This window comes from Pungitius pungitius, chromosome 3 (assembly GCF_949316345.1).
Source record: "Pungitius pungitius chromosome 3, fPunPun2.1, whole genome shotgun sequence".
NCBI lineage: Eukaryota > Metazoa > Chordata > Actinopteri > Perciformes > Gasterosteidae > Pungitius > Pungitius pungitius.
In genome coordinates this window covers 21,618,633-21,759,046 of record NC_084902.1, presented here as the reverse complement: position 1 = coordinate 21,759,046, position 140,414 = coordinate 21,618,633, and the positions used below count along the sequence as shown (strand labels likewise).

The 140,414-nt window shown below is 43.5% G+C and overlaps 9 protein-coding genes and 1 long non-coding RNA gene across 24 annotated transcripts in view; 7 read left to right on the top strand and 3 right to left on the bottom strand.

Annotated features, from left to right (window-relative positions):
* Window positions 1–4,957, top strand: part of atp1b1b (ATPase Na+/K+ transporting subunit beta 1b) — a 6,670-nt gene extending 1,713 nt beyond the window's left edge. Inside the window, exons 2-6 of the mRNA XM_037465421.2 lie at window positions 411–539; window positions 1,803–1,958; window positions 2,389–2,573; window positions 2,994–3,077; window positions 3,176–4,957. Of these exons, the coding sequence (XP_037321318.1) occupies window positions 411–539; window positions 1,803–1,958; window positions 2,389–2,573; window positions 2,994–3,077; window positions 3,176–3,436 (815 nt within the window). The 3' untranslated portion in view covers window positions 3,437–4,957. The remainder of the gene's footprint in view (window positions 1–410; window positions 540–1,802; window positions 1,959–2,388; window positions 2,574–2,993; window positions 3,078–3,175) is intronic.
* Window positions 4,958–13,646: 8,689 nt separating this feature from the next.
* Window positions 13,647–19,701, top strand: LOC119196492 (cyclic nucleotide-gated channel cone photoreceptor subunit alpha-like). Its single transcript, XM_037452661.2, has 7 exons — window positions 13,647–13,961; window positions 15,935–16,027; window positions 16,551–16,607; window positions 17,062–17,124; window positions 17,451–17,552; window positions 17,635–17,741; window positions 17,818–19,701. Exons 2-7 carry the CDS (start codon window positions 15,948–15,950, stop codon window positions 19,173–19,175), a joined length of 1,767 nt encoding a protein of 588 aa, XP_037308558.1. The 5' UTR covers window positions 13,647–13,961; window positions 15,935–15,947; the 3' UTR covers window positions 19,176–19,701.
* Window positions 19,702–20,777: 1,076 nt separating this feature from the next.
* On the bottom strand, window positions 20,778–31,512 carry LOC119211187 (ubiquitin-protein ligase E3A). 2 transcript variants are annotated; one of them, XM_037461902.2, is made up of 11 exons: window positions 31,189–31,512; window positions 30,614–30,658; window positions 29,616–29,920; window positions 28,250–29,502; window positions 28,020–28,164; window positions 27,100–27,305; window positions 26,840–27,004; window positions 25,054–25,209; window positions 24,894–24,967; window positions 24,533–24,676; window positions 20,778–23,280 (listed from the first exon to the last, which is right to left on the bottom strand). In XM_037461902.2, exons 1-11 carry the CDS (start codon window positions 31,263–31,265, stop codon window positions 23,160–23,162), a joined length of 2,691 nt encoding a protein of 896 aa, XP_037317799.2. In that variant the 5' UTR covers window positions 31,266–31,512; the 3' UTR covers window positions 20,778–23,159. The 2 variants fall into 2 exon arrangements, with proteins under 2 accessions (XP_037317799.2, XP_037317807.2); XM_037461910.2 differs by having other exon boundaries at window positions 31,241–31,512.
* Window positions 31,513–36,346: 4,834 nt separating this feature from the next.
* Window positions 36,347–43,464, top strand: ddx4 (DEAD (Asp-Glu-Ala-Asp) box polypeptide 4). Of its 5 annotated transcripts, none has more exons than XM_037477921.2 (22): window positions 36,347–36,515; window positions 37,505–37,535; window positions 37,615–37,651; window positions 37,801–37,842; window positions 38,259–38,279; window positions 38,359–38,412; window positions 38,819–38,851; window positions 38,950–38,973; window positions 39,100–39,153; window positions 39,230–39,265; window positions 39,351–39,386; window positions 39,784–39,828; window positions 39,902–40,044; window positions 40,187–40,339; window positions 40,476–40,630; window positions 41,225–41,354; window positions 41,427–41,593; window positions 41,665–41,810; window positions 42,384–42,483; window positions 42,557–42,827; window positions 42,912–43,019; window positions 43,094–43,463. In XM_037477921.2, exons 2-22 carry the CDS (start codon window positions 37,515–37,517, stop codon window positions 43,172–43,174), a joined length of 1,857 nt encoding a protein of 618 aa, XP_037333818.2. In that variant the 5' UTR covers window positions 36,347–36,515; window positions 37,505–37,514; the 3' UTR covers window positions 43,175–43,463. The 5 variants fall into 5 exon arrangements, with proteins under 5 accessions (XP_037333818.2, XP_062417302.1, XP_062417305.1 ...); XM_062561318.1 differs by having other exon boundaries at window positions 39,100–39,159; XM_062561321.1 differs by lacking the exon at window positions 37,801–37,842 and having other exon boundaries at window positions 39,100–39,159; window positions 43,094–43,464.
* Window positions 43,465–46,425: 2,961 nt separating this feature from the next.
* On the top strand, window positions 46,426–50,958 carry ccdc14 (coiled-coil domain containing 14). Of its 2 annotated transcripts, XM_037479646.2 has the most exons (11): window positions 46,428–46,686; window positions 47,103–47,158; window positions 47,244–47,325; window positions 47,822–47,894; window positions 48,099–48,173; window positions 48,558–49,277; window positions 49,484–49,616; window positions 49,751–49,836; window positions 49,907–50,050; window positions 50,246–50,348; window positions 50,474–50,958. In XM_037479646.2, the coding sequence occupies exons 1-11, from the start codon at window positions 46,663–46,665 to the stop codon at window positions 50,898–50,900; spliced, it is 1,923 nt and encodes a 640-aa protein (XP_037335543.1). In that variant the 5' UTR covers window positions 46,428–46,662; the 3' UTR covers window positions 50,901–50,958. The 2 variants fall into 2 exon arrangements, with proteins under 2 accessions (XP_037335552.1, XP_037335543.1); XM_037479655.2 differs by lacking the exons at window positions 49,484–49,616; window positions 49,751–49,836 and having other exon boundaries at window positions 46,426–46,686.
* Window positions 50,959–51,329: 371 nt separating this feature from the next.
* Window positions 51,330–56,989, bottom strand: ankrd10a (ankyrin repeat domain 10a). Its single transcript, XM_037479244.2, has 6 exons — window positions 56,801–56,989; window positions 55,047–55,199; window positions 54,644–54,735; window positions 52,991–53,208; window positions 52,540–52,596; window positions 51,330–52,445 (listed from the first exon to the last, which is right to left on the bottom strand). Exons 1-6 carry the CDS (start codon window positions 56,987–56,989, stop codon window positions 52,132–52,134), a joined length of 1,023 nt encoding a protein of 340 aa, XP_037335141.1. The 3' UTR covers window positions 51,330–52,131.
* Window positions 56,990–57,112: 123 nt separating this feature from the next.
* Window positions 57,113–62,867, top strand: hsf2bp (heat shock transcription factor 2 binding protein). Its single transcript, XM_037479231.2, has 9 exons — window positions 57,113–57,239; window positions 57,365–57,467; window positions 58,951–59,086; window positions 59,427–59,530; window positions 59,855–60,004; window positions 60,087–60,228; window positions 60,420–60,537; window positions 61,278–61,381; window positions 61,566–62,867. The coding sequence occupies exons 2-9, from the start codon at window positions 57,405–57,407 to the stop codon at window positions 61,799–61,801; spliced, it is 1,053 nt and encodes a 350-aa protein (XP_037335128.2). The 5' UTR covers window positions 57,113–57,239; window positions 57,365–57,404; the 3' UTR covers window positions 61,802–62,867.
* A 614-nt stretch (window positions 62,868–63,481) lies between these two features.
* cryaa (crystallin, alpha A) lies at window positions 63,482–64,455 on the bottom strand. The gene is made up of 3 exons (XM_037468792.2): window positions 64,257–64,455; window positions 63,915–64,037; window positions 63,482–63,691 (listed from the first exon to the last, which is right to left on the bottom strand). The coding sequence occupies exons 1-3, from the start codon at window positions 64,452–64,454 to the stop codon at window positions 63,482–63,484; spliced, it is 531 nt and encodes a 176-aa protein (XP_037324689.1). The 5' UTR covers window position 64,455.
* A 5,936-nt stretch (window positions 64,456–70,391) lies between these two features.
* Window positions 70,392–128,467, top strand: LOC119197117 (diacylglycerol kinase zeta). Of its 7 annotated transcripts, XM_037453601.2 has the most exons (38): window positions 70,392–70,607; window positions 70,707–70,799; window positions 70,926–71,032; window positions 85,989–86,097; window positions 86,230–86,325; window positions 86,464–86,541; window positions 86,838–86,900; window positions 88,010–88,066; window positions 88,216–88,284; window positions 88,373–88,444; window positions 88,526–88,642; window positions 90,421–90,492; window positions 90,718–90,816; window positions 91,267–91,349; window positions 91,463–91,523; window positions 91,611–91,724; window positions 91,796–91,933; window positions 92,111–92,189; window positions 92,331–92,386; window positions 92,742–92,804; window positions 93,044–93,117; window positions 94,012–94,123; window positions 94,582–94,668; window positions 94,753–94,865; window positions 94,940–95,040; window positions 101,375–101,454; window positions 101,761–101,805; window positions 108,194–108,260; window positions 110,667–110,707; window positions 111,412–111,554; window positions 116,419–116,502; window positions 116,722–116,778; window positions 117,938–117,987; window positions 123,229–123,269; window positions 123,557–123,677; window positions 124,727–124,763; window positions 125,109–125,208; window positions 127,158–128,467. In XM_037453601.2, exons 1-38 carry the CDS (start codon window positions 70,545–70,547, stop codon window positions 127,272–127,274), a joined length of 3,159 nt encoding a protein of 1,052 aa, XP_037309498.2. In that variant the 5' UTR covers window positions 70,392–70,544; the 3' UTR covers window positions 127,275–128,467. The 7 variants fall into 7 exon arrangements, with proteins under 7 accessions (XP_037309498.2, XP_037309664.2, XP_037309835.2 ...); XM_037453767.2 differs by lacking the exon at window positions 101,761–101,805 and having other exon boundaries at window positions 70,914–71,032; XM_037453938.2 differs by lacking the exons at window positions 70,392–70,607; window positions 70,707–70,799; window positions 70,926–71,032 and adding exons at window positions 75,704–76,704; window positions 76,825–76,900.
* Window positions 128,468–139,058: 10,591 nt separating this feature from the next.
* LOC119210328 (uncharacterized) overlaps window positions 139,059–140,414 on the top strand; it is a 10,200-nt gene continuing 8,844 nt past the window's right edge. The window contains exons 1-2 of one of the 3 annotated variants that reach the window (XR_009955931.1): window positions 139,059–139,279; window positions 139,479–140,250. This is a non-coding gene — a long non-coding RNA (uncharacterized LOC119210328). Of the gene's footprint in view, window positions 139,280–139,478; window positions 140,251–140,414 lie in introns of those variants that run through there. The other 2 variants (XR_005119654.2, XR_009955932.1) reach the window with 2 other exon arrangements.

Here is a 140,414-nt window from a genome sequence, read left to right as displayed (position 1 = left end):
CATGTCTTCTGTCCAAGTAGAAGCACATAGAACAGGACGTCTCCCAATAGAATCCTGCTTTGGTCCTTCGCACTGCTCACTTGTATAGCATGCTGAACGAGTGAACCTCTCGGGGCGCTCAAGCCAATCAATTACAAGACCCAGGATCGCCTTGCTGTAGTTGACCTCTGTGACCTGTGTTTGCATGAATACACTCAGCCCATTGTGGGATCTCCATGGAGGAAAGGTATGACTCTGATGAGCCCTGTGTTGTCCCAGCTGTGACATAGACATAGAGACAAAAGATTAATATTCAGCTCTTAGCAAATCCCCCCCATACATCGTTCCCTTGGTTCTAATGCTCTGAGTTAGGGGAACACGCTGCTGCTTCACCTTCTTGCTCTGAACTCACTTTCTTTTTTCCTCAACAGTCAAAATTATAGGCTTCTACGTCATTTTCTATGGCTGCCTGGCTGGAATCTTCGTCGGAACCATCCAAGCTTTGCTGCTCACCTTGAGCAACTACAAGCCCACCTGGCAGGACCGGGTCGCACCCCCTGGTAAGAAGAATCAGCCACTTCCTGTTTGTGAGGATGTTTGCACACACAGTCTAAGTCTATAAAATATTCAAAAAGGCTCATGGTGTCTGTATCAGGAGGATCTGGGGCCAATATGTCCCATAACACAGCAGCTAAGCCCCTGAGTTGGTTTGATCTCTAACGTGCTGGTGCTTCAGAGGGATCCTTCTCTGTGAAGAGACAGCCTTGTGAACGCACGCGTAGACTTCTTAACAAGACAAGGTGACAGATGTCCCATCTGATGACAGCTTCCAGTTCACTCCAGTGTTGGAGGGTGGAGTTTCTCTCGCAGTGATTAGAGCATTCAAATGGAATGTTGGAGAAGTCATCAAAAGCTAATGGCCAGATCCAAGGTCACAAATAAAAACAAGATGGCCCATGATTAAATTACACTGCTCCCAGTATCTCTAACTCATTGGGGGCCTCTGGCCACTAATGAAAGTACTGTGGCCTTTCTATTTTTGCAATGGTATAAACTGTCTCTGGAAAAGGTGCTCAAATATTAATTGTTTAAAGATTCCAAGATGTGACGTTGGGAGGAGGGCATCTGAATCTGTATGCAGGTCAACATGTCGGTTGGTTCATGTGCTCATCTACCTCAGGAAACAAGGGAATATTGTTTTGGAAATTAACTTCGTGTATGCCCTCAGTGAGTCTGTGTACACCCCACAGACTGGTTTCCATGGAGGGGGAGGTCACATGGGATTTAAAAGGCCAGACTGAGCATGTGCACACTATAGCCCACAGTTCGAGAGCACAAGGAGGTAGGCAGTCAGCTACTGCAGCATTGAGCGCCTGTGAACGCCGATGTGTCACCAGGCTCTTACTGTCGATGACCTGATCTCTGGTCAGCTCCTTCAGGTCCACCCAGCTGTAAGGCTAACGGTAAGTCAATGCAGATAGAGTAAAATGAACTCCTTGATGTGTGGCAACACTGAGCTAAAGCACAGAGTCACATGGCCTCCATCTGTCATTTGAGTCGAGACCAGAGCCACTGCAGTTCTGGAAACAGTATCCTATCAGTATCCTGAAAGCAGAGACATGGCAGGAATATCCATTACATCATATGAACCTCTTAGAGAAAGAAGGGTTTGAAGTGCGACTATTTTTTCATGTTCTCTTTGATCAGGGTTCTTCTGACTGGATATGTCGAGATTTAACGTCCTGTATCACGGCCAAAGGCTCAAGACGCATAAAATGTGCACTTAAGTAATGAATAATGTAGCGTCACTGTTGTCCTTGCAGGCCTTAGTCACACCCCCCGATCAGACAAATCTGAAGTGTCCTTTAACCTCAATGACGTGGAGACCTACCTGCCTTACACCAAGGCCTTGAAGGACTTTATGGCTAAGTACAACGAGGACCTTCAAAAGGACCAGATGAAGTTCGAGGACTGTGGAAGTAAGTTCATTCCCAATTCCCGCCAGCTACGACTGGCTTTATGAAGCCACAGTATCAAGTCTGTGAGCCTCAGTTGACTGCAGATGTTCTAGGAGTCCTGTGCTCTTCTTCTCAAGTACAGGAAGGACACAAGAATACTGCTCTTCTTTAACGGCTCAGAGATTCATATCTTCTCCTATTCTAAAACATTTCTCAAGTTCCAAAAAACTGAATTTATTTTAATGCTTTTTATACAACAAGCTTGTTATTCTAGAAGTCATTTATTATACGACTCCATTGTCGAGCCTTGATCTACCAGCCTGACTGGAGACGGTCCTTAAGGCAGACCATATCATTACATAACAAAAGAGTGTTAGAGAAGTTTCCAGATTAGAGAGGCACGACTGTCGAACATTATTCTGATGTAACCCATGGCCTCCGCCCACTCCAGACGAGCCTGCAGATTACAAGAACCGGGGTGACTTGGAGAGCGACGTGGGCATCAGGAAGGCCTGTCGTTTCTCCAGGCAGGTGCTGGGACCCTGCTCCGGCCTTGAGGATCCCGATTTTGGTTTCAAGGAGGGAAAGCCCTGCATAATAGTGAAGCTCAACAGGATTGTCAACTTCCGTCCAAAGGTAATTTTAAATTTGCAATTTGTTCAACTGTTTGTTTGTTTCCTCTTCAGTACTTCTATAATGTTGGTAAAGTACTCTGATTATATGGCTTGTCATGTGGATACCTCTGGCTTGTGCTCCAATCTCAATATGCCCATATCATGGTGTGACACAGGGGCCCCCCTCAAGGCATGGGCCACCTACATGGCTCTAAGAAGGTTACTGTGTGTGTTGGCTCAGTGACACCCATCGGTCAGAAGAAACTCTCACTGTACATGGCAGTTCTCTCTTTAGAGACTTAAACATTTCTACTAGTTAACTGACACCGGTAACCGTTCAGCTGCAGATAACATGTGGCTTCCAGGTGGAAGTTGGCTCTGAATGAAATGGTTAATTTATTGGCTATAAGAGTCATCCTTCTAACTTGTCTCTGTCGTTCAGCCTCCCACCTCTAATGAAAGCATCCCTGAAGAGGCTCAACCCAAGGTGCAGCCCTTTGTCGTCCCCATCTACTGCACCAACAAGGTACCCCCCTGTTCCCTTCCTCCAGTTCAGGTGTATGTTGGCACTTCCTTCGTGTTCGTTCTATTCATTCCACACGCTGTGTCTCCTCGTCCTTCCAGAGAGAGGAGGATGCTGGTAAAATCGGTGAGATCAAGTACCACGGTATCGGCGACGGATTCCCCCTGCAGTATTACCCGTACTACGGCAAGCTGCTGCACCCCCACTACTTGCAGCCACTGTTGGCTCTGCAGTTCACCAACCTCACCTTGAATACTGAACTGCGCATTGAGTGCAAAGTGTTCGGAGACAACATTGGGTACAGCGAAAAGGACCGCTACCAGGGACGCTTTGAAATCAAGTTATCTATTAACAATTTATGACCGACATTAGGAACATAGCACTTCCCGTGGCCCCCTTTGACCTTAACTAAATACAGATCTGATGGCGGAGATTATGAGTGGAGGAGGGCTGTAGCGCTTCAGTCAATCACAAATAGTCTTCAATAAATAAATAAAATTAAAAACCTGATAGGGGACCGATGTGTAATCTTGTCTGCTTTCATCCCTAGCTTCTACACTTCTAGCTAGTGTTATAATGTAATTTAGAGGAAAAGTAGCAATATGCCTAAATATATTTATTCAGCTGTAAGTGAGACTTTTCCACAAGCCATGGGACATAGTTCATTGATGCCTGTAAAGATAAATCTCATCTCTAATGTGTAGCGAGCTGTGTCTGTCCCCTCTGCATATTGCTGCCTTCTTCGGTTTCACTATTAGTGGAGTTTGCATTAGTCGCAAAAACTGGTCCTTCCATACCACGTTGTTCCTCATTTCCTTGTGTGTGTGTGTGTGTGTGTGTGTGTGTGTGTGTGTGTGTGTGTGTGTGTGTGTGTGTGTGTGTGTGTGTGTGTGTGTGTGTGTGTGTGTGTGTGTGTGTGTGTGTGTGTGTGTGTGTGTGTGTGTGTGTGTGTGTGTGTGTGTGTGTGTGTGTGTGTGTGTGTGTGTGTGTGTGTGTGTGTGTGTGTGTGTGTATGTGTCAACATGAGCGCACACACACACACTCCCATTCAATGCACTCTTCTTATCTGTGTGAGGAAAAGGCTGCACTCCAGGGAACTTCTTTCCTCTTTTTATTTGTCTTTTACATCTGATTACTTTTTACTTTGCCTTTTTCTTAGTTGCTTTGTGAAATCATTTCGATGGGAAGGGTAAAGGGTTTTATCACTTGGTTTCATGCCTTACTTTTGATTATTTTTACCTGCGATGTAGAGTTGTGAGTGAGGCCTCCTACACTCTGGCATGCTGTCTGGCCCTCGGTGCTGGCTCAAGTTTTTGAAATTTATTTGCTGGGTTCGTCACAGCATTGTGTTGTAACTCTCTGAATGTTTCAACCATTAAACGTGAAGGAACAATTTTATATTTATGCAATTGTACATGTTATTTCTTTGCAGAACATTGTAATGTATAAATGCAATACCAAAGTGACAAGTTGAAAAGCCCATCAGAAACAATGCAGTACTTGTTTTAAGAACCTCATCAGGAACAATGCAGTACTTGTTTTAAGAACTTCATGTTAAGTGCTAGCGTCATTGTGTTGCCTAGAGACCCCAGTGGTTAACTCTTAATTTGTGCTTAGGCCGTGTATGTAGTTAGCTGTAGAATGAACAGGTAGCAAACACATTTATTACACAATGACCTGACTCTGCATTTTTAAAAAGACCAGAGTTCAGACAGAGCTCAGTGGCTTTAGGTGATTAACAATGTTGGCTGTAATATTCCTTAGGATTTCATGTTGATGTAAAACACTCTACTTGGACTTTAATATCGGTCAACTCTACACCATTTCATCCAGCTGTGTCATTTAATCAAAGATCGAAACAAATAAAGTCATAATGGACCTTTCTCCTGTCTTGTCTTTTTCAGTTGTATTGGGAAACGTTTACTAATGTACCTTCTGAACCATAGCATCGGGTCATGATGTCTTTTCCCAGCATGCATTGGTTGTGGCATACAGGGTGTGTCTGCAATGCATCACTGTATATGGCATTGTGCACTATTTACTGTTTTATGTCTGAACTACATTTGACATGTAGCCACTGAATAGATCAAATGTCTTTGTTGAAGAAAAACTGCTTCTCTCGCCTAACTATCCCAGAATGCAATCCTGTGGTTTAGAGTTACTGTAGTGCAAAACTTGACCTGTGGGTAAACCCAACTTGCTGCTCAACTCTTGCTGAGCCTTAATCTTTCAGGAGCCATTTGTGTTATAAAGGACTGTTTCAGTCAAAGCAAAGATGGAGTTTAACGAGAGCAAGTCATCTAAGATCTAAACCTTCATACACAAATCTCAACACAATTATACTGAGTCCATTAGCGTCCAACCCAACTGATTACTCAAAAAACAACTGAACGACTCCTAATACAAAGACTTTATGATTGAGAAAGAACAATTCCCAGTTTGTTGGGTATTGTGTATCTTTTAAAGTTAATATAATTAAAACTCATAAAAATGTTCTTGTGTTCTGTCAGTCTGACAAACCTTAGTCCCTTATCCTCTTCTTCTTTGGCCTCAGGAGGAGCCGAGTGACTGGACATTTTCTGTTACCACTCACTCAGTTGGCAGAGTGCAGGCAGCAAGAGGCTGCTGTATCGGTTTCAGACACATGGCTCTGTAATTACAGAAGGCAACTACTTTGTAGACTCTAACAGAGGGATGCTGTCTCAGACCCCACCAGAGGGCAAAAGTAGTAAGTAGCCAGGAGTGATAAGAGCCAACAGGAACAGGCAAGCAATCAGCAGGTGCTTCATAAACCAGATTCTTTCGAATACCTCCACCCAAAAGATGGTGTACCTCTTGTGTCATTTAATTACTCTGTTCATTTGCGGGATACTTCAGTAACTAAATAACTAATACTTAAATCAATGTCCACTTTTTGTGGTCTAAATCACGGATCACTCTCCTGATCTTAAGTTGATCTTATTTCTGGGACACTGGGAAACTTCACAAACTGACTCTGAGCTCGGCCAAAGCTCCTATGACCACTGCACTACGACCACTACTATGGCCAGATGATCTGAGATGAGATGACTGACTGGAGAACCGGGTAAAAACAGAGCCTGATGGCAGAGATAATGTGCTGGTAGCTCAATAAGCGACACCTAGAAGAAATCCCCCCACCCACTGGGAGACAGACAAAACATGAAACATGACGAGGGAAAGGAAAGACTGTACTGTAAGGTAGAACCGTGGCTGTGACTGACTCGCCTGAATACGCTGCAGGAATGCTCTGTATACCTGAAATATCAATGTTTCCTCAAGAAAACTCAAGGCACTTGAAGTTGTGCCTGTGGTGGTGTAGATTTCTGGTGTTTGGAAAAGGACTTGATGTCTGGGGCCTGTGGAAGCAAAGCCACAGCTGAGGACATGTTGGTAGAAATCTCCCCTGTAGAGACAGTGAGCAGGTGCAGGTGAGTCTCAGATCTGCCAACAGTTGTAAAATGCCGCCATAGTGACAGACAAGTTAACCAATAGAAACAAAGACTTGCCGCGGTGTGGACAAGATACTAGCTATTGGACAGTACCCCTGGGATGAAGGTCTTACAGGAGGAAGAGCCTTTACACAGACCTCTTCATCCTCTTTATGTCTTTACCTGCTGACTGCTTAGGAAACAAGGAAGCAGAATTATAGTTGCACAACTGTAATTTGCATTGCAAGTGTAGACACAAGAGTGTCCCTTGCAGAGCACCAGGGCAAAATACCCATTATTTCCTTTCATATCAGCTGGTCTCATTCATCCAATAGCAGAGCGTTACACCTACATTTTTAGCATATCACCTTGCTGCTGTATCCTTTTATAATAGATTCTCTCTGGGAATTTTGCTACACACAACAATCATCAGCTCAGTGTCCATATGTCTCAGCTTCTCCTACTGTTAACCTATTCTGTCAACTTCATGGTCCCTCAATGCGTCTAACAACCTGACTAACACCATGCATCAGTGCTCCTCAGCGCCTCCCTGCCTCCCTACTGTAGCAGCCTCTGTTCTTCACATTCATTTAACCTTAAGCCGCTCAACACTCAGCAGGTCACTCTACTACAGCATCTTGCAGTGGCAGATTGGCCTAACCTCTTCTCACGATGTCTAGCTTCTTGAAAATAGTGTCGTAAGTACATCTGTCAATTCATACACACTGTCCAGTTTGTGACAAAGCTTTGGTGGAAATACATTTTGTGTTGCAAACTTTGTATCTAATAATTAAAAAACATTATTTGGTCATCACTCATGAAATTAAATACTATTTGACATTGTCCACCCCAGCTGGCCTCTCAGACACACATGTATACTGCGTATTTGTAGTACTTCCGAACCAAACACAAGAGGGCAGCATCGCTGCATTGTCCATGTAGAATGTCATTCACCTGGTCAGGCTGATGATAGTGCTACAGCAGCTTCTTAATAAAGAAGATCTACAGAAGAATTTTCAAACGGAATGATTAGTATGATTTTGGGCTCCCTGTTGTGTGTAACCCAGTGAAAAGTGACAATTTGTCAACGTGATAGTTTTGAATGACCTTCATGAAACAATGACGGTGGTTTAGGTTGAGGGCCACGACCAAGTGTTTTTTTTTAATTTTATCTCTGTTGATAGTAAAGGAACATCCTCTGTTGGAGGGGTTATCCATCTTTTGAGTTGCAAGAACATACTGTATCTTTGTAGTGACCACTGCTGCTCTTATTTGAAGACATATTAACTATGAACACATTATGGTAACTCTAAAAAGTCAGGTCCCAACAACTGTTAGTGATTACTTGGCTCTTGTAAATGTACAAAGACACTGATATTGAGCAACCAATGTACAGTTTTTGTTTCTGTCTGTCTGTGGCCCCCTCAGGGGTGTAAGAAAAAGGGAGGAGGAGGAGGAGGAGGGAGAGGGAAAGGTAGATGATGCACCATGCCACTCCGGTCCTGTGGGGAGGTTGATCCAGCTGCCACTGAGGCTGGGATTCATTTAATTGGTGAGTTGCATCCATGCTCTCAGTCAGTAGCTTGTTAACACGTAAGCTGCTTCAGGAATGAATTACAACAGTGATGTCCCTGGTTTATTTGCTGATATTAACTGACACAATCTAGTGTTTATCTGAATCTTATATGACTGTTGATTCATTGAGTATAGTCACTTAATTTGCCACTTTCAAAATACAATATTTAATTAAGATGAACAACATCTCCGGTTACGTATGTAACCGTAGTTCCCTGAAGGAAACGAGACGCTGCGTAAAAACGCTGTGGGAACGCCTCTGCGTGACCGCGTCATGAAGCACGTGTGAAATCTAACCAATGGCGAGCTGGTACGTCAAAGGGCGACGCCAGGACCAGGACGCTATAAAGGGACCCGAAAGGCAGGGCCATTCATCTCTGAAAGGCCGAATCAAGTGCCATGGGCAAGCCGGGAGTATGGCAAAGTTCCCAAAGTACGCAGCGTAGCGCCATGCGTAGAGTTAAGGTCTAGGCGGTAAAATCTCATGAACGTGTGGGGAGAGGACCAGCCTGCCGCCATGCAAACGTCGCGTAGCGATACTTTTCTCGACAAAAGGGCTTTAGAAGCCGCCATACCCCCTAGTAGAATGGGCCCGGACAGCCATAAGCAAGTGTGATGGCCTCAACCACCCACTTGCTCATCCTCTGCTTAGACACCGGGCCCCCAGTATTGGGAGGCCCGAAGCACACGAACAACTGTTCGGAGAGCCTACACAGCGCGGTCCTGCTGACGTAGAGGTCTAGGGCTCTGACTGGGCAGAGGAGGTTGAGCCTCGCCTGGTCCGACATCAGGAACGGTGGAGGACAGAAAGCCTGCAGCACAATAGGCCCGACCGTAGCGGACGGGACCTTAGGAATATAGCCGGGGGAAGGTAGTAAGAACGCCTTCACCATACCGGGTGCAAATTCCAAGCACGATGGGGCCACCGAGAGGGCTTGTATATCTCCAACTCTTTTAAGGGAAGAAGTAGCAAGCAGGAAGAGGGTCTTAAGAGCCACATACTTCACTGCGACCTCTGCCATGGGCTCGAAGGGAGCACCGGAGAGACCCTCTAGTACGATGGCCAAGTCCCAGGACGGAATGGACGGAAAAGTGCTGGCTGCTGGCCTTAGCCTCAGGGTGCCACGAAGGAAGCGGGATACCAGTGGGTGTCTCCCCAGAGAACGCCCATCTAGTGAGGCATGGGTTGCCGACAGGGCCACCACATATACCTTGATAGTCGACGGGGATAAACCTGTGGCAAAATGTTCCTGCAGGAACTCCAGGACTGAACCGATTGGGCAGTTAACTGGGTCCAGCTGTCATTCCCCACACCAAGTGGCAAAAAGCCTCCATCTACCAGCATACGCCTTCCTCGTAGCGGGGGTTCTGGAGTGGAGGATGGTCTCCACGACCTCGGTCGAGAGACCGGATCCTAAGAGGCGGGTCCCCTCGAGGGCCACGCCCATGGTTTCCATAGCTCGAGGAGAGGGTGAATGATGGACCCCGACGCCTGAGACAGCAGGTCCACCCTGATGGGGCTCAACAAAAGGTCCGCGAACCATACTAGGGCCGGCCAGAGCGGGGCTACTAGCAGTAGGCCATCGTCCTGACGGACCCTCTCAAGAACCCCTGGGAGCAGAGCAACCAGGGAGAACCACAGAGGACAAAGAGAAATCTCTCTGGAGGTAAAAAAGTCCAAAGGTCTGTCTCGACAGGGTGTCTGCCCCCTGGGCCAGAGCCCGCAGGCAACGCCGAGTGACCTCGATCAGACGGCGCTTGACCGGCCGCGAGAGGGCCCCGCCTGAGCGTGCCGCGCTACGGCCCAGCCTCAACGAGGGGGTGCACGCAGCACGAGGCTCTCCTGCTCAGAGATGGGGACTCGAGTTTGAGACTCGGACTCGAGTGCGACTCGAGTCGCACACACGCGTGACTTCCGACTCGACTCGGACTCGAGCTTTGGGACTCGTGAACAATGTTTCATTTTAGGAAAAATCTGATGAGCTCGCTATACCGCTCCCTCCGTTACCTGCCTACGTAACACGTACATCGACATCTATTGCTGGCTGCGCGCGCGCGGCCACACACGAGAAAGACAGCAGCCGCTGCTGGGTGGCGCTGACGGGGGGGGGGGGCTGGGGCTGGGGCTGAGGGTCCGACCGACGGTTCGCTGACGTCGGGACGTATGCGTTTACTCTGCGATCTCCTTAAACTGTCTCTGCTCTGCTCACTGAAGCAAAACAATACGTGGACAAGAGCAGCGAGTGTTGTCACCTACTGCTGCTAACACATCCTGTCAGACCAGGCTTATTTATTTATATCCGTTCATGAACTTTTCTCCTCTTGTTACCCTGGTAACCGCTGTCATTAGAAGGTTGCGTCGATTCTTACTGTGAAAATCTATGTACTTCCGGTTTAGCGGCTACGCTTCGTATTTTCATTTTATGGGAAAAACCACAAAAAAACATTAAGTAAAGAGTAAAGGAGGAGTAAAACGTTGTTGGTATGTTTTTTTTTACGGTAAAAGGGACGTTGATAAGAGATGGGGACTCGAGTTTGAGACTCGGACTCGAGTGCGACTCGAGTCGCACACACGCGTGACTTCAGACTCGACTCGGACTCGAGCTTTGGGACTCGTGAGCATCTCTGCTCCTGCTGTGCCAGGTGGTGCAGGCTTGTCGACGGCCGGGGCTGCCCTCGAGCAGCCCCGCAGACGTGGCGTCGTCGGGGAAGGAAGGGGTCGAGTGCCTCCGCCTCCCGCCTCTCCGTGTGGAGCTTGTCCGCGATGGCCCCAATGGCGCCTCCGAAGAGGGTTGCCGGGGAAAGAGGTGCGTCAAGTAGGAGGGATTTGTTCTTCTCCTTGAGGCTAGAGTGACTCAGCCACAGGTGCCGCTCCGCAGCGCCTCAACGTCAGCCTCCGCTGCCTCCACGTTCACCACGAGGATTGTGAGAGCGGCGTCTCGTCCGGGGTGAAGGAAGCCATTCGGTGAAGAGGGCTCGGCGAAAGAGACAGGAGCGCCACGACAGCCTCGAGGGCTAGCCGAGCGTGCTCCACGCCCAAGCAGACGACGCATAGGGCGTGTGAGTCCCTGCCCGTAATAAAACGGGTGCAAGGGGGGGCGTACTGTACATACCGCTCAGCCATTACTACTAGTAAAACTTCACACGCACTAGATGAAGGCACAGAGATGAATGGTCCTGCCTTTCGGGTCCCTTTATAGCGTCCTCGTCCTGGCGTCGCCCGCCTATGACGTACCAGCTCGCCATTGGTTAGATTTCACACGTGCTTCATGACGCGGTCACGCAGAGGCGTTCCCACAGTGTTTTTACGCAGCTTGAGTTCCCTGAGAGGGAACAGTCTATTCTCCCCCAGGTCTCGTCCTACCTTAGTTTTTGAAGCACTTGAGTATAATTTTTCATATTCAAAGAATGCAGTCACCACCATTCTCATGTCTACTCGAAGATCACAACAGAGGACCCTTTATCTGTTGGAAACCACACCAGAGGGAAATTATTTATTTTATCTACTGAAAAGCTAAAGATACTACTTGGTACAGTTATACACATACACACATTCTATAAGAACAATCATAGGCTTTGGATATCATAGATGAAACTAGTAAATCATCATTTTAAAACACCCACTGGTAAGACAGGAGGAGATTTAGTGAGAAGTGCATCCTGGGAGACACTGGAGCTAACAAGCTGCATCCACACTGCTTAGCAATTATCAATACACACGGGGCCAGGGATTATATCATGATGTCCTTCAGTGTCATTAAACAAGCGTTGCAGCTTGGAGACCAACTTGACAAGATCTGATCCCCGAAGGAGGTACTAGATAAGGCTCCAGATGGATCAGTGTACAGCACTGATCACAGACCAAATGCCTCATTTTCATCTGTGCATTAATTTGTAAATCAAAGGCTAACGACATCACTTTTTGGTTTCAAACATAATATATTCAATCAGTCTGTGATGCGGTCTCCAAGTTATTTCAGTGTTCTTTGTTACGTATATTTGACATACAATGTAAAATACCCCAAATTACACCTCTTATATTCACACCTCAAGATATTACAGTAATGCAGTAACCAGAGTATAGCTGTGTGTCAGGGTTCCATTCATATTTTAATTTGTGAAATTAAAACAGGGATCTGAGCTGCTCTAAGAACAAGTGAAAACACAATGAATCAAAATGTACAATTTTCAGATACATCTTATACATTATGCTTACATAAAAAAAATAATTCTGATTTGTATTTATATATTTAGTTATTGTTTGGCGACAATCTTAAATCCAGACAGAGTTCTCGATGTACGCTGTAGTTTTCATTAAAACTACAGCCCCCCCCCGACAGCCCACCATGTGGTTATATGTGTGAATTTTGATCCATCACTTCTCCCCTGCTCACCAAGAAGCATCAGCAGATTAACTGTAATCCGATTTACAGCAGTTGCAGTCCACCAGCACAAAGAGACAGCTTCCATGCTGCACCCACCGAGCTTGATAGAGTGAGGACACAACAAATGCTTAATTTATTCGTTGGACCAACAGAAAGCCTTTCTTTATGTTACACTCATGCTACAACAACTGTATAACAACTTAGATGGACAGGAGACAAATATGACATGAGGTAGTCGTTGGATACGCATGAGACAGACATGAGACGGACATGAGATGGCTGTGAGATTAACATGCCACAGCTCTATTGAGCAGTGTATTCCTTTGGACCTCAGTAGTAATGACTTTATGAACTTATTTAATGATAATAATAGAATATTAGAGAAAATTGATGGTCTCCTGCCTTCAAACAGTACCCACCCGTCCTCGGCTGTAAGAACCTTGGAAGCAGCTGAAGGCCCTGAAAAATATTTGGATGGTTTCTCTCCTTCTACACAAATTCACCTTATTAATGCACATCACTAATTCAGCTTCTTCTTCAGAGTTTTGCCTCTCATGTTTCCATGAATCAATGGTTATATCTGGTCACTGGTCCTGCCTCCTGCCATAGCCCTGCTGAGTCAGAACCAGGGTCCGCATAAAACTACGATCCACGGAGACCTGCTAGGCGCGAATCTGATGGTGGTTATATCTGTAGGTGGTTGTTCCTGCAGTGGTCCTGTCTTACACCTGTTTCATTACTCTATTTGAATAATTTTTGTCATATGCATTGAGCGTATTGTACATATTTTACATTGTTTATTCTGTGAACATTTTTATTTTGAGCTATACAAAATGAAATAAATTGAATCAAATTGAATTGGGAAAACAAAACACAAGCGCAGATTGACCCATGTAAACACATACTGAGAGAAGATGAAAAGAAGGACCAATTGACTGACTGATGTTTCCCTGATCAGCAGCTCTCACTTTACCAGCTGTCCCACACTGAGCTCAGGGGATTGAGATTAGCTGAGGCTGCTGGAGTCTGATGCCTCCCTTTAGCTGTGCACACACTAAGAGGATTTACTCTTACTGGAAGGGATATAAATAAAGAGGTGGCTCGTTTATCTATTTAGAACATACATCAACATTCACATTCTAACCTACAGTTATTAGAGTATGATTATGTCATTTCCAACATCTTGTTTAGTGTCATAGACTGTTTCACTAAACTCAGTGTCAACTTATTCTCAGTTTACAGCCATAGAAAAGCATTGTCTCCTCCTCCTCTTCTCTACCTCCTCCCTTCATCCTCCGAGGTTGTGCAGAGTGGAAGAACATATCACCTCCTGGTACGTGTGTCACATACTCTGTGACAGCATGTTTGAGTATCTGAACCTGTGAGAATCATGTGAAGAAGGAACAACCAACAAGGAACCATATGGGATACATTCCGAGCTGACTTCTGAACTGCTCATCATCATCACTCACATTCAGGTAAACTACGCTTACGCAGTAGAAGGTGATTGTTTTTAACCCTACGATGTGATTAGAAAAGAGAACGCCTGTGAAGTCCTCAGTTTAACCAGTCACACTGGGTTGAAAACCTATTTTTTTGCCGAGGTAATCTAGGGCAGGAGGATTTAAAGTTAAAGGTGGTAAGTAATCCGCTGAGCTCATGGAATTAAATATCTCTTCATTTATACTTTTACCAATGGGAACCTAGCCGTATCATGTTTGTTAAAGACATGACGATAAAATAAAAAGTGTCTGAGTGAATGAAAAGTCTGGTTCGGGGAATGGAACCACTGAAGCATTTCTCCGTGTAAACAGCCTAAGCATGTAAAATATGACTATCAGTCTCCATTTACACATGTTGGAGGCCCTTATATTCTGTTCTGGTGGTTGTTGGGAGGGATCCACCTGTCAGTTCAATCAAGGTCTGTCTCAACATCCTCATTATCATCTTCATTATCACGTCAACAGTTTTTCTTTATTGATTACATTTATAGGTCAGATGTTCAACAATTGAAACACTGACTTCTTTAATGCTTACCATATTATATGAATTCATAGCACATGATCTTTTATTTTTAGATTTCTCCTATAGAATAATTATAGAAATGTAATTCATTACTGAAAGGAATGTGGAGTAGATAATAACATTTTATTGTTATTATTGTGATTTTTTTTGACTGTCTTCTAAAATTTAAATTGTTGATGCCATAATGGAAGTCAGCTTATTCTTATACAACTTAAATTTCACTTCGACAACACAGTTGTAAATATTTTCAGACTTATTTCTGTGACTTTCCATTCATCTTTATTCTTTACCCAGCTCTACCTCTTGTTGTTTTTTTATCCTATAACTCAAATTGGTTATTTGTTATTGTTATCAATAAATAAAAGTTATTTTTTATTGCATGATAAAGGATATCAACTGTAGTTTTCATAAGTTGGTCAATGCAGGAACAATCTTCAAATGCAACTACAATTATTGTCTTAATTTAACTGATATGAATTTCTAAAGTCAAACTCTCATCACAATGAAAACCATTCTGCACACACAATTATGTATTTATTTCAAAGTCAATATGTTTCAACCTTCTAGAATCGGAAATCATATCGAAAATCATATCGATGTATCGATGCTTTAAAAATGCATCTTTGAGAAGAGTATTGACTGATACTCAGAAGTATATTGAAAAGATATAGTGTGTGGTTATTATCAGTAAATGTTGACTCTTCATATTCTAAGAAAAATAATTTTCCTTTTCAAGAAGTTAATTATTCAGTTGATTCATGACAATCTTCACTCATTGTTTTATGAAATATGGAAAGTGAGTAGCAGTAAGATTAGCAGACTTGTTCTGGTGCCTCATGACCAACACTCAACAAAAAGCTGCTGGAAAGTCTTTTGCTAGATGCTTGATGACGGTACATTTCTCAGCACGCTTTAGTCCAACCCCGTCTATAATCATGTGCTGGCCCTGGTTCTCCATTTCACCTCATAAACACTGTTTAGATTAAACTTTCTTTTTGTGACTCTGTTGGTATACATGAAGCCAAGGGACATTTATCGAAGAGCTTGATGGAACGTATCTTTGAGCAGTCCTCGTCAGATGTTGACACAAGTGAGGCTTGTACGGCTACATAATCATCATTAGTTCTTTTTGAATATATTAATCCAAACATTTGTGCCTCCAAAGGGCATTCAAATGACTCTGCTGGAGTCTGCTGTTTAACATCGGGACCTGCATGAGGCACGATGGACAGATAGGATCAGACATCTTTAGTAGAGTCTACTACTGACCGCTGTACCTAACATGGGGTGTCCACCAGATGATGATTTGGTTTACCAACTGAAATACCCCTGTATTCAACTAGTTATGTACACATGTTACTATGCTATACTGTACTATATTTCCCCAGCCTGTTTTCCTTTGATTGATGTTGATCTGTTTTCAAAGGCCGTCCCACACGATGCCCTTTGGGAAGAGCAGTGTTGGTCCTGTAGAGGCCAGCCTGAGTAGTCGACGGACAGAGGGCAGCATGAGGAGCAGGTGAGCCTTTGTGTTCCATTGTTAGGTCCAGATACTGAACACAACAAGGTGTCACACACAGCCTGTTCTGTGGTCACCATGGCGATGCAGCTCTAGCTGAACAACAGTTGGCTGGATCTAAAACACAAGATGACATGTTTCCCTTGGGTACAAACCTACTCTACATTAACACTGGTTGATATAGGAGACTCCTCTGTCCAACGTCATGTTAAAACCGAAACCACAGAAGAAGAAGACGAAGACGAGAAGAAGATGAAAGGAAGGAGCATCTTAATCAACAACTGCCTGTTTCACGTCATCCATGTTCTGTATTGCTCTTCCAGCAAACATCAGCTACAGTACTTGAACTAAGCACTAGGAAAGGAAATATAGAAGGAACAAAAGTCTCAGTAGAGGGACCCCAGCAGTCCTTTAGTGGGAGCCAAGAGAGGGACATGGGAGACTCTAAAAGAGGAGAAACACTTCTCTTGGGTCTCGTCATTCCTCTGTCTCAAATACATGAAATTATCTGATTGTCTTTCAGTCGTGGTGAAGGGGCCCTTGCTGCTCAGAACATGAACAACTGCAACAATAACGATGGGTAAGAGAGTCCACTCCAGGTGATTTACACATTTACATAAAGAAATAGGTTTCCATTGACTCCCCTACGGTCCAACACGGAGAGATACCAGGAGATTTAACTACTGGTATCAGAAAAGGTGCATTGCTTGAGTACATGTATTACATTTCTATGACACTGGTTGATCAAATATTCTCACTGTCCCTCTATTGTTTATATATAAGGAAAAACATAGCATGTCCAGAATAGTGAGTTGTATATGCCCTGATTGATCCAAGTTCTGGACCAAGCTTCTATCAAACTGTATCATCCCTCACACATCATGCTGATCACACACCTCCCACAACTGGGACTGCTTCTTGTTCCACCACCGGCAAAAGACAGCAGCACCCCCTTCAGGCTCGCGCAAACTATTGAATGTACTAGAATCCACATATCACTTGTGTCACCTGCCTCTGTTGGTGGACATTTACAGTAAAAAAGACGAGAAGAAAGACGATAAAAAGGATGACAAGAAGGATGCTAAAAAAGAAGAACCGTGAGTAACACATACATAACGATATTGTTATTCTATTTCAAAACTTTTCAGTTCGAGTTATTTTGACAAGCAGTGGCAAAAAGCTGAAGTAAAACACACATATCGACAGTCAACATTATTTGTGTGAATATGGTTGAGATTAAGATTGAAATCTGTGTAAGTATCCATGGAAAGATCTCTTGTAAACCTGCAGTTCATCTTCTCTACACTTGAGTAGACAGTAGGTGCCAGTATCAGTAGGGTTAAACCTCTTGAATAATGACACCAATATGTGACAGCTCAGCCTCAGTACCTGTGTTTCTTAACTGAAACCTTTCCTCATTCAGAAAGGAAGTGTGGATCATGGACCCTGCCACAGACACCTACTACTACTGGCTGTGCACCATATCCATTCCAGTGTTCTACAACCTGATTTTCCTGGTGGCCAGGTCTGACTTCATGGTCTTGTGTTGTTCCTCTCCATGTGACTGTTGTTTCTCAGATCTCACTCATGGCTGTGTTTCCCTGCAGGTCTTGTTTTAATGAACTGCAGTCAGGAAATGTAACGATGTTGATGGTTTTTGACTACAGCTCAGATGTCCTCTACTGTATTGACACCTTTGTGAGAGCCAGGACAGGTCAGTGACGGTCCTCTGATGAATGCAAGAACATAAAACTATGATGATGCTAATAATGTTGCTGATGTGTCAACAGGTTTTCTGGAACAAGGTCTTCTTGTAAAGGATGCAAAGATCTTAAAAGAAAAGTACATGAAGACCCGGCAGTTCAAACTAGACATGATATCAGTGATTCCCACAGATCTCATATTCCTAAAAATTGGCATCAACAACCCAGAGTGGAGGTTCAACCGTCTCTTTAGGCTAGCCCGACTTTTTGAGTTCTTTGACCGGACAGAAACTCGAACAAATTTCCCCAACATCTTCCGAATAGCTAATCTTGTGCTTTACATCATCATCATCATCCACTGGAACGGTTGCCTCTATTTTGCCATCTCTAAGGTCCTCGGCTTCGGCACTGATACATGGGTGTATCCAGACGGAAAGAACCCTGAGTTCAATCGCCTGCTAAGGCAGTACATCTACTGCTTCTACTGGTCCACTCTAACCCTGACCACTATCGGGGAAACGCCGCCCCCAGTCCGAGACATTGAATACTTTTTTGTGGTGGCCGACTTCCTCACTGGGGTTCTGATCTTTGCCACGATTGTAGGCAACGTTGGTGCCATGATTTCAAACATGAGTGCAGCACGAGTGGAGTTCCAGGCCAAGATTGACTCTATAAAGCAATACATGCAATTCCGAAAGGTCACAAAAGATCTGGAAATGCGAGTGGTGAAGTGGTTTGACTACTTGTGGACAGAGGAGAAAACGTGTGATGAGAAGCTGGTACTGAAGAACCTGCCAGACAAGCTCAAGGCTGAGATAGCCATCAACGTACATCTGGAGACACTGAGAAAAGTGCGCATCTTTCAAGACTGTGAGGCAGGTTTGCTTGTTGAGCTGGTCCTCAAACTTCAGCCTCAAGTTTTTAGTCCTGGTGACTACATCTGTAAGAAGGGGGACATTGGCAGGGAAATGTACATCATCAAAGGAGGAAAGCTGGCTGTAGTAGCAGATGATGGCGTTACCCAGTTTGTGGTCCTAAGTGATGGGGCATACTTTGGAGAAATCAGCATCCTGGGTATCAAGGGCAGCAAAGCCGGAAACCGAAGAACAGCCAACATCCGGAGTGTGGGCTACTCAGATCTGTTTGCCCTCTCCAAAGACGACCTGATGGAGGCGCTCATTGAGTACCCGGATGCTAAGAACTTGCTGGAGGAGAAGGGAAAAGCCATTCTGATGAAGGATAATCTCATAGATGAGTCACTGGTCGCTGCTACTGATGCCAAAGACTTGGAGGACAAAGTCAACCGTGTGGAAGCCAGTGTGGAGATCATGACAGCTAAATTTAGAAAAATGTCAGCCCAGTATGAATCTTCTCAGCGTAAACTTAAACAACGGCTAAGTAATATGTCTAACCAGGTCAGAACCCTCAGAGTAGATCATGAGTAGAGGCCTCCCACATGACGTCGGTCTACTCTGGGACTCTTTGCTCACACCGATGACATGTAAGCAGCATCTGGACGGTGGCTGGTTCCTGTACAGAATATTATGAGCAAATGTAAAGTTTTCCTTTCTCATAAACACAGATATTCAGACAGCTGAGTAACTCTATACTTAAGAACTATCAGTTGAATTCTGTATTGAATATCCACAAACTGTCTGATACCACAATAGAATATAAATATACTGTATATATATATATTTACACCTGGCCTGATTCTCTCAGACCTGTCTGTCATTTCAACATGTGTTCTCAGATCTTGTACTTTATTTGATATAAGGACCAAAGTTATTGTAATTGTAATAAATTCTAATGCAACCGAAAGATTTCATTGTATATTGAACCCAAAAAAGTTTGTATTGAGTAATGGCAGGTAAGAGAGATCATGGAACCTTTTTTTGCACACGGCTCTGATGTCTGTTCTGAATGTGAGATGGCCACGCCCCCGATTTGCATATTAGAATGTGAAATAAAAGTGGCATTATGAAATAAGTCTCTTGAAATAAATAAAAGTGGACTTATGAAATAAAAGTCTCTTGAAATAAATATGGACTTATGAAATAATTAAAATTATTTAATATTTGTGTTTATTGCCTCATTTATTTATTTCACGATGTATTTCAAATGTATATTTCATGTATTTATTCATTTATTTAATTGTGAATAAAACGGCATTCCATAGAGATAACATTGTGGGATTATTAACTAAGTGGGACCATTTTTGACTATTTGTCTGGACTACCAGAGTTCCCACTCTGGTTTTCAGTGTCGATCTAACACATCACACATGAATATACTGTATACATACAGTATAATACATTTCCCCTGTGCAGAAGTCTGTAGATCAGCGGCTGCAGAAACAGAGCTTCAAAAGTAAAAATAATAAAAAGTACTATTAGATGCCTTGGTGTTTGGGCTATTTTTCCCTGATGCACAATTTCCCACTAAGGGAGAATAGGTGAATGTTGAAATAATTTCCCAGGGACAAGACAACTTGATCTTTTCTCTAATTTTCCATGTCCTTAGTTCAAGGACCCCTGACTACCTCTCAGTATACATCCTTCGTTCTAACCATATATTCCTCGGGGTCTGAAGGAAACAAGGGTCCACCTACTGTGCTTTGTTCAATGTCTTCTGTCCCATTTCCTTTTGCACTACGGTGTATGGTTATGAAAATAAATCCTGATGACTTTTATCTAGTCTCACACATTACTTGTCACAACCAGAATAAAGTGGTTCAAAGGATAAAGCCTACAGACTCACATAGTACAGCCTAAAAGGAGAGCTCTACACTCAGCCATGTTACAGCCACTAACAAGTGAACTGGGGGAGCTTAGTGGGATAAGTATGTTTCTTGTTCCTGAAGTACACTTAGGGTAGGAGCCATTCTGTGCTAAGCTACACAGGCTGGGATCAATAATAAAGACTATCCTTATGGTTGAAATGCACTTATTGTCGCTTTGTATAAAAGACATGTAATGTAATAAAGAGCTTGTCATGGGAACATTCAGGACTTGTAGAATCAAATCAAGAGAGGAAGAAGACACCAGTTGGAAAAAAGCTGTCATCTTTATTTAGCATGTTTTCACAACGCTGAATACTTACAGCCTTTCATCAGTTTGTATCTTTTTGAATGCAATTTCTCAGTCGGACCAGTTGATGAAAACTGCTCTCCTTTCCAGGGTCAGGTTGACCTTTCACCTTTTAGCTCCACGTGGCTGTAAAGCCGTTTCACATGTTCACGTGAGCAGCATCAAAACGAAGACACAGAGTAATGTTAAACAGCTGAGAGTAGACCTGGGCTTAATAAGTAGTCGTCCTTAACCTTTGTCTGAATGGATACTTTTTTGATAATCAAAAACATACAGTAAACTGCAGTAACTCCACATCAGTCCATGCAGAGCCCAAAGGGCCACCTACATCACATACCCAGGTCTGAAACTATGACGATGAGGAAGTAAGAGCAACAGAACAGAGAATGGCTCGGGGATAGTGTGTACTGCACTGTGGGTACCATCAGAATACATAGACCTCCTGCAGACACATTAGTGGGGCAGCAGGAATCCAGTCTCCAAAGATGTTAGAGATTCTTGCCTATCGGAAAGCTAGCTGAGGAGTTAAGAACTTTGGCCTCATGGTAACACACTGTGGCAAGAAACGGTGACCTCTGACGCCTAATCGATGACCTTTGACCTCTTCCCAGTGGATGCTGTGGGTAGCTCTAGACAGCAGGAAGAAGATGAAGACGGGGGTCACCCTCTACCAATGTATGACCCCTTGGTTCCCTCTGATTGAAGATCCATAAATAGTGATGACTCAGGAGCCTGTTTCATGTACTGATTGGGACAATGACATGTGGCTGAAAGGTCTGAGAGATTTCACCATTTAATTAACCTAAAAAGGAGAAGAAAGAGTTCACACAGCAGCGTGCAGGGTTAACAAACCCTTTTCTTCAAGTCCATCTTCGAGTCAACCACTCATTTGGAAGTTAAACTAAAGCTAAGGGTCATAGGGTATGTGCACGTCTCACAGTACTCAACATGTTCTAATTCTTGCTATGCCTCAGGATTTTGGGAAGTATTTCTCACACCGGCTTCCACTCGGTATAACAATTTAGAAGCATTCTAATAAATCACAATGAACGTCAGACAACGTTAAACTGCCATAGTTTGGTAGTGAAGTTTAGGTGAAGCGGCACTAAAAGAACCCAACTCTTGGCTCCGCCCATCAAAACCTGCTGGGTGATCCTCATATGGATACAGATATTCTAAAAAACCAATGTGAGTAATGTAAAAGACTCACTTTCAAAATGAGTGGTTTAAAGGATTGAAGATGTGTGTCACATGATTCAGATGATGCTCTCCACTGACAGTCTGTGTGGACCCTTTCAGTCAAAAGGACAGTGGAAGAAGTTTGTACAGACTCTGGCCCGTTTCCATTCTAATTGGCTCGGATAGATCCCAGTGATGTGTCTACACAGTACGTCTCCTAATGATCACCGTCAGCAGTATCAATACACAGGTCATGTGGAGCCGAGCTTTGTTCGGATTGTGCTTAGATTACTATCATCACTCGGCCCACCGCAGTATCAGGCCTTGTGAACACACACATACTGGATGTAGATGACTACAGACGAGCAGGTACCATCAACATCTGGGGCTTGACCTATCTTAGAGCACATCAGCAGTGATCGGTCCACAGGTGTACATCCTCCCAAAGGTGTCGTAGCGCCAACCGCACAGATATATAAATACTAGTTTTATTTTGAATCGTCAACATAGGAAGACATGGAAATAAAATGCTTCAAAAAAATCACGGCAGCCCGTGGCCAAAAAAGAAAACATTCTGAAAATGTCTAAGTGCACTTAACAGCTTTGAAAAGATTCACTCTAACCTGCGGTGACCCCCTAGCCTCAGGAAAAAAGGCCCAAACACACAACAGCTATTTGAGAATGTGCCATTTTGGACCAGATCACAGTAAGTTAGTGAATGCCTCAGTTGAAGATGGTGCCACTGGCTGTGAGTGGAATGATGGGAACAGATATTAAAAAAAAGGAAAGATTACTCTAAAACTACACTTCCTCTGTGAATGGCATGTGAGCCTGAGCTCAGGGCTACTTGAGGTTTGTATGGAGTGGTTAGAGAATAGTTTAATATTAACCCCTCCTTTCCCCGCTGTCAAAACAGACAGGCATGAAAGAGAAGCCATTTGAGGGGTGAAATAAATAATATGGACGATGATCTGTTCATAGAAAAGACTGGACATGATGTGTGTGTTTGGGTAGGGGGGGGGGGTGTCTCTGTGCTTACACTGACTGTTGTGGCATGATGCGAGCACAGTGTGACTACTGGAGCGCTCTATTGGAACCATTACTCTGATAAAGAAAGGGTCCGACAGGTGTTCTGGGGACAAGTCCGCGTTGAACCGGAGCTCAGAGCATACCAAACCCTTTGGCATAGGTGATGGCTTTCAGCAGTCTCTCCCTCAACTTCTCCACATTGTTGTATTCAGGCAGCAGCAGCACATTAAAGCAAGTGTGAGATGTTGGTAACCTGCCAAGAGAAAAAAACACACAGCTGATCAGACCTACCAATTGGAGACATGGGAGGACAAATATCTGTCCAAACTGAGAAAAGAACACATCAGCAGAGACGTGAGGATGAGCTCTTCTCCCTCTGGGGGCGAAGCCGGATCTGCTGGAGTCTGATCCAAGGGCGTTCTGGTGAACCCGCAGGAGTTCCTCCAAATTCACGAGATTTTGACCCGGTGGTTCCAATGACTATGTAGAACCATAAATTAGTTGATAAACGCGCACACGTGTTGTATGATGCATGTTTGTGATGCTGCTGGAGACTACTCAGGTTTGATTAAATGGCTTCTGCTGTCAGCACTGAAATTAAATGCCCCCTTCTCTTTTAACATATTTACTTGCATCAGCTAGGGAATCACTTACTTACTCCGTGGTTCTATCTGGACCGTAGTCCCACCCCCCTCTTCAGCCCTGCTGTTACTATCAATATCAGTTACATTAGTTTTATTGTCATCATAAACACATTATGATAAAACACATAACTGTGCTCTTCCTCCTCACAGGTGTTAACATCTGGACAGTGTTTTTTCCTGCTGTGGTTCTGCCTGACTTCCATGGCTGCTGTCCTTATTGGCATTATCATTTATAGTCACATCACTATTAGTTATGCTTTCCCGGCGCACAGGTTTCTGTGGACGGTGGTTGTTGCTGCAGTGGTCATTGAATCATTTCAATCGTATAAATTTACCGTATTGTGCCGTATCTTTTACGCTGTTGATTCTGTAAAAAAAATTATAATAATTTGAACTATTGCTGACGCCAGTACTACTTTTGCTATAATTGCTATAAAAGTATACTTAACCCACTACTACCATTATTAGTAGTCATTTTTAATCATTATTACTCAAAATATTTGCATCATATGAATAGAACGTGTTGTACATCTTGTATGTTGTTCATTCTGTAAACATGACTTCTATCAAATACTTCTCCCTGTTGATTTTTTTTTTTATTCGTTTTAGGGGATGTTTCTCCTGTGCAGATGTGAGGATTCCAGAGGATGTTGCACTTGGACAGACGCTAAAGCCCTAAGAGGAAAATTTGGCCTATAGAAAATAAATTTAACTGCAGCGACTTCAAAAAATTGGGGGTGCACAGATGTTAGCTGCAGCTGGATGCCCACCACAGTTACTTCCTCACTGAAGTGAGTGAAGTGATTTAGATACCTCGTCTGCCCAGTGAATGTACATAACAGGCAGATAGTGGCGACCCACCTGTCGGTGTCAGGGCCGTTCTTGGCGATGATCATCTTCAGCTTGCCCAGCCCCCCTACAGGTGCTCTGTCAGTGCCGGTGGTGAACTGCAGGAAGAGGCGCTTCTGCTCCTCACCAAACGAGTGCACCGTCTCCCAGAACTCCCTGAATGACACAAAGAGAAAGAAGTGTCAGAATGTAAAGAGACAAAGGAGAACATGGAATCAAAACTTTGTTAGGGCTTCCCCTGATCCAAACAGGAAGAGGGTTTCTTGTAAACACTACGACCCTGAGCACCTCAGCACGAAGCAGGGAACCTGATCTCCGATTAGCAGAGTAGGCATTCTAACTGTATATGTAGCACCAAGAAAACATTTCTTACTTGATTATTCGAGAATCTCTGTTGTAACCTCCGTCATATTCTGTCGTCTCTTCAAGAGCTAGAAAGTCCAGGTTCTGTAGCATGAGACAAAGACCAGACGTGGATGAAATGAAGGTTTGAACCCCAAGACCCAACTGAAATGTGTGGTAATAAAGCTCACCCTGCTGCCACATATCAGCAGCTCAATCTCCTCTGGTCTGAACAGGTACTTGAGCGGAGACTCGTTGGTGACCATATGGAAGCCTCTTCTGAAAGCTTTGAACTGCTTCTCCACACTCTTGTTCAGCATGTACTCGGCATACTGAGCCACAAACTCCTGCACAGAAAAACACCAGCAGGTACGTTGCTGCCTCATGTTCAATCATTGTCCTATTTAGCTCAGCTTCAGTTAGCCGAGGAGACAGTGTCGCGGATTTCTGCCAGTTAATGCATCCACAACTATAATGATCACTGCCTTGATACAATGGAAGAAAAACTAATCCCTGTGACTGAGGAGCATATGCAGCCCGCAAGCAGGCAAAAGAATACAACTACGGTGTAATCATTGAACAAAATGCTAGGGAGCTTGTTAATTCTACCAACCTTTAAAAAAGGAACAGAGTGCAGCTTTTATGGGGATGAAAATTATACGAATAACAACTTTACACACTGTGTTGTGTTTTGTAAAAGCATGCACAGGGAACTTAAATGTCGTTGAGAAAAAAACTATGCAAAGCTAACTAGCCACTAAACCCTGAATGCAGCTGGTTGGAAACATTCTCTGGCAAATATAGGGCAAACACTAAAACCAGTGGCTTGAGAAGGCTTAATTTTGCATTTAGAAGTGGTCTTTTTTCAGGGAGGGGGAGGGGGATCATAGGGAATACAATTTTATTTTTAATTTAATGAAGGAATAAAGTTCTACACTCAAATGAATTATGTAAAAAATGTAGTTTTTAAAATTTGTATTAGAAATGTTTGCATGCATGTCTGCTTATGACAAAACTATATGTTGTATGACAAAGTGAAAAAATGCTCAGTTTATTATATTAGTATATTCTTGTTAATTTCCATGGAAAGTTTCCAACTTTAATGCCCCACAGCTTACATAACCTGAGCCAGACAAAGCTGTCTGTCACCAGGCAAAAGGACCGATCCTATCCACCAAGCCTATTCTGTGTCTGTGTGTGAATAGCATTAAGTCGTAGCATGTGACAAATTTCCTCCTATCTCCACAGATGTTTGGTCCATACTGTAAAATCCTCACTTTACTGAGTAGCCCACTTCCCATAAGTCTTAATAGTTTCTACAGAAGTCCTCATGGTAACATACAAAAATGCTGCATCTCTGACCTTATTTGAATGGGTACGTACGCTCTACTTCTAGACTTCCCACTTTGAGGGCGTAGTGTATTTTGCAATACATCAATGGCAGGTTATGGGCATTATCAGTCCAGGCTGGAGTTCCTCCTTTAAGACTAGTCTAATCAAACTGAGCCCAATTGACAAATACACCCCTTACCATGGACCTGATTGAAATTCTGATGGCCGTTTTCTTTTTTGCTATTGACCAAACAATAATAAAGCAAATAAAAACCAATGACAAGTTTGGAGAGTGCTTCTTAGCCACAGATTAAAAAAAATACTACATCCATCTGACAGGAGGTTGAGGTACCGGAGGTATCAGGACTAGGACCTCACGCCACACAAACCGTTTCTCCCCGTCGACAGCCGGGCTCATTGATATTATAGCCCTGGTCCCCCACTGACTATTTAAAACCCATTGGACACTTTAAAATAAATAAAGTAAATTTGTTTTTAATCTTTTATATTCTGTTGTTAGTTGTTAGTACTTGTAAATTGTTCTCTTTTGTTCAATGCCATGTATGCACCACCCACTACAACAATTTCTTTGCCCAATATACTTGGCAAATAAATGTTTCTGATTCTTATTCTGGTTTGGCTCACCTTTCTGTTTTCGTTTGTGACTGGAATCTTGTCCCCATTTTCCCTTAAATCATGCATTAGTGGATTCCCAAACAGGTCAGTCTCAGAGATCTGGAAAGTGATCATCATGTCGTCCTCCACGCTGCCCTCGTACTCCAGCAGTTCCTTCAGACTCTGGTACAGAACCTTCATAACACATAATCCATTTAGCTGAACTCATCAAGGGGTCAAATAAGTCTCCTCAAACAAGAGATGTGTTGGAAATGTGTTGATGAGATTACCGGGTTGGCATCAGCCAAGTCTCTGAAAGTTCCCTTCTTGCCCATCAGCTTCCTGTAGACCACCATTGGAAAGTGGACGTCCAGGATGCAGTTATTGTAGATTGCCAGACCAAGAACGATGCCGATCAGAGTGTACTGGCCTTCATTTTCAAGCGATGAAGGGTTGAACCAGAACAACTTGGTGCGCTCGTCGTATGTGAACATGCCTGCAAGAGGACAAAGAGCACACAAAGACAGGCTTAATGCTTTGACGGATCACATCCTCTGTGAGGGACGCTCAAAATTTGTAAAACCTGCATGAAGTGTTCATAATTCGTAGTGATGTGGTTTTTTTATTGGGATCAATTGAACATCATTTAACCCTTTGTCATGTGACAGTAATGCGTGAATACTAAAACGAATGGCACTGTGCGTGCTGCTATCCGGAAGCCCCCTCAATATAATGGTGGGAGAACACTGCAGTGAGATACTCTCTAGTTACGGCCACGCTTTACTTTAGGACCACTGTGGTTGCACTCTTGCAACCGTCCGGAGATTATCTCAGCATTGTCTCTGGTTTTCAGGGGACAACTTTGCAATTTGGGGCCCCCCAGGGAACTATTTCCAGGTTACATTGAAAGATCTAGCTCATGAGAGAGAGGAAAGGCATTAGGATAGCAAGTTAGGTAAACATACAACAAGCATTTACATGATGACTGAAATGTCAAAAATAGACAAGCGGATTCAGGAAGGCGGCTTTTAAAAGGATGACTAAAATGTACTATTACTATTTTGGGGTGAAATTACGAGTGCAGTGTCACCTTGGCAACCGGACCGCTACAGAGCTTAACTACCATATAGCATCATGCATGCTTTGTTCGGAAGCAGGAGGCGGCCGTTACATCTAGTCACATAGCGAATCGAGAATTGTGCTGCCTTACCAATATCCGGATTGAAGATCTCCTCCACGACTAGCTGGAAGAATTCCTTGGAAACACCTCCTTCATCAACGCCTTGCTCTCCTTCAAACTCAACATACAGCTGCTTTTTTAAGTCTGCAGGATTCTCCATAGCGATCATCTCCAGCTGAAGAGACACAAGAGAAGTACATCAGTGCAATGTGCACCAACAGCATCCGATGAGTGGATGTAGAGAAGTGACCCACACATACCCTGACCAGAGCGTCGTCAATGATATGGTCTCGCCTCACTTTGAGCCTCAGGTATGGATTAAGCTGCTGACCCTGCACCAGACTGTAGAGCACAGTAATACGCCGCTCGCTGTACATTCGGATCCGGTTGTCATAGTACAGACCCAGGTTCTTGGTTACAGCATTGAGGATGAAGGGGCAGGTCATAAAAGAGAACTTGTTTTCTGTTTCAACCTTAAAGAAGGTGTAGTCCTTGTCCATCTCCAGCACCTCATTCAAAGGTTCATTGACAAACTCCTCAAAGGCAATGAGCGGCCGCCTGCAATCGTTGGTGCGGATTCCCAACTCCGTCTCCAGCGGGTCCACCCTAGGGGCCTTCTTGTTCCGCCGTTCCTCCCCGAGCAGCTCCTGCAAGGTGAGTTCACTAGACTCCGGGAGGGGCTCCTCGTCCTCATCCTCGTTGTGCTCCATGTCGAGGTCGCCGCCCAGCACATTTGCATAGTAGACGATCTTCAAGCACTTAGTGCTTGCCACCACAGCGTCGTCATCATTGACCAGGTTGCGGCTGTTGAACTCGTTACTGATCACCTTGTAGGTAATGAGCTGCTGAAAGGTCTCCACCATGCGCCGAATCTGCTCCGCGCTGTAGTGTGACCACAAGCGCGCCAGTTTGGCCAGAGCGGCCAGGGGGAGTTTGCTCATGGCTTTGCAGAACTGTGGGAGGGCGATCTCCAGGTACTCTGGGCTGTGGAGGTTGCTGTTTTCCATCACTATAACAAACAGGTTCAGGTAGTTTGGGTCGCGTGAATACACGTTGTGGTACGTCAGATCGCACTCTACATTGGGTGAGAGATAGACAAGCGCATTCAGGAAGGCAGCTTCTATTTTCTCATTGGAAAGTAGGCGCTCGTAGACCCGCCGCACAGCTTCGATGTCCACGGACACCTCATCGGGGCCCAGCTTTTGGACATCATTGTCCCCTGAGGAGCCCTCTCCGAGCCTAGATGATGAAGAGGAGGCGGGGGAGTCCTCCTCCATAGCTGTAGCGGAACAGGCGGCAGATTCCTTCTCATCCTCATCCTTGTCCTCATCCTTGCCTTGGAGGGACTTGAGTTCCTCTTTAGTGTGAGGTTTGGACCTCCGGAAGCTCTGGACCAGGCCCTCGGCACTGGAGAACACCCGACCTAATACCCTGATCAGAGGGGAGTAGTCTTCCTTCTCTCCACAGATGTTCAAGATCTCGTACACTTTCTCCTCTGTCAGGTAATTAACATCTAGGTTTAGGGGCAAACATGACATGGTTAGAATGAATAGCAAAACTGGTTGCGTTATAAACTGGATGACAACAGACCACATCCTCCTTTGTGAAAGTGTGGAGTCTACTTACCTTTAAAATTGTCTCGAACAGAGTGGACATCTTTATGGTTTAACTTCCTGTTGCTACAGGCTGAGTTGCTGTGAGCGCTGCTCTCCTGGTGGGCTGAGGCTGTGACTTTCTTTGAGGGGTGGGGGTCACATAGCTTGGCGTTGAGCTTGTAGAGCTCCAGGGCTTTGACGGCCGCTGCATTGTTATCCATGCGGTTGAAGCCAGCTGACGAGGCACACCATGAGTTAGAGCAGGACTCATTCCCACAGCCCTCGGTTAACTGGTGGTAGTACCGCTCTATTAGATGTTTGGCAGCTGCTCGCTTCCTGTGTTCAGGGGGAAGAACCACAGATTTAGTAGCAGGACGTGAATCTTAAGCAGTGCTTTGTTGTTGGACCAATGGCATAGACAATGATTACCATGTTTACAGCTTAACCCTCAATTTTCATTACACAAGATAGTTTTAGGTCTACAACTTGGTGTTGCACTAAAAATACTGCTCACTGATGAATACATCTCCACCCCATTAAACTTGGCTTTCATTTGTTTTTATTTAATAAAATGAAATGCTGGGTCGTAAATAAAAGGCAAGTGTTTCAACAAAGGCAACATGAACACATTATTTAAGTAAGAAACTAGTAAAATCATAATCTCCCACAGGAGAAGAATACAACTGTCAAAGAATGTATTAACATAAGTGCTTGGTAGATGCATTATTGTTCATTGTTAACATTGTTGAGCGTTCAACCACGTCTACCAATCGTCTTGGTGGCTAATGAAGACCATTTATTTTGCTCTGGGAATGATTTTATTGATCAGCATTAAACAAGGATCAACTTTGAAGAACATATGAGCACTTCTTGATTTTAGAATGCTAGTGTCACCTTTTAAGTTTTAAAGTCCATATCACTATGGGTCTCCGTGAGCATGTAACACGGTAATTACAGTCAATGAAGCATAAGAGAAAAAAAACACTGGTGGCCTATACATACTAATAGGATAGAATGGCTGTAACTTACATTCGGCTTGCTTCTGGGTTTTCTATTTCAGGATCCACGTATTCTCTAGTCGAACAGACAACAACGATCAGAAAGTCAGCAGAGGTCACGCTAATATGAGATGCTGTCGATGGTTCATGTTTTAACGTATTGTCATTTGACGTTAACAGTTACTTAATCACGTTCAGTCATAAGTAACCTCGGGAACGATGCGAAAGGGACTTGCTAGCCGAACACGTTGGAATCGTGTGTGGATAGTCTGCCATAACGTGTAGCCATAGTTAATACACGTGCGCCGTTACAGATTTAATCTAATTCAATTTTACATTGGAGAAGTCAAGTGAGTGAAGAAGAAACACAGATCCTGATTTAGCAAGCTAAGTTAATGTAGCTAAAGGTAGCTAGCGAGTTGGCCTTATTTCAAACATATATTTTGAGCCGCCGCGTCTAAAAACAATTTTACTCCTAAATAAACCAATACCGACTAGACCGTTCCTCATTATACCAATAATAGCATACATAGAGCTAGCAGCACAGTAGTAGTGTGTCTGCTATCATCCCCGGCAGCCCCGACTGTTTCCTGCATATGTCCCCACCTAATAGATCCTCCTGCGGGGCTAGTCTCGGCCTGTGGTGGAGCACACTCACAGTCCTCTTTCTCCTCGGAATTCATACGAGACTTTATCCTCTGTTGTTCGTGTTTTGATGCGCTCTGTGCTTGTATCCAGTCCTCCAATGATTGATTACTACTTTAAAAGTCTAAACTGGCAGCAACGGCGGGTGTTTTATTCAAAACTTCATTTACGGCCTTCCTACTGCAGGCTCTTCGCTCTGCCTGAGGTTCACAGCCATCTTGACTTCAGTGTTAACCTACGTCCCACAATGCACTGCGTTCTAGGGCGCGTAGCGGACGTGCTGGACTGGATCACAGGCTCCCAGGATCTGGACTGACTCTCGTGTGGCTACACCCGTGTGGAACCCTAAAATCTGTCTTGCATTGTATTGGGTCCGTGTACCTTTTGATCGTCCCTTTTACCGTAAAAACCAGAAAACCAAAACACTCGTTTCTCGTTTTTCGTTTCTAATCCAAAACGGTAAAACGGAAGTCGGCGGCCGTTTTCGCGTTTTTAGTTTAGAACCAAAAACGAGAAAACGGAAGTGAGCAGTCGTTTTCTCGTTCTTCGTTTAGAACCAAAAAACGAGACCAACTGACAACTTTTCACTCCGTTTGTCCCTTTTGTGTGTTTTTCCATAAAACGAATATACGAAGCGTAGCCGCTAAACCGGAAGTACGTAGATTTTCACAGTAAAATCCACGCAACTGTCTGCAATGACAGCAGTTACCAGGTTAACATGAGGAGAAAAGTTCATTAACGGATATAAATAAATAATCCGGGTCCGACGGGATGTGTTAGCAGCAGTAGTTGACTCGCTGCTCTTGGTTCTGATATTTATCGTCCCCAGATTGTGTTGCTTCAATGAGACGTGTGAACGTGTTCGCATCTCCAACAGTATGTGGCAGAATACGTGTATTTAAACCATAGATTTATCTAGGTCACATATGTCGAACTCCGCCGCAGGTGTCTGGCTACACGTCCAGTGCGGTCCGCCACCGGAGTGAGTGCGTACGGCCGTACAGTTCGCCCCCCCGTCGTCGGTGGCCCGCGTTCGGTCGAACTGGGCAGTATCTGGCCCGAACCTAAAATGAGTTTGACACCCCTGATCTAGGTTATTACAGGTGTATTTGATGCTGTTTATTTCATGTGATTTTTAGGGTTATTTTACAACCATTGTTGATTTTCATCTTGTTCATCATGTTATATTTATATCATGAAAGAGGGAAAATGTGTTGTTTATTAAGCAATAAATAATGACAGATATGGTCAGAGTTAGACTAGAGAGGTCTGGTTCATATATTCTGGTTTGTTTATTACACTTCCATCCATAATTGAACGGTTAGGCCCAAGAGGTGAAAGGGCCCAGATGATAAGAAATAATGTTGGTCAAATGTGTGATCTAAGGCAGTGTTTCTCAACTGGTGGGTCGCGACCCCCCCCCCCTCCTCCCCCCGTCGACACCACTAGCGAACGCGGAAGCCGCCCCGGCGACACCGCTAGCACCCCCCCCCCCCCTTGACAGATTGAATTGGGTCGCGGCTTGTCATTAAGGGGAAAAGGTGGGTCCCGGAGCCATACAAGTTGAGAACCACTGATCTAAGGAACATGACTTGTGTGGCATTCAGACTCTAGAATATTTTACATTTTCCTCTCTCTAGACAAGAACAATAAAGAGATTAATTCACTTGTACCATGTCACTTAATGTGACCTGTGCAGCTGTGGACAGCACTGTCAGGCTAGAATTGGGTGGGGAACCATTGCAGTGGACTACCTGCTCTTAAGCATGTTTGACACACCACCATGACACTGTTATAAAAAATCTATATCCCGCCAAATAACACTAGTCTGCTGAAGCCTATTTGGGAAGAGGGTTTTACATTTTAAAACTCTTAAACTGGGATCGTGAACTGAGAAAATAAACATGTCCCTCAAAATGTAGATAAGTTTGCAGTGTAGTGACACTGGAATGTCATTTTGTAGAAGAAAGGAATGTTTGGACAGGTTGTCTCCAGTGGCAGAGAGACAACTTTTGAAATGAGTATCCTCTTTAGTCGTAAATTTGAGTAAGCTCCTCTATCATCACCAAAGTCAAAGGTCACATTAATCTTGAGGACACTGTGATGTTCTTGATAAAGCAGCAACCAAGAGTCCCATGGTAACTCCGGAGGTGGACAGAATCTGTGCACGGGACAACAAGTAACCATGTACTCCATAAATCCTGCAAGAGAAAAGCTGCTATTGAAAGAACCATAAGAAATCCTGTTAAGTCTTTTCCACAAGCCACATTAGAGACACAGCAAACATGTGGACGAATGTACGCCGGTCAGATAAGACCAAAACTGAGCTTTTTGGCCTCAATGCCAAACACTGTATGTGGTGGACACCCAACACTGAGCACATGTCAACAGGGAAACATGGTGGTCATGGCATCGTTTCACATTCTATATTTTCCCTTCTTACAAGTAGAAGAAAGACATAAATATAACAAGTGCTGACAATATCTTCTTGTAACACCAATCAGGAATTTGAATCCATAAATTGTGGCAATTTATTGAGAGCACTGTCCACCAGTACACTACCATCTGGGTAAAGCACATTCTATCTCTGCAGCTTCCTGGTCCTGAGCACTTTGTTGGTGCAAAAGTGTGACTCTTGTTAGTGAGTCCACCTCTTTTTGGTACATGCATTCAGCCTCGCTGTAACTGGGGATACTCTTCCTTGAAATAGGAATTTAATGTTTTACAATCATTTTCTCTTGGAAATAAAATGTCTCTGTGCAATCGAGAAGATGTCCTAAAATCAGGCCTTAAGGTGGAACTAACATTTGCGCAATCAGTGATTATTTAAGGCTTAGTTTTTTCAACATAGTAACAAATCTGAGGGCAATAAAACTGAAGTAATATTCTTTGGAACACAGTCCAACATTAGATCTTCTCATCATTTCACCTCTTTGGTTTAAAACATTCCATTCAGGATTGAAGTGTGACAAATAAGTATGTAGGTAAATTATTCTAAATGTTTAATATACAGAAACCAAAAGTCTTCATTAGAGGTATGTTTCGTTTTTAAATAAAACAAGATGTGTACAACAATGTTGGCGAATCAACCCTAAAATCACAATGAATTGTACATTTGAGTAAGCTCCTCTATGAGCTTACTCAAATGTACGTAAAAATATTACGTACTGTAAAAATATTGCATTTATTGTACAAGAGTAGTCAGACTGGTCGCTAAACCCACATAGTTCAGTCATTGTCAAGAATATTTGATTAAATAGCTTTTATTCTGGTTACTTGCTCAATACCGCAATACTGGTTACTTGAGTGGACCGCAGTATATTTTCAGTGTGTTTGGTGTTGCTAATGCGTTAGATTGTTGCTGTACCCATATAATATTATTGCCGTTCCCATTTCATATTGAAAATACACGTTTTTAAAGCAACGCGGCCTAAATAAAGATTGTATGGGCTGAATTCAACAAGTTGTGGTCTGTAAACAAGCTGGCCAAAACATTATAAGTTACTGCATGCTTAAAGCAACATTCTAAAGTATGATATTCTGTAATATATCAGGGAATGTTACTCCAGAAATGTCATAAGTTGCAGATCAATTGTTATCTTGTTCATAATGGTAAAAAGTGAACAATCCATAAATAAGGGTTCTAAAACACCTGCTGCTGTTATCTTTATTATTAATCACTTTAGTCACACTATTACTGTCATTTTAGACCCAAATTACAAACTTTGCCTTTTCCCTATAGTCTTCGTTCTTTCCCTCCTGACAGATTCCATGGTGGTTGTCCCTGCAGTTATCCTGCTTTACACCTGGCATACTACTCAGAATATTTGAATAATTTCTGTCGTAGGAATTGAACGTACTGTATAGCATTAAGTTGTTCTTTCTGTACACACCTAGTCCTCCGCTGTTCTCCCTCAGGTTTTGCCCAGTTGAAGGGAGTTTTACCTGTGCCAATGTGATGGTTTTGGGACAGGATGCTGCATGTTTACAGACTGTAAAGCTCCCTGAGGCTTATTTTTTATTTTGGGTTGGACAAAATAAAATAATTTGAATTGAATAAACACGTTGACCACAGGAATCTGCAATTGAGGCGACTCCCTTAACACAAGAATCATCGAGTGACGATGAGGAGGACGGAGCTGATTTCAGGCCTACTATCCCGATTCAAGTGACAGAGCCAGATCTTGTTACAAAATCGGAAATTGAAGTTGCAATGATTCCAAAAAATGGGCTACAAACACAATTCTAAACTAACTTGTTCATGTTGTTGCTGTATTTATAATTTCATAGTTAATTTCCCCAAATATATTTTATTTTTGTATTCTGTTTTTGTATAGGAAAAGTGTTATTTGTATTGTGTTATATTGATATTAATAAATGAATACAAATTAATCAAATGTGTTGTCCTTGTTAAGGGCTGTTGATATCTGTGACTAAGTTTCCAGCGAGCAATTTATTTATTTAATTTAAAACAGGTTGCAAAATGTTTTAAAAGTGAAAGTTTTTTCAACATCTATTCGTAAATGTAGAAGATACCGTTTAGACCCGTTTAAAACGTGAATTTTGAATATCCGTGTTAAACGTACAAATGTGGACGTCGTTTCTTTTTAAACATATACAATAATGGTATAGCACAAAGTAGAGGACGAGATTTTACCGTATTAAAAATCACGCTGAAATGTGGTCTAAATATAGACGTCTTTTCAACGTCTGGCAAATAGACATTGAAAAAACTTTCACTTTTAAACCATTTTTTGCAACGCCTTTTCCACCACTGGGAGTGAAAATCACGATCGGAAACATTCTGGCATAACAAGATGAGGGGCATGTTAAGTTGCAGAGCATGTGGATATGGGGTGAGACACAGTAAGAGACATGTTGAGGTACATTGTACGACACATGGTGACATTATTAAGTAAGGTTGGAGTCTGAAGCTTGCGGATAAATGCACAAGAAATTAGTAACCTTCACCTCACAAAAAATAAATAAATTGATTTAAAATGTTTTCTGCATAACTGCGAATTTGCTCGCGCGACAGCATATAACTTATTATATTATATTCCGCGCGTATTGATATAAAAGCGGTCTAACAGGTAGTAAATGCGTGGCTGTTTGGGTTACACGAGGGTTCTCGTTTTTGCTCGCGGGTTTTGACATTGATTTAAGGCCATACGGGTTCGCCCGCACTCATTTTGCTCACGAGCCTTTACTAAGCTGCGACCTGACTGAGCGGAGAGAAGCCACGAGGGAGAATTTCACAATTTTCCACTAAAGAAGCATTTTATAGGGTATGTCTGTGAAAGTTAGCTCCAATGTGTTGATTTCATACCGAACAGAGTGGATATGTCGACGTTTTTTTTCTTTATAATTATAAGACTTGGTAAACGTAACGTTAGTCACGAGACTTTGCTAACTTAACCGGACTCGGCCTCTGCCTTGACTAATGTTACCTGGTTTAGGTAGCTACCATTAGCTGACTTTATCGACGTTGCTTGGCTAAGACCTGTTAATTCAACTAAGTTAAGGTTAGCCGAGTTAGTTAGGTTACCTGACGCCGCCGTGAGTTGGCAAACCTTACCCCATCTCATGTTAGCTCACTTGGCTAACAGGTTACCTGAGGCCACCCGACTTACGTTAGCTAGCGCCACGCCCTGCCTGCACGCGGATAAATGTGTGGCCATGGCCGTCATCTTCATGGCCCCTGTCAAGTCGGCTTTCTTTTTCATACTATTGCTTAGTAATTACTTATTTGGCTGTGAGGTTTCTTCCCGCTCATCATTCACAGTAAGTTAGTAAACGGTATTTTAGCTATGCAGGCTAACATGATTGTCTATCATTTGCAATGGCAGTCATTTATCCTTGACTAAATTGATTAAGACAGCCGTTCTGACTTTACAAAATTACAAAATAACGTACGTGGATTGTATTGCGATTGCAAAGTTTCCCTGCTGATTTAATCAGAATAAATGTCACTTTAACTTAGCATTAGCTAAGACCCGTAAAAGCTAAGGCCGTAAATTGAGCACGAGGTATGCCACGTGCGGGATTGAGAGCGTGTGCTGTGCAGCATTTTAAGCCGACCTTTACTGCTGAAGGACATTCAATTATGTGAAGGTTAAGAATTTGTCAAATATTTACCTTAACGTACATGCGATGTCCTACATTTATACATGTCAATTTCATATAATTAAACTTTCAAGTTTACACCTTGTAAATTAATAGTTTAGAGTCGCCCTAATGAGTATCTAAATGTTGACCATGTGTTTGTATGTTCCAGGTGAATAATAATGGATGAGTGGGATGAAGCGGTAAGTGATATTCCGATTTGGTCATGCTGCTAAGGAGCCAGGTGGTTAAAGCCTCACTATACATGTTCATCTTTTACAGGAAACCACTGCTAGTACCATTGCAGCAACCAGTGACGGTATGTTCAGTGTTCTATGCAAAGTATTCAAAGTCATTATTTGCTTTTATAGCGTTGCCAATCCACTTCCAACACGTGAAATTATGTCAAACAATGATACCCTCTGCTCTACAGTACATTGCTCAAAATGATTTTTTGTTTGTTTCCAGGTCATAGTGGAAGAGGCAGAGGATTTAAAAACTCATTCTCAGGTCATCTTGGGTATTTTGGCAAATCATAAAATGTGATAATAAGAATAGCATAGAGTGATTCATATCTATACGTGTAGCTGGTCCTTTTCATGAGCCGCAATGAGCTTCACTCTCAAAAGCTCATGTTACTGCACTTGTGGAATGAGGGTTGAGCAGAGGTTTATTGAGTTGCCATCTGCAAAATCACCACTAGATGCCACTAAAGCCTACATTTGTACATAGTGGACCAGTTCTGCTCTGTAGAAGCAGCGTTTCTGCTACCAGCCAATAGAAACTAGTGCTTCTGTTTGGCAGGATGGCTAGTATTTTAGTAACTTGAGCGCTTGAGTAATGGTATAATCTGATGTTTACATTGGATTAAGTGGAACTCTGAGCATCGCAGAATTATCTAATGCACTTGTGCTTCTTGTTTGTAGGTGATAAAGAGACTATGAATGGTAAGCATGTTCAGTATTATGCTAACTACTAGTCTGTACCTCAGTCCTTGGTGCTACTATCTTTTTTTCTTCTTTAAAGATGGGAACAACTGGAACAGTAGAGCCGGAGAAAGCAGTGGTTCCAGAGGCAGAGGTAAGATGTGAATGCTCAGACAGGCAAATTTATTGGTCAATTTCAAATTTGACTCTAAAGAGAAAAAAAGACATGGTGGTTTATCTACCCGGGCAACAAAGTCCTCAAGTGGGATAGTTATTAAATGGAACATAAATTTAAATAAGTTTTCTACAAATACCAATAAGTGCATGTCTTCTACAGCGGCTTTTTGTTTTTTTAATATAAAATGTATTTTGTTCCTCACTATCAAGGATTCATATCATTACGATTAGTCCCGATGTTCCATATCAGTCCTACGCTTGAAGAAATAATCTCATGCTGCATTTTCTAAAAGTAGAATCTTTGATTAAACGGAGTATAACGCTGTTGGTGTAAACTGGTAGATTAAAGTTAAAACTAACGTGTCTTCACCGCTTTTTCTTAGGGCGCAGCAGGATGGATCACAATGACTCCAACGGTAATGTTTGTTATTGTGAGACCATTGGAATAAAGTTAGTCTGAGTAAATCTCTAAAGACAGTTCAGCTAAAGCAACAAAACTGATATAAATTCACAGATAACAGTGGAGTTCATGAAAACGGTAAGTGGCCTTTCTTGTTAGCAGCCCCGCCCCCATACAAACATACAAGGAACAAATAGAAGATATTTTGGACAAATACTTTATTTCGTCATATGCATGTTTATTTTTTGTAACACCTCTGAGCAGGGTTTAGAGGAGGAAGAGGTGGTGGAAGAGGAGGAGGGGACTGTTTCAGAAGAGGTATAGGTGAACTAGGACAACTTTTGCATGAAGTTAGTGTTCTGAAATGAATTACTAATTTATCAATGTGTTGAAGGTGGCGACCAAGGTGCTAGAGGAGCCTTTGGAGGAGGTACATGATCAACCTCTTAACCTTTTGGGATTGTTAACCTTTCAGTTATTGCTTGGTGTAAATGTCCCGTGTCTCCGCTTTGCAGGCTACCGTGGGAGAGATGAGGAGATCTTAACTCATGGTTGTAATGGTTTTTATTACTTATTTGTAGGGTTGCAAAGGGGCAGTGCAGGGCATTTTCTGTGGGAAGTTGCGCTTGGGAATTTGGACTTTTGTTATTTTAAAAGCAGGGAACTCAAATGTAGTTTAGAAAATGTATACCCTGGATGCAGCTAAATAGGAACATGGTCTGCCAAAAACATAAATCCTAACACAGAACGTTGTTTTAAACATTTCCATTACCTAGCATATTGATTGCTTATCTAAAGTCACGTTCCGTTTTAATGCCGTTTATTTGTATACAGCATGCTCAGTGTTTCCTGTCCCCCGCCCCTCCAAGAAAATTAATTCCCATGGAAAGTTTCTAACTGTTTCAGTTGATCTGAAACATTTTACTGATGTGGCTTGTGTCTTAACAGGGGGAGCTGACGATTCAGAAAAGAGGGATGAAACGGATGGTGAAAGTAAGTTGAACTGTTGAGTCAATCTGTACCCCTCCTGCAGTAGGATTAAGCTTGGGCCACTTGTGACCTGCAGGACCAAAGGTCACCTATGTCCCCCCAACGCTGCCTGAAGATGAAGACTCAATCTTTGCGCACTATGAGAAAGGCATCAACTTTGACAAGTATGACGACATTCTGGTGGACGTCAGTGGAACCAACCCACCGCAGGCTATCATGGTAACTAATGCTGCAATGAATAGTTAACTCGTGCTTTATCTGATAACAGTTGCTGCAGTTTACATCTTGACTTAATGATTAACAGCTGATACCTTAAATCGGATTTAATGCAAATAAATATGTAGAAAATATCATCTTTCAGACTTTTGAAGAGGCAGCGTTGTGTGAGTCCTTAAGAAGAAATGTCAACAAGTCTGGTTACCTGAAGCCGACCCCAGTGCAGAAACATGGCATCCCAATCATCTCTGCTGGCAGAGACATCATGGCTTGTGCACAGACTGGGTCTGGTAAAACGGTGAGTTAAGGGGAAATGTAAGAAAGGTGCCATGCTGACCGGGTCTAGTCTACACATGCAGCATCCATCAGCTGCTGATTGCAATCCTAGATGTCCTATTCATTGGAATTGAGTGGTTGTATTGTCCCCCCTCCAGGCTGCCTTCCTCCTCCCTATTTTGCAGCAGCTAATGGTTGATGGTGTGGCGGCCAGCTCTTTCAGTGAGCAGCAGGAGCCTGAAGCCATCATTGTGGCCCCAACAAGGGAGCTTATCCACCAAATCTATCTGGAGGCCAGGAAGTTTGCCTTTGGGTATGTTTCAAAGAGCTGCATCATCCCGTTTAATCATTATGAATGATCTGGTAGAAGTGTAGACCGCCATGACTTGGTTGCTTGAAAAGTAACTTGCAAGCTGAAAACCTTTATGTTCAGTGTTGACAACTTAGCAACTTTTTGCTAGATTTGGCAATTTCTTTAGACTACCATGTCAACTTCTTTTTTTTCGAACTGCACTTAGCAAATGAATAGTAGCTATTAAATATATTTATTTATTTATGTATGTATGTATGTTCTTTGGCTAAAAAATTCCTACATCATTGTTAAGTTGTTTGTTCATTAAAATAGCATATATACCTTATTAGCTGGTATCTTATTGTTGATCAGTTTGGTAGCATGTTAACAAAACTAATTGCATAGAGGCAGTAGATTATAATTGCATATTTTTTGCATAGAGGGACACGATTTAGTAGTTGTGTATTCTGATAATGACATCTCGTCATTTAGTAAATTTACTAACACAAAGTACATTTTATTCTCAATTATCTGTTAAATCAGGGGGGAAAAGCTAAATTATTTCCCATCTGTATGTAATGTAACTCTCTAATCCGGGTGCTCTGACTGTTGCAGAACATGTGTGCGCCCAGTAGTGGTCTATGGTGGAGTCAGCACTGGGTACCAAATAAGAGACCTCTTAAAGGGGTGCAATGTACTGTGTGGAACGCCGGGTAGACTGATGGATGTAATAGGAAGAGGAAAGGTAATTGCATTCAGTATCTCAGCCTTTATGTGAAGGCTTGCACTGTATAACCGGGTGGTCTTGGTGCTCCAGGTCGGACTGACTAAGCTGCGGTACTTGGTGCTGGACGAGGCCGACCGGATGTTGGATATGGGCTTTGAGCCTGAAATGCGTCGCTTGGTGGGCTCCCCTGGAATGCCGTCCAAAGAGAATAGGCAGACTCTGATGTTCAGTGCCACCTACCCGGAGGACATCCAAAGGTCTGCTCCTCATCAGCCCCATCTTGTCCTGTTCCAGTGAGCTTGTATGAACATGAAATTGTTTTTTGCAGGATGGCGGCTGACTTCCTCAAGACAGATTATTTGTTCTTGGCTGTGGGTGTGGTGGGCGGCGCATGCAGCGACGTGGAGCAAACGTTTATCCAAGTCACAAAGTTCTCAAAGAGAGAACAACTCCTTGACCTTCTTAAGACCACAGGTAAAAGTTCAATCTTATCACAATTTTACCAACCACGTAGTGTCAAACCTTACAAATCCTGCTAAATACAAGTAGGGACAACAATGCATTAATGAATAAGACTAGACACGCACGCACACGTCAAACTCAAGGCCCACGGTCCAGATGTGGCATGCAAAGTCAATTAAATGGCCCGCGAGTGCTTAATTCACGTATGTCAAACCTGTTCGTCTGTTCGCAGTATCTGGCCCGAACCTGAAATGCGTTTGACCCCTCCGCGCTAAACATGTATTTAGCGGAAAAGTCCCTTTACAGGATTTCTTGCAATGGGTCAATATATCCAGGGTGACTGTTCTGGTTGTATGGAAGTAAATGACTACTACTCTCGATGTATTCCCTCTGTAAACATGAACATGTGTTTATGGTCTCAATTGCTATTTTCAAAATTGACAAGTCTCTAATAAACATTGAAGCAGGGTATATTTACAGTGGGGCTACAGGCTAATTGGCAGGTCTACCAGAGACTACTTCACACCCCCGGTACACAAACTGCTGTCTGACCCCACGGCAATGATTTGCGTGTTGTGTGTGCAGGGACTGAGCGCACGATGGTCTTTGTGGAGACCAAGAGACAAGCGGATTTCATTGCCACTTACTTATGCCAGGAGAAGGTCCTGACCACCAGCATCCATGGGTAGGTGACGTCCCCAGTGGTAATCATCAACATGTACATCTGAATGTGGTTAGCACTGTGTTGTATCTCACAGGGACCGTGAGCAGAGAGAGAGAGAGCAGGCTCTGGCAGACTTCCGCTGTGGCAAATGTTCCGTCCTGGTGGCAACCTCAGTCGCAGCCCGTGGCTTGGACATTCCAGATGTGCAGCATGTGGTGAACTTTGATCTCCCAAACAACATTGATGAATACGTCCACCGCATTGGGAGAACTGGCCGCTGTGGGAATACTGGGAGGGCGGTGTCATTCTATGATCCTTGTGCTGACGGCCAGTTGGCCCGCTCCCTTGTCACAATCCTGTCCAAAGTAATAAACTTATGTTGGTACTGCCCCATAATTAAATCTGTATTGGCCATCATTGTTTCCTAATGTTTGTAAACTAATTGACAGGCCCAGCAGGAAGTGCCCTCCTGGCTAGAGGAGTCTGCCTTCAGTGGCACTGGAACTGGTGGCTTCAATCCCCCTAGGGGGAGCTTTGCCTCCACTGACTCCAGGAAGGTAAATGGATAGACTGTTAGTGACGTCAATGTAGCTGTCTTTTGTCTGACCGTGCCTTGTCTAACTGCCCTCAGGGAGGATCTTTCAAGGACACGGCTGTGCGCAGCCAGCCTGCTGCTCAGGCTGCAGATGATGATGATGATGCCTGGGAGTAAAAATAGATGGCGCAGCTTCCCCACTCAACCAACCTAAGTTCTTTTCCTTTTCAGGTGTTCCGCTTGTTGTAGTTAGCAAATTTCTTTTGAGATGCTAAACGTGGTTGCCTTAGGTATGATGTCTCTTCAGTTAATGTTTTATTTTGTAAAACCTCTTGTAGCTAACGTTAAATAAGGAAACAACGTGTGTTCATCCAAACTTCATGAGGTTATATTTCAACAATATTTTCTTTGTTATTGGGTTAAAGACTATTAAATACATATTTGTTTAAAACAAAGCATACCGTTATTGTCCAGTGTGTTACATTTAATGCAGTCATCAAATCTTGACTGTTTTGTGGGATTCTATGAATCCCGATTTTTAGTTCTTTCCAGGTCCATGGTGTGATTAAAACAATGAGTAAGTTTCTGTACGGACAGAAACAAATAGCATTTAACGAAGCTATATGCAGTACTAAGCCTGACTTCCACATGAATTTGACCTACAATGACAGTTCGCTGTAAGGACTAAACCTCACATAGCTATAAGCTTCAGATAGAAATTCTGAATAAGGACCTAGAGCCATGTACACCACAACAAAGGCAATGGGCTGTGGTTTTCAGGTTTGGTGGGGAAATTGGTTATGATGTAGTTTAGGTTTGGTATTGATAAAAGACTAGTCAAAAATAGCTGCTACTCTACCTATGCCTCAAGGAATATTTGTATTGACATGACTTGAAAAAATTGCAGTCTAAGCAGACTTTCTCATTAAACGCCCAGGTTTCAGGAAGAAAAAATAAATCAACCTGGTGATCTGATTCTAATTTACTTGTCAGGGAGAGCAATGTAGTACATGATCTAAGGAATAGAATTTAAAATGACACTTTCGTCATAGCAAACACACATTTCAAAGAAGTTAGACCAGGTGGAATAAGCACTTGCCTGCATATTGCCACTCCCTTTGTGCTTAAAACAGACTTTCAATCAATATACTTTCGTCTCCTGTGTGAATGCCCAACATCACACAATGAATTTAAAAGAAAGATCCTTATTTTCAATCTGGATCACCAACCTACAGTTTAAAACTGCATCAATAATCTACAACATGACTGAATTAAAAGTGGTCACATATCTTGCGTAGTGCAAATAAAAATAGGCACCTTTTGGGGGGAAAACGAGGGAGACACTAAATTTGGACAGTGTACATCAAAGTACATCAAACCGCCAGTGGTAAAACAGGCTGGCAATTTATAACCCTTCTATTACTAATGGGGTCAATCTGACCCCATTCGATGTTTAACGCCTCTAAATAGATTACGAACATTACTTTTGCCTAAAATTTCATGACTTTTCCTAACTGGGTAAACGTAAAATTAAGATGTTTTAAATGTCCTGTACACATGTTGCATGCATCGGTGGTCAATTTGCCCCCAGGCCGTTTTAGCTGTATAAAGCTAGTAAGGTCGTCCACAGGTCAGACACAAAATCTGCACCTGCAATATATTATCAAATAATCTACAAAATAACACATTTTAACCTATTTGGGTTTGGTGCGGGGTGGAGCTGGGACTACTGCATGAATGGCTACTCTGAGACTGACCAGCTGACCAGCAGCCTTCTGAAGCGTTCCTCTTGGTGCTTTATTATTCTGCTCTCTCTCACCTGAAATTTACTTCTAAACATTTTCTGTCAATGAGGTTTTGTCACAGATCTTTGATCATGTGACCTAGAGGAGAATGTGTCTGAGACAAAAGATGATGTTGAGGAGGATCCTGACTATGAGGCATCTGATGAGAATAAGACCCTCATTGTTGACCCTCCTGTTGTCTCTCAACCACCAGCAAACACTCAACCCTCCAAAAATGTAAGGTTATTATTGTCCGTCTCCCCACATGAACAGGTAGACTTAGTGCTTCTAATATCAGAATTTGAGCTCTTCGTAACACCATCAATCGAAAATGATCGACTTGAGATGACAGATTTAGAGGGCAGGAGTGTGTACAGGAGAGTTTGAAATACTTGGATGTCACCATAAAAATGATCTCTTTTAAAAGGTATTTCAATCAGTGACTTTTTATTCTATTCTGCATATTTCTCCATAGTCGCTTAACAGGTATTTCCAGATGTTTAATTGTGGGTGTATTTTTTAAATACTGAAGACTACCTTGCTACACTATATACTGCAGGCAAAATTATATTTACATATTTTGAAAGTGGGATAAAGGTCTTGGGATGTTTTTCATGGTTTAGGCTAGTCCCAGTATAGTGTAGTGGTGTCTGGAGAAGTGGATTGGCTATAATCAAACAGGTAACCCTCTAATTCTGGAGCAACAAAGTTACAGCACCTTATATAAATCCCTGACATGACAAAGTGGAAAACAGGTCTTTCTTTCCTTGAGCAAGGAAGTTAAATCCACCAGGTGTACTCATTATGGCAGCACCATGCACCTTCAAAGGGTTTGATGAAATACAACTGGCGCTTCTCATCCCCTTATGTAATTTGTAAAACAACCCTGCGTTTTGTAGATTTTCAGCAATATGTTTGTGAATGTGCTGCTGTTAGCTGGCAGGTTGGCTTCATACACATAGAGCAAGAAACGTTGACAAACGCAATCTTCTAATCATTAAGTTACACTGGGTATCTAAGTTAGTTAATGCAACTCCAAATATTTTACTAGAATAAGCAATTATTATGGAGAGTAAACGAAGCACTTACAGCATTTTCATTAGGGATTTCACTCTTTGTGAGGCTTCGTTTTTGCCGCGTTCAACAATAACCTTCGTGTCTGCGCCATAGACCACAACAACAATCTGTGATGCTATTAGCTGCCATGATTGCTGCCCAATCGCGCTAGGAATATATAAAAAATGTTATAAATATAAAACGTCACTAAAGACCTTTTCATGTTAAAAATATTTGTCGGGGACCCCCCAAAATCTAAAAAATAAATTCTTATAGGGGTTCTCTAATGACTTATTAGGGGTCCGGGACCCCCCCAGACCCCCCTCATTTCGAACCCTGTTTCCGATCCACCGCACCAGGTTTTAATTGATCTAGAGACGCACTGGACAATTAATTAATCTACCACGAAGCCAAATCAAAACTGACAAAAATAATTACATTTGGGTCAAACACATCCTGCACTTGTTTACTTGGTGTAAGCAAACAAATTGCTCTACTTGTTGAGTGTTCGCATTGTTTACAAGTTTATTGTTACTCCGCTAGCTACAACACGGACCCAAAAGGTGATTATGTCTCCCCATTAAAGAAGCGTAACACGAGAGCGTAGAAAGCGTGTTTTAGCGCTCTATGGTCTCACGAGCAACAGTTTCTTTCCGCGTCCTGCAGCCACGCCCATCAATCTCAGCATCGTTCTGATTGGTCGGCTCCGGGTTGTCTGTTTTAAACCACCGGAAGCTTCACATTGAAACTATTCCACAAATGTAAAGTATGGATGTAGGAATCTGCTTTCTGTTCGACAACAAGGACTAAACAGTTGAGCTGAGCATGAAAGGAACCGCCAAAAGCAAGGTAAGACCACAGGGCCGGGGTCTATGGCCGAGGCCCACCGAGTACCGGTTTATCTAGCTCGGCTAACTTAGCGTTCGGTACGCAAAGATAACGTTGCATCAGTCATATGTTACCTATAAGACCCAGTGACGTGGCGTCACCCTAAGTGAGCTTCATTTGTACTGCTGCATAGTAAAGATAAAAGTGCTTCAACGACTTAAGTAGACCTTATTATTCAAATGACGACGTAAAAGCGAGGTACGGCTTACAAGGGATAAAAGTTATGTAAATAATCAGAATATGTCCATGCAGCATTTTAAAGAAATGATTAATGAGCCACAAATTCATTTACGGATGTGAGAAGTAACGTTGCCGCCGTTGTAGGATGTAGGAAATGTAGGAATGAATGTCATGCTTTGGCGCCCTGTGACCTGCAGGTGGTGACATCGGGTAGGCTGACAGGAGCAGTCAGGGGACAGATCTACAGGAGACGGTAAGTCCACTGGCCTTTATTCTCCTCACGGCTATATCAACTAAATTACAATCCCATTCTCACTCTGGGTATTTCCTTGTGACAGAGGGACTCCTGATCCAGGACCGGCAGCATGTCCTAAACCGGCCTACTCTCTGTACTCTACATCCACAGAGTCTGAAGAGCAGGTAATCAAGTGAACTGGATTCCAATCAGCACTGAAATGGATTATTAAAGATCAGAGATGATATCATCTGTATTATGTCATCTCTCAGCTCCGCTCTAATATATATATATATATATCTGTTATATTCTATATTGCAGCATATTTCCACGAGTCACTCACTATTCAGCATAATGTAGTAACCGCACACGCACACACTCACAGACACACACACACAACTTAACTGTCAAGTCTTTAGAGGCCTGACGTTTTACATTAATTGCCTCAACAGGATTGTGATTATGAAATAAAATTAATAAGATAAGTGAAAGCAAAATTAAATGTTAATATTGGTCTGAAATTAGCTTTGTGAAACCATCCGCTGGTACATCAAAGCCCAAATATGTGAGTTCAGACCACAACACCAGCAACGAGAGGCGGGGCGCATGGTCCTCAGGCCCACAGCCGGCGGGGTCAAAGGTCTGCATACTGTGTTGTCATTTTGTGTTCTGTGTCCTCAGGTCTCTTCTCTCCATAAGGGTCTGGATCGCTGTGCTGCCTTGCTGACTAACATCCTCCAGGTGGATAAGGCAGGTCAGTAGAAAAAAAGAGAGCAGAGCAAGGTTTAAAACAATATGGGGATTTATTGACTTCAAGATCAGCAGCAGTGAAGTTTTCCCCAATAGTTTGTAGTAATATGAGAGAGAACCACAGTGTATAGGAACATAATTAACATAAGGCTATTTAGTTTGTTTAATATAAGAAGATGAAGCCATTCTAAGGTGTGTTCCTTAACAGATCCTCACATGGCAGCGACGAGTGGATCACCATGTAGCTCACTCAGGAAGAGAACCATTAAAAACACAAAGAAAGGTAGGTGTTAATATGAATGAATTGTTAAGATGTGTGCAGCTCAGAGTGGTTGATGACTACTATTCCCAGCTCGTGTCAAACCCTCCTTGGACATAATACAGAAGGCTGTGTGTAGATTCTGTGTACTGACCTGGAGCTCTACACTTAATAGTTAGAATCACTAAAGAGGTTCATGAACTCGGTCAGTAGTGATGAGGTTTATAAGAATACATTATTAATATAGTCTCTAATAGTTAGAATCTTATCATGAAGTGAATTAGTCAATTAGGACTATATAGTCTATATAGATACATAGCTCAACAGAACATTGACAGGAAGTTGTAGCTTTATAAGTCTAAATCCTTTTCTCCACCGTCTCTTGTACCTGTTCCCTTTATCCTCCAGACCACAGGGGGCGTCAGCCTGGACCAGGCTTCAAAGCCCACCGTCCTGTTAGAAAACCATCCACTGATCCAACTCAAACCTCCAGCCATTCACCTCAGACCATACTCTATCCTCCTGGGACCTCCATCCCTCCATCTCAGACCTCTATCCCTCCATGTGAGACCTCCATCCATCAACCTCCGACCTCCATCCCTCCATCTCAGACCTCTATCCCTCCATGTGAGACCTCCATCCATCAACCTCCGACCTCCATCCCTCCATCTCAGACCTCTATCCCTCCATGTGAGACCTCCATCCATCAACCTCCAACCTCAATCCCTCCATCTCAGACCCCCATCCCTCCATGTGAGACCTCCATCCGTCAACCTCTGACCTCCATCCCTCCATCTCAGACCTCCATTCCTCCATGTGAGGCCTCCATCGATCCATCTCAGCCCTCTATCCATCCACCTCAGACCTCCCTCCATCTACCTCAGACCTCCACCTCCCATGCATACTGTAGGGTAGGGTGGGATAGAGAAGAGGCAGAGTTTGTTCCTGTGAGAGACATCAGTGTTCAAAGCTGTCCAAAGAGGTCAGACATGCGGCTGGGGCTTGGGCAGGTCGATCGAGTCCTGTTGGACACACCCGGTGGGAGGGACTGCAAAGGAGAGACCGATGAGAAAGTGAAGACCGTTCATTACCTGCTGGGAGAACTTAAGGCTCTGATCGCTGGACAAGGTAACCTGTCTGTCTGACATGACATGACCACAATAATATATCATCGGAAGGTTCTTGTTATTGTGTGTGTGTGTGTGTGTGTGTGTGTGTGTGTGTGTGTGTGTGTGTGTGTGTGTGTGTGTGTGTGTGTGTGTGTGTGTGTGTGTGTGTGTGTGTGTGTGTGTGTGTGTGTGTGTGTGTGTGTGTGTGTGTGTGTGTGCGCGCAGGCAGTGTAGCAGAGAGGCTGCTCACTCATCTAGAGCAGACCGTGACTTCACCAATAATGGATGCTGGGAGTTTAAACATCTGGACCGACCCAGAACCACTAGCCTTTCACAACCAGAACAATCTGCTACGCAGGTAGCTTACATGCATGCTCAAACAAACCCTTTGACATGGAAACACAGAGGAAGTCTCAGGGGTTGGACAGAAGTGTGATGGAACTACCAAGAAAGTGTAGTTTATATACATAAATAAGTGTGTGTGTGTGTCAGGCGGGTGCGGTTTCTTAACCAGCAGTTGAAGCAGAGGGAGAGAGCAGAGTCTCATCAGAACCAGGGGATGCTGTGTAACCCAGAAGGTACAGCCTGTGTTTGTAGTTCTCTGCGAGGATCTCTTCAGGACTGGTTTGATCCTGTGTCTCTCCACAGTATGGACTCTGCAGGAGGAGCTCAGCACTGCGCAGTCACAACTGCAAGAAGTCCAGGATGACCTGACAGAGCTACGGAAGGCCCTGGAGGAAACACAGAGCCGGCTGACAGACCGCGAGGCAGAGAAGGCCCTCATCCAGACAGGTTGAGATCGTGATCTATGTGACAATCCTGTTGTCACACCATTTAGCCCCATCAATATTGTCACACCGTGTGCTCTCCTAGCAGAACATCTGTTAATCAAACAGCTGCAGACCAATCAACCCTTAATTCTATCCTGTTGGAGGACAACCGTGAACACTGGGTGGGTTTATAATGAAACTGTTTGTTTGTGTGTAGAATTGGAGGCCACCCGAAGCAGGTTGCTGGACAGTGAGCGGGAGAGGAGTGAGTTGGCTTCACTTGCACAGCAAAGACTGGAAGACATAGGAAACCTAAACAGGTGTGTTTGGGTGTTTCTGCGTGCGCTGCTTGTCTCCTGAGTGCGCTGAAATTGGAATAGAAGTGCTGAGAGAATGTGTCGTGTGGAGGAAATGATGGTGAGAAATTCTCCACTGTCTGCTTCAGGATGCTTCAGTGTCCCCCTTCATCCTCAGTGTCAGACAACAGACACCTCTTTACTCAGCATAGACCAGAATCCGATCGCATCACCCAATACCTGATGTCTCTGGGTCAGCTGGAGCCCATACCCTCTGAGCATGTGTCTGCCGAGAGAGAAGTAATCCCAATACCACACCGCAAGGGAGGAGCCCGAGCGGCTCATGCAACCGTCCTTTTTCAGAGCTGCCATGTGGACCAATCACATGGTTCTATTCGGAATCCGCACCAGGCCCCGTCCTGCTGCGATGTGGAGTCACTGTCTTCTAACTGTAGCTCCAGCTCGGGCTCCACCTTCGACACCAGAGATGAGGTGGCGTTTAGAGCTGGCCTGGAGGCTCTGGATGCTAGCATAGCTAGTCTGCAGAGGACTATTCAGCTGGACACGAGGAGATGAAGGACTCCGCTGTGATGGTTTTTATCAAATATGTTGTCATATGATGGTTAGAAGTGAAATAAAGCTTTTTGTTCTTTCACTGTTTGGTTGTTATATTTCATTGTCATGAATTGTAAATGCAATAACAAGTACTTATGTTTTGTAAGGCACTAGTGTTTGATTTAAACACATCCCATTCTAATTAATAGTTTGCAGCATAGCCATCATCAAAACATTTCTCCTTAAAAAAAGAAACTGAGTTTTTGTTGGACTACAGAATAGAAAATTAAATGATTTAAATCATAAACATGCTGCCGAGTCAGCTCCAGCTGTCTAAACTCAACATAACAAACTTGAGTTATGTGACTAAATTATGCATCAATTAAATCCGAGGTGAACCCTTATCTGAGAAATGAATAAATGAAGTCAAAGAGCATTTTTATGAAACAGTAAAATAGGTTTAATAGCAGACCAGTATAAAAGCAGTGGTGTAGATTAACAAGCATCCCAAAGTCTACGGCTAGTATTATAAAGACATCCAACATATACATATATAAGCACCCTTCTTGAACATTGCCCCTTTGGTAGGGAGGACACAGCACCACATCAGCCAAGTGGCCTTCATAGTGCAAAAAGCCTGGAGGAGTTAAGGAACAGAGGAGGACACGGAGCCCTTCTAGCACTTCTCTGGTGGAGATGGTGAACATCTTCGGCTACGCAACATGAAGAAGCAGTCTGACAGCCTCCACATCTGCTTCTAGGATAGCCCACAGCAATATTAATAAGGCTTTAATTTATGTGCACCCAATAGACATTTTGTGCTATTTAGCTTAGTACAAAACTACAACCCCCGGTCTCCTGGGTTAGCTTCAGTTCTGACAGCATGGACACCTGGCAACCCCACTATGAGGACAGGACCATCACAAGACCCTAACCCAGGGTCACCAGACTGGTGATAGCTATGATAATGCTTCATGCTCTAAACAATGTATTATCTCCAAAAATGCTGACTGCACCTTAACTATCGTAGTACATTTGTATCTCTAATTGAAACAATCGTTTGGTGTGTTTCTCTTTGGCATCACATGTAAAGAGTAAAAGCATCTCCACTGATGAACCATGCGGTGCAGTTAGCATTTGTTTATCATGGTCCATGTCCATGGGTTGGAGGACGATGGAGGACGACCTCTGGGTTTGTCTTAATGAGGGAGAGTCACGTCTGACCCTGTCTCCTCTGTCCTCAAGTGTCCTGCTACACAGCCTGCTTGTCTCCATGCTCCTCCTGGAGACCGTAGTCACTCAGTTCTTCTGCCGTGTCTCCAAAGCCGTGGTAGTGTCCGTAATGCAGGAAGTCCCTGCAGTCTTCTCCTCTTGCCCCCCCCCAGGCCGGCGGGTGGAACACGCAGCTGCTGGGGCTGCCGGTCAGATGCAGGGAACCACACATGTCAGCGGACGAGCGCTTAGCTGGTGCTGTTGCATCCGGCTGATTGGCAGTTGGCGAGGAGGCCGACTGTGGGTCCTCCTGATCGCCAGGAGGCGAAGTCTGACGAGGGCCCAGGGTTGTGGCTTTAATGTTGTTGTTTGGACAGAGAGAGCAGCTAAAGTTAAATTGTACTGTGTCTTTCTGTCTGCATTTAAATGGTAAAAAATGCAGTCCCACCTGGGTCTATGTTCATGCTCTCCAGTTCGTCACCTCCATGACTCTGCTCCAACACGTCTGCAGCGGAGAACATAGCTGTTCATGTCTGATCATACCCCCTGTAGAAACAGGCGTGTGCAGGGCGGGGCTAATACCTGGACTGCTCATACAAACTTCCTCTGGTGTCCTCTTGAGTCACACAAGACTATCTATCTATCTTAACCCAGGGAGACTTTATTGGTTTATTATGATGATGGTGATGACTTTTCTAAATGAGAAGTGAAGAGTTAAATTGCTTTTCTGACAAATTTATCCTAAAATAAATGATGAACTATAAAACACAACTGCATACTAGTTACTGTATGTGTAAGTGTACTTCTTCAGAAAGCATTGTTGTACGGTTGTTGTAGTTTTACTTTAAGTCGTTCATAGTAACAACACATCCAGCGTATGAAGTGTAATAATGTCTTACTCTCAGCTGCCCTTGCTTTCTTCATGTGCCCTTCCTCCTCGGCGGTCTGCATCCTCTTTCTGCTGTGCAGGACTGGGCCACAGGCGGCGCTGTTCCCTTTGTGCACTCCACCGAGCTGCAGCAGGTGCTTCTTGGTTTTGGAGATGAAGCTGAAGCAGTCGAGGAAGCCTTGAGCGTGGGCCAGGTCCGCTGCTGTCTGTCCACTGGCGTTCCTTAAACTGAACCAGAGGAGACAAACTGAGACCACCAGGACCCACAAGCCCATCTTCACACTAATCACAGGGGTTCTGACCCACATACTTTTAGCTTAGGTGGCGGCAATCTGCCAGATCATCTCTTTTTTGACAACAGGAAGGAGATGAATGGGGAGCAGATGTCTAAGTGGGGACTCTTCCTCCACCTACCCGGTGCTCCTGCCCTTCATCAACTACACACAGCCTGCAGTCATAGTTCGTCCTCGTAGAGACTGCCTGGGACTCTGATCATTGAGGCTCTCTTGAGTAGAGAATAAACTCGAAAGATGAACCCCTTTCCTCACTACTACATTTGTTTTTGTTAGCCATAACAATCTTTAAAAGGAACAACTCTCATCCTGGTGTTAGATGTTATTCTGTGTCACTGAAAATAAAAAATGTTTTAATATTTTGTCAACAGAAATGTGCATCACATGATATGAGGTTGCTGTCAAGCGCCGTTCCCTGCAGGAACTTATACAGATTTTCAGAGACCACCTCTGTAAACTATCAATGGGTAAAACCCCAAAAGAAAAGTCACAGAGGAAAATAGTTTAATTCTGCTTGAACATTCAATCGTAATATTTAAAGAAGCTTCCAGAAAACATCACATTATTTACTGAAAAATATCAAGAGGACGAGCGAAAAGGAAAACCTGCTTTTATTGATGAAGCAGAAGCAGACTGCTGAGGATGGAACCTCACCAAAAAACAGTCAACACACTAAAGGCTCTCTCATATATGCTGAAACATCAGCTACCAGTCACACACTTATCCACACACATCAAGCCTGCATCTCTCTGCAAATCAAAGACGCCCTAACGTGTCCCCCCCCATCCAAATAGGTACTGTAGCAGGCATGATTGAAAGGTTAACAGCATCACCACATGAGACCTTCAATGACCTCCTAAAGTCAGTAAATGTGTGAACTATTATTCTCATCATGAACAAATTTTAAAAAAATACATGAAAGGATGGTTCATTCAAAAATCTGAATATGTTCAGGCATTTCAGTTGATGTCTATAGGTTATGACCTATTTCAAGTTTGTTTTGTTCCAATTGATTTCAGTTCTTGGTCTATTTGACCATTTCAAACTTACTGAACCATGAATGTGATACTCTCTAATATTAGCTATTGATCCTCCTAGGATATTTGATGACTGTTAACTGTTAACTAATGTACATAATAATATAATGTGGGGGGAGTTAGTTCAGTTATCACTGTGATAAATGTGAGATTCCGATGAAAAATTCTTCTTCTGCTGCTAGCTATGAGGAAAGACCTGTGAGATAAGTGCTGCGGGTTAATGTCTGTGTGACATCTTAGTAGAAGCATATCTAAGAGCCGGTCCCTGCTATATTGTCTCGCAGACATCACAGCAGCAGCAGTGTTTTGACTATGGGGCGTTAGAATACTCACTGTGGTTTAGCAGCAGCGAGCAGCAGGACCTGGATACACTCCAAGCTCCCGGAGCGGGCAGCCTTGTGGATGGGAGCCTCACCTACAAAGTCCTGCAGACATGTCACACATGTATGTTTATTCGTTGCCACTGCCACTTCACAATCATTGCACCATCTCTGTCAGTGTTTCCCCTAGGTTTACAACTTCGGGGGGGCAGTCAGGCAAACATAGTCAGGAAAAAGGTTTAGCCAACTGTGTGGGGGTGGTCACTCTGGTGCTCTCTGCTGCGAGCGCCACACTGACATATTCACGACATATACATGTCAGTGTGGAACTGCCCTGTGTGGAAATATAACAAAAAAATGGTAGGGGAAACACTGTCCTTTTCTCGAGTCTAACAGAGCTGACAGAGTTACACCACCTGGCTGTTGACGTCGGCTCCAGCCTGAGTGAGCCACACCACGCAGTGTGGATGTCCTCCAAACGCTGACGTGTGCAGAGGGGTCTGGTTGAAGCGGCTGGTCGCGGTGTTCACCTCACAACCCATCTGGACCAGGAGCGCCACGCAGTCCAGCTAGGAGAACCAGAACATTATGAGACCACTGAACACATCACAGAGTCCCAATGGGAAGATGTGGGTCCACATCAGGGATGAAAATTACATTTTTTGTCCACCGGCCACTGTGGCTGGTGGATTTCAAAATCTACCAACTACTCAATGTTTTTACCAGCCACTTTCTTGTTTTTAACCGACAATGTGTAACTGCATGTGAAAATTAATACTACAAGATCTACAATACTTAAGCAGTTTATTTAATCTCACTGATATACATTTCATTAAACGAGTAGGGCAGATTAAACAAAAAACTAATATTCCTCCACCTATCCACTCCCAGTACAATTTACTCCTGCTCATCAGAATCAGATTCTGCAGTTTCCGAAGCTCTTTCTCCAGCAAAGGGAGCGGTACCACACGAAATACACAGAATGTTACTGGATCTCCGTGCAGCATTTGACACAGTCACGGTTAAGTTACTAAAATCTGGTTGGTACTCTGGCACAGCACTAAACTGGTTTGAATCATACTGTAGCTTTCACCAAAAAAAATAATAATAACATGTGTGGTTCATTCTGGGGCCCCTCTTGTTCAACATCTACGTGCTTCCACTAGCTCTGATTATGGGAAGAAACGCAAACCTCATCATAAGTTACTTTCAAACTGTCAAAGTTGACTAATATCTTACTGAGTTTGTGACGGTTGTATAGTTTATACTTATTATTATGAACAGAAATGGATCAAACTGAGCTCAAGTAGACAAAATATGAACCTTGAATATCCCATTCCTAAGTCCAGTAATGTTAAAAACATTGAGATGAAATACACAAAGAAACTGAACTTGGTTGCTTTGTTATAAGCATAAGCATTAACATAAGTTGTGAATAACTATACATTTTGTTTTGTTTGAGGGAGCCAGGAGAAAGCAGCAGGACCCCGGGGTGTGGGGGGGTATGAAGGAAATATACAACTGCACATTACTGTCAGCAAAGCAGAGGTCAAGTGTATTGTTTGGAAAGAAATCAACCAAATGTATTTTGGGAGAAAAATGGGATAAGTATATTGTCTGAACCACACTCCGGTGCAGAAGGTGGCGGTAAATGCACCAATAAAATGGATGACAACTGCCATAAATTCAATAAAAGAAGAAGGAAGAACTTCTCCGGGAAATGTATTGGCAACACTGATTCAAATCCAGCCAGTCTGTAGAGCCGTGTCTGATGTTCAATAGCTATTGGCTATACGGGATTAAATGAAAATTCTGCAGCCTATGAGGATGTTTTTTTCAAACTAAGAAAACACGGCATTTGAGAGAATTAAAACGGCGGGAGTCACCTGTATTCAAAGGTCTTCAGCTGGTCCCCACCCGTAGCTAAATCCCAAGATGTTATCGCTACCTGTCGCCGATGGCCTCGCTGGTCCCCAACTGTAGCTTAAGGTCTCGATCTTATACCCACCTGTAACTGATGGTCTACCCCGACCTGGGGCTAGAGGCATCGAATTTATCCCTACCTGGAGCTAAAGGCATCGAGTTATTCCCCCCCCCCCATACTGGAGTTGAAGGTCTCGAGTTTATCCCCACCTAAAGGAGCTAAAGGTCTCCTGGACCTGGTTCGTACCTGTCCGTAGTGAGCAGCCCAGTGTAGAGGGGTCCATCCGTAACTCGAGTCCTCCACGGTTAGATGAGCTTGGTTCAGTTGGATCAAAGAAAACAAAGCTCCAACATCTCCATCTCGACATGCTCGGTGAACGGGAAACCGGCTGATGAAGTCCTCACCGGACAAATCGAGTCCTGGTCCGTGCGACATTAGCGTACGTTTGTGTCCCGGTCCGACTAAGTAGAACCAACTATTTCAAACACAAAGGAAGAGGAGATAAACCTTTATCCGCGGGTAGTAAATCACAAAACCCGGACTGGAGTCAGGACCGGGACATAATCCGGGGAACGCAGTGACCCTCTGCTCTTAAATTCTCCTTCAAGGGGTTTGGGATTAAAACCGGTCAGGACAGGATCCGCCTCCTACAGGTTGGAGGAAAACTGTGAAGTTAAACTCACAAGTAAGGAACAGTTTTTAACTTCATTATTTCTTTCTTAATGTTGGCTAATTAGTGTTGAATGTTAGTTTAACTACACAGAAGTACTAACGCTAAACAAGGTATTCATGCAACTGACAATCCTACAGGAACGGAAGAAGAAGACAACAACAAGTTAACGTTTTCAACATGGCTGCGTCTTTGAGCGGGAATTGGTTGGGTCTCTGTCATGGATCCAATTCAAGGAAACAGGTAGGACATTGTGACTTAGCAGGAACCAGTCTGTGGTAGACCTGTTCATAGTACACTGTAGTCAGGATAACATTACCATCCTCACCTCATGAGATATAACCATAACAGATATAACCATATAGGTATAATCATAACTATGGGGTATAAATATATGAGGCACAACCATGAGATATAACCATGGGGTATGTATAGCCATATCCAATTCAATTCCATCCAATTTATTTTGTATAAATTACATATTTGCCTCAGAGGGTTTTACAATCTGTAGGATTGAAACGCACACCGGCACAGGAAACCCTTCAATGGGGAGAAAGAAGGAGCAATCCTTCTTCCGGGCTGTCATATTTACAGAATGAACAAAAATGAACAAAATATCGAATGCCTACAACATTATAATCATAATGATTCATATATTGAAAATAATAAGCCATTGATTTACAATTACTAACAATAATAACAAATGTAGTGGATGTAGTAGACTAATAATGACAACAAAGGAAGTAATGGTGTCAGAATAGTAAAGTGGTATTAGTAATAACTATGACAATAGCAGTGGATGTCAGGCACGGCCTCAGCAGGAACAACCACCGTCCAGATATAACTACCATGTGTAGAAATCTGTGTGGAGAGAAGGCCCAACGACTTAAGCCAATCAGTAATGTGTGGTTATGATGACCGTAACAGTAATGTGATTAATAATAATGGTAGCAGGTGTCAGCAGGGCCATGGCAGGAGGCATCACCTGGTTCCAGATATAACCGTGATCCATAGAAAAAATTTAAAAAACTCTGGAAGAAGGTGAATTAGAGATATGCATTAATGATTAATTCTTATAGGAGAGAGAAAAGGAGACGGGAGCTCAGTGTGTCCGAGGAAGTCCCCTGACAGTAGGCCAATAGCACCTGATCGAAGGGCTGGTCTAAGCTAACCTGAGCCAACCCAAACTATAAAAGTTTTCAAAAAGGAATGTCTTAAGATTTATCTTAAATGAGATGACCATGTCTGCCCACCGGACTGAAAGTTGGTTCCACAAAGAGGAGCTTGACAACTGAATGCTCTGGCTACAACACTACAGCAAGAACAAGTAGCCCAGCATTTATGGAGCACATCTCTCTAGTAGGGCAATATGGTATTATAAACTCCTTAAAAATAAGATGTGCCTGACCAGCAAGTGCCTTGTAGGTGAGAAGAAGTACTTTAAATTCTATTCTTGATTTAACAGGGAGCCAGTGTAGAGAAGCTGATTAAAATAGAAATAATATGACCCCTTTACTTATTTTTGATTAATACTCGTGCTGCAGAATTCTGAATCAACTAAAGAGGCTTAAAAGACTTGAAGCATCTTATGAATAAAGAATATGAGGCATAACTGTAGTGTATTCCAATGAGTTATAACACAGTATTTATTAGGTGGGTGGGTTGGGTTTGGCCTTTTTAAAATTGATCTTTTTGGATCAATGCATGTTGATCTCCTTTCTTTCAGGACGATTTTGTGAGAGTGAGAAAAAGTGATCTAGAGAAGTTAACCACAGAAGTGATGCAGCTGAGAGACTTCCTGCCCAGAGTCCTGAAGGGAGACCTGATTGAAACGCTGCATGAAGCCCGAACAGCTCAGACGGGTACCCTTCCAATTATCTTAACCCTGAGGGCCAAAATACTTCAGTAAGAATCAACAATTGTGCGTGTATGATCTAATGAGTGTAGTAAGACAGGGGTATCTACACTCACTTTACACCAACCAGCAGGAAAGCTGACGGAGCTCTTTTGAATCATGACAAAGACAAAGAGCTTCATTCAGAGACGCTCGAACACATTTTGTCTTTTGGGTTGACTTGTGAAAACAACTCTTGTTCATCAGGGAACTTCTCAATCAAACCAGGGCTTTCCTTTTCAATTGTTACATGTATGTTTGAGTGAGTCTTTCTCTGTGTGTGTGTGTGTGTGTGTGTGTGTGTGTAGTAAAGGAGCAGCTTGCACAAGAGCAGCAACAGCTGCGACAAGAGTGTCTGCACCTTCAGTCGCGACTGGATGCAGTGCAGACTGAATGTCAGAAAGAGAGAGAGGTGAGAGAGGACAAGCAACATGTATGTGTAAGTTGGCTTCAAAGGGTCCTCCACTGTGCTGCAGCCATGCAGAAAGAAGGACAAAACCAGAAATGCAGAACATTGTAGAAATAATAACTACATTACATTAGATGTTATTTTGCTGATGCTTTTATCCAAAGCGACTTACATTGCATCACAACCCATGCATTACATTTTTGCCTGGGGAGCCATTAAGGGTTAGGTGTCTTGCTCAGGCGCACTTCGACATGGCACATGGAGCCGCCGGGATTCTGTTTACTGTTTTCAATTATTCTGTCCTGTTATGACCCCCTGTGTGTGTAGGAGAAGCTGCTGTTGCGTGAGCAGCTGTGGCAGAGCGGAGCGGAGCTGCAGCAGCAGGCAGACTTCTGCTCTGATCTGGGATCTGCTGCCTGCAGTTTGCTGTGGAGCTGCTCTTCCAGTGAGGACACTGTCTCACGTTGGCTGACTGATGTGAGTCGTTTTTCTGTCCCAATGGCAATGTGCGCTCCCAGGGTTTCCCCATCTATATATGTGTGTGTGTGCTAATGGGTAGGCGAAGCTGCAGTCCTTCCTGCAGGTAGCTGCTCAGACTTTGGAGAGCTTCGTCAGGTCTCTGGATGAGGGTGCAAAAACTCAGACCGAGGACCACAACAAGGAGCACCAGTTTGTTCTGGCTCTGGCTGGAACAATTACTAGTGAGTTCAAAGCATTGTCTTCCACTCCTCCTCTTCTGGTCCTTGCTTCATACGTTCACAGCTCATGAGTCACTACAGTAGGAGAACCCAAATCTGTAGCCATCGCGACCATATCAAACAGAATGTGTGGACAAGGTAAGTCAATGGAGTCCATCCTGCAACATGCATCTTTATTTCTAATTGTAAATCAGATGTAGCAGCAGTAGCCTGTGGGCGGGACTTCTTATCATGCTTGGCTCGTGATCTTCTGGACACTCTGATGAAGCTGTTGGACCTGATGACGCCCGGTGTCTTCCCCAAACTGAAAGTGTAGGTGAAGAAGCTTTAGTTGAATGCATTACACAAAGCGGTGGGAGTGGACGAAGTAGAATAAACATGGATATGGCTGGATGATCTGTACACACAAGCATGTCCTTCTTCTGAATATAGCATTAATAACATTGTGTTGTCTTCTTATAGATGTGACTGTGACCTTGTTGTGTAGGGTTAGTTTGTAGCCCCAACATGGAATGTGTAGATCTCTTAGACACATAACCAGAGTTTTTTAAAACCGTTTCCAATTGTATGGCACATTGTGTAGGCATAGATTTAGAATGTTATTATCAAGCTTTACAGACTAGTGAATGAACAAAAACAGAGGCAGCACTGCCAACTTATGTTCATTAAACAAAGATGATCCAACAAACCACTTTATGCAAATATATAAGGGAGATGATGTCATAAAATATGGCAACATACATGCAACGCTTCATTGGAAAAGCTCAATGGAGTGTAAAACACCATGTGACTTGTACAGACCTGTGCTGGAGGCGTATGTGCACGTAGGTTTTGGGGGCAGTTAAAAGGCAACCACTTAAACGGCTCTTTCCACTTTTACACAGAAGGGGACTTGCATCCCTCCCCTGTGTGGTTAAGATGTGTCCATTACTGATGATTTTGTTTCTTTCAATTGTTTCGTTGAGGTCAGCTGAAGGACTTGTAGTCTGTGGATTGCCCTGTAGGTGTCAGTGTTGGACTTGTGACCCACATAGTGTTTTGTTTTGCTGCAGGTTGATGCTGATGGCTCTGTATAACGTCAGCATCAGTGTCAAAGGACTGAAGTGCATCAGTGAGAACCCAGGACTCCTGCCTCTCATCTGGACCCTGCTGGAAGGTAAGAAGGCTCATTCAGAACAACTCAAATTGTAAGACACACAGATACACTGGCAATTATAATGCTTGAATTAATAGGGCGACAATTCTCCACCTGTAATTAGCTCAATGTACCATAGTTTACATTTGCATTATGAATGAAAACTCACAGTCAGTGACTCCACCCCCTGGGATCTGTCTGACAGATGGAGACTGGGAGGTGTGTCTCCACTCTCTGCGTCTCCTGCAGTCGGTGTTGTTGGAGGAGGAGGTGCTGCTCCTAATGGGCTCTTCTCTGCTGGATCCAGACCTTCAGGCTCGTGTCAGCCTGCTCACCTCCAGCGAACAGCCCAGCCTGAGGCTGGCTGCCCAACACACCCTGGAGGACCTGCTAGCACTCCAACAGGGGCCACAGTCAAAACATATGCGCTCCAAGCCTTAAGTCATTCGTACACCTGACTGCATTGTGGCCAATAAGTCTCATATGTTTTACCATACAAAGCATTCAATTCGAAGTGAAGATAGCGACTGTAGCTGAAATCACCAAATAGTTGGCTGAGGGCTGTTTTCTCTGCAGCCTCTAATGTTCTACAAACTGAAGCGTTCTGTCAATCTGCTTGTTTTTTACGTAACTCACAGAAAAAAGGCCAAATGTATTCACTTGTGACTTCAGTTTGGATGTTTCTTGGTCATCTTTGACTCTGTAAGGTTTTGTGACTGTTGACATGAATGTGTTCTGGTCCACGTAATGAAGTATCCAATATGGCTCCAGAGAAATCACAGTTCTGTTTTCCTCTTGATGTTGATGTTGAGGACATCCACTGGCTGCTGCTTTCAGACATGGATTTGGTGATTTATATCTGAACCGCTCCACCTTTCTGGTGGTGTCCTATGGTGTCCTTTGGTGTCCTATCTTCTTCAGCAGTCTGATGGAAGAAGAAACAGTGCCTCTGCTAGTAAAGCTTCTTAGGCTCACAACTCTCACGGTCGTTTCAAGGCTCTAGTGTTGCTCTTAGTCTAACAGAACAAAGTGCATTTGTTGTTTGTCTAAACGATATGTTGTACAAAAAGTACAGATAAAAGGTGACTGAGACAAAAGAGAAAAGTTTCAGAAAGAATATTAATATATTTGTGTCTAAATAAAACATTTGTGAGGTCTGAATGGTTGGACTGTGAAGTGGGGGAGCATTTGTGTGTTCCCAGGGTAGGGGGTATTTTCATGGTAGGGGGTATTTTCATGTCACTGTAGATCTGTGTGTTTATCGGATTTAAAGTTAAAAGGAACATCCTCTGATACCTAAACTTGATTTTCTATTACTGCTGCTGCTCCCATTTGTTCTCATGCTTTTGTGTTTTTCAGTTCTGATCCACTTTGCGTGCAGTTTGTACATGTGGTATTAAAAGAGATCTCAGAGCACCAAGTCTGTTTTCATAGACGCCCCTCCTTCCCTTACACCAGGTGTTTATTCTGATTAAATAGCGCCTGAAGACGGAAGTACCAGTGTATTGAGAACGGGTCATTATCCGAGATGCATGAATAGTGTTCATACATGCACTAATGCAGAACAAACCCCCCCCATACTTCTCAACCAGAGGTGCATGTTTATTTGGTGCAGCTATTTTGTCAGATTTAGACGTGTTTTACCACGTGAGACGATCTTGTTCCTTGTTTCCAGAAGCCGAAAACAGGAACGTTATGTAGCTCCCACAGCTCCATTTGAATGAGAAAAGAATCAAGCCACAGAGAGGTTTACTTTTGTTAATTAAACAGCTTTATTGTGTTCCTAAGTATGGACTCCATTGAACAAGGCCTAGACAAGAGTACAGGATACACTGAAGACCAGAGAAACGGCTTCATAGAGGAAGCATCCACATTGACCTCCATTATCAACCATCTGGGGACTCGCTCGCATCAACAACAAGCCGCAGAATGAAGCACCACGTCATGGGAAGGATGACTTTTCTTTGTTAGGCTCAAAACAGGGATACTAATATCAGTCTAAAAAGAATCAACAACGAGGGAGCACTTGAAGCCAAAGGGTGGTCGTTCATCCCAAACAATTTAGGGTATGTGTGGGGGGGGGGGGGCCGAGCCCCTCCAGCATCCCCCATCATACGGCCTCTAAGATGACCCAACAGCGTTGGGTTTGTCATCACGAGAAACAGGGATGCTGTGCTCGCTGCGGCCAAAGTCACTCCCTCCGGTGACCTTTGGCCCTGTCAGAGTCAGCAGACCATCAGTTGACAGGGTGCAGGTGATTGCTGATTGGTCAACGCTGGAGGGGATGCGGTAGCGGCGATGAAACTGACGAGCGATGTAACCGTGGTCATCCTGAAAACAGCATTTTATTCATACATTTTTCTTATATACAAGGGAATGTACGTTGTGTCATTATATAGAGACATACATTCTGTCTTTATATGAAGGGACATGCATTCTGTGTCTATAAACGGATATACATTCTGTAGTTAATTAGAGGGACATACGTTTTGTCTTGGTGTTATTAAGAGAAATACGTCTTTGGATAAAGGGACATCCGTTGACGGAGCACTACCTGTCTTTCAGCATGCTTGCCCTGGATCTCCACGTTGTCGCCAGTGATCTTCACGCTGAGCTCATCAGGAGAGAAATGCTTGACGTCCAGGTGGACTGTAAACTTGTCTCTGTCAGACCTCACCTGTGGGACACAAGCACAGAGAGGTTCCTTCGAATCAGATGGGGGGCAACTCCACTCCACAGGATAAATCAGCATCTCAAACATAGTACAGAGAAATGTGTTAACTGGGAAACCTAAACCTATCCCCATGCAAAGAGTTAGCCACATGAAGCCAGTCCTCTGCTGCGAACATATGAGGTGACTTTGTATACATGGGTCTCATGGGTCAGCTTGGTTTACCTCTGAGGTGCCGGAGTTGGAAGAATCCAGAAAGCTGCGGAACAGCGACTGTCTGTAGTAGGGGCTGATGGTGGAGGTGGTGTAGGGAAAGAAATCGTAGTCAAACATTCCCTCTCCAAAGAACTGGTCAAAGAGGCGAGCCGGGTAGACGGAGCCCAGGGCACGTCTGAACCAAGGGTGCTGTATGGCAATATCCATAGTGACGGTAGCTTGATCCTGCTCAGGTCAGATACCAGCAGATGAACACAAGGACTCTAGGTAATGAGCAGAGGAGGCTGTAGAGCGATGATGAGTGGAGCGAGTTCCAGGAAGCTTGGTTTTCGGCTGCTCAGCCGCCTCCTCTTTATATACCTGACCGCCAGAAAGAGAGGCTTTAGCCACGATCCCTCTGGAATGGCATTATCTCATGGTTGGTTGGGCCCTGTCAGCAGAAACCGGGGGGGGGGGGCTGGGTCCAGTTCCTGGTACAACTAGTGCCACTCACAAACCAGACACCCCGGGCTGCCAAAACAAGCACTGCTGGACGGAGAGGCGGGCGGGGACGAAGAGCCAGTGAGGTCAGGAAGCAAACTAAAGACACCGGGGATTTCACCTGAGTGACCTAACACACATGTCAACGTACTACTGATCTGAACTTGTTCCCACTGGATCACTGTTCTTCTGGAAGAAAGCTGGGAGGATTCCTCTTAAGAGAGCAACCAGGAGGCCCTGGTTCAGTCTCTTCACGGGTGATGATAATAGAGAGAAGATGGGAGCTCTCATGTGTTCTTATGCAGACTCAACTCATCTATTACTAGTGGTCTCCGGCCTGCAAAAAACATCATCAGCCTTCTGACTCCATTCTTGAAGCACAGCTTGAGTCACTTGGTACTTTTTAAATACAGATAACCTATTTCAGCGATGGAGGGGTCTAGGTCCAGGTCCATAGCAACAAATCCAACTCCGTTAGATAACTAAACAGAGACATGTAATGTAATAACAGAACGGTGTGTGCTTACATAGAAGCAGCAGTATGAACATGTGTACGCTGTGAAGCAGTCTGCAGGACCCAGTCAATCTGTCCCTTCCCATGCCTGTTATTACACCAGGAGTGGCTTGCCGCCACCTGCATTAGTCTAATTCCACCAGGTTTTGGCCAGCCAGCACAGCGGCTTAGCCGCTCCATGCACCCACAGCCAAAAGCAAATTGGCCGGCAGGCTGATTCAGGATCAGTTTGGGGTGTTGTCTGGTTTGGGGTGTTTGATGTTAGACGCTCTTTGACTGGCTGCAGTTCAGCCGAGTCAGCATTCTGGGATTTATCAATGAAGCAGACAATGCCTTTGTGCTCTGTCCCCACAGCACTAAAAAGCAGCTTTTAATAACTACCAGAGATTATTTAGGCTTAACAGGAAACCTCATTCAGGATCAGGAATCAGGAATCAGGAATTATTATAATATTTCCCAGTGAAGGGTGACCAAAGAAGTAGCTTCACATGATGGAGACATGCGGCAGCTGCAGACAAACATCAGTGATTACTCCTGTCCATCCTCTTCCTGCCTCGGGAGCTTTAGGGAATACCCTCAGTCATTTTCCTCAGTAAATATATTTCCAAAGGAGCTATTGACATGACATGACATCACCAGATGTTGCTAACAACCCGAGTAATACATACATACAAAGAAACCAAAACAAAGAAGTTCAGAAATAAAGTTATGTGTAATAATGTGAAATGACATAGGGAAAAGTATTGAACACATAAAGAAAGGGAGGTGCAAAAAGGTATGGAAAGCCAAGACAACATCTACAAACTGGAAAGACAGTCATTTCACTATAAATTTATTTCAACCAGGTGCTCCTCGCAAGATTTCTGACAGAGGAGTGAAGAGAATAATCAGAAGAGTTGTCCAAGAGCCAAGGAGCACTTGTGGAGAGCTTCAAAAAGACCAAAGAAAATGGTAAGTAATGCACTCCACCGCCATGGCCTGTATGAACGCTCACCACGCAAGACTCCATTGCTGAAAAAAAAGCATGTTGAAGCTCGTTTAAAGTTTGCTGCACAACATTTGGAAAAGCCATTGAGAAACTGGGAGAATTTAGTGTGGTCAGATGAGAGCAAAATTGAACAGTTTGGAAGCCAAAATACACACCATGTTTGGAAGAGAAATGGCACTGCACATCACCCTAAAAACACCATACCAACAGTGAAGTTTGAGGTAGGAACGTCATGGTGTGGGACTGCTTTTCAGCAAATGGTACTGGCAAACTTCACATAATTGAAGGAAGGATGAATGGGCAAATTTACAGAGACAATCTTGACAGAAATCTGCTGCCATTTACCAGGATGATGAAGATTAAACAAACATTTCAGCAAGACAATGATCCCAAACACACAGCAATGGAAACTCTCAACTCTCAAGACAGAAAAAAAGCTGCTAGAATGGCACAGCCAATCATAGAAATATATTTATTGAGAAAAATGGTGACGTGTTCAATACTTATTTCACCCACTGTGTATGACTGCAGAGCATCTCCCATGATGTACAGCAGAATTCCATTGTGAAATACAGTATATTAATATTATCGGTCAATATGGAAAGAGAAACAAATACAGTGGTTTACAGGTGTTTGATTCAAGTTATGTTTCAGAATAGGATAATTAAAGGTGAACTCTTGAATATTCACTGTCATTCACTGTCAACAAATTAATTAAAATCGGATCATGTTGATCTAGTTTTTCTAACTAAAACTTGGCTGTCAAAAGATTGTGACCATAAATTAAGCGACTGCTCCAAGTTGTTTTAATACTTATATTCCTTGAGGCACAGGCCCGAGGAGGTGGAGTGGAAGCTTTTTTTGACTATAGCCATTAATAAACCCCAAACCTAGACAAGATTATAATTCATTTAAATGCCTGTGAAGGTCTCCGTGGATCATAGTTTCGTGCGGACCCTGGTTCTGACTCCTGGCATGGCTCTGCTGACACCTACTGCTGCTATCATCATCATCATTACTATAAATATGATTCATATTACTGTCATCATAAACCAACATCTTTCTGCTCTCCCTCCCCACAGAAGCCTCTGTGGATGGTGGTTCGACCTGATGGTGGTTGTCCCTGCAGTGGTCCTGCCGTACACCTGTTGTTGTAGCCGTTTTGGACATTTTTTCTTATTTAACTTTTCTGTGTTACATAATTGTATGGTTTCCTTATTAGGGAGGATTGTTAACTTGTCACCTGAACCGCCCATTAATGAGTATCACCTGGACGGCTCGTTTACTCTCACCTGGATGGGTTAAAAGTGGTGTCACCTGGACAGCTCAGAAAAAGTTGAGTGGATGAATCAAATGTTGGGTTTAGAGGCACGTAAAAGGATACAGTTTTTTGACCACTTCTCGGTACAAGTTTAGACCTTTTTGTTTACTGTTGTTAACTTTGACAAAGGATGTTGCATGTGTACAGACTGTAAAGCCCTCTGAGTCAAATTTGTAATTTGCGATTTTGGGCTATACAAAATAAAATGAATTGAATTGTGGCTGAAGTTTTCACACCCTACCTGTAAAACAATTACAGCGAGTTCTCTTTGTTGTAGGGTACAGAGCCTCAGGTCCTTATTCAGAATTTCTATCTGAATCTTAGAGTTCATGTCAAGTTTAGTCCTTAAAACGGAAAGACGGAACGAAAGTTATTATTGTGGGTGATTCTAATATTCTTGGGTGTTTTGAAAACGACAGCTGTGGTACTGCATTTATCTCATTGTTCGATTGAATTGGTTTCTGTCTACTGAAACCTACTCATTGTTTTAATCACACCCTTGACCTGATTCTTGTGTATAGTTTTGGGATAGCCGTATATATATCAGTGGACTTATTAACAAAAATCCCAGGTTTCTCTTCAACAGTGTAGCCGGACTGACTGAGAGCCACAGCTCTGCCTTGTATTCATTTGGACCTCAGTAGCAACCACTATATGAACTTTAATGATAAGATTCTCACTATTAGAGAAAAAATGTATGGTCTCCTGCCTTCAACCAGTGCCGACTCGTCCTCGGGTCTAGGAACCTTGCATTGAGCTGTTGGTCCTGATACATACTCAGCTGGCTTCTCTCTCATAAACCTAGATTAACTCACTGACAATTTTGAAGTCTTAATCTTCTACATGTCTCTTGAATTTGACTCCGACTAAGTTGCTTAAGAAAGATTTTCCTTTGATTAGCACGTCTTTACTGGATCTTATGAATCTGTCTTTGTTGACAGAACATGTACCACAGTCCCTCAATAGCCGTAATTAAACCTCTCCAGGTGTGTTGGCTAACTATAGACCTATTTCTAATCTCCCCTTCCTATCTGAGATCCTTGAGAAAAATTGTTTGTTTGAGGATTTTGCATCTATCACAAAATCAGCACTGGTGAAAATTACAAATGAAAAACAAACATGCATCGGACAAATGGCTCGTCTTTGTTCTTGTCTTGCTGGACCTCCCTGTAGAGTTTGACTCCATTGATTATTGCATCCTGTTGCAGAGACTAGAACCTTTGATTCGTATTAAAAGAACCTCACTTGGCTGGTTTGAGTCATATTTATCAGATCAATCCAAGAACTATGCACATGTGCATGTGTTACTTATAGACTGGATTACTGCAATTCTTTATTATCAGGCTGCTCTTATAAGTCTCTCAAGCCTCTTCAGTTGATTCAGAATGCTGCAGCACGCGTATTAACAATAACTAAGCAAAGGGATCATATCACTCCTACATTAGCATCTCTACACTGGCTCCCTGTTAAATCAAGAATATAATATAAAGTACTTCTGCTCACCTACAAGGCACTTGCTGGTCAGGCAAGTCTTATTTTAAGGACCTTATAATACCATATTGCCCAACTAGAGAGCTGTGCTCCATAAATCCTGGGTTACTTCCTACCTACTGACAATTAACGCTTTAAAAACTATTATTAGTCACATTACTATTCCTGTGAAGATTAATAAATATCATTAACTCATTTTCTTCCATGGAGTATTTGTGCTTTTTCATCTCACATGTTTCCATGGATAATGGTTCTGTCTGGACCCTTGCTCTGCCTCCTGCCTGCCTGCTGACACCTGCTGCTATCATTATGATTACTAGTTAAATTACGTTACTGTCATCATAAAGCCACATTACTGATTTGCTTCATTTCTGAAGTCGTTGTGCTTTCCTTCCCCACAGGTTTCTGTAGAGGGTGGTTGTTCCTGCAGTGGTTCTGCCTTACTACTAACGTATTGTCCAACGCATTCTGTCCATCCCGGGAGATAAATCCCTCCTCTGCCATTCTCCCTAAGGTGTCTTCCTTTTCTCTCCCTGTTGAAGGCTTTTTTCCTTTTTTGTGGAGATGTGCAGGTTTCGAAACAGAAAATGTTGTATGTGTGGAGTCTGTAAAGCCCTGTGAGGCAAATTTAGGTTATGCTATTCAAAATAAAATAAATCGATTTGAATAGAATCAGAATCAACTTTGTAATTATACTTTTTCTTCGCTCTCCACATACTGTAGTAAGAGTTATGTTTTTACAAATAAACAACACACTATTAATCTTATTGCATGGCACGATGAAAACATTAGTTGCAGGTAATCTTAGATGGCTGACTTTGTCGAGACTGAAGCAGCTAAAAACACAGACAGCTTGTATTCATGAATCGTATTTGCTTTTCATATGAATTCATCCCCTTGAAAAGGAGCTGGTCAGGTTAGGTCATGTCTGCCTCATTCTCCTCCTAAACAAGAGGAGTAGCAATAATTATTCACCCATCTGTTCCATTATGAGTTTATAATACTACACAAGACACTGCATGCAGTTTTGTTATTTATATTTATATTATATATATATAGTCCTAATAACAATGATAAACAGCTTTATAATAATCTGTTTTTAACTTTATCAACATTGCATGGTCACATTTGTTTTGCATGAGATTGCTTAACATTATATTGTACTGTATTAAACTATCAGCTTGAATGACACTTGTGAAATCAACGTATAATGTCTATTGTTTGTCAAATGATCTCATGACAATGAAGCTGAATGTTGTAATTGAAAATTGAGAGAAATAGATGGACAGACGGCAGATCGAGAGACATAGATAGAAATGAGAGAGAGAGAGAGAGAGAGAGAGAGAGAGAGGGCGCGAGAGCGAGCGAGAGAAACGGAAGGAGACACAGAAAGAGACTAATGGAGAGAGCGGGGAGTTGATTTCCGGCAACACGTAGCTGAGGACAGAACAGGTCCCCCTCAGCTCTTCTTCCGCCCACTTCTCATTACCCCGTTCAGAGCACATGGATGTGAGGTCCATGTGGGACTGGCGTTTTGAGGGACAGAACCACCGACACCATTCAACGGTTAGAGGCTACTGGTGACTTTACAGAGACGTTGGAATCCCGCCGTTAGAACCGGGCCAGTCGTCTGGGATGATGAAACGCTCCACTCTTCCGATCCAGGAGCAGCCTGCCCTGGAGGACGTGGCCGAGGAGGAGGACGTGTTCGCCGCGCAGGTGAGCTCCAAGAGCACGCCGGAGCCCAGCGAGATTCAGGTGTGTAGGGTCTGTGTGTACGTGTGTCTTTGTTTGTGTCTGTGTGTGAGTGAGAAACGGCCGCTCAGGCAGCTTGTTATGGTGGAGAAAAAATACGAAATTGAGTTGTCTCAGTATGTCTCTCAGGTAGCTTGTGAGGAAGAGGAGAAGAGGGAGGAAGAGGCCCAGCTGTCAGTGTCTGGGATGGAGGCGGAGTTTGTCAATCTGACCTTCAGGAAGCAGGTGTCCTACAGGTAGGAGACACACACACACAGAAAAGTGGATTGCGACCCACTTCCTACGAACTGGTTTTACTTGAATGTGAGGTGTCCACGTCACTGCCTTAATGTCTCAGTCACATGACGCGGTGTGTGTGCCTATGGTAATACAGCTGAGCGCCTCTTATGTAGAGGGTCAGCCTGTGATGTGTTTGGCTAACAGAGGTACACACACCTGTTCAGAAGATCTTTACCTTTCTAATTCACTTCTTGGTCCCGCTCCATAAAAGTTATATAATTCACAATTATCCAGCTGGGGTTTATTCATCTGCTGAACAGGAACCGTAGAGTTTGATCCCCTCTGGGAACACAAGCAGCTTTCTGCAGACTCTCATCATTGATGTTCTCAATAGATGCTGTGTGGTTTTCTTCACATGCTACCCTCTGTACAGGTACATGTACCTAGAAGAACAAAGTACTACTACTTTTTCTTTTCTGTTTTCTGTGACACACAACGATGCAACCCGGTGGACTCCATAAAGTAATGTAGATAATGTATAATGTATGTGTAATGTAATAATGTAGATATGAAGGAAAAAACACACTGATGCACTCACACACTGATGTCTGGAATATGATATTGGACCCAAAGGGACCTTTCTTCTTCATGGATTGTGTCCTCCTTTAGGTTCAGGCTTTCAGATGTCCCCTAGAAAGACTCAGTGAAACTGCTCATTATGTCACTGTAAGCATGAGGCCTAATCTCAGCATAATTTAGTAATCAGTAATACAGATGGGATTGGGTGTCAGTGGGGGTGTGCAGGCTGTACCGACTCACCAGAAGAGTTATGTAACGACCACCGTCTGTGCTGCTGCAAAACTGCAGCTCTACTTCCTCTAGTGGGAGCAATGAAGGTAAGTCATTCCGATGTAGAAGACAAGAACGTGACTGTGGTGAAGGTTACTGTAATCTGACATGGGTCAGAAGTGTTATTGGCTCATCAAAAGACTTTGCGCATCTACGCAGCCAACAGGCCCAAATAAGAATCCAACATTATATGATTTATTCAGATGAGCTCATGGCCTGCCCCCTGGTTCCACCAGCATTGGCTATGGGCTCACTCAGGAACCTTTCAGTGTCCTGGGTCAACCTGCCTGCCTGTCTGTGCTAATGATCACCATTGATCTGTGGGAGGGGGAGAACAAAGCAGCAAGGCATTAAGCCAACAAGTTGCGTAACTTACAGCAGATGGCCGAGAGGAAAGCAAACACAAGTTAGAGGAGTGGTCTATATGCATTTTGCAGTTATCTACTTGAGGATGAGGATGCTGCTCACTAGTCTTGTCTTCCACTTGCTATGCGTCCGTTGGAAGGAGACATCACGAGTCAGATGTTGTGTGCCCTGAGTGGTGTTTAGTTCCATCCAGGGTAGGAATTTTACATATTATTCAGGGGTCAATTTTTGAAAACCAGGGACATCTCATAAGAAATCGGGAGCATTTTTTAAAACTTTTGAAATAACATTTAACCTGTCGTTAAAGCTCTGCTTGCTGTTATCCACAGTCACAGTGAGATATAGTGAAGCTTGATGCTCACTGAAAGACATTCTAGTTTATGAAAGGAGAAAGGCGCGGCTCAGTTTGTCCAGCCCATTGATTCAGCCCGATAAAGACCAACATCCCATTGTCACAAAAGCCCATCTAGGATGTTGTACCCCTGCTCATTGATTCCAGAAGTCTGCATGCCTTTATCCCTCAGTGATAAGCCTTCAGCATGGCTTTCAGTGGCTCTGCATGCTTATCATCCCGGTCACATTATCCATCAGCAGCTAGCTAGCTGTGAGAGGTGGGCCGGGTTACACACGGGAAGTAGGTTAATCAATCCCTGCAGTCCCTACAGTTGACCGACTACTAGTATAATGTGTTATATACTTCTCACTAAAAATGAATGAATGAACAGAAGAGGCCCAGATAAAGTTGTGACGTAATGGTCTGTAATGTGTTCCTTCAGCTGCTCTTTATGGGATGGTTATGCTACTTCCAGGTATTAGCCAATCCTCAGGGTTTTCACGTAAACAAAGCGAATGAATTGTGGAAACACTAATCAAATGGGACAATGACTTCTAAGATGTTCTTTAACCCTTAAAGGACATGTGTGAAACATTGATCTACATTCAGTCATCATTAGTATATTATGACTATAATACGTTGATATGTGCTATAAGTAGTAGACATATTGTGGTGTCATTGGCACCATGGGATTCATCAGCATCTTTTATCTCTGTGGACGCTCTGTAATGACAGCAGGAGGGAGACCTTGCTCAAAGTTTGCCTCCCAGCCTCCTCCCATTCAACCTTTTATAGTGAGCTAACATGCAGGTTGTGACTCCGCCAACGGACAACCGGAGCAGCTGTGGATGTAACAAAATTACTGTTTTATCTTTCTTTCAGGCAACTTACAGAAAGCAGCAAAGATCGGGTATTAGTGTGTGGAGTGTTTCATCAGGCATTGTAATCAACAGCCACCGTGTCATCACATATCTCTGCCGCTTGTTAGGAAAAGGCTTTGCTGTGGGGTTAGTTTGGATTAATGTTTGCATTCATAACCAGACCTTCATTAGAGACACAGAGAAATCAGGCCGGCGTTTGGTGTGAGACATTTTATTTGTCATGGAAATACTGAGTGGGAAAAGGAAGAGAGGGAACAGTGATGACACAAAGCAGAGAGGTGTGTGTGTGTGTGTGTGTTCAGCATTCTCCCGCCTACACGCAGTGCACACAGTACCTAACATTACATGTACTGCAACCACCAGGACTCAGTTCAGTGAGGCTGTGTGCTGGATCAAGCTGAGGTTCTGCTGTGACACCTAAACCTCTAGTCCATGTTGGTGTTACTAAGTGTGAACATGGAGCTCACGTCGCTTGGAGGAAAACGTTCCTCTGATTTGTGTTCAAATTTGTTTTCACGCAGTACTTTGACTTAGATCTGTCATCTACGAACTAGTACTTTACTGGAATATGTCCATTGTACTTCTAGTCCACTGTATCTTCCAGCTTCAGCAGTTGGTTACCATGACGATGATGATCAGTAATTATAGGAGCTATGAACACAAACACAGTAGCCATATTAATGACACAGGAAGGACTTTGAGAGGGTCAGTCTGCCGGTTACCAAGGCAGCAGAGTGGGTTGATTCTGTTCTCAATAATTTATGAGGATAAAGTCGTTATGGAAACATATGAAGTCAAACCGGTTCACTTCGGTTTCTAGAGCAGCTGGCACCCACCACTGCCCCACTGTGGAGTATCACTGACATTTTACCAAGAAAGGAGGAGAGCTGGAGGGGTGTGTTTACTGTACTGATTTGTTTGGTTCACACAGCAACTTGCATAAAATAGCATTAATATTCTTTATCACTTCATATGAGCTTTAGCATAGAGCGCAACACTGTGTAAGCTTGTTCTGGTCAAGAAAAAATACATTTTGAAAGGATTTAGAGTGTATGATGCATCCACTTATTCTAATGAGTCTCGGTCTTTGGTTTGATGCAGTTTGATTTGGTGCATGATAATGTTTTTACCACTTTAGAAATAATCAAATCAGAAATCCGTCCAAAATAACATACACAGCACTACTTTCTGAAAGGAACAAAAGTACAGGAAGTCAATCACTGATTGGATGTGTGTCACAATTCAGTGATTTAATTATTACTTATTAATTTGCTCACAGTACATCCTCTGAATGTCCTTGCCCTGCTGTTTCACGAGGGTGTGAAAATGGTTCTATGAAGACTCACTGGATCCACAAGAATCTCCCCTTCCGGTCAAATACAGCATCGGAAGTTCAAATAAACCGTAGTACAGTAAGTCTGTGAAAGGCCCAAACTCCAGGTAATGATCAGAGAGTGAGCATGTCTTTAAAAAGGATTCTCCTTTTTATTCACATGGGAAGAGGTGAAAGGTCAAAGGACAGTAATCCCTCCCTACATAAGCTTTGGAGGCTTATTGAACCAAAGTAGACATGATTCATTCCAAATAAAGTGGCTGGTGAATTTATATATATATATATATCTCTCTCTCTCACCGGCCACTTTATTTGGTATAAGTTGAGAGTAATAGTTTGGACCCCTTTTGCCTTAATTCGTTATGGCGTATTTCCAACAAAGTTTGGAAAACTGACATACTTTGACCAGCCCATCTGGCACTAACATATGGAGGACAAAAAATTACTTAAGTGTAAATAAATAAATAAATGAATCCATTTCTTCCCTATTCTGATGTTCGGTTTAAACTCCAGCAAGTTGTTTTAACTGCGTCTAAATGCCTAGATGCATTGAGTTCCAGCCATGTGATGTGGGTGATGAGTGTAGGTATCTATATTTCAATATTTATATATCCTTGTAGATATATTATACAGAAAGACCTAAAACTTCACCAGCCAGGTTTTTACCACTTTACCTTTTTGTCATCTAACTGCAAGCCAATTATTGTCCAATCAGACACACACACACACACACACACACACACACACACACACACACACACACACACACACACACACACACACACACACACACACACACACACACACACACAGTTTCAGAGTGTTTGGACATGTTTGGTGTCACTGGTGCTTAACATCCTGAAAACGATTTCAGTCAGGCATGTGAGAGGGCAGCTAGCAGAGAGGCCCTGACTAGTCATTATCCACTTCCTGGTTGTAGCTGGACGGGTAGTTCAGGATCAGTGTGTGTCTACCGAGGCGTGTGTGTTTAGTGTGCCACTCAGCCGTGTGTTTGTGCAAATTTTGAAGCTAAACTAAGCCTTGAACTAAAGAAGAAGAGGCAACAGAGTCTGGTCTTCTTGAAAAAGAAGAAGAGGAAGAGGAAGTACGAGTGAAAAGCTGAAAAAAAGAAAGAAGAGCGTGAACAGGGATTGATATAAACCGAGGACTTCTACTGCTCACAGAGACACATGGAGAGAAAAGCAGGGACAGATTATGTTTTGCTCAAGGCTCAAGAATAATCCGTCTACACACACATACCTCGTGTGTCTTGTTTAAGACCTTTGCCATGTGGATTATTGACTTTGGGCAGCCATGTTTGAAGTCCTTGGTGCTCATAATTCCTCTTAGTAGTACCACTGAGTGTAATACTCAGAAGTACCTTATTCATACTGAGGTCTGAGAGAAGAGTACCATCTTCATACTGCTCAGCTGGAGAGGAGTACCTTCTTCATACTGCTCAGCTTGAGGAGTATCTTCTTTATACTGCTCAGTTTGAATACGACCTTCACGTCCATGACCAGCTCAGACAGATGGTTTTCTGGCTGTTGTTCAAGGTGCCTGTTGGAGTGGAGAACCTCTGAGACACTGAGCGGCCCTGTTGATGTCAGTGGTGGTAGTATCTGGTCATTGTTGTATTGGTTGATGGTACGACCCTTCTCCCAGGAGAACAGGATGCAATCAAGATTCTGCAGGATCTTCATTGCTCTCCTTTGAACCCTCAGAGTAACGGGTAGAACTTGGAAATCTTAGGATTTAGGTCCTATCAGGACATCTAAAGACTTGTGAACTCAGCAGGAAGTGTCTTGAGTTAGAGGAAGTGTGGGTCCTCCAGCAACGATGTGAACAGAGCTTGAATTGGACAACAGGAACTGAACACGCCCGCTGTCATGGACTGTGATCATGGACTATACGCTGAGGCCTTAGGTGATGCTCCTGAACCACCAAGGTCGCTCAAAGTAAAAGGAGAGGATGGAGAATTCAGCTCTGTATCCTCTTCTTACTCCTCCTCCACCCTCCTTACGGTGTTCTCCTCGCCCTCCACAGTAGGTGTGGAAGAAGAGAATGACATGCTGACCGGCTGCTCAAGATCTTTCACCGGACTCAAGATCTTCACCAGGAGGTAAGAAACTGCAAACTGCAGTGGTGACGGTGTAATACATGTTGTCGACCTGCAGGTGGAGCCACCGCCTCAGACTGTAGGGGGACAGATGTGTAGTCACATCAGGGCTGCACCAGCATTTACCGATTGGACACACTGCCACAGCACCAGCATCTACCCTTTAGACACACAGCTACAGCAGGGTTTTAGACTGACAGCCGCAGCATCAACCCATTAGTCACAGCCTCCAACCTTTTGAAAGACCACTACATCACCAACATCCACTCTTTAGACATCCCGCTGAATCTCCAGCATCCACCCATTACACACTGTTATGGCACCAGCATCCACTGCATCTCCAGCATCCACCCTTTGTAACACGGTCACTTTCAACCGCATCCAACCTTTTTAGACACACTGTTTTATCACCAGCATACACCCTTCAGACACACTGCTGAAGACCCCCTTCTAAGTAGAGGTCATCACATTCATCCATTCACAAATCTATCTACACACTCAAACAAAAGAGGTGCGTGCGCGTGCGTGTGTATGTATGTGTGCGTGTGTGTGGTGTACATAACCTTGCCAGCGGGTCATCATTTGGACAGTGGACATGATTCCCACTGCATCTGGGGCCGCAGGTGTCATACCAACAGTGAAAAGTATGACCGTGGTGGCCATAGCTTCTACACTATGGGTTGTCAGGAAGAATCATGAGGCACCAGCGGTTATATCGGGTGGTCTTGTGCCGGTTTGAATCCACCTGGTAGTGTAGAACATATTGTGATTAGAATTTAAAAAGCATGACGCCCCAGCCTAAAACTAATCATTTGCAAAATGGTTTTATTGTGAAAATAAAGAGATGCATTTGTTAACTGGACAAGGAAAACACAGTCAAGAAGCATGAGAGCTTGGTGCTGTGAGGGTTCTCTCTGGCCTAAAGACACATGAGGTGTCACGGTTAGCCTTTTTGAACTCGGGAACACGCTATCTAGAGATCAATGGTGGAGCCTACATGAAACATAGTTATAGTAAAGTATATGAATGATGACGGAATACATTCATATCCAGGTTATGTCATTCAGATTTCCGCTGTGGAAAGGGTGTGTGGCTTAACTCAATCTCTACAGTTATCCAGCCTTACAGTTTTATTATTTTGCTCGTAGAGTGGACATTTGTCTCTCTGCTTCTAGCTCAGCGTGTATAAGTATGATTAGTTATTTTAGTCCTGACTCGCTTTCTTTGGCTGTCTGTCTCTTCCCCCCTCTCCCTCCTTGCTTTCGCTCTCTTCCTGTCTCTCTCTCCCCACCCATACCCTGCACATTAGCATTCTGTACACCACAATGTAGCATGCGCTCTGAAGACAGGAGAAAAACGAGTGGAAGTGTGGATGGATACATTTTTCCCTTCTTTTTCAGGTTGGCTGATAATTGATTCTCTGTTTTGTACTGTATTAATTAGGAGGAAGAATGTTACTTTAGTCAGAATTCTTAAAATGCTAATGCTTTAATAAGGAAACTGAAGTGGTGGTCAGTGACAACTCCAGGGTTTGAGCTGATGCAGTGCTGTGTTTAGTCTACTCAGACCAGTGACCATGAGAGAAGAGGTTTGGCAACATAAATACCCTAACCACAAAGCAAACTTCTTATGTGTGCAAATAGGAACAGCAACTATGGCAAATGTACTGTACGTGTATAGCAACTTTTCTAGTCTTCCAATCCCTCAAATAACTTTAACACTTCAGGTCATCATTCACACCCATCCACACAATGATGACAGGAGCTACCATACACAGTAACGTTCCAGGGAACAGCATGCAAAGGAAAGCGTGGCGCAATAGAACCAACCACAGAACCGTCGTGTGTGTGTGTGTGTGTGTGTGTGTGTGTGTGTGTGTGTGTGTGTGTGTGTGTGTGTGTGTGTGTGTGTGTGTGTGTGTGTGTGTGTGTGTGTGTGTGTGTGTGTGTGTGTGGACAATAATTGGCTTGCAAACTTTTGAAAGTCCACACCATTCTTACTCAAAGCAGTTGCCCTAAGCTGGTTATTCATCCAACAGAGGTTTAACTCTGTTTTGTTGTCCCTTTAGCTTGCTAGCTCTCAGCTTTTACAGAGGTTGTTCACTTGCAGTCATTGATTGAACAGTGTAACAGGATTACACTGAGGATTTCGACAAAAATGGCAATAGGCAGATGGTATCTAGGAATACGTTTTAATTAAACAAAACCAAGTTTATTGCCAGCTTGTTCACCAAACTTAAGGAATCTTGCCGGGCCGGGATTTCTTTCTCCACCGCGGCGATCTAAGGGCACACAGCTCATCTCGCAACCTGCCTCTCTCCTGACAGCTTCCCTCCTTGCCTTTTTGTACCCTCTTCTTAAAGAGGAGATGAGGTCCAGGTGTGTCCCCTGGCACAGCTGATCTCAATTGCCCTGATGGGGTGGGTGGAAGGCTTATGTGTGTAACGTACACTCCCTTGCCTATTCTGCCCTTCAGCCCCTTACAACAGATATTAATATTTATTTATCTTAATCTTCTCTTGACATGTATTGTGTTCTGATAGGAGTTTGTCCCGTCTTTACTAATGAAACCTAAATAAACGAGTAAGAGGTCACTTGATTTTGTTACAACTGTTTCCTGTTCCTGTTTCCTGGCATGGCTGTGATTTATAGTGTTGTTGCCATGACTCAAAATGTATTGTACCTTTCCTAAAAATAACCACAACCATAGTTTGGCACATACGTCAGCAGTGAGGTGACACATGATAATGAGATCCTGCTGATGACAAGCACTTCTATGTGTGTGGACGGATGGACTCGCCCGAGTATTCATAATCTCCAGAGGAGGGCCCCACTCTTCCTCCACCATCCTGCCACATGAATGGTCAGATATAATAGCCAGACTTCTGTGTTAGAGCGGCATCTTGGAGAAGCAGTATCAACATTGCACACATGTCCTAATAAAGACATATAGAATAACAGCTGGTGTGTCCTGTCTCCCTCTCAAGGGGATGAACATCCTGGTTGTGTTTCCTGTCCAGCCCTTCTCGGGCCATATTGGTGACCAGAGCTTTATATTGAAGCAGGAATTAGTACGGATAGGATTGGACTCCTGAGAGGCCCCTTCATCTCTGTATGATTGGGTCGGCAGACATCTGTCTTTAAAAGGAGTCCTTCTATTTCTGGACACAAGAGATAGAGGTAGAAACATATCTCTGTTTCTACATCTTGCAAAGAGCCTTACGCTGGGAAGACACACTACACACCTAAGAGGGTACTGTTTTATAGCTGAGCGCTCCCATCTGATCCCATCACTCTGCCTCATTATGGTTGGGATTGTCATTGCACAAGGCAGTGTTACATAATACACATAACACAAGTCATCCAGTTGTTTAGTGACTAAGGGGTTAGGGTGGATAGGGGAGGATAACAGGCCAGGGATACTCTTTCTATTACTAACTCACTATAGCTTTGACATTGATATTTGAGAAGTAATGAAAATCTGATTATGGTGCATAGAGCAGAGCACTGCTTCCGCTGATACAGCACTGGGGCTGTAGATAATGAATGACTCAGCTTTTGGGTTTTTATAACTTGTTCTTGTTATAACTTGTCCTGGACCATGCTGGGCGATGGTGCCGCATGGAGTAGTGTGGTGAGCTGCAAGGTTGGCGGTTTGAATCCCGGCTGCCCCATGTGCCATGTCGAAGTGTCCCTGAGCAAGACACCTAACCCCTAATTGCTCCCCAGGGAAAAAAAAAGCATTGGTTATAATGCAATGTAAGTCGCTTTGGATAAAAGCGTCTGCTAAATGACATGTAATGTAATAATGCTCGATCAAGGTCACTGTGACGATGTGGACTCACTTGCTGCTTTCCTTCATCTTGTTTTACAATGCCCGGAAATCAGACAGCAGCATGCTGGGTAGTGGAGCATCCTCAGGTCTAAGATGGGTTAGCTAAGCTTCTACCTGGGTCCTCCCCTTCTGTGTCAGGCTGACCAGCAGCCGGTTTAATGACCTGTTCGGTCATCAAACCGGCTCGGTGCCAGCGTCTCTCGGTTAGACACCAACTAACTTACAGGCGCTCAGTCCCAGCTGCTTGTGTGTCTCCAGTGAGCGTTTCATATTGTATTCAAGCTTTGGGAGCAGGACGGCGGTGATGACGAGCGAGCATCTCAAACGCTGATTGGCTTTCGCGACAGCGTCAGGCAAAAACGCGATTTGTTCGCTTCGCCCGTTTAAAATCTGCTTCATTCGTCTGCGCATTGACTTTGCATGGAATCTACTCGTGCGAAGGATTCGCTTTGCTTTTGGTGTGAACGCAGCATAAGTCCCTCATTAACCTCTGTGCTTAGCAGTCCACAGCTACTCCCCCCTTCCCACATTACATTACATGTCATTTAGCTGACGCTTTTATCCAAAGCGACTTACAATAAGTGCATTTCCACATAGAGATACAAACTCAGAAGAACAAGTAACAAGAAAGTACATTTTTCATCAAAAAAGCAGTTTCAAAACATGTTATAGAAAAGTGCCATTATAAGTACAGTTTAAGTGCTACCGTTTGTTAGTGCTACGGATTGCTAGTGTTTTAGTCAAGGTAGAGTCTAAAAAGGTGTGTCTTGAGTTTTCGACGGAAGATGTAGAGGCTCTCTGCAGTCCTGATGTCATCGGAGAGCTCATTCCACCATCTGGGAGCCAGGACAGCGAAGAGTCGCGATCTCGCCGAGTGCTTTTCTCTCAGTGAGGGAGGAACAAGCACAAAGTGTACAACTTGAGAACATCTACTGGACCTGTGGCATGTGAGCCGGATGTCCTCTTAATGGCGGTCGATGCTTCTCTCTCAGAGAGGAATGACACTAATGATAACATGAACTGAAACATTAATTGCCAGAGTAAAAGGGGATGTAACCCTGGGGCATTTTCCTGGAGGTTACGTGAGTAGAGCACACAGCTTTAAAAAAAAAAAATATTCTCAAACAGGGCCGAAGTGGGGCCACTTTTCAGCCCTAGAATTTCAGGCCCAAGACCAGTCTTTCTTACATTTAACAACTAATTAATGTTGTTTACTCTGTTATCCTCTGTAAATTTAATATTTCACTTGCGAAGAGTCAGGGCTCTCAAGTGTCACGCATTGAGCATGACAGTCACTCATATTGGTGTCCAGCCACACATCCAATTTCTCACGCAACAAAATCCCACAATCGGACTTGGGTCCGGGCTGTGTTGGTCCTCCCCCGCCCCCCGCGTCCGCCGTAGTGTCCACCCCCAACAAGATGTCACTCAAAGGTTATTTGAAAAGTTGAGAATAGGTTGACAACGCTACAACAATATTAACCAACGCTACAACGTTATCCGAATAGTTCCGTTTCTAATCATTAGGCCCGTGTCTCTCTTGCAGTTGTAGTTGTCCTCTCGCTTGGCACATTTGGCAGCATCCTCCTCCAATGCCTTTCTTTTTTTCAACCTGGCTTTTACAGTCCCTCCTGGCCTCTTCCTCCCATCCATCCTCCCTGACGCCTATCGTTGCGGTAGGGCCGGCCCAGCTATCAGTTGCCTATCTGAGAAAACTTTTTGGAAAAGACAGGCTATGGACCCAACCGACTCTATTTAAGAGGGGAGAACTTCCTCGCACGGAACAACCAATGCAGAACGGGTGTAGCCTTCTTTAAGAGAAGATGAAGTAACATGACAAATGTAAAAAAAAATACAATTCTCGACCGGCCCAGAAGTGAAGCGGCCCACTGGGAACTCTCCCGATTACCCACCCCTGGCCTGTTTTCAAATATCTAATGACACATTTGGAAGATGTGACAGCTTCTGTCTCAGCGGCACACATCTGTGACGTTTCCTCCTGGAGCACATCTACACATACAGAAGTCATAGCACGGTGTGGAAGCATCTCACTGATCCCAGATCAGCATACTTGCCAACCTTGAGACCTCAGAATTAGGGAGATATTCAAAAGGACCGGGGGTGCTAGCGGTCTTATGCTTTATGAGCTTCCAACTCAGTGCTGGAGGTACTGAGGCATGTAATCGCTAAAGGCCCATCATAATCACATATTAGTATTTGTGTTCTGTACTGAAGAACTGACTGAAGAAACGGAACGCATGAATCACCACTTCCTCTCCCCTTGGTGTAAATGTTAGCTCCTTTTCATTTAGTGTCTGGACAGATGGTCATACAATATAATAATATCAATACAGTTTAACACAATAGCAACCATATACAATCCAATGGAACACATCATTAGATTACTAAATAATGACTACGCTTTCAAACCCAAATCGTGAAGTAAAAGAGGCTAACCCCACTGAGCTACTGTTTCAGGAGGGCCTCTAAGAATGTTGAGGAAGCCAGTGAACAAGTGACTTTGAACTAAGCAGCACTGCATCAGGCATCTATCAATCTAGTGAAACGGCTGATTAACCATGGCAACGCCTGATGTATTAAATTTGCTTGCATGTAATTGCAGTATTAAAGGATTATTCATAATTTGAAAGGAAGGTTGTAGATACTCTTCTCTTTGTTCATGTCATTTAGGGAACACATTTAATACACAGAACATCCAAGGCTGGAGAGAAGGGGAGGAGCTGGAGTATCATCAACCATCATCAATACCATCCAACATCACCTGCACTCGCATCTGAACTTTACCCTTTCGTTGTCTAAAAGAGAATACCGGGGAATATTAACTTATCAGATACCACTTATCATTTATATTCACTCCATACTGGACTGCCCTCGCTAAGATGGATTTCTTGTTTCAACGCCATTTTCGCCGACGTCAGAAGCGATTGAAGCCCCCAGCTGCAGCGCGCCAGGCCAGTAAAGCCAGGAGGTGCTCTAGTGTCGGCCTGCCCTCTGCAGCATTGGTGCAGTCCAGACGCACCTCTGTCGGGTTGCCTCCAGTTGTTACTGACCAGTGCCGGCGCACCAGTGTTGGCTTACTGCTGGCGAGTGGACAAAAGAGACAGGGCTCACAGTATAAAGCCTCTGGCTCAGCACCGTGTGTACATCGAGGGATGGCAATGCGAAATCAACGTCCTCAAGTCAAGTCTATTGAACCTCAGTTACTCAGATCATCCATGTTACTTGCGAGTGTAGTGCAGATGGGCAGAAGAGCAGCGGGAAAGAAGGAAGAGCAGGAAGAAGTGAATGCCCCCTTCTGCTCCTGTTCGGGCTCAGATGGAGAAGAGGGGAGTGATGAAGAAGTGGCGAACACATCTGTAGGGTTCAGTCTTCATATGCACTTAACCCAGGCAGTGAATGTGGAAAACATCAAACCCCGCCCCTTGATTAGCCCGCCTCGCTGTCTGAGACGAAACTCATCCCATCTACTTCCTGCCAACTCTGTGTTTGGTAAAAGTGAAACAGGTTATGGAGTTTATGGTCGCTATAATCGCAGAAAGTCAAGTCAAGTTCAGCAGACTCTAAACAACCAGATCCAGAGTGCCAGCCCCAGTCTAGGTCAGCTGGACTCCACATGTCTGATGTCTGAGAACCACGAGTCCTCCTCTGGGTCTATTCTCTATAAGAGCTGTTCTTCACCACTGGGGAAACCAGAGGAAACCATGTACTATGACCCCTATCTGGATACATGGGAGAACTTCCTATCGTATGTAAAACACACACACACACACACACACACACACACACACACACACACACACACACACACACACACAAAGAACACGGCAACAAAGTGTATTATTGATTTTGTATCGGCAGGCTTCTTGCTTCTATGCTTCTACATATTTTGATCCCTACTACTACTAGTATTACTTCTAGTGTGATGAATTGTTCTGCATCAAATACAGTCTTTAGTGGAACCATGTGTAGATGTGTAGAAAAAAAATGATGTGGCTCTTACTGTGCAGTTCACTGTGCAGATGGCTGCGCTACATGGTTCTCACCACTCTACCACAGTGATGCTGCGATGACGCTTAGCGCAGAGCTTAGCATAATACCTAGCATAACACCCAATATAACGCCTAGCATGACGTCTAACAGGAAGTCTGATGCCTAACATTATGTCTAGCATAACACAAAACAGAACTTCTAACATGATGCCAGCATTATGTCTAGAATATTGTGTAAGAAGACCTCCTTGCATGATGCCTAGGATGATGTCTAACATGAAATCTCATCTGTGGATGCCTTCTTCTCTCTCCTATCAGAGCAACATTTGACTGACACACACTGAGTAGAAGCTTTTTAACTGCAAATGGTGTTCATGATATCATAACATGTTTGCAGAGTGTCTTATTCAGCCATAAGAATCTTCATCTGTTCCTCTACAGCTTGTCATCATCTGTCTAAAAGAAGCTACGTTATCTTTCTTGTTGTTTTCCCAGGGCCAAAATATATAGCTTCATTTCCTCTAAGGCAGTCGTAGCTTGAACACACTTTGATTGTCATCAATGAAGGGGCCAGACACATCTTTTTGGGTGGAGCCTCAGTCCATGGGACTCCTGGAGGGAGGGATGTATAGGTGCATAGGCTCATAGGATTTATCTACAGCTGTATAACTGCTTCCGCAGGATCATGTCATGCATTTGTTTTGAAGGCCAAACTAGAGGTTATTATTTTGTGGTTGTCATTATGTTGTGGTATTTGGGAAGTTGCTTAATTCTATTATTTCGGGATGGTAGACTATCAAGACTGACATGTTGATACAAGAACAGTTTTACAAGCAAATAGGGATCCCATCAGGTGTGTTTCTACTGTTATATCAGGAAACCCGCTCTTGCGTCTCTGCTCTCTCTCTCTGTTCATTCACTCTAATGACGCTCTACCACATCTGCTCTCTGTCTCTCTGTCTCTTTCTCTCTCTCTCTCTCTGTTCACCCAAATGCTGTAGTAGCACTCCTAAATAGCAGCTGACAAACATGTTTTATTTAATGAGGTGCTACACCCCAAGATATGAATTCAAATAATTTGAACTGTAATCCAATGCCATCCACAAAAGGTGTTGAAATTTGTGTTTGATATGCTGATGTGTTGGTGATTGCTATGAGCTGCACAGTTTTTCTGTGTGAAGTTGGCAAGTTTGATCTTTTTTCTCCTTGTTGACTTTTAAGAGAGCTTTGTGTGTTTGTGTTTCCAGGAAAGCAATAGCTAAATCGGGCCTGGACCATCTGCCCTGTCAGCCATGCACATCGTCTCTGAACAGGAGCAACCCAGAGGCAGATATCCGCAGCACTTTGGACTGGACTGTGAGTCTGGGATCTGATGGCTTCTGCCTTGTTCTTTTATTACACACAAAGCAATATCTCTGTCAATATCTCACATGGCTTCAAACACCATCTATGACCCGGCTGGTGTCCTCTGTGTGTTTGACCCTCTAGGAGTCGGCTGTGTATGGAGATCACATCTGGTTTGAGACTAACGTGTCTGGAGACTACTGTTATGTAGGAGAGCAACACTGTTTAGCCAGAGCACTAGTGAGTACCCCACCCCCACACTGCTCTCTCTTCAATAGCACTACTACAGCTGTTTGACTGACTGTTGGTCAAAGTACAGGTTTTCACCTTTGGTCCTGGTTCCTGCAATCATCTTCTTCTCTTTCTTTCTCTTTCTAGCAAAAATCTGTAAGTCGAAGGAAGTGTGCTGCGTGTAAGATAGTGGCCCACACCATCTGCATTGAACAACTGGAGAAGGTAATGTGTCTGTTTCATGTATTCAATGACATGTATGTACTTCATGGAGACGAGAAACCTCCATCGTCATAGACCAATATTTAAACCATCTTTCATGAGGGATAAAAGGTGATGGGAGCTAGATTAAAGGATTGACATTTTAGTCCTCAAAGACTAGTTTAAGATGGGAGACAAGTGAAAAGGAGGATTTATTTAAAGCCTCAGAGATGATGGAAATCTAAGCTTTTCTTTATAAATTTCCTCACTGTCCCAGAAGCAAAGTGTGTCCTTAACTGTTCCTCCTGTCTAACCTGCAGTTCCCCAGCTCTAGAGCCATTCTGTTGGATGACACGCTGCCTCTCAAAGAGCTCCACTTTAGAGTGAGACACACAACATCCTCTCTCCTTGTCTGTGACACACACACACACACACACAGTGCTCAGGTGGTAGCTAACCTCACTTCATGCATCAGTGCTTCCCCGGGATACACCCTTAGGGGCTCTCGCATAACTAGTGGAACATAGTTACAGATGTATGTACAGGGTTTGTGTCATGTGATCTAATCCAGGTAAGACAAACACCCTTTGAAAACTTCCACTTTGGGTCTAGGATCATGAGGGGCTCATTTTCTTTCCTTTTCATTTCTTTCCTTGTCGATCTAGTGTATTGATACAAAGACTGGCTCTGTTGATTTCAGAGGGATATGATGCAAAGGCTACTTTTTGAAATCATAGCAGCAGGGAGGAACCAGGACTGGTTCCTGCTGATTCTTAATGTGAGCATGACTAATAATCACATCCATAGAATGTGGCTCACGGCACTGTGGGAATTCTGGTCCTCTTTTGCCCTAACTCTGTGAGTCTAGTAAACCTTATTAGACCAAAGATTACGTCAAGAAGTCAGCAACAAGGACAGTGGAGTCATAGACCAGAGACAGATCTACATGCACCTCCATAGAAGATACAGAACAGTGACATCCTCAGACAGCAAACAGCTTGGATCAGAGCAGTCTGTTGGTACAGACTGGAGGCATATGAATATGGAGCATCACTACTTTTGTTTCTACTGTATTTGTAAGCTTTACCATCATTTGAGTGTATGTGACTAGGTCATTCTGTGAATGATGGTTCCATTAATTCTTCAACAAACGGCATCTTATTGAGTCAACAAGAGGTCTTGGTGTCATCGGCTTTTATCTCTTCAAGCTCCTTTCTTCTGGATATTGATTGTATAGCACTAATTTTGAGACAATGTATCCATTTTTTATTATGAGAAGGTGGATACCAACTAATCCTGTGATCTGCGTGACTGAACCAGTGGTGATGCGGAATGATTCTCCATGGCCTGATTTGAGAACAGTTTGGTGTTCAACCTGGTAGCCACCAAATCTGTTGGTTCTCTTCTTGCCCTGGGTTTTCTTTTGCTCAAGGGGTTCTAGAAGCTGCCCAGTTATCATCGTCCTCTCTATTCTTCCTCTGCTCTTTTACAGATTAACTTCAGGTGTAAACCATCCTTCAGAGAATCTGGTTCAAGGAACATCCGAGAAGTGAGTTTTATAAGCAGAGTTGCTGTTGGAGCTGATTCAGAGTTCCTCTAATTCCTCTCCTTACAAGCTCGGGATTTAAATTGGTCATTGGTACAGTGTTCTAAAAGTAAGCTCTTTAATAAGTATCTGTGTTATTTGTGCCTGGTCAGTCTATTGTAGTGCGTCATCACTGGGTGCATCGGAGACGGCAAGAAGGCAAATGTAAACAATGTGGGAAGGTGAGTGTGAATTGTGTAATAGTTCAAAAATATATTCCTTTAGCAGCCAATAGGCTTTGACTCCTCTCTGCTGCTATTTGCCTTGCAGGGCTTCCAGCAGAAGTTTGCTTTCCACAGCAAGGAGATTGTGGCCATCAGCTGCTCCTGGTGCAAACAGGCTGTGAGTGTGTTTACCAATGACTCTCCTCCTGTTCTCCCCCTTACGTTCAGTACAGATCTCTCATTGAATGTCCCTCTTTAGTACCACAACAAGGTGTCTTGCTTCATGCTTCAGCAAATCGAGGAGGCTTGTCCAATAGGAGCCCATGCTGCTCTTATAGTTCCACCCACATGGATCATTCGAGTCCGACGCCATCAGGTAACATTGTCTGCACTCTGTGTTGCTAATACCATTGAATTTATATTTGTATACTCCCTATCCCTGGCTACAATGAAAATAATACTAATAATAACTGATGCAGTGGTGTGCATGCTGTGGCCATTCTGCCGAGGAAATTTAGGGCTCCCACTTGTTTTGGGAAGCGTGTCCCACTGGGTAACTCAACAATACGTAATATTTGTCATACACAACTTTCTAAAAATACTTTTACCGCTTGTTAAAAAAGATAATCGTCACAAATGAACACCACTGTCACCACAACTTTGAAACTGGGCTGGCCTGAGGAAAAGTGCTTCAGTCTGCTGGTAAAATTCCACTGAATCCTTAATTTTACACACACAACACAATGAAGCCTTGAAACATTCCTGACCTTTGCTGCATTATCAGTGCTGTAAGTCAGCGTTGGAAAAACATACACAACTTGAGTTGCAAAGGCAAAGTGGTGGTGTTCTTGTACGCTATGTACTTACTCTCTACTTTTACAACAAAGTGACAAAAGGAGAAAACACATAATTAAATAAATTAAATAAATACTTGGCTTTAAAAGTATCCCTAAATAAATTCTAGCTGGAGAGGTGAGCTAGTTATGGTCAATAAAACAAAAGCTTTTTTTTAACCTGCTTCGGTGCAATATTAAGGGTAACGCCTGAGAAACATTATGCCCATACCAATTAGATGAAGGACAGAATGATTTCCAGTATCATGACATGGACCTGTATTTTGTACCTGTGGCATGTGGATAGGGATAGGGATGGCTCTATCCCTTGATCTTCAACTTAGATTTGACAACAGTGATATTGTTGATGATTTCTGACTGGGACTAAATTATAGAGGTTGGTGGTAAAGGAAAGAAGGGAAACTGAGTGGATACATAAAGTTGTACGAAGATGATGTTGGAATGAGAGCGTGCCAAGTCAAGTTTGCAATGCAGGGATACAAAGTCAAAGAAAATATTGTAATACAATTGCTCAAGTAAGAAAGCAGAGGTGGTGTAGGTGAGAGTGTTGAAGCAGATCCGAACTGATACCAGATGTTTAGGGAAGATTGTATAACTGGATTTCTTGTGTACTGGAATGGAGATGATGGGTGTAAGGAAGACAAAAGAATAAAACAAAATAGTTTGAGGAACCGCAATTTAAATAAATAGTAATTATTGAGGTAATAAGCTTGATGATGCTATGCCAGCTGTCCTGCTCTCTATCAGAACAAAGCCTCTCTGTTTACACTTCTACTCTTTCATAGTGTTGTTTCTTATCACTGATGGAGTTGTCTGTCAATAGTACAGCAGAGAAGAAGAAAGTAAGATTTACTTTTACTGTAAGATTTTTCAAAAAACTTTTTATCGTGCCCAAAGTATATGTATGTAGCACGGCATTGTATAATAGAAAATACTTTGCAAATATTTTCTTCAAAATATCTTTCTTCATATTACCCATGAGGAACAAGAATCACATTCTACCTCACATTGACAAACTCCTCCAAAAATGAAATATAAACTTGAACTAGGAAAAAACGAACAGTAGGAGTTCCCTCTCTCAGGACGGACAGAATGCAATGAATGTCATGTGTACAGAATGAACAACTCCTCAGGGTGAAGTAATGAAGAGCTGTTGTGTTGTTTTATATTGTGTTATGTACATAAGGATAAGCCACACTGGAGGAGACCACCCAAGCTCCATCACAACTTCTTCTCTGGTCTTCATGAAGCCGGCCTTAAATAATATTCAGTGGCTGTCCTTCTTCTGTATCTCTAACAGTCATCTATTAAGTCGAGTAAGAAGAAGAAGAAAGCATCGTTCAAGAGGAAATGCAGCAAGAAAGGAGCCGAGGTCAGTCCTGGATGTGTCCTTGTATCGCTCTAGTATGGTTTACATATGACACAGCAACAATCTAACACTCCTCACAGGGGGTCTGGTTCTTTGGTTTGTGTGTGACACTCTCTGAGGCTATTTCTTAGGGACATGATGTGTTTTGGTTAAAAAAAATCTTCAGACAGCCTAAATGAACAAGCTTTGCTTCAGAGCAACTGAGCAGATCTTCTTCTTCTCTAACAGGAAGGACGTCAATGGAGGCCCTTTTTAATCCGCCCCATCCCTGCACCACTGATGAAGCCACTGCTGGTGTTTGTTAACCCCAAGAGCGGAGGAAACCAGGTATTGTCCCTTCAGCAAACAGTCCAGTGAACTGCTCCATCATGTGTCATTCAGCTCAGTCAAGCCATATGCAAAGCAGGTATGGTTCCACTAAACCAGACTGCAAGGCTGTATTCAGTCAGTTCAAGTATCAGGTGAGCACTCTCCCACCAGTTAGCATCCACAACAACTACCCCCCCCCTCCCGGCCACCGGTCCGTTCGCCACCCCAAAGTTGTTGACCTAGTGGAAACACTTCATTTTGTACACACAACATTCATCTTGATATGGGAAACCATCCTTCTAATCCTCCTGAATCCATTTTTATGGATTTCTTAACAAATATGGATGGTTGGTTGTGTAAGTGGACACTCTGATGGTTGCTCGGTTGAATAAATGGATGGTGGTACCGTGGATACATTGAGTTACTCTCCAATATTCCATTGTCCTAATGGATTCCTCTTTCTAACAGGGTGCTAAGATCCTGCAGTCCTTCATGTGGTATCTGAACCCCAGACAGGTATTTGACCTGAGCAATGGAGGACCAAAGGAGGGGTAGGTCTCTCTGTCACACACACACACACAAACACAGACACACACATGCGCGCACTAACATCAATAAACATGTATTCGGCTGAACTGACCATTAGCCAATATCCATGTTGCAGCCTGGAGCTATATCGTAAAGTCCATAACCTGAGGATCATGGCCTGTGGAGGAGATGGCACAGTGAGTAAAAACACACAAAACCAATACCAAAACGCTTCTCCTCTTAAAGATAGATAGATGTAACTGCATGTCTGCGTGTGCAACCAGGTGGGCTGGATCCTGTCTTGTCTTGATGAACTGGCCTTGAATCCTCAACCTCCCGTTGCCGTGTTACCACTTGGAACAGGAAATGACCTCGCAAGGACCCTCAACTGGGGGGGGGTGGGTCCAATTAATTTACACTTCATAAAACATCACTTGTGCATATGTTTGTAACTTTTCATGTGCTCCAGGGTTACACAGACGAGCCCCTGTCGAAGATCCTTTCCCACGTTGAGGACGGAGCAGTGGTCCAGCTGGACAGATGGAATCTACAGGTGGAACCAAACCACATTGCAGAGGCTGAGCCGGACGAGCACCAGGCCGATAAGGTTTGAAATGGACTATATGATGATGTGAAGGTGCTGAGCTGCCCAATAACTTCCATTCAGCATCTTCATTCAGAACAATTCAAAACAGCATATGTTTATCTCTTCCATATTAAGAGTCCTCCTACCCATAAATCATTCATCAATGTCAGCTACTGATATTTCTGTGAATGCTTTCAGCTTCCTCTAGATATTTTCAACAATTACTTCAGTCTTGGATTTGATGCCCATGTGACTCTAGAGTTCCATGAGTCAAGAGGTACATTCATTTTTTTAACACACATGTTACTACTCAATATACAGAGTTTTGCTTTTGTCATTTTTGAGATATTTCATTGAATTTGTTATAATATATATATAGAATATGTTTTGTTTATCTAGTGTCTCTTCATTGTTTCAGAAGCCAACCCAGAGAAGTTTAACAGTCGTTTTAGGAATAAGATGTTCTATGCTGGGGTAAGTGCTTTTCCGTGGTAAATCTCTCTCTGGACCATGCTATATTTCAGGAGGGTGTGATCATCTTGAGCTCCGTATGAGAGAGCTAACTGGTGGAGCACCTGACCTATTTTGCCTTCAGCATTGGCTATAAGCAGCTCCTATATCTGATTGAAACTACTTATTACAAGGGCTTTATGAATCAAAGGATAGACACACCTGAATAAGACAGGCTTTGACTTCACCTGGGGAGAGGGGGAGGGGGGAGGGGGGGGACAGCTGCATCCGACTGTAGCTTTCATAGTGCACTCCTCGGAGACATTCCCGGCTGATCGGCCTGTCTATCTTTGTGTTTATGTGTGTGTCTTTCATACAGACAGCATTCTCAGATTTCCTGATGGGAAGCTCCAAAGACCTGTCAAAGCACATCAATGTGGTGGTGAGTAGCTGTCAATTAAGCATCCAGGCATTTAGATAAAAACACACTTAACGCACTCTGCATTTGCACTCTCTCTCTTTCTCTCTCTCTCTGTGTTTCGATCTGTCTGTCTTGTCTTATTGTCTCTCTTCCCCACTCTTCTCCTCCTCCACCCTCTCTGTGTCGCTCCGCCTCTCTTTCTTCCTCTACATCTGTCTCTCTTTCTCTCTCCCCCTCTCTCTCTTTGTGTCTCTCTCCAGTGTGACGGGACCGATCTAACATCAAAGGTCCAGGACTTGAAGCTGCAGTGTCTGGTCTTCCTCAACATTCCCAGGTGCTTCTCCCACATGCGGCTAAGAACTGATTGAGCCACATTCCTCACTATTTTTACTATTGTTATTATAGTGTTAGCATTGGGTAGATGAAGGGCTGTTGACAAGGGTCAACTCACGTAGAAAGTACACAGGCCTGAATGTATCTGTCTTGTGCCCCTAATTACATAAACAGTCACTATCTATGGTTTTGTGCACCTAGATAAAGGCTCTGAGGCCTGCTAGTTCAGTGGATACGTCTCCAGTGCTAACGGAGCCAGTGTGTTCACTAAGATCTGTCGATCCAAAACATCCATTCAGTTAGTGTGAAGGATCATGGGTGGGCAACCTGCTCCTTATGTAATTTCAGGTGACTTCTAGATTCAAGTGATCATACGCTAATGACAACCCTAGTTCCTATGAACTAAAATTGCCCTGAAATGCTACATGAAGTTCCTTTTAAATGCTCAAGGTCTTAAAAATCTGCATTTGAGTAAATATTTCACTGGATGTTTTACCTCTGTTTCTTTGTAATATTTTTAATACTCAACTTGTCAACAAGGCCACAATGTGGAAATCAATTTCGGAAATTAGTTTACAGATAATTACAATTGTTGTCCTCTGCACAGTGGAGGATAGTTTGGGCTGTTTTTGCCCGTTACACTTGTTGTCTTTTTTTATTCAGAGTTTATTTTGTTTGAATAATGCAACAAACAGCACACCTTAAAGTAGTAGAGTGAGTAGAGATGATCTCTTGCTCGCAGCTTCAGTCTCATCATGTCCCACTTGAGAGCTGAGGTTGAGTGGCACCTAGTGGTGGTACCGGGTACCATCTCAAGGGATTTCATAAGAGCTCTCTCATACAAACTTTAAAGGTTTACTGCTCATACGGTGCTCAGATGTGCTGTGTTCTTCAGATACTGTGCAGGGACTACGCCTTGGGGGAACCCTGGTGAGCATCACGACTTTGAACCTCAACGCCATGATGATGGATACATCGAGGTCATCGGATTCACTATGACTTCACTGGTGTGTAGCACTCACTGTGTACCTGGGTTAGGATAGTTACTAAGAAACATAAAACAAAGTGGGTGTTTTTCAATACAAAGTCACAGAGCTTACAATCCCCTTCATTGACCAGCTATGCATTCACATACTAGGAACTAGTGTCATTTGAACAACACACATGCTCATTTTTGAGGTAAAAATCTTATTGAGTAGTATTGCCTGGCAGCTGGCAACTGTTTTATCGTCACCCAAATAGGCTCTTTTGATGTGACTTTGTATTTTTCAATATTTACATTTTATTATTTTAATTTTTCCCAACTCTGGAAACGTGGAAAGAATCTATTTTATTTAGCAGAATATGAGCAGTAAATGTCTCAGCATCATGAGTTAAAAGTCCCGAAGATCAATCTGCCACCATAAACGCAGTATTTCATTAAGTCAAAGTGTGTGTGTGTGTGTGTGTGTGTGTGTGTGTGTAGGCTACTCTTCAGGTCGGGGGTCATGGAGAGAGGTTGAACCAGTGCAGGGAAGTCATTCTCACCACCACTAAACCTCTCCCAGTACAGGTATGTACTGTACATGCACACTGTGTGCGCATTTGTACCCACACCGTGCTGAAGCAGCGTGTATATGGTTGATTTCTCTGTCAGGTGGATGGTGAACCGTGCAGACTTGCTCCCTCAGTCATCCGCATCAGCCTCAGAAACCAGGCGAACATGGTGCAGAAAACCAAACGGCAGACCTCTCTGCCTCACCTCAACGAGTAAGTGACACACTCACGGCCTGTTTCTCCCGGCATGATGTCATTGTGTAATGATGCCTCTGTCCGTGTGTCAGTCAGCAGCCAGTTCCTGAAAGGCTGAGGATCCGGGTCAGCAGGATCAGTATGACGGACTACGAGGCTTTGCATTATGACAAGGACAAACTACGACAAGCATGTAAGCAAACACTCCTTTGTGCATCACAAGTGTTCAATATCCCGATTTGAAAGCACACACGGGCTGATAGAAAAGGAAAACACTGCTGCTGACAACATACACTCAACATAGACTCATCCCTCAGATGATGTTCAGATCAGATATTACAATAAAGTTTAGTGAGGGTCAGTGGGGCGGAATACCAGCAGCATAATCAGGCTGAAGTAGAAATCACACAGCCTGATGATGAGAAGCTGGAGCAGCAATGTAATGGTCAAAGAGAATATTATCAGCACACTCCTCCTTCTCTGTCTTAGACACTCTTCAGTAAGAGATGTATGTGACCTACAAAGTGAGATAGCAGCATCACAACATCTGAGGAATATAGAAAGGGGAAGCTTCCATCTGATGGCACTCACTAGCGGTCAGTTCAGAGTTCTGACACTAGGTGGCGTTGTTCCCCCTTAAATATCCACATATAGGCGTTCCCATAAGGCCTCACAACACTGTAAACTGTATATGTTAGTGTAAAAGTAGAGGTAGTTACTGTCATATATATGAATTGCACTAGGACTCAGGCCTTAGATCTGTAGTTTCTTGATGGAAACAGTTTTTATATAATATGTCTTACTAATTAATTTCAACTGGCCACATTGCTCTTTTTTTAAAATAAATGATTCAGCATTAATGTTATTTCATACCACATTCTTTGTTTTTGCTATCTGAAGTTCGAGTTGTTTTTAATATGCAAATCCATCCCTCCTCTCAAGTCGTGGGTGTGTCACAAATATGCACAGTGGTTATTTCATCTCACCAAGGTTCTGTCTTCCATCCCGAATACACATGGAGTGTAAGATGCTTTAATAGAGATCTGAATGTGTCAAGAAGTACTATTAGCAAATGACCAATAAGAGAATAAAGAAAACTTAAAATCGTTAACTCTTTTTACCCAGTTCTCAGATAAGATTTACAGGAACAGAGTCGTTGGTGAAGCTCGAGGAATATAGCACGTATGTATGGTGGGTTCTTCTATGGAAGTAAATCTGTGTCATCGGATTTTGAAAAATATAATAATAATGATAAAGATGATTGAATTTATAGCATTGAATTAACTGCAAAAAAATTAAACTGCAAAAAAGTCAACATTAAAATATTCAACCGAAAAAAATTCAACAGCAAAAAATTCAACCACAACATCTGTGAACCCAAGGTAGAGCAATCGATTCTAGATCCAAGATCGGTAGCGTGCGTCAAGCAAAAGGAGTGAGCACCCCAATACAACTTTGGCTTGTCGGCTAGCATGGTGACCGGATTTTAGCCATGTCCATTAATAATGGGGCTTTAACTCTTCTTTATGCCATCAGTGTGGTTTGTGTCTGTAAGATTCCGTAATAGACAGCTGACATTTGTACATTAACAGACTGTATTGGACATGAACTAAGCGGAAGTAAAACGAGAGCGTACAGCTGGTCAGAATACGCCTTTTCTTGAATTGATTTATTGATGCTGAGATCCTTCGACAGTGAGTGATGGAGTTTTGAAACCAGGAACATGCTTGAAGAGCGCATATAAGCCGCTGCAGCGTAGTGGGGAGGGGGGCAGCGGCTTTAGCGGACCATGTGCAGACGCATAACCTTGTAATGTTAAATGAGTATCATGACCATGGGTAAATGTTTTTTTCTAACTTCATTGAGGATCTGGTACAATACAGCGACCTGCAAGTAGCGCAGCGTCTTAAATAAAGGGATGTACGTCTTAATGCGAGGCTTTAGAAATGAACACAAAAGGATTTTGTATTTGCTCATATCTGAGTCTGAAACGAGTCATTTGGCCAATGTTTTAATAACCGACCAAAGGCAGCGGACAGAGAGCACCAGCGGACCTACTACTACCCCTCACACACCCCGTCCAGCCAAACCCTTCGGCGACCACTAGCCGTCACAGAAAAATGAGTTCTCGTTTATTTTTTATTTAGCATGCGCTGTCGATGCATATGTCCCTCTATTGTTTTAGCGTTGCCATGCCTCTGAACATCGCCATGTTCCTATTATGTAATAGGAAGGTGCCTTCAGATTTAGCAATCTGCCGTTCATAGGAAAGTAAGGTGGCGATGACCTGCCGTCGTTACTATAGGAAGGTGGCAATAGATCATGTGACCTGCCGATCATATCAAAGCAAGGTGGCGACAGATCTTGCGACCTGCCGAATGGATGATAGGAACATGGCGATGCTTCAGGAATCAGGAAATGTTTATTGCCATCATATGTTAGACATACATGGAATTTGACTTGGCGGTTTGTGCATGACGGAAGACAGTACAATAATGACAAGTGCAATAATGATAACAGACAACGTAGTGCAGCAATAAGATAAAAAATATATGTGCTATGGGTAAGTACACTAAAGCTATGGGTTAGTAAGTTGAGAAATAAAGATAAAATTGTGCAAGTGAATGTACATGAGAGTGAGAATCAGTCAGAGGGGACCCGGGCTCTGTTGATGAGCCCGACTGCCGAAGGGAAGAAACTCTTAGTGTGGCGGGAGGTCTTAGTCCTGATGGACCTCAGCCTCCTGCCGGATGGAAGGGGCATAAACAGATTATGTCCGGGGTGAGAGGGGTCGGCTACAATCTTTCTAGCCCGCTTCAAGGTCCTGAAAGCGAACAAGTCCTGGAGAGACTGCAGCCAATCACCCTCTCTGCAGAGCGGATGACGCTGCAACATGCCCTTGTCCTTGGCTGTGGCTGCAGCGTACCACACGGAGCAGAGGATGGACTCGATGATAGTAGTAGTGCACCATCATCGTCTTTGGCAGGTTGACTTTTTTCAGCTGCCTCAGAAAGAACATCCTATGCTGAGCCTTTTTGGTGATGGAGCTGATGTTCAGCTCCCACTTGAGGTCCTGGGTGATGATGGAGCCCAGGAAATGGAAGGAATCCACAGTGGTGACGGGGGAGTCACACAGGGTGAGGGGGGAAGGTGGGGCTGCGTTCTTCCTGAAGTCCACATCCATCTCCACTGTCTTCAGGGCGTTGAGCTCCAGGTTGTTCTGGCTACACCACGTCACCAGGTGGTCAGACTCCCACCTGTAGGCAGACTCATCCCCACCAGAGATCAGTCCAATGAGGGTTATGTTATCCACAAACTTCAGGAGCTTGACGGACTGGTGACTGGACTTGAAGCTGTTCGGTGTACAGGGAGAAGAGCAGAGGGGAAAGAACGCAGCCTTGCGGGGAACCGGTGCTGATGGACCGAGAGACGTGTTTCCTCAGCTTGACGTGTTGCTTCCTGTCGGACAGGAAGTCAGTGATCCACTTGCAGGTGGAGTTGGGCACGTGCAGCAGAGAAAGTTTGTCCTGCAGCAGAGACGGGATGATGGTGTAGAAGGCAGAGCTGAAGTCCACAAAAAGGATCCTGGCGTAGGTTCCTGGGGAGTCCCGATGCTGGAGGACGAAGTGGAGGGCCATGTTGACAGCCTTCGTCTACAGACCTGTTGGCTCTGTAGGCGAACTGCAGGGGGTCCAGGAGGGGGTCGGTGAGGGACTTTAGGTGGGATAGGAATATCCGTTCAAAGGACTTCATGACTACAGAGGTCAGGGTGACAGGCCTGTAGTCATTCAGTCCTGTGATCCTGGGCTTGGGAACAGGGATGATGGTGGAGGCCTTGAAGCAGGCTGGAACGTGGCATGTCACCAAGGAGGTGTTGAAGATGGCGGTGAACACAGGAGACAGCTGGTCAGCACAATGCTTCAGCGTTGTTGAGGTAAAAGCAGATTCCTCCAGCCTTTCCAGAGAGCTCCGTGTCGCGGTCCGCTCTGAGCAGCTGGAAGCCCGCCAGCTGGAACACAGAGTCCGGTATTGATCCACAGAGCCACGTCTCTGTGAAGCACAAAACGGAGGATGAATAAAAGTCTCTGTCTCTTCTCACCAGCAGCTGAGTTTGTTGGACAGTGAGCGCACGTTGGAGAGAAAGATGCCTGGCAGAGGTGTGCGAGAACCACGCTTGCGGAGTCGCACTAACGAACCAGCGCGTTTTCCTCTCCTCCGGCGTCTCACCGCATGAGTAAAGGTGAGCGCAGCTTTGACTAGAAAGTCCAGTAATTCCACAGATGAGAGAAGAAAAGTTGGAAATAACTCCGCTCGAGTTATGTGCAAGAGCTCATCTCTGGTGAAAGAGCTCTGGGAATCGCAACAGGAAAAACAATTTACGACAAAAAACAAAGAGCACTGAAACACCAAGGCAGCCATCTTGGATCTGTCAGTGCTAGAAATTCAATCACTTTTTTCTTTCAAAATCCAATGACACAGATTGATTTCCATATTCTTCTTCACATTCTAAAAGTAATGGAAAATTCTGGCACCTTCATATTGTATCCCTCTAGTTCACTTGAACCTCATTATTCCTCTGATTGGACAATGATTCAGCCAAGTTTTCATTTTTTATCTAGTTCCAAAGACTTGAACATTGCTTGCGTTCTTCTTGTCTGTTATATCTGATAAATGTTGGGAGAATAGTGAATGAATATGACCCTCCGCACACAGCGCTGTGTATGGATTCAGGAGTTCTTCTAGCACAAAGAGTTTTGATCTTCATCCAGGAGTGTGGTGGTGCTGCAACAAGCATTCGGCCTGCATTGCCTCAGGGAGCAGTCTGTTGTCTCTATGTCATGTCTGATCATTTAAGGAAATAAAAGAAGCCAACGCCAAGGTTCACTTGGCACCGTTCACGAGATGTGGAGATGCCATTCTGAGATATCGGGATATTGGGCAATAGTGAGGAGTAGTAGTGAGAAGCAGTGATGAGGAGCAGTGGTGAAAAGCACTGATGTGGAGCAGCCAAGATGAAAAGCACTGATGAGGAGCAGTGGTGAGAAGCAGTAGTCTAAAGCAGGTGTTCTTAACCCTGTGCGGCCCACGGACACAAATTGAAAGTGTTTTGCGTCCCTCTAGGTGGCGCTCGCGACCCAATTGGGGGCCATTGTTAAGAATCACTGGTGTTAAGCACTCGTGATGAGCAGTTACGATAAGCAGTGATGAGGAGCAATGGGGATGATCAGTGTTGAGTAGAAGTTGGGAGGAGCACTCATGGGGAGCAAGGAGGAGTAGTGAGAAGGAGCAGTGAGGAGGAGAATCTTTCCTGTAAGCTGTTTCTTTCTTTCATAAATAGGATGTTCTCAGCATCACTCTCAGCAGTAAAGCAAACCCAGAAACATTTAGCCTAGCCAGGTAAGATAGGTGGCGCATGGAGTAGTGCAGTGTGCTGGGGGCCGCAAGGTTGGAGGTTCGAATCCCGGCTGCCCCATGTGCCATGTCGAAGTGTCCCTGAGCAAGACACCTTACCCCTAATTGCTCCCCTGGCAAAAAATGTAATGCACGGGTTATAATGCAATGTAAGTCGCTTTGGATAAAAGCATCAGCTAAATAACATGTAATGTAATGTAATATCCATTAGTGCTGCACAGTATGGCCAAAAATCTATATCACGGTATTAAGAAACATTCTGACGGTATCTTGGCATATCACGGTATTGCTTTTTTAAGTAAACACATTGATTCATTGACCTGGAAAACGACCGTGGCTGCCCGAACAGCTGTCTGCTGCTCGGCCAACTTGCTCGCAACTGGCCGGCTCGTTAGCTTGTTAGCTTGTTTTGGCCGCTAGTGTTGCCACCAGAGGCTCGACAGACTTAATAAAACGTTTTCTGATCTAACGTAACTTACGTCGGATTTAATCAAAACCAAAATCCTCCAAACAGACATAGCTCCTCTCTTGGCACAAGTTGTGTTTGTACATCTCTGGTCTCTCGTTGTTCCTCCTGTATTACTCTTCCGTGTTTTCATGTAGCAACAGAGTTCTTGTTGTGAGCTGTACCCATCATGCAGTTTGGCTGGGATTTTTTTAATAAATGTACAATTATTAGTATTACAAAATCTTTATGTGTCACAAGCTGTTGTGTTGTGGTGTTTTACCCTGTAAAGAGAGTTTGTTGTGGGTTATTCATTGTTGTTATAAAGTTATCACCATGGCTCAATCTCACCACACGTAAGACAACTACCTCCGACCACCAGGTGCTCTGTGATGACGTGTTAAAATAAAATCCGCCGCCTGCCTAAGAGCAACTTCAGTTGTTATGGCGTAACACCGGTATGAACGGTATGTAAGAATTTCATACCGCAAGGATATCTTATACCGGTATACCGCGCAGCCCTAATATCCATTGAGCATTTATTGTCCTCACAGTCCCAGGTGTGTACCAGGCCCTTCTAGATGCAGTTGGAAGTATTTCCATGGTCCTGAGGTTTTAAGTAGATATCAAAGTGCTGTGGGATAATTGTCTTGTTCTTCTGTATCTCCAGCCATTCCTCTGGGGCTCATCGTGGTTTCTGGTGACAGTGACTTAGAAACCTGCAGAGAACACATCCAGCGCCTACAGGAGGTAAGGAAGAGAGTGTGTGTGTGTGTGCAGGGGGAGGGGGATCATGGTTTCGTGTCACTGGATGGAAACAGAAAAGCACTGAAAGTTCAGAGCAAGAAGAACATTTCTTAACATTTGGAACAGTTTGCATGTGTGCTTTATTCAGTTAAATGTGAAGAATATTTCAAGTTGCGTAAGGTATAACATTCAGAGAGCAATGTTGAGTTGTGTTACTTTCATGTTACATTATGCCATTAATAAGAATGGCTGGTAGTGTAGGAAGGCTCACAACAGTCCTCTGTCCTTCGATCCCATCTTCCTCTCTAGGACTTTTCTTCTGTCAAGTTCACCTTCACATGCTTGGGACTGCAGGTTGGTAGTTGGATGTTGGAGTTTGTAGTGTGGTTTTTGTTTGGCTTAGAGGCATACGGGAAACTAACCGCTTAAATATTTTATCGCAAAATCTTACAGCAACCCTTCCTGAAATATATTATCACACACAGGAAAAATTTAAGAAAAATTGATCATTCCATCTGTACCAAATTCTGATTTACACCAAAACTACCTGGTCATTGCATGACTAATATTATTTTAGACGTAACACATTCCTTCTGTCAAAGCAAACATCAGACCACAGCATCATCAGCGGGAAAGATCAGCAATCTGCTGATGCTACTGCAGTTCTTTAAAGGCAGGTTTAAATTTAACTTTTTTTATTTTGTTCAAATTTAGTCAAAAGGTTATATCTGACATCAGTGCTAATAGCCAGCAGGAGTGATTGACAGCTGAGACAGAATTCTAGTTAAAGAGGGTTCTTAGTGTTGCACTGATATGAAATCCTGCTTTGAATTCCTCCAACACACACACACGCGCGCGCACACACACACACACACACACACACTGTTCTAAACAAACACCCACACACATAAATACAAAGAAGAGCATGTGGTCAGTAATGCATTATATAACATAATATGGGCACACAGGTACTGTTTTTTAACGAAACGCAATTCCGAAAAATATTTTTTGATTTATTGTAGTACTAATTCACCCATGTAGCGTATATTTTTAAATAGTGTTCTACGACTCGACCACCATTTATTCTAATGAACATGTTCGGCCATGAATGCGAAGGGGGGCTACAACATAGGAGGTAGGGGGAATGATTTCGGGACTCGCAGGGTCTCTTAGGGCAGGGGTTCTTAACCTTTTTGACCTCGGGCCTAACTTTTTAAGTACAAAATGCCCCGGGGCCTGTTCAAATATTAACATTGTCTTAGATTAACTAATTTATATCATTCCAGGTTGGCTTTGTATTCAATGACTAAATAAAATAAAAAAATAAAAAGGTTAACAAGCAAAAACCTGATACAGTGATCATCACAAGGACATTTATTTATTATCTGTATGTAAACCTGCACAAACAACACTACCTAACAACTCATGGAACAGATAAAGTTAATATAATAATAATTGGAAAGGCTTGAGCCAGGCGTAACACAAAAATATCTATTAGTCTGGGCTTGAATTTCACCGACTCCAAGAAGTGTGTCTGGATGACTGGCGCTTCGAGCACTACACCAGGCTGACCAGCAGCTGGTTTAATGACCTGTTGTGTCGGCTCGGTGCCAGCGTCTCTCGGATAGACACCAACTAACGTAATGATTCTGGACTCGAACAAAGGAATGCTTTCATGAAATTATTGGAGAAGGGTCCAACTCGCGTCCCCTTTTACTGGTGAGCCAATCTTTCAAAGAGAACAAAGGCCACGGAAATGACCAGTCTTTCTTAAGTAACATTTGTTAGAAAGAGAAAAGAGAGGCCCATCTGCATGAGCTCTGGTTCATGGATCAGACTTGGGATGCACAAAGACACATCAGGGATGCAACCCTTCGTCATTGACAATCATAGGCCTTGCACGCAGTCTGACCGAGCAGTTGCAGGTAGGTTAGGCGTCATGTTATGCGAAGAAGCTTTAAATTCAGGCGCCCATAAAGCGGGACGAGAATTAAGCAAAATAACTACAACTAGTTCAGTTCTTTTTTTCCATATGTTGCGGCAAGCTATTATTTTTCAAAATCATTGCCACAGCCCACATAGAACCACAGCCAGCAATTATTTGATCAGTTTTAACACTGAAGCTATGCATCAGATTTAATCTTCATATCCAATTTTGACTCCTTATCCAACCAGGGTTTACATTAGCATTGAGGGGACAGCATTTCCCCTTTGTTTCTTTAATGTTGCTGTCCATTCACTCCACACTAGCAGCAGCTGCAGCGTTCACCCCTACAGTACATTCTCAAACACATGCTGCTTGAATGGTCTTTTTTAAATAAGGAATCAAAACACGACAGTTATCATTAAGGTGCAAATGTTTGCAAAGAAAGGTCAAATTCCTCCCATCCTCACCGACCTTGTCAGTAACTTCATAAAACTATTATACGCCGCCTCTTTGCTACACGCAGCTGTCGCCTCCATGCATTTTTTTTTTTTTTGATGATGCAAGCGGCAGTGCGAAACTGGTGGCTGGTGTTGCCAGATTGTTTTTTTTCCCGCTACTTATTAAGGTGCGTTCACGATGTGTGCATCGGCCCTCCTAAATGCTCTCCAGAGAGCAGAGAGGATATGAAACTAAGGATTGTCATGGTCAACTTAATCCCAGGGCCTTGTTATCTTGGTGACATCTGATTTCTGAAGAGTCATAATATAGCACCCTCCTTTCTTTGGTTAGGTCAATCTGTAAACATGAAGCCATGGCTCAGATGGAAGCAATTCTAACAGCCAATAATCTTGTTCTTGATCTAGACATGGAAATTATTGATTTGTGAGGTCAAGCCATCTGAACAACTCTGCCTCCTTGTTCTTCCGTCATGGCCTTCAGGAGACAAACATGTCTTGTCTCATTAGTTTCCCAAATGTGTCTCAGCATGTTTCAGCATGTTACAGCATGAATATTTTTTGTGTACGTTTACAACATGTATTGATTACCTTTTGAGTTTTTTGTTTATTGTTGTGAGCTGTACCCAGCATGCAGTTCGGCAGGGTAATGTTTATATTAGTGTTGTTTGTGTGTCACAAGCTGTTGTGTTGTGGTGTTTTTTTACCCCGCTCCAACCGCTGGTTGCTCCTTGATGACATTTAAAAATAATTTCTGGCGCTTGCCGAAGAGCAACGTCATTTGCTAGGGCGAAACACCGGTATGAATGGTACATGAGAAATTCATACCGTTTGGAAGTCTTACTGTTTGAACGGGTATACTGTGCAGCCCTAGTAGGACAATTAGGTCTCTTTTAGGCTCCTCAGAAGAACCAAAATATCAAGTAACACACACAAGTATAGTTGTAATGTCTCCAAACACAGGTTTTTTTTTTCACAGGATCAGAAAGGACATTTCATTTATGGATATTATATTATATTTGATTCAAAGAACTTATGAATTTTTACTTGATCTCTTTTGTATAAACACTACATTTCATTAATAAGTTATTCCACAAAGTAAAATAATTGCTAGAATAATTGTTTATTTACATGTATTTTGTTGACTAAAACTAAAAACTAAAACACTGGCGTCACTACGGCACATTGCATCTTAAGGTCGGAGGGGTTATTACAGACACCACCTGCCTAGATTTCCTTTCTGTGGCTTTTCTTTCTTCTTTGTTGTAGGTGGGGGGGTTATTGTCTGTTCTGTCACCGGGTGGAGCAAGGGATTGAGGTGGCTATGCTTGTTCACAAAGCTTGGAGCTCTGCACTTCAATCCTTTTCTCTAAGACTTGACGAAAGTAACCTAGAGTAACGTATTAAAACTGTTTTTATTGCTCTCACAGAGGACCACATCTCTTTAATCTCAGTGATGTTGAGGATGCAGTTAAGTAGTGTCATACCATTGATGGCTTTGCATTATCACCTCTCCTGTAGGTCCAGTTTGAGAATCCATTTCACGTCTATCTTGTTTATTTGTGACTTTTAGTTTATCTGACCATGACAAGTGTGAAACTTTCTCATTTTTGGGTCCGGATTTAATAAAAACATAGCTTATCTAGCGTGATTTTTTATCTGCAGATTTTTCGACCCTTCACAGGACATTCTTTCCTCAAGATGGAGATATGTGAGGACCACAGTATTAGGTTGTTTGTGTTGCATATTCTCTATTGATGTAGACAGAGGATTCCTCTAGGGAGGCAGGGGTGCTGGGTCTGTTCGTGAGGAGTTCTGATGATAATTATGATTTAACATTCACCTTTCATTCAGGTTTGATCTAGCAAATCTTTGTCAACCGTGTTTGTCTTAATTCCTCATGAAACAGGAAATATTTATCCCAATGCTCCACACCTCCTTTTCATACCTGAGGGGATCTCAGTATTTGAGTGTGATGTACAAAGAGCCCTTCATCTTCCTCTTCAGGAGCAACACTAACTCTGTACATGTTATTTTTACTAAGCCTTATTCTTATATAGGTCACATCGCTAACACTAAAGAGACAGCTCTCGGGTTGATAGTCGGCCTTTGTGTTGCATAGCAACCAGGTGGTGTTTGATCTTCTGTTCACTGGTGAATGATGATGCGCAATGGTGCACTTGAGATTGATTAGGAGTGTTGATAGTGTCTGATAATAAATGAGTATTCACGTATTGTGGTTTTCTGTGTGTGTGTGTGTGTGTGTGTGTGTATATATATATATTATATAAATACAAAGATATATATAAAAAAATGTTCATCACGTGTCCTCCTTAGTGAACAGAAGTCCTGCAGGAACAGGCTGACTGCTCTTCCAGGCTGATGCTCCTGATTATTAACTCAAAAAGCCCACAAGGATTCTAAATCAAAAAAAGAACTTTCTACGTAAGAAGACAAAGGGAAAGAGGAAAGGCAGAAGAGACAGGAGAAGAAAGTAGGTGAATGCAGGAGTCATTCAGTCAGACGGGCTTACCTTTTGATTTGCTGTTTGTGGGTTTGCCGTTAAAGCCTGCCGGCGGTTTACTCTGCTCGAGCCTGCTTCTGAAGTCGACAGCAGGATGAGATGAGCACGGAGAGGGAAAGTTTAATTCTGGCTTCATGCACACTTGTCACAATCTGCATGAAGGGCTTGAGCTTCGAAGGAAAAAAAAACTTGTTTTCATGGTTTTCTTTTGTTTTACATTCATTCACAGTGCAAAACGAAAATAGGTTGCTTTGTATTATATTAACTGTTAAGCAGGATTCATTTCGTGTAAATAGTAGCAATTTCCAGAAGAGTTAAAGATGTCACTCACTGAACTCACAAGGACAGTGAGTGAAAGAACTCAAAGTAGTGAGGAAACAAGACAATGGACGAGTCAAACTGACTCTGGTACCCGGGAAACGGCTCATATTGCATGTATAATGTCATACTGACTTGTTTTCCTTGGGTTTCTTTCCCTGACTGACACTGCACTAAGGGACTTATTTAATATTATAAACTTTTTTTTCAACCCAAACTACAACCTTTTTGTTAAAGCTGACCAATAACTTGCATTGCAAAAGTTAACCTACAAACTAAGTCAACCCATCTTTAAAGTTTATTTTGAAAAGAGAATGCATTTAATCGTACAGCCCTGCAGCACCCTTCTTGACCTTCATAAAGCCAAACAAACCGCATCCATAGTACTCCTACCGTTGAACATGGAGATGGATTCGACTTTAGTGTCTTACAGCCCATAGAAACAGAACAAAAGAACATGCAGCATACAACACAGGGCAACGACAGACCCAGCGAACACGAAGATCCAGCTCCAGCAGCACAACATCTAGCCCTTAATCTTGGGTCTTTGGTCGAAGGATTTTAAGTGTCTAACTGGGTGGGTAGCAGGGGTTCACAAATAGATGGCTTCTTTGGATCATTTAGGTTTAAAACTTTGAAAACAGTCTTGAGTGAACAGGGGGCCAGGAAGTTAAGTAACAGGCAATTTGGTAAAAGTTTATCTGAGTGATGCCAAAATCCCAAAAGGTTCTGTAATGAGGAGAGTGTATATGGTGTGGATGCAGACACAATTCTCTTGCGCTAGAATCAACATTTTAACAGTACAACAACAAATAAACTTAAAGGAGGAGGAGTTGATCTTGAACACACGTATAAAAGGAGATAATATGTGTATTTTAATCATTTCTGTCGTATGAATTGAACGTAGTGTATTTACGTTGTTTATTCTGTACATTCATTGCGGTCTCTCCATCCCGGGGGGAGGGATCCTCCTCGTTCGATCTCTAAAGGTTTCTTCCCTTTATTCTCCCCATCGAATGCTTTTTCAATTTTTGGGGAGTTTAGGGACAGAGGATGTTGCATGTGTAGACTGAGACTGTAAAACTGTGAGGACATTTTGTGCTATAAAAAATAAAATTAATTGAATCAAATAATCATGGCACTAACTGACACCGCCCCCCTGCGAGAGGGCTAAAACTAGTATCGCAAACAAGTTAAATGTGTAAGTTTTGGGAAAATGTATAGGCTCATTTTAAATGCCTCATCACTCTAAACAATCAGATTATATTTCTTTAAATGATGATTTTTTGGAACCAAAAAGCTTGATCCACGTCATCTTATTGTGAAATTTAGCTACGTACAAGGAACAAGGCCTAGATATCTTCACCAAAGAAACCATCCAGTTTTTCTTGTTATTTTGCTGCTCTTAGAGCTGCTCCTTGGTTCCTCTGTTTTGTAGATGGATGCATCCCTTCTTAACAAAAACTCTCCCTTTTCTCCTGCTTGGGAAATAACTATTTCCATCGGTCTGTCTTTCAGGAGGAAACAGCCAAGCCAAAGAGTCTTTCCTCGCAAAGATTATCTCCAAAGTGGTGTTTCTTAGATTGTAAGTACATCACTGCTACTGTTTCCGTCATTAGTTTTTCCACCACCCCGATGCTCTACTTAGATTATGAATGTATATGACATAATGTTCTTACTGCAAATAATGAGAGAATGAAGTTTCTGCTGTGCTACTCTTCGCTATACTGAAAAGCATTGGAAAATGGTTGTATAAAAATGAAAGACTTTAGCTTTTTGCAGATATGCATATGCTGTGTTTTTTAAATGTTTTTATTTAGTTTAATAAATTAAGATAAGAGTGATTTAAATATATATTTTTAAGGGCTATCAAAAATAAAGCATTAATCTATGCGATTAATGTGGCCAAGATTAATGCAATAAAATATTTTAACGTTTAAGAGGAATTCCTCCACGTGTCAAACAGAAGGGGGAACAGATCACTTTACGCACCGCTAAGCTAGTTGCTAGGCTACTTCCATTTCAACATCATCCTGCGTGGCACACAGTCTGCAGAGCACTGCCACTTTGTCCTTAAAAGACAGTGGTTTGGAAATTGTCTTGGCTAAATGTGCGGCGATGATCAAATGTTTGTAGTTTTGTGTTTAAAATACAATTTAACAATTAAACAACACTGTCTAAAATACACGCTTTCTAAAGTATTACTCATTACTTGTAAGATTTAGTATTTTGTAGGAAAACAAGGAATTTAATAGTGATTCATTAATTTCAAAATGTGCGCTTAATTAATTAAAAAATGTTTTATCTCTTGACAGCACTAAATATATTACAGTGGTAACACAGACAGTGTTAATGCCACTAGAAAGCATCCACCACACACAGGACTCAAAATGTGGGACAAATATCAATACATATAAGGGGGGATTTTAAGAAATGTTCAGAATTAACAACATGAAACAATTACATTGTTAATCTGTATGACAGAAATGTTCAAGCTTTAAAATATAAAGAGAGCAGTAATGGCAGTACTTCCACTAAAATTATCAAGAAAGAACGATAAAAAAATAAAGGCAGTACAGTAATAGAACTACTAATACAAATATTAGTCCAGTACAATGTAAAGATGAAGATAGAAAAGAGCTCAGTGTTTCATAGGGAGTTCTCCTTCAGCGTGGGTCTACAGCGTCATATATGGGCGCTAGTCCAATCCCTAACTATTACTTGTCAATTGTTTATAAAATGGCTTATATTGCATTTTTAACCCATCCCACGAAGTGGAAGTAGTGTTCCCACTACATTTCACACCCAGGAACCAGTTAGGCGTTGGGTGTCATGCTCAGGGACACTTTGACATGGAGAAGCAAGGGTTGGAACCACTAACCATGCGTTTCCCGGTGCACCCTCTCTACTCCATGCGCCACCATACATACTATAACCTATGAACCTGAGTCAGCCCTGAATTTAAACCCAAGCCAATCCTCTCATAGGAAACATAGGATCCTGAATCTTGCATTCTGGGTGTGCAGTGTTTTAGTAAGGGTTTTTTGTATGGAATGCCGTTTTATTCAAAATTAAATAAATTAATAAATACATAAATAAATGAAATATGCATTTGAAAAACATCGTGAAATGAATAAATGAGGCAATAAATACATAAATATTAAATGCATTTAATCATTTCATGGTACTTTTATTTCATAAGTACACTTTTTTATTTCATAATGGCACTGTATTTCATAATGGCACTTTATTTCATAATGGCACTGTATTTCATAATGGCGCTTTATTTCATAATGGCGCTGTATTTCATAATGGCGCTGTATTTCATTTCATGTTCTTATATGCAAATCAGGGGGCGTGGCTATCTATCATATTCAGAACAGACAACAGAGCCGTGTGCAAAAAAGGCTGGCTAAGGGACGTGAGAGTGTTGACATAATGCAAGACATCGGTGGGCTCCGAGATAGCATGCTAGCATTAGCGGATCAAATCGATCAACATGGGTTATCTGCAGATACTATTTTGACACATATTGAGGGTTTTTTGGAAATACTAGGGCTCTCGGTTCCCACTTCGGCAGCTCTAGACTGCGGTCAACTCAGCCGACACTCGGATATCCGTGGTCAACTCAGCCGACACTTGAATTTTAGTGCATATTTATGTATTTATTGCCTCATTTATTCATTTCACAATGTATTTCAAATGCATATTTCATTTATTTATGTATTTATTCATTTATTTAATTTTGAATAAAACGGCATTCCATATTTTTGAGGAGAAAGTTTTAAAAATGAATTGTGGCTTTGACAACTCCTGGAACCATTTAGTGCTGGCTCAGGTTTATAGACTTATACTAGCGATGGCACAATAAGCTCCTAACTCCCCTCTCTCTTCCACCCAATACAAATAACTTGTCTTCATACCTCTCCAACTATATAGAAACCGATGAATTTAAAGAGAAGATTCATCCCTTGTTTCTGTTTCTCTTAAGCTACAACCGCGGATCGTTTCTACAGGATTGACCGAGCACAGGTAGTCTCTTACACCTACACTATCCTGTCAATATCTCTAAGTGAAAATATGGGTCTCTTTACCACAAAGAGCACCGCCTCTCGCTGCATTCCACTGATTCTAGCTTCTTTTAGGGAGAATCTCGTTTAAATATGATCAGGTGAAATGACGTATTTGCTGGTGAATGCAGAGGAGTTATTTGTGCAGAATAGGGCCTGAGCAACCTGCCTCCCAGAGGATAAACCAGCCCATATGCTGCTTCTGATAGAGCTAGTGTTCACTGGAGCTTACTCATTGATTCATTGTGGATCATGTGACAATTAATTATCTTAAAAAATAAAGGCGCCGTGCATCCTCCTTTTCTCCGCTGAGTTAATGTATCAACCCATTTATACTGATATATCAGAGCAGCTGGCAACAGACATTTTGGATGCCCCCCAAAAGGAAATAAATATCCATTAAATAAAGTGCAAATGTTTTGCTTTATTCATTTCAATAAATAAAGAATGACACAACTGTGGTGCTTATTTATCTTTCTCTCTATAGATGAAGATAAATAAGCACCACAGCTTTCAGTATAGTTAAAGCTGGAGGTGTTACTGTCTGGTTATTGAAGGCTTCATCTCATAGTCCTGCAATTTAGATAGATATTTTTGTGCAGTATGGATGAATGTTGTAATAAGCTTGCACTTCACAGAAGGGTAAGAACTGCTTCATGTTTTAAGGAACATCTCAACTACGTATCAGAAATCTCCCAAGAAGAAATCTTCATATTGGACCCTGAACTGGTTGTCACTATGACAGTGAGCATCTCACCCTCCGCCATGCCAGACCTGGTTAACACCGCCTCCAGCCTGGTGAAAAGCAGGTAGGTCAGGTGGCGCTGTCAGGTGGCGCTGTCAGTGTCACCAGCGGTTAGACCTTGAGAGCCTTTCAGTGTTGATGTCAGAATTAGTCTGTGAACCTGGGGCCAAAAGGAAGGGTTCCTCAAGGCTGGGACATTCTTCTGCGTCTGGGTCTTGTTTGGGTCTGTGTCTTGTGTCAACGGACTCATTTCAATTCATGGTTCAAAAAGGCTTTTGCGTGTTGCAAAGCAATTCACCGCTACTGTTGAAGATGGCGTAGAGAGTGACGTCGTTGTGTGTGGAAGTTGTTGGTTTGTTTAATTATTTATCAAAGACTTTTTTTGCCCCGTGCATCGCCCCTGCTGCTTTTCATTGCATTTTTTTGGCGGACGTTTTTGTCCCGTATTTTCCTCCACAACTTTGTACACCCCTCGACTGGCAAACAGACGTTTCCTGAGATCTGCGTCCACTATAAGGACGCCATCCGCGCGTCCGTATAGTCCTTAATTTTAATAATGGCCCTGGATAATGGAAGACCGAGGACCTCCCTTTGGTTCACGCATTACAATGTGCCGTGGTAATGGCTATCCAGCATGGACGGAAGAACACATTTATTGTGCCTGTCTCTCTCTTTGTCTGTCTCTCTCTCCCTCTCTCCGTTTGTTTATTATGACTATTTTCCTCTGTCTGTTTCTGCCTCTTTCTTCTTCAGGTGTATGTTTGACATGAAACATATATGCAAAAGCATGGCAGTCAAAATGTGTGTTGTGTTTCAGTGAAGAAATAGGACATCAGGTTTGTTCTGCTGCTACATGTCCATGTACAGTAAATGGTTGGTAGTGTGGGAGGAGCTCGGCTCACTCCCATTGGTCGAGTGTATGTTGATATGGTGTTGCTGCTTCACAGTTTGAGTAGTGAAGCCTATAGAGCCTGTTGGAGGGCAAAGAACTGCATCATTCAGAGGCTGTATTTCTGTGTGTGTGTGGGTGAGGAAATACATGAATAATATTTTCTACCTTCATTTTACAGTTTATTGTCCTGAAGTGTTACTATTTGCTATGGTTGCATGCGTAGGTGTGTTTGTGTGTGCTTTGCTCTGCCTCCATATGAAATCCTTTAAAGCATATTCACACGCACCTTCACACTGATTAAATTCTCACCTACAGCAGCCGGTTAGTGCAGTAGTCTGCTGTGGCTCTTTGAGCGCTCCCTGTCACAATGAGAAGATCACAGAGAATGGGAAGGGAGATGCCAATGACCTGCTCATGTTTCCATTACAATCCATTACAAAAATGTTAGAATGGCTTTTTGAGTTGTATTTGAGGGATGTTTCAGTCTTTAAGCCTGGAACACACCAAGCCGACGCTGACGACTGCAGAATCGGCTCACGTCGGCAGCGTCTGGGTCCAAAGTTGCCCTGTCACACCAAGCCGATTCTCAACACCCGACGGCCAAGTAGCACGTCCGTTCTGTGCCTGCATAAGAGGAAATACCTTCCGTACCAGCAGGTGGCATTATTGGTTCGCTGGCTGAGCAGTCAATCAGAATTTGACTGACCAACAAGCCCCGAGGCCGATTCCGTTACAAAGCCGACGAGGACCATATTCGGCCGACGGTGCGGAACACAGTGAGGAGATTTAGTCTGCTGACGCACGAAAATTGCCCGACGGCCGACCGTCGGCTTGGTGTGTTCCAGGCTTAACTGTTTTTTGTGACCCTAACTAGCCGAGGTGAAACCTAGCAGGCAGCGGCCAATATCTGATGTATCTAAGCCACAAAAAATTATTTATTATTTTTGGCTTTTAAAACAAACATGTACAGGAATGTAATTCCTGTACATGTTCTCCTGGCATTTTAGTTATGAACCATGAACATATACAGATTATCATACAGGATAGAAAAGAGGGATTAAATTAAGGAACCGGTACAAGAGTATAGACTGAGCAACACATGGTAATCCTAAGAACAAATGCCTTCAGCTGGTGAGAATGTGTGCGCACTTTTGTGAGTGCACGTGTGTTGGCGGGCTGATTTGCAATACTGAGTGCACCGAGTGGGAGGATGAGGAGGAGAGATGAGGCCGAGAGGCAGGGGGCGAGTGAGGGAGAGATGGAGGGACGATTTTGGAGTCAGGAAAACAGTGAATGTGAAGAGAAATGCATGTCAGAGCAGCAAGAGACACAGCACTCCATGTAGACACACACACACAAACACAGTGTGAGCGCTGGGCCCACGCAGAGCCAGAGGTTAGCGTTATTCCTCCCACTATAATTACCTCTCTCTCTCCTTTGCTCTCTATCCCTCTGTCTCTCCGACAAACACACTGAAAGACGCCTACACACCAAACATTTTGTTTTCTGAAATGATTTCTGAGCTGATAGCTTCGGTTCACCCTTCAGCATCAGGTGTTTTGGGGTCCATCAGCAGAACAAAGCTCGGGTCTCTTTTCCCTCTGCCATGGGCGCAGGTGAAAAGTCAAAAGAATCAAATGGCTTGAGTACAAATACAACTAACACAACTAACAAAAGCAATACAATTACAAAGGGAAATACGGGTATGAATTCTATATTATTTCGCAAAATCGAGAATATCCTTCACCGCAATCGATTCCCACCTCAAAGCATGAGTCTCCAGAGATGTTCTCTCATTGTTACAGTCTTTTAAAAATCACACTTTGTGTCCTTTTTGTTGCAGCCGTATGTGATTGGCTGCATATTTAAACGTAGCTCCTCCAACGTTGCTTTTGTAACATTCTTCTGTGAATCCTGAAAGCCCTCTCTCCTGACTGTCCCTCACTATTTCCATATTACAATACATTCAATGAAAATACATTTCGCCTACAGCTTCTTCAATGTAAACATAACATTGCATGCATAATATCGTCATCATCTAATAGCGAATACACGCTAATCATAACACATCTTAAATCATCACATTTCAGCAACTGGCCGGCGAGTTAGCGTGTTAGCTTGTTGTGACTACTAGTGTTGCCACCAGAGGCTCGACAGACTTTGCTATGAATGATTTTTTGATATAACGCAACTTATGCCAGATTTTCCAAATCCAAAAACCCTCTAAACAGACACAGCTCCTCTCTTGGGCACAAGTTGTGTTGGTGCAGTGTTTTCATGTAGCAACAGAGTTACTTCTTGTTGTGAGCTGTACCCAGAATGCAGTTCGGCAGTGTAATTTATTTACATGTACAATTATTAATTAATTGTTGTTTTAACCTGTAAAAGAGAGTTTGTTGTGGGTTATTCATTGTTGTTAATAACAGTAATTACCATGAATCAATCTCAACACACGTTAGACAACTAGCTTTGACCGCCGGCACCACCGTCTCCACGATGATGTGTGATAATAAAATCAGCGGCTTGCAACGTCAGTGGTTATGGCGTAACACCGGTATGAACGGTACATGAGAAATACAGTAAGGAGATCTTATACCAGTATACCGTTTGAACCGGTATACCGAGCAGCCCTACTTACAGGTCAGTCGCCCCAAAAAAAACAATAAAGGCAGCTTACCTACTTCCTCAACTGAAAACAATGAGGAAACAGGGGCTTTTTACCCCTAAAAGACTCTAAAATGGAGACCTATGGTGATACCAGTCCCTTTCAGTGAGCTAAACTCTGCCCCCCTCCCTGCAGCGCAGCACAGCCTTTTGGAAGCTGGCACAAAATCATGAGAGCCAGCCACCTCCCAAGAGGCCAATGTTTTCCCAATTTGTTGTTTCATCTCACAAACAGTCGCTTGCTGTGTTGTTGATGATTTTAACTTGACACGGTCATATTTATCCCCCATGTTACTAATGGACGGTATCTGTACATAATGTTCTCCCATCTAATTTCCATCGCTGCATAGTAACCATAGCAACCTCTCACCACTTCCTCAACTTGACGTCCGACACAAACCGATTGCTTGATCAAAATTAATATGTGGGTGTTTTAAACATCTTATCACATCCCATTAGTAAAGAAGCTGTTTTAGAAGCAGTCACTGCTGGTTTGGAGCCGTGCTTCCTCAGCACACACAGCAGAGGGAACAGCACTGGAGTCTACCGAGGTGGTAGAACATCCTCAGACTGATACTGAACGACAGTATAGAATAAACCAGAAGGAACACAACAGTTTAACCATGATTTACTGAATGAGCATCATGCTGTATTAGAGAAGACAACTTTACTGAGGGAAAAAATCATGGGATAAATAGTCATTGGACATCAGAAAGAATGCAGATTTAAGATTTCTATACAAAAATGTCCCAGTGGACATTATGTTGCCAGCTGTGTCCTGCGACTCATTTGTCTGTTTAGGTGTTGGCAAGTTTTTTTTGTCATGCCTAAGTTACCTTCAGTTTGCAAATCATCTGCTTAACCTTGGTTCTTAAGGAGCTTCTTCTTCAAAATGCTTTGCTTCTCTTTCCCACTTTCTGTGCTGTTATCACACTTATGGTCATTATCTGGGTGTTCAATTCCTCAACCTTTTATCTAGCTACCAGACAAGTGAATGCAGTGAGGAGGTCACAGAGTGGTTGTGTGTCATAGACATTCAAAGACAGGCAGTCATCGGTAGCCTACATTTGCCCACTAAGCGTGAAGTCATGACTGTTTTCAACCATTCCCTCTCTGAAAGAGCATTATGTGGAAATCAGCCAGCGGAGTTTAGTGTTAGTACATTCTCCTTTATAGGTGGCAGAGAATGTGTATTGCAAATATAGATGACATCGAATATAGTATTTATTTTTGAATATTATCTGAACATTTCATAAGAATTAACGTACCACATGCCATCCCATCGCCATTATTTAGGTTCCTGCGGCTGTGGAGCCGGGGGACCTCAGTGAAGACTGTGATGACAAGGACTGTTTCCTATGTTCTGCTCTAGTTCTTCCGAGAGGCAGCGAGTGAACAGTGACAGCTCTGAAGCTTTAACACACAACACAACTCCTGTGGCCAGCAAACTCAGCAGGTTAGTGTTCTCTTTGACAAACACACACACTCACACCGTAGAGTGATGCATGTTGTATCTCTAATGTACAGACAACACAATGGATGATTTCACAAGTTGTCGCAATGGTACAAGCTCTGTATTTTATGTCATGTTCAAGTAACTGAGGAACAACAGTAAGACCCTTCCTGTCATATTCCTTCCTATCTAAAAATGTACTCATTGATTGATGTGTTGCAGGGCGGGGTGCATCCATCGCTCCAACACCACTGCTGCTGACTTCAATCCAAGACTGAGGTCAGTGCGTGTTAATACTGTTATTTTAATCAACACAGAACAGAACTATCTTAAGAATGATGCAGTCTGAATGAATGTTAAGGCATCTCTAAAACGGCTGTGAGTAAGATGGGTCCACCAATACCAAGCTATTTGCTTTAACAATGTTTTATCTCAGAATTTTAACTTTCTTCACCCTCATTTTATTTTAAGTGCAGAAATGGGCTTCCATAGTTCTGTGCATGCAAAACTCAGATAAAATTCAGCGAATCCAAACATGAGGTTTGTAACCAATTGGGGTCGGGAGGTTCAAGTTTTGTGAGCAAGCAAATAGCGACTGGGTCCACCCCCTTACTGTCAAAAAGAAAAACTGCGAGCAAACAGAAAACAGCCTCGCAAGCAAGGAGGTTTAAGTCTTCGCAAACAACTGAAAAAAGCATCAGAACCAAAGCATCGCTGGTACCGTCAACTGAGCGTCGGTAAAATTAACATATTCATAAAAACCACATACCATCTACTTAGCATGAGTACAAAACGACAAACCTGTCAAAACCACAGCATCACTGCTACCATTTACTGAGCATCAGTACAGAAGAATACCCACATCAGAACCACAGCATGAATGATAATATTTACTCATCAATACAGAAAAACAAACCCATCAGAACCACAATAATTACTGCTACCCTCTACTGAGCATCAGTATAAAACGACAAACCTGTCAAAACCACAGCATCACTGGTACCATATACTGAGCATCAGTACAGAGGAATACTCACACAAGAACCACCGCATGAATGGTAATATTTACTCATCAGTACAGAAGAACAAACACATCAGAACCACAAGAATTACTGCTACCATCTATTGAGCACCAGTATAAAACAGGTGTACTGTATTAAGCCATAATGTACTGTACACCTGTTTATATTGACCTGCAAGTTCCATAACAGAGCAGAAATCAAAATAACGACCGTTAGTTGTCATTTCAGGTATAGGTGCACAACAATAAACATGTTGATATAACATTGACATATCATTATAATAAACTTAATAGATTCGGGTGTCGGTGTGTGTGTCATGGCTGTGAATTGCGTCTTTCAAACTGTGGATTCTAAATGTCTATGAACGTGGAGTGAACTCAAGCATGTCTTGTGTTTTTGTCATTCCCTTTGTCCAGACTGGAGAAGGGCTCGAAGACAAGTGAGATGGAGAAGGAGAGGGACAAAGGTAACACACACATACAGACTCTTGTCAGCTAAAAGCTTCAATCTACTTTGTAGCCTTGAGGCGTGACCCCAATTCTGAATAACCCCCGTTCCTAGTAACCCCCGTTCCGAGAAACCCATTTTCAGCAACCGACAGTCTGAGTAACCTCTACTCTGAGTCCGTGGTTATGCTATGTTCACAACAAATACTTTAAACGCTCTAAACTCGCTGCCGACTCTCGGGGCATAATTTCTGGGTTAGGGTTTAATTTTGCATGAATTGCGTCATTCGCGCCAGTCGCGTGGCTAATCACCCTGAAAACAGTTGAACTATTTTTTCCTCTGCATCAACCATGGAAGACAACGCGACTGTACCATTTGTAGATTAGACACTTCTGGTAGGAGAATCTGTCTACCTTGTTGTTTTATCCACAATTAAAGCTGCGAGTAGCGTTGGTCGGCTCCTCGCTACTCCCTGCACGTCAGGGCACTGGCCAGACGGTTACAAATGCGGCCATGGAAACCTGCGGCCGTCGGACGAAGCATTCGCAAGTCAGTGGTCATTAACCGCGTGGAGCAACGCCAGGAATGCCGCTTTGCAAACTTTATCTTTGACATTATCATGGTCTTAGGCCTTTTTATGTCAACATATAACCAGGAGTCCATTTTGTCATTGTCAGATACTTTCATGACCATTCCACTTCAGGCAGAGAGTACACATCACCAGGGTGTGACTTGGTGATAACCAGGAGCTTTGGATGTCAAAACAATTGGGTTGGACCAGGCACTATATGACTCCTCAATAATGCCCATTTCCAACATCCTCCTTACCTCTCCTTTAATGGTCTCCCTTTTTGCCTCGGAGATACGATAGGGTTGGAGCCTTAGTCTTTTTCCAGGTTAGGTGATTATGTCTTGTTGAATCACATTTGTCCGTCCCGGCAGGTGAAAAAATACATCCTTAATTCGTCAGTTCTACCATGTCTTGCCGGTGGGTCGGGCTCAACTGGGAGCCAGAGGTACCTGTGAAGGGACATGATCTGGGATTTCAACCATTTATGTTGCCATTGAACACCGTCAGGAGCGTGCCATCTCTTCAACAGGTTGATGTGATACGTTTGAGAGGATTTTCTTCACCCAGGTTGCCTAACCTTATAGTATACCTCACCCACCCTCTCAATCACCTCAATGGGCCTATGCCACTTGGCCAGGAACTTGCATTGAACCATGGGAAGCAGGACAAACTCACCAGGCTGGAACTCCACATTTGAGCTTTACGGTTATAGATTCTGGCTTGGGCGTTTTGGGCTTGTTGCATATGCTATCGCCCTAGGGGCCATACTTTACCCATTCTCTCTTGCATCTGGTCCACATCCTCGATGACGGAGCGGTGGGCTGATGGCTTTTGCCCCCAGATGCAGCATGCCCCTGGGTCTCCGTCCATACAACAATCCAACAGCGAGAACCTTGTGGGAGCCTGGGGAACTTCTCTGATTGAAAACAAGACAAAGGGGATTGGTTAGTTCCAGTTTTTCCCATCCACATAAATAGCCTTCGTCAGCATTTGTTTTCCAGAGGTTATTGAAACATTCTACCAGGCCGTCTGTCTGTCTTAGTAGACTGAGGTTCTGATTTGGCCACGTTCTACAGCTTTCACATCTCCTTCATCACCAGAGACATAAAACAGGTTCACTGGTCTGTTACTAAACTTGCATTGGTCCTAAAGTAATAATTCCCTCGCACTGCCTTAGCACTTTCTCTATGTAACATGACTGCCTCTGGGAAAATGGTGGCATAATCCTTGATGACAAGGCTGTTACGGTCCGCTCTACTGGACTTCGGCAGGGGTCCTACTATATCCATGGCCGCCCTCTGGAAGGGGATGTCAATTACAGGAGATTAAGGGATTCTGGTAGTGTACCTTTGGAGCTGTTTTATGGCACTCTGGGCAGATTTAGCCTAAATCTTGGACCGCCCTCTTCTCCCCTGGCCAGTACAAGCGCTTGAGGATTATATTGTAGGTCCTCCCCTTCCTCTAGATGAGCTCCCAACATGTGTGAGTGGGCTGGGTACAACACATTTGGAATATAGCATTCAGGGACTAGCAACTGTTCAATCATCTGCTCCTTCATCATGTCCGGTACTCTGCAGACACAACCAAGGCCAAGGGCAGGCTGCAGCGTGTCATCGGCTCTGCGGAGAGGGTGATTGGCTGCAATTTGCAGTCTCTCCAGGACTTGTTTGTGTTAGGGAGCTGGGGCCACAAGGACCTGGACTCAAAAACAGACTCAAGGCAAGGTAGTCAGGGTCATAAAATGTCTTTACTTCAGGCAGGGGTTCGGTAGACGGGTAATCAGTATAGCCAGCCGTCCTATAAGCCCACAAATGTGAAAATATCACTCAGTCTTGACCTATCAGCACTAGCACCGGCAGATTTTCCACCAAACCACAAAGTCTGGACCTCAATGTGTGTGGTGGCATAATCATGTAAATCCCTGGGGACACAGGAGACTGCGATAGGGGGCCCCCTGGGGCCAGTGGTCATTCCTGGCCGTAGAATGGTGACTGCACTGCACAAGTCCAGTAGGGCTTCTGCATCCTGGGTCCCAATTCTGACAGGCAGCTTTGGGGCCCTTGAGCCCTCATGGGCTTCCGGCCCTCTATGGTGGATCTGAGAAGCCCGCAGTAGGCATCTGTAGGTCCTCCACCGGACAATTCCACGCTAGATGCTCCTCTTGCATCACAGGTGAAGCATTTCTGCCGGTGCAGATACACCAAGGGTCAGCGCTGGAGGGGCGGCCTAGGCTTTGGCATGTCTCCCCTGCGGTCAGAGCGGCTGGGTCGTAAGGGCTCTTGCCTACTGCCCTGCATCAACCTGTGACCCGTTGCACTGTGTGTCTCTCTTTGAGTACCTATTTTATCCTGAATCGATAGTGACAGATCATTACGCCCACATTCTCCGCCAAAGGGTCCTTTTATTAACAAGGTCAGGGTAAGGGCCCTTAGGGCAACTTTCAACATAAAGGGTTCTTTCGCTCTGCGTCAGTGACTCCAGTGTACTTCACAGGGTTAATTGTTCCTCCAACCTGTTTGGGGCAGAGCAGAGAGGTGATTCCAGGTCGTTACCTCTTCGCCGTTGCTGTGGATCCTCTGTCTCCCCCTGCGTCTGCCTTCATCTGTCCTCACTCGCTGCTGCTCAGCTCCGTGCATATAGCCTCCCCTCCTCCAATTATCCGATGGACTGCAGATGTAAACAGTGCAAAGTGCCTAATCGCTGCAGCACCTGGATAGTATACCCCCTTTATCACCTCCCCCAATCTGAGCTTGGGGATCCGCCTCCTGTGCTTGGTCTGCTTGGCTCCTCCCCCTGTTTTGCTACAGTGTGTATGATTGTTTTATGGGATTTTGCTGCTAAGCAGGCTAGCCTTTAAGAACTTCCATTGATAGTGTATACGTGTCTGTACTGCAGATTTTTTTTGTGTCCTTTTTTTGCCATTTTAAAATTATTTAGATTAGAGAAGAAAGTAAGCGCTTACAATTGTAAATACTGGTTTTACTTTTTTGAGTTGTGGTGGGTTGATCATAGTGTTTCAAAGGACTAATCCTAATGGTTTGCAACATATATGTATATACTGCCTACTTACTTAATACTTCCTCTTGCAATACATGGAAATAATTAGAGGCACGTGTGGATTGGCTCTGTCTTGGACAGTATTACTATTGGCCTGGAGGTTTTCACTCAGAATCAGAATTCAGTCCATTCTTTGTCTAATATACATCTCTTATTCTTGATGCAGATATGTAGGTCTCTCTTCCATTGACACTCTCTCGCACACACACACGTCACTTGCTCCATTGAACTATGAGTTTGATGCAGTCAACCTGTCTGACCCCTCTGGGAGCTGTCTGTGTGTGTGCCAAATTCATGAGACTGCGCATGTCCTGTGTTTCATAAATCTCCTCTCATCCTTTCCTTGCCCTCCCCTCTCTTCCTTCCCCTCCCCATCTCCTCTTCCTCTCTCCTCTTCCCATCCTCCTTTTCCTACCTTGTCCTCACCTCCTTTTCCTCTCCTCCTTTCCTCTCTTCCTATCCTCTCTCCTCTTATTTCTTAAGTCGGGCTCTCATCTCCTCTGGTTTACTTAATACTTTCCGTGGGCTAAATTCATTTAATTCCTACATCCAGAGTGTGTGTTGGGTTTTGTGGTCTGTGTGTTGTTTTTGATTTGTCTTGCAGCAGCAAAAGCTCTTAAGAAGTTTGAAGTCCTCCCCCCTCTACACTCACGCGCGTACACACACACACACACACACACGCACACGCACACGCACACACACACACACACACACACACACACACACACACACACACACACACACTAAGCCGAACATAACTGGATTAGGACTCAGCTATTCAGAGAGAGAGGAGTGAGAGCGAGTATTCAGGTCAACCCTAATAAACATTCATGTGGTTTGAGGGCCTGGCTTCAGCAGTAACTAATGACGTTAACACACCATGTTGTCTGAGTTAAAAAAGGGTTTTCTTCCTCTAATTCTCTAGCTATACTATATTCAATATTTAAATATATCTGTGGCGTAGACCCTCAATGACTAAAAATGTAGGATTTATTACAATAAATGGTCAAACAGTTTCCTGTAAAAAAAAGTCTGCATCTCAAAATATTAAGGCGATAATATCTATGATGGTTCATGTGTGTGATCAGAGCCGATGCTATGACCTATAAGCATCAGTTGTGTGAGACCTAAAGGAGTAACTGCACACTCACACATTGATTGTTTTTTAATCCCAAAGACTGATACACATCAGTGATGTTAATGTTGACATTTTACAGTATGTCTATAAATGCATCCTACCACCTAACCCTAACAGGATGTTAACGCCCAATAAGCAAAATTATACTGTGGGTGGAGTAAGGCTCAAACCCGAGTGGGGGGTAGCTCTCAGCGTTGTGCTGCATCATACTGATACCAAAACAAGGCACCAACTGTCAAATTTTGATTTAGAGGGTGGGGAATCCTGATTGCTCCATGGAAACATGCAACATTTCCAAATGAAACTAGCTGCTTGTGTCTTCTTAAAAATGTTCATTGCTGTTCTTTTGTCCGATAAAGTTTTAGAATAGAGGATTTGAAGATTCCTCAGTAACACAGAGCTCAGGTTACCACATTGATACTGTGTGAGATTCATAGATTTGTGTGAAATAAGATGGCTTAATCTCTCTCTCTTTCACTCTCTTGTGATGCCAGAGATGCTGATTGAGTGTGTGAGGAACAAGGACGACAAGAAGGTAAGCCAGTTTATTTAGCAAATCAATCAATGGAACCCATGTTGTATGTCCTTTCTGTGGCTAATGCCATTGATTACCATTCATTGTAAGTAATAATTTGATGAGTGCAAAAGAGTAGTCTCTCAACAAAGTGTACGTTCAAGAATTAGTAATAAATTAACTTGGTCCACTTGGTCAAGATTATTTTGCGCCAGCCAACAAAACAAATTAATAGAGCTTTAAGTTTGTCTGTTGATTTTGTACTCATTGAAGATGTTTATTAATTTAACCTCTTATTTTACTCAAAGCTGCAGGAGCTGCACTTAAAGGGGGCGGACCTGACGGTGCTGGACTGTTCCGGCTGTAGTTTGCTACACCACGCCGTCGTTACGGGGAGCAAAGAGACTGTCCGCTACATCCTTGACAATGGTAACTGTATCACACAGCCAGGTGTTGGAGTTGGAATAGATTTAATTCTAATACAGCACCTTCATGAGAGATGCTAGAACATGTTGTTTATTAACAGATACTTGATGTAAATCAATTCAACAACAATAAGTCAAGTTTGCATTCGCTTTAAAATGTGTCTTTAAAAATATTTTCTTTGTTTACCTAAAAAACAAGTTTCAATTATGCTTAGTTAAAATCTATTGAATTAGGAAATTATGCCGTCTGCAAAAAGTTTGGGTTAAAGTAACCACAGTAGTTAGGTCAGGTGTAAATAAGTCAACGTTGTGCACTGCACAGCGGTTACAGCTGAATGTTAGCATCCAATCTCCACATTCCCCAAGTTAACATTGTTATCCCTGTTAGAAGCGTCAGCTTCTTTGCCTTGTTAAGAGCGAGTGAGAGGTTTGTATTTAGCTTTTCCTTTAAAATAGTTGAAGTGTCAGTGGAGACATTGTGGTTGATGCACCTGCTGTGCTCTAGTCATTTAATGCAGAACAGCTGCATTTGAACTAAATGTTACGGAGTGATCCGGCCTTCGCGGCGTCTGGTTGTGAACTTCATATAAGGCTAAATGCCGGCACAAGACTGATAGTCCTCAAGTACCTGACCTAAGTGTGTCCTTGCCTTCTGCATGAAGAGAAAACAAGGAAGCTCTTGTTGAGGCTCGAACTGGTCCCAATGGGCAAATCGATCATGCAACCGTTGAATGATGGCTAACGACCAACTGAAACAGTAACTGGTTCCCTCCAAAGTTTCCTCATTGGAGAGTCTCACAGGTTTTTTTCGCACTGTATTCACATAAATATAGTGAATAAAAAGTAATAGTTATAAGTCCTCAGCCTTCTTTGTCATGTTGTCACTTATGATGACACAGACCTCTCAGTTGATGCAACGCCCCTGAAAATTCTAAGATCTAAAATATCAAAACATATGAAAGTGAAAAATGTAAATAAATATATTATTCAAAACTGTCCTGGATTTTACTCCATAGCCTGTCTAAACTCTGTATGCTAATCTCTGTTTTCCAGCTCCTAGCGATCTGCTTGATGTCACAGAGACACTACAGTAAGTAGTCATGGATACCTTTATTTCATAAACACTGCAACACATTCCCTGTGAAAGGTCATTTAAACAAATTAGTAAATGGTATTCTTATATGGTATATAAGAATATGTAAATCTTTCCATTTTTCGTTTTGACCATAGTTGGTTTAGTTTTACTAAGTTGTTCTATTCTGCAACACCAGCTTGGATACTGTCCCACTGGACCCTACTGGCAATATGCTGGGAAACAAGTGTTTCAAATGCTAAAGAGCTTAATCATTAGGCCCCAAACAAAAGCCGCAGGGCATCAGACCACCAATGAAGCTGCTCACATGTCATGCTCTCCTTCTCTGCCTCTGACCACCAGTGGGGAGACGGTTCTTCATCGAGCTGCATCTCTATGTCACAGGACCATCTGTCATTATCTGGTAGAAGCAGGAGCCTCACTTATGAAGACGGACCTACAGGTAGGTTCCCCCCCTGTCACCAATAATTTGACGGATTCCAGCCCGCGCAACATCAAAGTGGACATTATCTGGCCCCCTTCCTAAAATGAGTTTTACACCCCTCTGTCCTTCCGTCCTTCTGAAGATGAAAAATACAACCACATGTACATGCAATGTAGGGAGCCAGTTTTAAAAGCATAATTTTATACCTCCAGCAATAGAAGTCACAAAACCTTAAAAGACAGAGGCAAGCTTTTAATGGCCTGAGAAATTGCTGTGGAGGATTTAGGTCAGCTTGTGTTTTCAGACTTTTACTATTCTGTGAAGAGAGATTGTTATACAATAATCACACAACATTATACTTCTGCTGAAAGGGAGTTATAGTGGGCGTTCCATTTTTTGGCCGTAAAGCTGCCAAATCTGCCAATCCTAAAAACTTGAATCTTTAGAAGAAATGTAATCATAAATGGTGTCATAATTACGGTGGCCCTGAAGTGCAAAGCAACATTACAAAGAATGAAACACTTTTACAAAGCTCGAGACAAATTAACATTTTGGAAAACAGATTTACATTGTTGAAAACAAATTAACATTTTATAAAACAAATTTACATCTTAGAAAACAAATTTACATTTTCGAAAAACCAATTTACATTTTCGAAAACAAATTAACAAGACGCTAAACACTTTTACCAATCCCGAAACAAATTAACAAAGGACAGATTCCTCACGGAAAGGGAATGTACCAAATACCGGAAGTGACGGAAGTGTTGAGCGCGGTGTTTTCATTGGTTGTGGAGTTTATGGCGACAAAGACATTCATTGGAGGGATGTTTTGCCCATTTTGTGGCAAACACATGAACAGCTTAACCGGTTTTGCATTACGTGTGGTCGGTGTTTGGAGTTTTTAAAGGACGCGGACCAGACGGAAACACCAGACATACTGCATCATTGCGTTCAATATTTTAACGAGGGTCACTCGTACGCTGTAACCGTGGACATAATGTCAAGTCTACACGGTGTAAACATGCTTGAGGACTCTTAAAAGTAAACTGAACTAAGCCGGGTTGTACCGCAGAAAGGATTATTCCTCGCCAAACGCCGGTGTTACGTGCCTACTGGTTTTTGAACCTACTGGTTTGGCTACGCGTGCGTGTTTGTTTTGCCCCGACAGCGGCACATGTTGTCTGCCTCGGTAGATAAAATATAAAATAACATACATTTATTAATGTTGAAAAACATTCAGATACATAATTTCAATGCATATATATTCACTGCTAGAAATTCAATCACCTTTTTATTTCAACCCCCGATGACACAGATTTACTTCCATAATCTCGTCGGCAATAAACTGTGGAATGTTTGACACTGTGACCTTAACTGCCGGTGTGCTCAGAGGAAGGACGGGTACATATGTGTCAAAAACCACAAACCCGTTCTCCGCCACCGGGTTTGCTTTACATATAGTATCTAAGGGGCCACAGCATTATTCATCCTTGCAGTGGACTTTACGCTGCTGTGACCGACTACCTCCCCTACTGCCAGGCTGCATTTCTCCACCGAGCACGCAAAACACGGCGCGATCTTCAGACGGTGTTTGGCCAGGGTCAGCTTGTGCAGATCCATCCTGGCGCTTTGCACGCTGAACATTACACGCTTCCCAACTGCACCAAACACAAAAAAAAACTCTACAACCAGCTACACATGCACACTGAACCCTACACATCACAACACACTATCATTCACAACACTGCCCAGTGAAGAAAAAGGATAAAAAAAGATTGCTAGTATATCTCTCAGAACCACGGTCCGTACTCTCAGCATTCCTTCCAGAAAGAGAGAGAGAGATCCAGGGAATGTCATAGCCACCTATGCTCCCACTTTGTGACGAATGTTGGGCCGCTGTTAGAATAAAAACACAAAGGACATGAGCTACAATAATGAGTGTTAATCTGTCTGTGTCTTCGCCAGGGTGAGACTCCTAAGAACCGGGCTGAGAAGGCTCATGACTCTGAACTGGCAGCCTATCTGGAGAACAGACAGCATTACCAGATGATCCAAAGAGAGGACCAAGAGACGGCTGTTTGAGGGCACTTTCCTCTCCTCATAAGGACTGCTCCACAAATACCAGTTACGTGCATTTGGTGATGATTAGGATTGATAATTACAAGTCATTCCATGATGTAATGACAGTTTATGGATAGTAAAATCACCAGACTCAAAAACTTGTTAATCATTATCAGTAAAACTAACTAGCAATAATAAGAGTCTGATATCAGACAGGTGAGGGGGTGGGTAGGGCATTATTGAAGTTATAATGCCATACTTTGTGGGGTTGGTATTAAAAAGTTAATTCTAATGTCATGGTTGAACTTCCTCAGGAAATGTAATTAATGTTGTACAACCATGCAGTCACAGTCCAAGTTACTATGGCTACAAAGTGCATTACATACATTACGTCAACCTTTTTTTCCCTTCAGATATTGGAATATTATGTGTACAGTGTAGATGTTTAGAATTTTGTATTTGAATATCCACAGAAATCAAACGGATGTGAGCAGTCTGGTGTTAAGGTCAGAGGATTCCTGAATATCGGTAATAATCCAACAATTTGGATGAAAATCAGTGATTTCCAAACCTGCTTTGGTTGTTCTTATCTCAGACACACCACTTCATCAACGTATTGTACATGCTGTAATTAGTTGACTTGTATCCACATATTCAATCAGAGTGATGATTATGGGTGCATGTGATGAAGGATTGGAATTTAAATCTTTCTTTTTGTGACTTTTATTCCATGTTATGTCAAGTAAGATCAAATTGGTGTGTAAGCGTAAGCTTAGAATCATGCATTATGGAATAATATTGTTGTGCCAAATAAGCTTGTTCACATAATACTTTGACATCAGCTTTATTGTCTGTCACCTTGGAGTAGATCACTCAATTTCTTTCATTCATAATGATATTAAGATATACACTTTTCATTCATATAATTTGTTGGCATTTCAATTCCCCTGGCAGACAATTGTAATGTTGCAATGTACTTTATGACTTGAGTCTACCAAAGAACTTTGAGTCCATTTCCCAGGATGCACCGAGGCTTGTACAGCTGGAGTCTCAGACCTTTGCTCTGCAAGAACCAACTCTTGGATTATGTAATGCTGCTGGGCAGCATAACCCATGTTCACTCTCACTGTATATGAAGAGAGTCAATTATTAGAAATAACTGATTCAACATATCACGGCTTGAACCCTAATAAAGCAAAATTACGGTTAGTTTTCTCCTGCCTGTGATGTGATTTTTGCCTTTTGAATGGTCTCACTTTGCATTGATAGTATATACATCTATCATGTATTGTGACGAAGTGAATGTAAATTGTAAATTGTATTTACACCTGAAACCAGTCCAGTCTTTGTTCTTTAATGTTAATGGTGAACACATCGGTGTGCAACTGTTCAAATCTTTCTATCTTTCTATTCCTCTATTTGTGGATTAAATTCTTTGGCACTTGGCAAATTTGTTTTTGAGATTACTATGAAGTCAATCAAAGAAGTAAGTTTATTGCAGATCTTAACCTTGTTTCTTTTACTATTTTATGGATATGGGATTACATAGCAAAACAGTTCAGTATTCTATCATTTCAGTTTTAAAACAAATCATTTAAAATAATCTTCACAGACTACACAAGGTTGGTGGTGACAATGGTGAGTCTTTATTGAACACACAATTGCTATGGATGGTATTCCCGACTGGTAGACAGGTGGGTACAGGTGATGAAGCGATGTGGTGGAGGGGTCCGGGAAATCCAGAGTGAACGTACTAGAAACGGAGATACAGAAAACTAGTAAGCACACAAGTAACTACAACCAGTGAACAGAGACTGATTTAACTACACACAAGCACAACATACGAGTTATGCCTAAAAATCTGGCGAGGACTGGATGTCAGGTCTCGGCTTAAGTAGTGTTGTAGACAATGATGAGGACCGGGTGTGTTGATTGCAGACTTGGAACATGTGGGAGCGGGCAGCAGTGATCTTGGACTTCCCGGCCTTGTACTCATTGCCTCAACCGGAATAGGTTACGTTCAGGAACGATACTAAACACAAAACGGACACAGACAAACAGGGAAAACACACTCAAGTAGCTGGGATCGTGACAGTATGAGGAGACAATGCCAAAAGGTCATTGGGGTATCATCATACAACTATCACACATTTTGTTCAAGTAGTGCTGTCCACAAAGCCAAACCTGTGAGTGCTGTTTTTAACTAAATATAGTGTGTCAGCAGTTCCGTTCGATTATCAAGCTCTTCAGTCGCACGCAGGAGAATGCTGGGATATTGATATGAAAAGATACCTGTTGAGTGACATTGCCTGCTATTTTTCAGAGGCTGTGAAGATCTGCAGGCTGTCTGCAGGATTATACCTTTTTAATAAAATGTCAAACAAAAACTGCAAATTAAATTTGTATTGCCACTACAATAGGTGTTTCGATTATCATGGACCATGGTATGCTATGACTAGAAAATTCCGCAGAAATTTGTGGCTTTGAGTGTGGCTGAGACTGCCCGAAGATGACGCAATATACACACATACAAGTATTGTACAAGTTGCAAACCATTTGGATTTATAGCCCTTGGAAACACAATGATGATCTTAATATTTTTAAAATGCCCAAGTTTCTGCAGCCACAGACATCAGTGGAATTTAGCAAGTCATTAAAGGTTAGCTTGATAATCCCATAAAACAATCATACACACACGCAAGGCTAGCTGGATGGCTAGCACAGCATTTCAACTTTCCACAGATACGCCTTCGCTCCCAGAACAAAGCCTTCTATAAACTACCACGACTACCATGACCAAGATTTGCAGTTATATCGACCTACAATGACGGCACGTATATGGTATCACAGCTCAGACCACACACTATATTAGCAGCGACTAGACCGTCTGAAAATACCATCTCAGATAACTTTCCAAAATAGTATTACATTTAAGGCACGTTTTGTACAGAAGTGAAGTACGAATTTGTGAGCATAATTTATAAAGGTGGTAAACTAGCTAGCTAAAGATATGAGGGATTTTCTCTGGCTAGTGTAGCCACTTGTCAGTTGTCCTTTTATTGCTAGAGAAACAGGGATGGTCCGGTGTCAGGGGTGCCCGGTCGACGGGGATTGCGCGCCGTTATTTTCAAGCGGGTGCTGCTGCCTGGAGGAACGCTGTCGTTGACCCCCCAGGTCTAAAGGCTACAGCATGCTTCTGCGTCTGCCTTTGCGCGTGTGCGTCTTGTGTCGACGGACTCATTTCAATTCATGGTTCAAAATGGCTTGCGCGTGTTGCAAAGCAATTCACCGCCAGAACAATAGGTGGAGTAACGTATTTTGTTAAAGACGTTCTAGAGAGTGACGTCTTTGTGTGTGGAAGTCGTTGGTTTGTTTATTTATTTAGAGACTTTTTTGCCCCGTCCATTGACACTGCTGCTTTTCATCGCCTTTTTTTCGCGGACATATTTGTCACGTATTTTCCTCCACAACTGTGTGCACCCCTCGAGCGGCAAACCGTTTGCGGAGATGTGCGTCCATGAATTGGAGGCCATCCGCGCGTTCTTATAGTCCGCCAATGATGGTTGTATAAGTGATCATGTTCATTGATTTCTTCCGACAAAAACTCTTCAAACTGATTAATTCTTCCTTTTAATAATGGCGGAATTATGCTATGAAACTGGAAATGTGAGACTCCGGAAAGGATGAAGTTAGCAGACCAATCACAGCCTTGCGGCGCCCGCGTGAGCCCCTTCCGCGAAAAGGCACACAAGGGGCGTGCAAGGGGTTCTTGCGTCTCCCTGTCCTTCCGTTTCTCTGAAAACGCAGAAGCATAAACTAGGCTTTAACTAGGCTTAACGTATGCGTTCACTCACAGAGTGTCTTTTTAGGAATAGCAGCTACTTTTATAGAAATGCAATCTTTTCTAGGCTTTTTTTAAATATGTATAGAAAAACAGTCAATTCTGCCTTTGAATGTGACAGAGGGTTTAACGTAGATTTGAATATTTCACCAGATGTTGGCGATGAAAGGAACTAGTCACATGGCTTTAGAGATTCATGTTCATAGAGATGAGTAGGAAAGTAGCAATAGTATGTATGCTGCTCATTCATTCCTTTGAAATCTCTATTATTTTCTCATTGGCGTGTCCAAGCGAATTCCTCATGAATAATGAAAGCTTCAATTCTGAGGTTATTTTGATGGCTTTGATCAGGAGCATGACACACTGCCAACTGCTCTTATCCTTATTTAGAAAGTTTAATCAAACTCTTATCTCCTGTTCAGCACTGCGCATCTACAGTAACAACAACTTCACCACACATCCTTTGTCAGGTTACCTTTATTCTTCTTTGTTGGCTGATTCTAATGTTGATCAAGCAGCATCCAAGTAGTTTTAGAAAGTTTTTACTTGTCTTTGAGCTAAATTTGCCTCTTGGCTTGTTAAAATTCCATCAGCTTCTGTGTTACATTAGAGCTTCCAAATTATCATGCTCTCTGCCTGTTCTTGCCTTTTGATCACCCTTCATCAAGATCAACTCCACATTATGGGAATAAGATAAAAGCAGAGAGACGATAAGATAAGAAACACAATGATCAAAGAAAAACAAAGAAACAAAAATAAGTTTTCCTCACTGTAGCTCGAGGCTCACGTGGATTGGAAAAATCAACACATACCAATGTAAGGATGGTTAAAAACTAGATTTTTGGTTGAGTATGTCAAAAGTGTCTGACCCAGATGACCTGCAGAGGGTTGTTTCATGACAACATCTGTACAGTGGTACGAGTCAGTTCTTCTATCTTTGTGTGTGTGTGTGAGATAAAGAGAAAGCATGGGGTGAATGGGGCCAATGCAACCAGAATAAACTGGATTGAGGGACAAAGCAGGGGCTAAAGGAGGTGCATGAGTAAACCCACATAAGTCCAGACAGAGACACAACTTTCCCCTAAGACAACCAACAACTATCTGCTTAACAAGTGAGCTTTTCTTCACTTCACATTTTGTAAACTGTGGCAACTTTTTTAATTACTTCCATCAACAGAGAGCTCATTTGGTTGACTGTGATTTTAACCATATTGCACATGAAATGTTGTTACAAGCTGTTACAAGTTGTTCCATTATAAATAATTGTTTTGTTTTTACCTTCAAAATACGGCTTTGAATTTGAGCAGACATTTCTAGAATCACATATATCTAACGATGAACTGTATTGTTCTTCGGCCAACTGTCCTTCCCTTGTGTTATTTTCATCTGACGCTAGGTTATATTAGTCTTCAGCCAGATCTTCGCCCATTCCCCACATATCAACTTTACAATACTGCAAGAAAAGCTCTTTTATACATACTTCATGTGGTCTGTGTGTTTGTGAGTGCTCACACTACAAGAGAGATGCGTTGAAATCAGAATTTTGCCATTGTAGCACATTTTAGGGTTTGATTCAAAAATTTTCGAATGCACATTTTTGGTTCCTGCTTATATAAGTAGTTTAGCAGGGTTGTGCTGTCAGTATATGGAACATTTCCAGTGTGTGTGTGTGTGTGTGTGTGTGTGTGTGTGAGAGGCAGATGGAGCAGGCTTAATTAAATTGGCTTTAACAGAAAAGTCTGCTCAGCAGCAACCTGCAGGTGATTAGAGGAGCACACACATGAAACTCAATAAAACTATAACTACCCCCACAGTGAATATTTATCAGCAGTCAGACATGAATTACTTTCACGTGTATAACCGTGAATTCCCAGCTAGAAGCTCACCTCAGAGAGTAGCATGTTGTGATGTGATACAGTTGAATGTTTATAGGTTTGTTTATAATGTCCTTCAGTCATAGCCTTGATATAAAACCATTTATATTTACCTCTTCTCTTCATAAGTGTAACGCACCACAAGAGACCAGAGTGAACTCAAGCACAGAGCGCAGCTTTATTAACGGGGTACAGACAAGGATCAGGCGTGGTAATGTCCGGTGAACAGGCAGGGGTAGAAAAGCCAGGCAAGCAGAGAACAGACTGAGGCACCGTCAGGGAGCAGGCGAGGTCGTAGCTGGAGGTCAGGCGGGGGGTCGAGAGCCGGGAGCGCGGAGGTAGGCAGAGGTACCGACGGGGGTCAGGCAGGCGTGAACGAGGTCTGGGACAAAGGAGAGGTCAATAACAGGTAGGCAGAAACAGGATATCGAGAGAACGCTCAGAATGTGATGGCAACATGCACAAGACTTCGCACTGGCCTCTGAGGCTTCGGCAGCTTAAGTGCCCAGCCTCTCCTGATGAGAGACGAGCCACAGGTGCGTTGGTGGGAGTGGCCGTGCCCGCTCAGTGGGCTGATCCTGAATGGCACAAACCACTGTAACGTGACACAGAGGGGTGACTGAGATCCCGAGCTTCGGACCTTAGTATTCCGGAGACGGGGAACGTCTGTTTGTGACAGAACCCCCCTGTCTAGAGGCGGCTCCGGAAGCCGAACCTCAACCCCTACGGGGGGGCCTGCCCCGTGGCCGTGGGCCGGGGCACTCGGGATGGGCCTGATGAAATTCTGCAATGAGATCTGGGTGAATATCCGAGGCTGGGCGCCAGGCTCTCTCCTCCGGGCCATACCCCTCCCAGTTTACGAGGTATTGGAGACCAGACTGGCGACGTCGCAAGTTTAACAGAGCCCTGACCGTGTGTGTCGCCCCGTCCTCCAGGAGCGGTGGGGGGGTCGTCGGCTGCACCTCCGGTCCTGACTGACCGTCCCAGGTCCTGATGGCCGGTTTGAGCAGGGATACGTGGAAAGTCGGATTGATCCTGTAGTGGGGGGGTAACTGCAACCGATATGACACAGAATTGATCTGCTTGATGATTTTGAATGGGCCGACAAAACAGGGACTTAGCTTTTTGGAAGGGAGGCGTAGACGGATATTCCGTGTGGACAGCCATACGTCCTGACCGGGTTGGAACCGGGGCGCTATGCGCCTGTGCTGATCGGCGTTCCCCTTCCGACGCTGGACGGCCCGTTGTATCTGGACTCGAGCGGCATCCCAGATGGTCCTACTCCGTCTTAACCAGTCGTCCACCGCCAAGACCTCTGACGGCTCCCCGGACCATGGAAATAAGGCTGGCTGGAAACCCAACATACACTGGAACGGCGATATATTTGTGGACGAGCTCTTATGGGAGTTTTGAGCATATTCTGCCCATGGCAAAAACCGGCTCCACTCCCTCGGTTGCTGGAAGCAGTAGGCGCGTAGGAACCGGCCAATCTCTTGGTTCAGCCTTTCTGTCTGCCCATTGCTCTGTGGATTATATCCCAAAGACAGATGCACTTGAACATTTAACATTTAAAAAAATGATGCCCATACCTTCGAGGTGAACTGGACCCCTCTGTCTGACACAATCTCCTCCGGTAGGCCGAAGGTCCGGAACACATGGTGAAACAGGGCTTCCGCGGTTTCCAAGGCAGTGGGTAATCCTTTGAGGGGGATCAGACGGCATGCCTTGGAGAATCTATCCACTGCCACCAGGATGGTGGTAAAACCCTGAGAACGGGGAAGGTCGGTAATGAAATCCACCGCCATGTGGGACCAAGGTCTATTAGGTATGGGGAGCGGTTCCAGGAGACCGGAGGGTAGTTGTCGGGAGGATCTTGTCTGGGCACATACGGCACAGGCCGTGACGTAATTTGTGACGTCCCGTACCAACGATGGCCACCAAAACTGCTCCCTGGTCATTGAGAGAGTGCGTTGAATACCTGGATGTCCTGAACTGGGACACGAATGTATTGTTGTGGAATATTTCAATAAGCTCGGTAGAAGAGAATGATTTGTCTAATAAAAACGGAGTCTTGATGAATGATCAAAGTTGCAGAAAGTCCATTTATTGCTTGCAAGCAGGAGGTCAACTACACAGGCACGTATCACGGTGCTCTGTGGAGATGGCGTCTCCGAGCAGTGAAAATGCTGAGTTCTTATACACACACGAAGGTCATTTCTAGTGGTATGCAGACACGAGAGCTACTGAAGCCTGAAACTCCAAACCACCTGTGAGATAACACAGATGAAAAGTTATAAAATCAAGCAGGAAACGAATCAAGGCAAAGATGGGAGTAACAGGGTTCCTTTGTTCGAGCATTCGGGTGAAGGCCAGTTTGACTATCCTCCTTCACATAGCTGCAAAAGACAACTTTTGGGTCTCCCTTTTCTTCTCACATTGCTTCATTACAGACAATAATCAATCTTTTAGCATAAGATTATGTTATAACATATTTTACCATTACAGTATCCAATGCAGGAGCTGGGCACGGACCGCTGAGGGCACATAGGTTCTGTCCCCGGGGCAACCTGGGGGAGCCGGGTCTCCTGGCAAGGCTTGTTGGATTTGTCCCATGATGTCCCATCTGATGGGGGCGATGATGTGTTGTGTGGGCAGGATCGGCCCCGGGGTGTTCTGGGACGTCACCGTGTCATGGAGACGGGAGAGTGCGTCTGCTTTGACATTCTTTGAACCTGGTCTATAGGTCAGGGTGAAATCAAACCGGGTAAAAAACAGAGCCCAACGCGCCTGACGAGGGTTCAAGCGTTTTGCTGACTGAATGTATTCTAAATTGCGGTGGTCCGTTAGGACCAAAAAGGGGTGCTTGGTTCCGTCCAGCCAGTGTCTCCACTCCTCAAAGCCCAGTTTGACTGCTAGGAGTTCGCGATTTCCCACGTCGTAATTCCTCTCTACCGAGGTCAATTTGCGCGAAAAGAACGCACATGGATGTAGTTTAGCGGGCTTACCATGGCGCTGAGAGAGGATGCCTCCTACTCCTGTTTCTGAGGCATCCACCTCCACCACAAAGGGGAGGTTCGGGTCCGGGTGCTTGAGGACAGGTGCTGAGGTGAATCTGTCCTTCAGCTCTCTGAAGGCCCGGGCGGAAGCCTCATTCCAGACGAGTTTCTTGGGAGACCCCTTTAAAAGAGACATTAGCGGTGCAGCCACTGAACTGAAGTTGCGAATGAAACGCCTGTAAAAGTTTGCAAAGCCCAGAAAGCGCTGGAGCTCCTTAATGGTCTGGGGCCCAGGCCAGTTCACTACTGCCTTGATCTTATCCTCGTCCATCTGGACCCCCTGGGAGGAAATTATGTACCCCAGAAATTGTACCTGGATCTTATGGAACATTTCTCCAACTTGACATAAATGTGGTTCTCAAGCAGTTTCTCGAGGACTTGGCGTACATGCTCAACATGCTTCTCCAGATCTGTTGAGTAGACCAAGATGTCATCAATGTACACGATTACACATTTTCCTATGTATTCCCGGAGCACCTCGTTGACGAACGCTTGAAACATGGACGGGGCATTGGCTAACCCAAAAGGCATCACCAGATGCTCATAATGCCCCGTTGCTGTGTGAAATGCAGTTTTCCATTCATCACCGTCCCTGATGCGAATAAGGTTATAGGCGCTGCGAAGATCGAGTTTGGTATATACCTGGGCCTCTTGTAGTTGTTCTACAGCCGCAGGCACCAACAGCAGGGGGTATCGGTACTTAATCGTGGCGGCGTTCAACCCCCTGTAATCAATACATGGTCTAAGCCCGCCATCCTTTTTTTCACAAAAAAGAAGCTTGACGCGGCGGGTGATGTGGAGGGGCGAATGAAACCCTTGGCGAGAGCCTCTTCCACATAATTCTCCATGGCCTGTGACTCTGGCAAAGATAGGGGGAAGATCCTACCTCGGGGTAGAGTAGCTCCTGACATCAGGTCTATGGCACAGTCCCCTGGTCTGTGTGGTGGCAAGCATTCGGCGCTCGTCTTGCTGAATACCGCTGCGAGATCCAGGTAGACAGAAGGGACCCCTGGTGGGGCCGTGGCGGCTGTGCTCTTGATGGTGGCTGCTCTAATGGGTTTAACCAGGCACTGGGAGACACACTTGTCGCCCCAACGGAGCAGTTCATTATTGGTCCAGGAAATCTGGTTCATGGAATGCAAGCCATGGCAAGCCTAAGATAACTTCATTCGTTATGTCGTCAATAACTAACAAAGATAGTCTTTCAGAGTGCAGAACACCCACAACCAGGGTAACCGGCACTGTAACCTGTGAGATGAGACCTGACCCGAGAGGCTGATTGTTAATGGCCGTAATCGGGAGCGGCGGAGAGCAGGGCGACGTAGCTAGTTGAAGTTGTTGCACTAGACGTCGACTAATGAAATTCCCTGCAGACCCTGAGTCTACTAAAGCTGGAACGGTTACTCGCCCCTTACTCCCGATGATAGTGACCGACAACAGACATTGGTGCGAGGAAATGTTTGGGCAGAGAAGCGTGCTCACCTTCAGTGGTTGACCTCTGGTTCCCCGATGAGGGCAGGTGTTCCGGTAGTGTCCAGTCCTCCCACAGTAGAAGCACAAACCCTCTACCCTCCGTCGCTCGCGCTCCTCTGGAGACAGTCGAGTCCCCCCGAGTTGCATTGGCTCTCCCTCCGAGCCAGGAGCAGCCTCGGAGGTGGAGTATGGGAGGCCCCTGGAATGATGACCCTCCCCGCTTCTGGAGCTCTTTTCCTGCTGTCTCTCTCTCCTGCGACGGTCGAGTTGAGCAGCCAGACTGATGAGGTCCTCAAGGGTATTACCCCATTACCAGTTCGTCCTTAAGAGATTCACCAAGGCCATGCTAAAAGGTGGTCATCAGAGCAGACTCCTCCCATCTGCTTTCTGCCGCCAGGGTCCTGAAGTCTATTGCAAAATCGTCCACCGCCCGTTGTCCCTGGCGCAGCTTCAAGAGGCGGCTGGCAGCCTCCTGCAAACTATTGGGGTGATCAAACACCTGTCTTAGCTGTTGCATGAACATGGTCTGAACAGACAGGGTCCTGTTGGCCCCATACTGCAGTGGCCCACTCTAAAGCTCTCCCTGTGAGCCTAGAGATAATAAAGGCCACCTTAGCGCGACCTGAAATAAACTGTGGGGCTTGTAATTCAAACACCAGGAAACCTCTGCAGGACTCGGGGCTACCATCATAACGCTGAGGTGGCGCTAGATGAGGTGCTGACAGCGGTATTGCCGGTGCGGGGGTTTCCATGGCAGCAGAAACTCCGGCTGAAGCAGTAGGGGCGGCCGCCCGCGCGGACGTATGCACCGCGTGCTGCTTGAGCTCCTGAAGAGCTGCTGCTAGGGTGTTTAAGGCTTCCCCGATTTGGCCGAGTCGTTGGCCTTGCTCGGTTTGGACCGCGGCGAGATGTTCAATGACCTGAGGCATACTGAGGTCTCCTCCAGCCTGCTGATCCGGGTCGCTCTGCGCCTCTGCTGGGTCTGGTTGTGGCGAAGTCTTCTGTAACGCGCCACAAGAGACCAGAGTGAACTCAAGCGCAGAGCGCAGCTTTATTAATGGGGTACAGACAAGGATCAGGCGTGGTAGTCTCCGGTGAACAGGCAGGGGTCGAAAAGCCAGGCAAGCAGGGAACAGACTGAGGCACTGTCAGGGAGCAGGCGAGGTCGTAGCTGGAGGTCAGGCGGGGGGTCGAGAGACGGGAGCGCGGAGGTAGGCAGAGGTACGGACGGGGGTCAGGCAGGCGTGAACGAGGTCTGGGACAAAGGAGAGGTCAATAACAGGTAGGCAGAAACAGGATATCGAGAGAACGCTCAGAATGTGATGGCAACATGCACAAGACTTCGCACTGGCCTCTGAGGCTTCGGCAGCTTAAGTGCCCAGCCTCTCCTGATGAGAGACGAGCCACAGGTGCGTTGGTGGGAGTGGCCGTGCCCGCTCAGTGGGCTGATCCTGAATGGCACAAACCACTGTAACGTGACACAGAGGGGTGACTGAGATCCCGAGCTTCGGACCTTAGTCCGAAGCTTCCGGAGACGGGGAACGTCTGTTTGTGACAATAAGTTAAGCATTTATTAATAACCATATATCCTTGGAGCATAATGTGCCCTTTATCTTTGGTGCACAGTGTTGTTGTGTAATAATATGAGTATCAAAATTGATTGAATTGACGCTTTTATTTTGAAATTTTATTTTGACAGCGCATGTTGTTTCCGCTTCCGGTACCGCGAATACACGCTACGCGACACGGACAGTAGATCCGTTAGATTGAGTCAATGATGATGTAAGTTATGTTACCTCAATTTGTACTCATCTGCTCACACTGTTAAGCCTGTTAGCTTAGGTGTGTTTACTGTGTTCACTGTCCGTGTTAATTCTGTAATGTAGTCATTCCATAATCGCTCAATGTTGAGCTAAGTGGCTAATCTGGCTAGCGAGCCTTCATTATTCAGTTTGCAATTTGTTTTCTGTGTTTATTTCAGAAACTCCATCTTTACGTTCATCTTCCTGTCCACTATGTAATTCCTTCTGTCGATTGATCTGTGAGCCTGCATCAACGGATAAATACAGAAGGATAGTAACCAACCAGATGTCTGCGTGTTCTCTGACTGGAACCCTGTAGTGGTCAATGTCCTACAACAAATCAGCATCTCAGGGGGAGAATCCCCAGCACAAAGTATTGACACAAATTACTACGACTGACTACAGATGCATTCAGCCGAGAGTCCCCAGGTAACACGGTCACTGTTTCAATGTCTAAAGCCTCTAACTATGATGACCTCTCAGCTATGTAGTAGAGATGAGCCGGATACTCGGCTGAAACAAATATCCGGTACGGATAAAGCACTTTTGCCGAGTACGAGTATTATACGAGTAATACGAGTCAATATCTGTGCTCGGATTGAATAAAAGTCCTCATTGGGTAGCTGTCTGTGTCTGCGTTCTGTGATTGGCTGGTAGTCACAGCGCCCCTCCCCTACACACATACTGTTTGTGTTGCTGTGTCCCGCTCGGCTCACACATACACATAACTCCTCTCTCCCTCCCTCAGTCAGCGGGTTCGCGGGTCTTTCCCGATAAATTTAAACGATTTCTTCGCCTATTTTTTTTACTTCGGTTTGTTGTTCTTAACTAGTAGAGTTCAGGTAAACGTGGGGCTTGTTAAGACGTGGTGCTTAAGAATGCGACTCGCATTGCGTCTCTGCCTGTCGGAGTTTTTTTTTTCAGTCGGCTCTAACCAGTTTTTTTTTTTTACTTCACGCACTGACCTCTCTCTCCCCTCTCCCTCTCTCTCTCTCCCTCTCCCTCTCTCTCTCTCTCATCAGTTTTTTTTACCGTCTGCTGGCTCTCTTCACGCACTCAGTGTCTGACGTTGACTAGTTGTGTTAAATAACTAAATATTAATATTACAAATTAAG

What these genes read in the sequence shown, in the direction of transcription:
- hsf2bp (XM_037479231.2), top strand. Translation starts at nt 57,405, where the DNA reads ATGGCTGCGTCTTTGAGCGGGAATTGGTTGGGTCTCTGTCATGGATCC. An exon ending in TCTCACGTTGGCTGACTGAT is followed by an intron (nt 60,005 to 60,086) that starts GTGAGTCGTTTT and finishes GCTAATGGGTAG; the next exon opens with GCGAAGCTGCAGTCCTTCCT. An exon ending in CATCTGGACCCTGCTGGAAG is followed by an intron (nt 61,382 to 61,565) that starts GTAAGAAGGCTC and finishes TCTGTCTGACAG; the next exon opens with ATGGAGACTGGGAGGTGTGT.
- cryaa (XM_037468792.2), bottom strand. Translation starts at nt 64,454, where the DNA reads ATGGATATTGCCATACAGCACCCTTGGTTCAGACGTGCCCTGGGCTCC. An exon ending in CCAACTCCGGCACCTCAGAG is followed by an intron (nt 64,038 to 64,256) that starts GTAAACCAAGCT and finishes TGTGTCCCACAG; the next exon opens with GTGAGGTCTGACAGAGACAA. An exon ending in GCAAGCATGCTGAAAGACAG is followed by an intron (nt 63,692 to 63,914) that starts GTAGTGCTCCGT and finishes TGCTGTTTTCAG; the next exon opens with GATGACCACGGTTACATCGC.
- ccdc14 (XM_037479646.2), top strand. Translation starts at nt 46,663, where the DNA reads ATGAAAGGAACCGCCAAAAGCAAG. An exon ending in AAGGAACCGCCAAAAGCAAG is followed by an intron (nt 46,687 to 47,102) that starts GTAAGACCACAG and finishes TGTGACCTGCAG; the next exon opens with GTGGTGACATCGGGTAGGCT. An exon ending in CCTCCAGGTGGATAAGGCAG is followed by an intron (nt 47,895 to 48,098) that starts GTCAGTAGAAAA and finishes GTTCCTTAACAG; the next exon opens with ATCCTCACATGGCAGCGACG.
- LOC119196492 (XM_037452661.2), top strand. Translation starts at nt 15,948, where the DNA reads ATGCCCTTTGGGAAGAGCAGTGTTGGTCCTGTAGAGGCCAGCCTGAGT. An exon ending in GAGGGCAGCATGAGGAGCAG is followed by an intron (nt 16,028 to 16,550) that starts GTGAGCCTTTGT and finishes ATTGTCTTTCAG; the next exon opens with TCGTGGTGAAGGGGCCCTTG. An exon ending in CTTTGTGAGAGCCAGGACAG is followed by an intron (nt 17,742 to 17,817) that starts GTCAGTGACGGT and finishes ATGTGTCAACAG; the next exon opens with GTTTTCTGGAACAAGGTCTT.
- LOC119211187 (XM_037461902.2), bottom strand. Translation starts at nt 31,265, where the DNA reads ATGAATTCCGAGGAGAAAGAGGACTGTGAGTGTGCTCCACCACAGGCC. An exon ending in GATCTTCAATCCGGATATTG is followed by an intron (nt 27,306 to 28,019) that starts GTAAGGCAGCAC and finishes GTCCTCTTGCAG; the next exon opens with GCATGTTCACATACGACGAG. An exon ending in TGCTGATATGTGGCAGCAGG is followed by an intron (nt 24,968 to 25,053) that starts GTGAGCTTTATT and finishes CTCATGCTACAG; the next exon opens with AACCTGGACTTTCTAGCTCT.
- ddx4 (XM_062561318.1), top strand. Translation starts at nt 37,515, where the DNA reads ATGGATGAGTGGGATGAAGCG. An exon ending in CAGTGGTTCCAGAGGCAGAG is followed by an intron (nt 38,413 to 38,818) that starts GTAAGATGTGAA and finishes GCTTTTTCTTAG; the next exon opens with GGCGCAGCAGGATGGATCAC. An exon ending in TACCCGGAGGACATCCAAAG is followed by an intron (nt 41,594 to 41,664) that starts GTCTGCTCCTCA and finishes TGTTTTTTGCAG; the next exon opens with GATGGCGGCTGACTTCCTCA.
- LOC119197117 (XM_062561316.1), top strand. Translation starts at nt 83,632, where the DNA reads ATGGATTTCTTGTTTCAACGCCATTTTCGCCGACGTCAGAAGCGATTG. An exon ending in TCCAGCCTGGTGAAAAGCAG is followed by an intron (nt 111,555 to 116,418) that starts GTAGGTCAGGTG and finishes GTTCTGCTCTAG; the next exon opens with TTCTTCCGAGAGGCAGCGAG. An exon ending in GGAACAAGGACGACAAGAAG is followed by an intron (nt 123,270 to 123,556) that starts GTAAGCCAGTTT and finishes TTTTACTCAAAG; the next exon opens with CTGCAGGAGCTGCACTTAAA.
- ankrd10a (XM_037479244.2), bottom strand. Translation starts at nt 56,989, where the DNA reads ATGTCGCACGGACCAGGACTCGATTTGTCCGGTGAGGACTTCATCAGC. An exon ending in CTCGCTGCTGCTAAACCACA is followed by an intron (nt 53,209 to 54,643) that starts GTGAGTATTCTA and finishes CCTCTGGTTCAG; the next exon opens with TTTAAGGAACGCCAGTGGAC. An exon ending in GAAAGCAAGGGCAGCTGAGA is followed by an intron (nt 52,597 to 52,990) that starts GTAAGACATTAT and finishes TCTCCGCTGCAG; the next exon opens with ACGTGTTGGAGCAGAGTCAT.